This window comes from Thermobia domestica, chromosome 10 (assembly GCF_964235325.1).
Source record: "Thermobia domestica chromosome 10, izTheDome1.hap1.1, whole genome shotgun sequence".
Lineage (NCBI taxonomy): Eukaryota > Metazoa > Arthropoda > Insecta > Zygentoma > Lepismatidae > Thermobia > Thermobia domestica.
The window spans coordinates 154,710,063-154,854,241 of record NC_137463.1 but is presented as its reverse complement, the minus strand read 5'-3'; the positions used below and the strand labels follow the sequence as shown (position 1 = coordinate 154,854,241).

The 144,179-nt window shown below is 36.5% G+C and overlaps 1 protein-coding gene across 1 annotated transcript; it reads left to right on the top strand.

The window, feature by feature from the left end:
* The first annotated feature begins 36,625 nt into the window (after positions 1 to 36,625).
* LOC145662783 (uncharacterized) lies at positions 36,626 to 103,923 on the top strand. Its single transcript, XM_081728658.1, has 4 exons — positions 36,626 to 36,833; positions 69,924 to 70,097; positions 88,979 to 89,505; positions 102,797 to 103,923. The coding sequence occupies exons 1-4, from the start codon at positions 36,684 to 36,686 to the stop codon at positions 103,779 to 103,781; spliced, it is 1,836 nt and encodes a 611-aa protein (XP_081584784.1). The 5' UTR covers positions 36,626 to 36,683; the 3' UTR covers positions 103,782 to 103,923.
* The last annotated feature ends 40,256 nt before the right edge of the window (positions 103,924 to 144,179 follow it).

Sequence of the window (144,179 nt, the reverse complement as noted above, 5' to 3'; positions counted from 1 at the left end):
TGTCCTTAATCTGTAACGTCCTAATTTCTTCTTGTAAGGTAGATATCAATTGAGTATTTGCACGTATTTGGTTAGAATTATCTGTGACCTGAATCTTTTGCTGACGAACAGAAGATTCTATTACTTCCAAATCCTTTTTTACCATATTAACTTCTTGGATTACATGATTGTAATTATCCTGGCAATCTTCAGATACTCTTTTTAGCTTTTCATCAAACTGTAATGTGATGTCTCTCACCGCTTGGATAACAGATTGTTTCGTCTCTTCGGATGTCTGCTCCAATCGTCTACTTAATTCCTCATACTGTCTACTGGATTCCTCGGATTTCTGCTCCAATCGTCTATTTAATTCCTCATACTGTCTACTGGATTCTTCGGATTTCTGTTCCACCGTCTGTTTTAATTCCTCATACTGTCTACTGGATTCTTCGGATTTCTGTTCCACCGTCTGTTTTAATTCCTCATACTGTCTACTGGATTCTTCGGATTTCTGTTCCACCGTCTGTTTTAATTCGTTGGACATCTGAGCCAAATTTTGCTCCAGTCGTTGTTCTTGTCGCTGTAAGGCTAGTAGGATTCTGTCTTCTAATGTCATTCCTGGAGCAAGAGGAGCTGTATTTTGCTCGTTGTTCACACTGTCAACAGTTTCTTTCTCCACTGCCTCACCAAACATGCTTGTTCTTGTGATTACTCTGCCACTTCTAAGTATAGTTGTGTTCGTATTCATAAACCTTCTTTACTGAGGTAAATTCACCCTTACTTTAGATTTCGGGATATGAATTTACAAGAATCCCGGGTGAGGTAAACCAAAAATTTTACAACGACTCACCAAAGGTAGTCGTCAACCTGGTTCGGCTAATAATATAAGTAAATCTTTAGTGGCAGTAATTGTTTACACATTAAAATATCTTCAGTAATTATATCCACTAGTATTCTCATCTTTTCTATCGAAATTACAAGTCGATGATGAGTATTAAATAATTTATTAGTTGATTCTCTTTTAACGTATTTTCACACAAACTGTCTTGCAAACATACATGTTGATTAGGTATCTATAAACAACTACATAGCAACCAACTATATAATAATGTATATTTCTTACACATATTAAAAACATTCTTCTTTTGTTATTTTTAAATTAACATTATATCAAGTATAGTGCTTGTGTATGAGCACTTTCTGCCCAAGGTACAGGTAATTATCAACCTATACAAAGTATCTCGTTGTAAAATGACAGGGTGTCTACTAAAATTCCAAAATGAAATTTCATGACCTTTTCTTTAACAAACTATTAAATTTAGTAACATTCTCAAAAGCGAATTTTAGTGCGACTTGGGCCAATTTTCACGCACGTGATAGAAGCGTGCTTTACTTGTGATTTGGTAGCGTCTAAAACTATATGCGTTTTTGGTGGTGAATTTTGACACTTTATAGAACAACATTTACAAGTATGTACTTATATTTGTACAGATAAAATGAATCGTGACCCAAAAGCAAAATTTCTTGACTTTCATGACCATTTTCTGATTTCGTGACTTTCTTTAATCCTTTTCGTGACCGATAGACACCCTGGAAATCCAGTATGACTTCCAGGTTCAATGTAATATACATAGAGACAGACCTATAAGAGACAGCGAGAAGAGATTTTTTTTTAATGAGTTAACGTTCTTAAAATAGGTAGCGTTCTTAAAATACCATCTCTTCTTTTACCCTGTAATCAAACGTAATTATTAGAAATCAACCACTTCCGGTTTTAACGTCCATCGTTGTACAGTCTTGTTCAAGAAATCTTGACCACTCACCCTGCTATGAAAGATAATATTCTTGCAACCGCAAAAGGAAATTATAATGCTGTGGCTCTAAATAAACTTCTTAATCGACCAAACAAAATTCACATTTATTTGATTTAATTCTAACTATAGGTAAGACCACATGCCTTTTCAAAGAGAGATGAATGGCAAAGTTTTCTTGAACAAGACTGTATATGACAAACGGCAATAGATAGGCACGGTTTTTGTATTCGATTAAGCGCCCCTAGAATATATTCCATCTCCACTATAATCACTAGTAAATAGGGTATAACACTAAGTGGTAGATATCTACTACAACTTCTGGTTTCAATTTTAATTGAAAAATATTGGGTGGTCCTGTTTACTGTCTTTAAGTGATTTTGTTTTAAATGAGAAGTCCTAAAGCCAAATTTTATGTTTGTAACTTTCAGAGATTCTGAGATACCGATATGCTATTATATGAGTAATAATCCTATTCTCACCTTTTCCTTCTCCTTTATTACTAAGATATAAAAGAAATCGTGAAACCTGTGTTAAATTATTTTAAATTGGAAATCCAAATACCAAATTTTAAGTTCACAGTCCTATACGTTTCGGAGATGAGGGTATTTTATTAAAATAACTCTCACCACAATTCCTCCTTTTTTCGTGAATTTTCAAATTCTTTTCTTACTGGTACTCCACGTCACAAATCCTATGTAGGTGTAAATTCAAAGTTTCTAGATAGTCCCTAGAGCAGTGGCTCCTAATCTAGGGGTGCAAGTCTCTGACAGAACTAAATTTAAAATTACAAATATTACGAATGTTGTAAAAAACATTAAATTAAATATTTAAACACGCAATAACTATTCTGTAAGAACTGTGGTTTCATTGACAAAACTGGTAAAATATAATATTCCACTGCACTACAATGCTATGCAGGAATCTTGCTGAAAATAAATATAAATTTGTGAGAATATGGCTATTATTATATGCAAGCCCGTTCTTCGTACGGGTAGAATAGGTTTATGGGAAATATTTGAAAGTTATATTTGATCACTCTTTCCCCATTACGTAACTTATTTGAACAAAAGTGAAATAAAACCCCTAGCTCGACCATGTTCAAAAATGTGTTTCATACGATGCAGTATTCTTTGCAAGAAATCTAAATTCTCTTCTGCTTTTACGATTCTTTTATTTCGAAGTGAGTTGATAAAATAGAAATGTCCCACATGCTAAATATGTTTAAAAATTCATTTCAGACGTTTCAAACACTTTGCCACACTGTAACCTCTTTTGGAAGCAGAATTTTCGAAAACGCTGGGGCATGTCCACATGATGACCTCGTTAAGTAAAAAGTTATATACCTAGTTTCATCTCCTTGGCTTGGAAGATATTTAATTTTCGCCGTATATATTAACTCCTCCACCCTCTTAGGATACGAATTTTAATGAAACTGACATGGTTAAGAAATGGCTTCAGCCAAGTGCTAACTATGTTCTAAAATTCTCAATCATTTTTCATGAGATGAGACGGAAGTGGAATTTCCTAGAACGCAGGGTTGCGTGTCTACTTGGTTTTTATATTAAATTTCATCTTTATACATGAGAGATTTGAAAGATACTGTATTTTTAGCAAATATTTTAGACCTTGACCCCTCCCCTTAGGATACGCATTTCAGTGAAAGCGATATGATGAAACCATGCTCTAGAGTAGTTCTAAATATGTTCAGTAATTCTCCTCGAACATTCTATGATGATGAGACAGCGAACGCCGATTTGAATGTCGAGAAATAAGTAAATTAATTCCTCCCTCCTTCTGCTTAAAAGGAGAATTTCGAAAACTCTGAAATACGTATTCCATTCTTTTTAGTTCAGAGTTGGTTTACGAAATTTCACATTACGAATTTAAGCGTATTTCACATTTCATGACATTTTCTGAATAAATAGTGGTAAATTTTAATATTATAGAAATCGTCTCTTTTCTCCATCTTTAAGAGGGGAATTTCCGGAAACATACGTTCAATTATTTATAGTTAAGAAATCAAAGCCAAATTTCACACCTCAAACCTAAGCAAATGCAGAAATTTTAATAGGTAGACACTATCCTCCATTCTCATCTTAGGACAGAATTTTCGGAAAACCTAAACATGTATTGGTTCGTTTCTAATTGAGTTTAATTTTGAAATTTCAAGTCTCCAATATAAAGAATTCTTACATTTATCAAGAGGGTATTATGATGGCAGTAGAAAATAAGAATGGGAAGGTAGCGAGAGAAATGAGGTCATAGGAAGGTGGAAAGAATACGTTGAAGACTTATATGAGAGTGGGAATAGACCGTGTAGCCTAAATGCTGAAGTAGAAAATGAAGTAGGCGAGGGTGATAAGGGATTTAGTATTCTTAGGGATGAGTTTGAAAAGGCTATATCCGAGATTAGAAATGGAAAGGCAACCGGAATAGATAACATACCAATCGAATTCATTAAAAATATAGGAGACAAAGGAAAGAAAGAATTGTTCGGATTATGCAATGAAATATATGAAACAGAAGAATGGCCAAAAGACTTTCTGAAAACGATCATGATACCGATGGCTAAGAAATCGAACCCAAAGAGATGTCAGGATTATAGAACTATTAGTCTCATATCTCATGCAGCTAAAATTCTGCTCCGAATACTAAACAGAAGGTTATATGAAAGAACAAATAAAGAAGTTGAGGAGGAGCAGTTCGGGTTCAGAAGAGGCAAGGGCACAAGAGATGCAATTGGATTATTAAGGGCGATCGGTGAAAGATTTATAGAAAAAGGGAAAGAGGTGTATGTTATATTTATTGATCTAGAAAAGGCTTTTGACCGCGTGAATTGGGAATAGTTGTTGGGAGTTCTAACGAAGATAGGGTTGGAATGGAAAGATAGAAGACTAATAAGAAACTTATACATGAACCAACAAGTAAGTATTAGGATAGGGGAAGAACTGACGGAAGAGAGTGCAATTGGAAGGGGAGTTTGACAAGGATGCTGCCTCTTGCCAGCACTATTTAATGTCTATCTAGAAGAGATAGTGAAAAAGAGTTTACATGATGATGATGGCATTTCGGTAGGAGGTAGAATGATTAAATGCATAAGATTTGCAGACGATATGGCGCTTGTTTCAGAATCTTTAAAGAAAATCATTAAAATGTTAGAAAAAATGAGAAAGGGCTTTGAAGAATATGGGATGAAAATAAATGTTAGAAAGACAAAAGCCATGGTGATTGGAACGAAGGGGTCTGTGTCAAATATAAAAGTAGGAAGGGAGAAAATAGAACAAGTGAGTAATTTTCGATATCTGGGTAGTATTCTTAGTAATAACATGATGTGCGAACTTGCAATAAAAGCAAGGATAGGAATGGCGAAAGAAGCTTTAGGAGGAAGAAAAGTCTGTTTTGTGGGACTTTGAATAAAGAGTTGAGAAAAAGTCCATAAAATGCTTCGTGTGGAGTGTTGTACTGTATGGGGCGGAAACGTAGACATTACGTAAAGGTGATGAAAATCGACTGGAAGCCTTCGAAATGTGGGTGTGGAGAAGAATTGGAAGAATTAGTTGGGTCGAGCGGATAACAAATGAGAGAGAAATGGTGGGTGAGAAAAGAACACTTTTAGAGATTATTTTTAAGAGGAAGAGAAACTGGTTCGGACATTGCCTAAGAAGAGATTGTATCATGAGGGACGTCCTAGAGGCGGGAAAGAGAGGGAGGGGAGAAGGAGACTACAATTAATGGATGATATAAAAACAGAAGGATCATACGCGAAGACGAAGAGGTTAGCGGAGGGCTGTGGAGCATGGAAGCTTCTCAGCTGCGGCAAGTGACCTGCCAATAAAGGCAGAATACCTATGATGATGACATTTATCATTTTCTAAAAATAAATGAAATAAAATACAGTTGAAAAATTAATGTTATACGAATTACTCCTTTCTTGTTTAGGTGCGGAATTTTCAGAAACTGTGAGAAACATGTTCAGTTATTTTTAATGGTTAGTTTATATGCCTAGTTTCATCTTCCTTACCTCAGGGATTAGCAAGATACACTATCCGATTTACGCCCCTAAGGATACATATTTCCAAAAATCCTTCTTTGTTCCTTCCTTTCGTCAAAAAGAGTATTCTTGCTAATTATAGCCTTATGGCTTGGTCGATAATGAGTAACTCACTTATGTGGTCTTATATACAGTATATTATTATTATTGTTATTATTATTGTTATTATTGCTATTATTATTGTTATTATTTTTGTTGCTATTACTGATGATTTGAGAATACAATGCTGCAACTAAAATTGCAGAAACGGTCAAAGACATCGCGAATGATGTAGGTGTGAAGTATGTAGGGTTTAAGAATGTGGGCGCTTGTTAAAAATGTTGGAACAATTGCCCTAGAAGATCCCAAAACTTTAATTTAGAAAACACACCGTCTTGTATCATTTCCTACTTTATAACACTACAACGAATACTCTATAAGAACATTGTACTTCTGTTAAATTACCTCGCTGAACAGTACTAAATGATCACCGAAGGCTAACATGAAATGGAGGATTCACACAACTAGATCCGCTTTTTCTTGAGTTAACTAAACATTAAGTATAATACCGAAGTAGCATTATAGATAAAGTGAGACTGTAGAAAAAATAAACCTTTCCTCTAACAGTTAAAAGAACAACAGAACATAGACGCGATAATAATAATAATAATAATAATAATAATAATAATAATAATAATAATAATAATAATAATAATAATAATAATAATAGACCACGATAGCTGCTGCGACTAAGTTACTGCGCACGATAGCTCTTGAAAGAAAGCAAATTTTTATTTTATTTATTTATTTATTTGCAAACTATGGGTAGAGTGTGATCCATAAACCGAAAGTGGTAGAAATCAACCTTTTCCAAGTTTTAACTTTGACCACTATAAAACAAAAACGGTTTTCGGCAATCGATTAAGCATTTCAAGAATATTTTTCATCTCCTTTCGTTACCAACCGAAAGTGGTAGAAATAAAGCATTTCCGGTTTTACGTTGAACACTATAAAGCAAAATCGATAAATAGTTACGAGCGGCTTTCTGTAATGGCAAATCCTTCAGATTGGATCTGACAAGAGTTTACCGAGAAATAAATTACCACACGCAAATCAAGCCCAAAACTTGGCCAAACTCGACCAGCAAATGTAGAGATCTTAATTAGGTTGAGGACTGCCCACCACCGAATTTTGTTCCGATTCGGCCAATAGTTATCAAGAAAATGCTGCTGGCTAATTAAGTAGTTATCGAGAAATAAGGTATGAAATGCAACCCGCGTCCACCCTGTTCTTGGCCGAGTTTGACCACAGAATATGCCAGTACTTATTCCTTAGGGAATGGGCTAGTAGCTCACAAAAATTAGTGAACATCCGGCTAGTATTTAATTTAAAAATAAACTCTAGTAAAAACCGTAAAGAGGATTTTATGTAATATGTTATCAATTAATATGGATACCGGAATTTGTATCGTATTTCTTTCAGTTCTGGTATTAATACAGCGATTACTGTCGAGATGGAATACACCCTTGCGGTACTTAATGAATTACATAAAATCCCTTCTAGCTCTCCAATCTATAACACTCAATTTATAACCGGAAGTGATTGATATATGCCACTTCTGCTTTTAGTATAAAGGTTAGAGTCGAGATAGAACATATTCTTGGGACACTAAATGATTATAGAAAACCGCTTCTCCTTATCTGTTATCTTTTCTAATCTATTGCGATCAACACTAAAACCGGAAGTAGTTGGATTTTGCTACTTCCGGTTTGGAGTTTAAGAGCGATAATAACTTACCTGTTCCCACAACGTTAAATTGATTCAATAAAACTGCTTCTCCCTATATCTTATAGTTTATGTTCTATGTAAATTAAATTGAAACCGGAAGTTATAGGTGATTTCTACATTTCCTTTTTACTAGGGTGTTAAGTACGAAGATGAAAGTTACTCCTGGAACGCTTTATCGATTGCCGAAAGCTGCTTCTTACTATCTATTATCGTTTTCGCTCTATAGTGATCAACGTTTAAATAGGAAATGACTCAATTCTGTTACTTTCAGAATTTACTAGCTTGTTAAAGGTGAAAAAGGTTATCCTTGAAAAGTTTAATTAATTGCCCGAAACATCTTCTCGTTATCTATTATCGTTTTTGCTCTATAGTAATGAGTGTTAAAATCGGAAATGGCTCATTTCTACCATTTCCAGTTCTACTAGAATGTTAAGAATAAGAATAGAGATTCCCTTGAAACGTAAAATCGATTGCCCAGAACCGCTTTTCGCTATCCATTATCGTTTTTGTTTTTTTATTGATCAACGTTAAAACATGAAAAAAATCATTTCTACCATTTTGTTTGTCGAATCACCTCTACTAATGAACTCTCGAGAAAATCACACTATCTACCTATTGAAAATAATAATAATAATAATAATAATAATAATAATAATAATAATAATAATAATAATAATAATAATAATAATAATAGAAAATTAACATCCTTTCAAATGTTATCTTTCGAAGTAACGGACGTATGTAAGTACGTACGTACTAACATTACGATATTACAAGTTCCACTACGTGATCCTAATAATAATAAAATCTTAAAGAGGATCATGTTATATTTTGTGTAGTGGTTTGGGAACCAGAAGCTCTAGTATATTTATTTCACTTCCGATTTGAGTAAAGGGATCACTGCCGAGATGGAATATACTCTTGGAGCACTTAATGAATTACCAAAAAAAGCCTTCTCGCTATCCATTCTATAACGCTCAATGTTATAACCGGAAGCGATTGATTTCTACCACTTCAAGTTTTAGTAGAAAGATTAGAGTCGAGATAGAACATATTCTTATTACACTTAATTGATTACAGAAAACAGCTTATCGCTAGTTAGTTTCTAATCTATAGCAATCAATACTAAAACCGGAAGTAGTTGGGTTTTGCTACTTCCGGTTCGATTAGAAGTTTAATAGAGATGATACCTGTTCCTACAACGCTAAATTAGTTCCCAAAAACAGTTTCTATAACTTATAGTTTTTGCACTATGTAGATTAAATTGAAACCGGAAGTTATAGGTAATTTCTGCCACATCTTTTTCATTAAGGTGTTAATTATGAAGAAGAAGGTTATTCTTGAAACTATTTATCGATTGCCGAAAACTACCTCTTCCTATCTATTACCCTTTTCTGTCTATAGTGATCAACGTTAAAACCGGAAATGGTTCATTTGTACCAGTTCATGTTTTACTAGAGTGCTAAGGGTGAAGACGTAGATTAATCTTGAAACGCTTTTTCGATTGTCCATTCTCGATGGCTCATTCGTACCTCTTCCGGTTTTATTAGACTATTAAGAATGAAGATGAGAGTTGGCTATGAAACGTGTGATCAATTGCCAAGAAGTGCTTTTCCCTATCTATTAGCGTTTTTGTTCTATAATGATCAACATTAAAACCGGAAATGACATATTTCTACCACTTCCGATTGGTGAATCTTCTCTATTAAAGAACTCCCTCGAGATAATCATTGTATCTTTCTATTGCTAAAACAATTTAAAAATTCTCCGTCCAAATGTCATCGTACGGAGTAACGGACGGACGTATGTACAAACATTACGATGTTACAAGTTTCACTACGTAATCCTAATAGTAAAAACAGTAAAGATTTACGTAATATTTTCTCAATTGATTTGGAAATCAGAAGTTGTAGTATATTTTTTCACTTCCTAGTTGAGTAGAGTGATTACTGTCGAGATGGAATACACTCTTGGGCACTTAATAAATTTTCCATTCTATTCCCTTTTCGCTATATATTCTATAACACTCAATGCTTAAACTGGAAGTGATTGATTTCTGTCACTTCCGGTTTGAGTAGAAAGATTAAAGTCGAATTAGAAAATTCTTGGAACACTTAATTGATTACTGAAAACCGCTTCTCGCTATTTATTGCGGTTTCTAATCTATTGTGATCAACACTAAAACCGGAAGTAGTTGGGTTTTGCCACTCCCGGTTTATTTAGAAGTTTAAGAGAGGAAACGATACTTATTCCCACAACGCTAAACTGATTTCCCAAAACAGCTTCTCCCTATCTCCCTATGTAGATTAATTTGAAGTCGGAAACTATAGTTAATTTCTACTGCTTCCGGTTTTACTAGGATGTTAATGATGAAGATATAAGTTATGCTTGACACGCTTTATCTATTGCCGAAAATTGCTTCTTGCTATCTTTTACCGTTTTTGCTCTATAGTGATCAACAATAAAACCGGGAATGACTCATTTATACCACTTTCGGTTTTACTATAGTGTTAAGAATGAATATGGGAGTTGTCCTTGAAACGTTTAATCGATTGCCGAAAACCGTTTGTCGCTATCTATTACAGTATGTGCTCTACAGTGATCAACGTTGAAACCGGAAATGGCTCATTTGCATCATTTTCTGTTGACTAAATAATCTCCGTTAACGAACTTCCTCGAGATAATTACTCTATTTATCTATTTCAAAAAACAGAATTAAAAAATTCGCATTCGTTCAAAAGTTATCGTGCGGAATGTTACGGTAAGTTCCACTAAGTATCGTAATAAACAATTCATACCGCCGACCCCGCCACACACACACACACTAACTTATGTACACACGAAAGTATATCTGGTAGTTCCCATATGCCTATGCCGGTAGCTGGAAACAGAAAGAGAGAGAAAGAGAGAGGGAGAGAGAGAGAATCTTATTGCACCTTTGCACAGAACGCGCAATTACTCAGAACATCAATTAAAAAAAGAAAAAAAGAATAGTTGTTAATGAAACTTTCAAAGATTGGTACCACTGCTGCAACATACACATGCAATTCTTCCATAATGATTGATTCGTAAGATGATGTTTATGGGTTTCTTAATGACAGTGTAATAAAATGCCTTCAAATTGACCACAAAATAAAAAGTTAAATTTCTCTTTCAAATTTTATAAAATCGAAGTCGATGGTCATTATGGGAACAGTCTACAATAACAATATATGCAAACAAATATTAATATACTCCAAGCTTTCCACTGGATGCGAGAAAGCTTCGGATCATATTTGATGTCATAAGCATAAGCAGATATATATATATATATATATATATATATATATATATATATATATATATATATATATATATATATATATATATATATATATATATATATATATATATAACCGTCTCCTTTAATCTAGCCGGCATAACCTTGAGATATAAAACTTAAAGATTTCATTTCATTTCATTTGCGAAACTATATGTTCACGTAACATTTAGGTTCGTTGATCAAGCAGGGCGTTAAATTTCCTCATATCTAAGTGCTCCAACAACCACCATTAATTTTGCCGCTATCATTCTTTTTTTAACAATTTACTTTGACAATTTAGATTTGAATTCTCTTGACTACCGTTTCTACATAACACTTTCTATTTTATTATGACCAACTAAGAGTTTTACAACATTGGAATTGTAAAAGTGTGCAATTTGGTGGTCACTTCACGCCAAGTTTTTCATCCCTTAATAAAGAGTGATGTGTTAGAGTGATGGGATAAGCGTTGGTTTCACACCCCGGTGATCCTAGGTTCGATTCCCGCTGCGTAATTAAAGGAAATTTTTTATCATTTGTAACACTGGTGCTTCAAATGTAAGATATAATGGAAAATGTTTAATTTCTCTCGGTCTTAGTTTTGAGGCGATTTTCTTCAGTGCAATAGAACAGTGACCAACGAAACTGAACTACAAGATGACGTAAGCCGTATCAACCTTGATTCATACTATCTGGAAACGTGATGTATTTAGCGAACAATTGATGAATACGTAAGGCATATCGTTAGCATGAGTCTAAAATACAACTAATCAAAAACAAAGGTTACTTTCTCTTTCCCAACAATTACTTATGTTTCTACTACTTCTTCTACAACCGCTAGAAATATTAATGTTTTAAGTAATTCACCATTTCAGATACGTTCCATATCAACAAGAAGATTTAAAATTGAATAATAAAAAACTTTATATTAAATAAAATATGTATCCAAGGTCTCGACTTTCCAATAATAATAATAATAATAATAATAATAATAATAATAATAATAATAATAATAATAATAATAATAATAATAATAATAAAGAAATAACAGACTTATAATACCAATTACATAAACAATACCTTCCAATAAAGAAAAATAATTTCCACGATGAGATTCTAACCGGGTCTCTGCTATACGAGTTTTATGCTTTGCCAATCTTTTTTTTAAAATTCGCCCCAAGCGTGGTGTTGTTCGTCAGTAGTACCTCAAGTCCTTTCGACTTATTCCAAACACGACAGGAACACGAACACAGAAGCATCGAGGACAGTTAAAATTCCGACCTTGCTTTTCAGAGTGATTCGAACCCCCAATGGGCTTCACCTCACAATTGTCAGTAATAACACACAAATTCCTTATACAAAGATAAGAAATTAAACTAGTAGTTACGAAAGATAGCAACAAAATTTTCTATATCTTCACGTGTTGATAGAATTCCAAGAATGAGAAAACAATGTCTAACGTCTTTTCTTCTTTGAAAATTACAACTTAGAATGAGGAAGAATAGTAATGTAAATCGGGACCATCGTTAAAAACGATGAGGTAGCCTCAACTTGAAGAACGTTTTCGGATATTTTCTTCATTGACGAAGGTCTATATAACTTGTTTTTGATTTAAAGAGGAAATCTCGAGTAAGTCATTGTGACAGTCACTAAGGAACGTCTTCTTATACGATCATTACTATCTTGTTTATAGTCTTACATGCGATTTTAACTAGCTAATAGTTTGGGTGAAAACTGAGGTAACGCAATAGGTAAGTGGTTAGCGCATTGAACTTTTATTCGGCAGAACCGGGTTCAAATCCCCACCAGGTTCTAACGTTTTCAAATGTTTCAATTTCACTACATACTCAGTGTGACAAACAAGATTTTCTCCTCTCCAGAAAGAGAAAGATCTTGAAATGAGGAGAATTGGAGAAGGTATCAATGGAAATCAATGAAGAAACAATGATTTACACATTTATTTCCAGCAGTTGATCTAGGTTTGATATTTTCACCTACTTTAAAGAATTTTCTGATTCATGCGTGGTCAGTGATTTTATTTCTTTCAACATACAGTATATAATGAAACAATACATTACACACAGAACAATATTGAAATTAATATATGTTGTTCTTTAGAAAACACACTCCGAACTAAAGAGATTCATTTTAGAATGGAGAACTGTTTCGTTAGTCATGTACTTTCAATTTTACTTGCAGAAAGACCTGTCTCAGTGCTACCAACTGCTGTCAATGAGGAGAAAAGTTACATGTAAGTTGGGTTGCATCTGCTCAGGCGTTTTAGAAACTTCAAATTATCTGGACCCCAAGTAACGGAATTAGAATACTTAGGGGAAGAGATACTTTTGCTGGTAGCTGTACAAGTATTTCAATGTGTGAAACAAATAAGGATGAAAGGAACATTGTAGTACGCAGTCCTTGTCACTGTTTCTTTATGACCACGTAAATGTTGTCTTGATTGAATATTTTGCTCAACATTTCTGCTGGTTTTGGGATCATCGACAAATATCTTCCATAACTAAGGTAATGAATAATGGCTGCAACATAGGATCAAGAGTCATCTGTTCGCAATCCATTTGCACAGTCGCAACAATGCCTAATGACCCTTTTGTAATCTTGTGTATTTGGTTTTAGATAAAGCATTTGTATGTGTTGCTTTACGTAGGTCTTGAATACAGTGTCGTTTTCAATATCTCGTCGTTATCGTTAACATACTACATATTAATGTCACCTCTTTCATCCAACATTTCAGCCAAATAACATATTGCCTGTTTATATTGCATGGATGCACAAAACAATCCTTTCAAATATTTTTGGTAATTGGAGGAAACTCCTCAAGATCCTGTGAAGAAATAGATGTAAACGGAAGTTCTCTTGTTCGCAATTTCTTCTGTTCAATAAAGGCTGCATAGGTGTTTTTGTTTCTTGAAGTTCTTGTAGATTTCATGATTGCTGTGATTACGGAGTGGTTTTCATCTGGTGTCACACGTATGGAGAATTCTATAATATGATCTGCATTGTCAAATTTTTCATTCAACAGACGATACTTTTCTTTCAACATTCCATGCGTAGCTTCAGCTGCCCAACAAATTCTTGTAATACACCTGGTATCATTTGCTTCTGCAGTGGACAATTGTGATATTTTTGTCTTTGAATAGATACTTCATATCCTTTGTCCGCAATATAAGTTTTACAGGGTCTATGTTCTAATCCATTAACTATTAATTCAATAATATAAAACGTTCAATTCTTATGTGGATGTATCTCCCCTCCCCGAAAAAAATCGCAACAGACGCTTCTTGCTGTCAGTGTTCTTTTTTTCGCGACAAATTTACACAATGACAAAGATTCGTTGTTTCGTCTTTGCTTTAAAGTGACAAGAGTGTTCATTCTCAAATAAATTTTTAAATATCAACTGATTCTCTACATATCAAATTATGGATGGGGTGCCACAGGCCGTCAAATGGGGCCTCAGTGAATTTGGCACTTCAGGTGTGATTTCTCATTTATTCATGAAGCAAATACGCTAAAGCTACATCAATAGCTGTTCTTTTTGCATTTGTTCCCTTATAGGTGCAGTATGGTTGGTTTGGGCTAATTTTGACCATGGTGTACCCGTGATACAATTTTGAAAAAAAAAATATGTGATTGTAAGGTTAAAGCGACATCTAAAATTTATTTTTTCATAATTGTACTCGCACACCATTATAGATCAAAAGGGGCTCAAAATATTGAATAGAATTTTTTTAAGGGAGGAAAATGGTCGGGGGGAGCTGTTAATTTTTTCAGATAAAGCCCTTGGACACCTATACATACATCCAAGTTTGTACAAAATCGATCGAGCCACTCTTGAGAAATAAATTAATCCCACTCTTTCGATTTTGCGCCATTTCTCTTGAACCAATGCGCCATTTCTCCAAAACCGGTTTCGATTTTCTTCAAAACCGGTTCGGTTTTCACCGAAACTGGTTTCGGTGAAAACTGTTGGAAAACACAAAACTACTTCTGTCGAAACGGATTCGGTTTCCGGAGAACAACGAAACACTATTCTGGTCAGAAATAGAACAATTTTTTAAAAAAACGGAACCGATTTTGAAATTTTTAAAACCGGTTTCGGTTTTCTCGAAACCGAAAACCGAAAAACCGGTTTTTGTGCCAACCACTAGTAAGAAGTTTCCAATGTAAGTAAAGCTTAAGAATGACGCTTACATCTGAAATAAAAAATAATATTAAATTACTACATTCTATTTTGTGAGCCATCTAGTGAGTGAGACAGGAACTACTGCTAATTTAGCGTAATTTGTTGATTTTTAAAATATTTGTTTACGAAAATGGTTATGGTAAAAAAAAAAAAAAAAAAAAAAAGATTTACGTAAATTTTGAAGTGCGCAAAGCCCTTGAACGATCTATTTACATTAAGTGAGGGCTGGCTGTATATCAAAACATTTGTCTGTTATTCACCACTAAAACTTTTAATCAAATTCTACTGACATCTTGTTAACATTGTAAACAAAGATTGAAATGTATTCTTTAAGTGTTACGTCCCACGCGTATGCCCGCTAGGCTAAAGGAGACAGTGATGACTAGAAATGAATGAAATGGCAGAATGAAGAAAATTGGAGGAAACGGGAGAACCTCGAGAAACCCACCCACACGATTTTTATCCACCGCAAAGTCCACTTGGCGTGAGCTGAGATCGAACCAACTACAACATGCACCAGAAGTGAACTCTGTACCACTGAGCCACCGCGGCCTCTAAAAAAGTTGAGAACCCTAGGTTGGGAACAACTGTTATACAATGGATTGATAAATTATTTGCCCCTTGTTTTTGTAATTTCAAAAGCATTATGAATAATAAGTCAGGTTAACACAACGAATGGTTTTTTAATACTTTTTAAACTCCAAAATAAAAATGACAAATTTATCGCAGATTATTCCATCTAACATGTTTGCAGTTACGGAAAACAATTATTGATTTATTGCTTTTGTTTTTCGTTTGAATATTTATCTGAACATACGAAAGAAAATAATATATGGTACTTCAATAAATCTTTTAAATTATTTCTTAGTATGCTTTTCCGTCATCATTCTTGTCAACCCTGTAATGATTCTCGTATTTTCAACGTTCTCGTCGTATTCGCTCTCTTTCAGATACTTCTTCGAAATTCCGCTTTCTTTTCCAAAATTAATAACTTCCTTCATTGCAAGGGCATCCACATGTGTTTACATCTCATCTAAACCATCTGTTTATGGATTTACAAAGTCTCCCTTAAGTACATCGAACAATGATAGAAGTTGTAATACTTCTTTACACAACAATATTACACAGAAAAGCTGTTATACAATTAAAACTTAACAAAATACATATGTTCCACATGTGGTAGCCTCATTCGTAAAGAAAGTAGTATTTCATTCAGCATCGGATATTCTGTTGATTCAATAATTTCAAAGAGAACTGTTGAATCCTGTCTCATCCAGTTAACTTCCTAGTCAAGTTCATGTGCATACTGAGCTGTTGTTAGTATTGTACAAAGAGCCGAAAAGTTTTGCAAATACTTTCCATTTCACCTAAAGTCCTTTGTATGAGCCAAGGCACGGCAGCTATATTCATAATTTTCTTCTTTTTTCAATCTTCCAAAATTATTAACAGTGCAATCTGATCTTTGATGTAGGGGTTTCTATTATTATTGTTGTCAGCGTAGTTAAAATTTGCCAAAAGTCTCCCCTATTGGAGGCGTCTCTAGTTCTCCTGGACGGCTCTCATCGTATAGCAAGCGTTTCCTTAACGACAACCACCACTACAGCAACACAACAGTCTTTTCCACCATGGTCTTCTTTTCTGGCGTGAATTTGACTCTTTTTTTCTCTCTCTCCTCCTTTCTTCTCTCCCTAAACTCTCTGTACTGGAGTTGAAGATTATTCCATCAAATTCAGATTCTGGGATGTCGCTCAACAATTCGTCTTCTGATAGTTCGTTAATATGGTCATCTGAGCCAATAGTAGTAAGCGAATTGTGTGTATGAATCCCTGCAAATACAAGCTTACAAAACTCAAAAATGTCAAATCTCTGTTCTTCTCCTTCATTATTTTCTATCTTCAAATTCCAAGAGGAGCCACTCAGTGTGTCGCTCAAGGAGGTGGAAGACATATCAGATTCTATCCTCTGCATTGAAGGGTCTTTATGTAGCTCACGAAATGTACGAAGATCTGTTCTCACGCTAACGTACGGAAGGATTCCCTTAAACTTCATGTCTTCAAGCGAGAACCAGAAAACAGCAAAACCAGTTACTGTATATATGAAAGATGGTCTTACAACTTCTTCATCGAAACGATATGTATATATTAAGTTGCCGTTGCTGTCATAGCTTTGATATTCTCTACATCTTCGCTCGCAGCTGATGGTCAAGGGTGCGTCGTCAATATAAGGAAATGATTGCTCAAATTTTGCAAGGAAAGAAGTTTTCTTCCAATCTGTCTTTTTTTTTTTTTTTTTTTTTTTTTTTTTTTTTTTTTTTTTTTTTTAGAGCTGTGTCTGTATACGTGTTATTCAAAGATCAATGGGCGCTGCACTGAATTTTCAGGCTGTTAGTAACGCTAACAATGAGCACAAGAATAGGAACTCTAATTCTATCAACAATTATTTACAATATTCTGTATTAGACATAACATAAGGAATATACTAACAATATTTACATATTGAAGACAGATCAATAGAACATTGTGAATGTATATGTTTGTGTATAAGTGTTCTGCTCGAGGGAAAATTTTATAACATTTGCCGAGCGAGGTCTGGCTAGCCATTACAGAATGGTTAGGGCCACGGTGGCTTAGTGGTAGAACGTTCACCTGTGGTGCGTGGGGTCGCAGGTTCGATTCCACCTCGCGTTAAGTGGGTTTGTGGTGGACAAACACCACGTACTTGGGTTTTCTCGGGTTCTCCCGATTTCTCCCACTTTTATCATTCCATCATTTCATTCATCTCTCATCATCACCGTCTCCTCTAGCCCATATGGCATAACTGTGGGACGTAAAACCCAAAGATTTCATTTTTTCAGAATGGCTAAATATAGCCTGTTTCTTTCTCAGTAATTTCATTCTGTGAGAAAGTAGAAGTTAGTAAGTAGTTAAGGGATAGCTTAGAAATTAGAATCAGGGATTCCACGTATTTAGAAACTGAGAAACAATGAGTATTTTTCTTTTAAATTCTTACTTGTGGAGGGAGGGAGACATGTTGGCACAGTGGTAGAGGGTTCACCTCTAATGCAAGGGGTCCCTGATTCGATCCTTGGTGACACGAGTACTCTGGGTTCTCCCGTTTCCCTTTACATTACCATTTCATCAATTATAACTTTATTCACTCCCCTTATTCACCTATCTCCTTTAGCCTAAACAGCATAAACGTGGAATGCAAAACTGGAATGATTATTCAACTCCATTCGAGTTTCTGTGTAAGCATCGTTATGCAACACCGGGATTATGAGGTACAGATCCACTATTACCATGAACTCAGAACTACGACTTGGGATTCAATCCAGTCCATCACCTAAGATCAACGCTTAGTAGTGCTCTCAAACAGGTCGGGTCGGGTCAGCTCGAGTCGGGTTACGGGTAGGGTCAGTCGGGTCAGCTCGGGTCGGGTTATCCAGGTCAGGTTGTCGGGTCAATCGGGTCAGCTCGGGTCGGGTTATCGGGTCGGGTCAGTCGGGTCAGCTCGGGTCGGGTCACTCGGTCAGTTCACTTTGGTCAACTGAGTTTAGGTTGAGCTTAAACTCGGCTGGAGTAGAAAGCTGCTGTTTTTCACCAGCTGCGTAATTAAAAATAGCAATTTTCAATTGATTTTATAGAAACCATAAATCTATTTTGAAAACTTGCAGCTAGTGTTTTTATGGTAAATGCTTATTTTTGTACTTGTGGGTACTTTAATTTTTAAATGTGGAAGATTGATTTTACCAATAGACTGTAATATTAATATCTACGCCAATATGGAGTCTGGATTTAGAACAAAACTAAAAGTTGTTTAAGCAAGGCCAAAACAAAGATTGGATATGCACGACCAAGCCCAAGTATGGCCGCGGTGGCTCAGTGGTAGAGAATTCATCTCTGGTGCGTGGAGTCCATGATTCGATCCCAGCTTGTGCTAAGTAGGCTTTGTGGTGGAGAAATGCCGTGTAGTGGGTTTTCTCGGGGCTTCTTCTGTTTCCTCCCACTTTCTTCATTCCGCCATTTCATTCATTTTTCATGATCACCATCTTCCTTAGCCTCGGTGCAGAATCGGGGGACCTTAAACTGAATATTTCATTTCATTTCATTTTACCAGGTCCAAGAACATCGATACATGAACAAGAAAAAGATTGGATATGCAAGACGAAGTGCATAGTAATCTTGCTCTTGGCCTTGTTTTGGTGATCACCAAGTAGCGATGAGCATATTTTCTTGCTTTCCGTATAGTATGAAAGACCATAATCAAAATCACACTTGGTCTTCATTTGTACCGATGAGGCGAGCATTCTTGGCTCTTGTATAGCATGAAAGATAACCAAGACTACGAAATGAAGGACCAATACTTGACTGCAAGACAAAGGATAAGACACAGTATTGATGACCAAGACCCAGGGATCGAATTGTTTGAATTTCATTTGTTGGGCTGAAAGTGATGAAATAAAATTAGTACTTTATAATTAATTCCGAGCGATTCCTTCTGTTTTGCCTACTCCTGTTTCGCCTACTAGCCTCCCAGAAATATTTATGAACATTTCTAAGTTATCAAAATTGTAGGCGAAACAGGAATTCATGTTTTGCCTATTACTGTTCCGCCTACTGTAAAGACAAAGGAAAATTTTCGAGTTTGGGATTTCAGCTTTTATTATGAATCCGGGATATTGATTTAATGCTAGTCATCAAAAGGAAGGAAAAACGTTTTAGCATGAAATAAAAGTAAATGAAGAAGTTGAAAAGAAAAGAAAAAATAGAGAAGAGCTATGTTATTGTACAGCGGGGGACACTTCTAAATGGTACACCTTAGCCGTAAATCTCTATATGGCTGTACCATTTAGAAGTGTCCACCGCTGTACATGTTCATTTATTTGTATTTCTTTCTTTCTGTCGTACACTCATACCCAGTTTTCCAAACATATGCAATAGGATACAGTATCAATGTAGTCCATTAAATCTATACCTTTAGATTTTAATATCTCCTTCAAAGTATTAATTCGCTGATCTAAGCGTTTGTGCTTCAATTTCTGCACTTTTGACCGGTTCTCTATCTCCAGTAACAACATTAGATTTTCATTCTCCTCCTGTTCTTGCTTCAATAACTCCAACAATGTATATCAATATATTGGGATGCTCATGAAACAATTTTCTCTTCAGTTTTGACTGCCATTCCTCAACACTGTTCTTCTTGTCCATTTGTTACATTTTTAATATACCATACAATCCAATAAAAGTAAATGAGTACTAGGGTGACTATTAAATTTTCTTCACTCTTTTACTTGGCTATTCTATTGTTCATTGGTGAAATCTGACAAACCAACTCTGTGCTCATTATACTACGAAAGTCTGTGACTTGCACTATGATAGCAATAACCCCCCCCCCCGAAATAATAATAATAATAACTAAATGTCACTGTGCTGAGCCTTAGAGCAAAGAAATGAACGTATCTGTAAATCTTTGGAAGTGGTTGAATTGGATCCTCGATTACCCTGTTCGTCATTTTATCCACAAAATTTCTGACTTTCCTTACGGCTCGTGCGAATCTATAGGCCTAGCTGACGATTTTATGGGCTCATCTCCAAGAAGAACAACAGTGGCTTTGCATCCGAGCGTACATATCATGTAAGTTTTCTCACTATTACGCTTGTTAATCCGATATAAATAATCTTTATATTCAAATAGCTTGTTTCCACACTTAGTGTTAACAAAGTTCGACGTATCTGAGAGGTTAAAGACACTTGTTACAAAAATATTGTCACAAAACACTCAGAAGACAATTCTATCTATAATTTTAAAAGCTGTGCGGCACGGGCCCATATGGCTACAGTGAGTGTCAATTTAAGGCAGTCAGGTAAGATTCTCTCGAGAAGCACTCAGTTAAATAGGTACACTAAAGATTCAATTATAACATCAATTACATTTTTTTTAACAAATTGTTAGAAAATCCATAGGAATCCTCAGTTTGAAGGTTTCAGTTTACTAACGTCTGATAAAACTGTTCTGGTATTAATTGCAGTCCATGAAAAATTTTATCAATGTTACTTACATTTTGCTGTGCTAATAAACTTCTAAAGTGAAAAATTTTGATTTTAGGAGAAACCGTTTTCATCTTTTGATTTATCATTTAATTGTGTTATACTATTCCTAAAATATTCATTAAATTCGTTTACGGATCAGTAGGTAATCCTGTAGTGTTTGTAATATTATGAAATATGATTAGTCTATCCCGTTGTGATTTAAGATGTGCCGTATACCTATTAAAAACTGTTTCAGTATATTTACTTCCTTATGGTAGTTCTCTTAAACTTTTTCGGACAGCATACATTTAGATATGTAACCATTGAATGCATAAAAGCTCAGAAATTTCCTGAGCTTTTTCCTGCACTGTAAAAAATTTCGCCTTAAATTTACTGGCCGATTACCGTCAACTCTCGCTGCCATCCGATTACCCTAAATTTTACGGACCACCGTTTTTTCATAAAAACGGCAGACCGTATATTTAGAGGCAAAATAATGTTGACCGTGTTTAGAAACAAATTTGGTACCGTATATTTTACGGTAATTTACCGTAAAATTTAGGGGTCGTTTTTTTTTTTTTAAAAAGCACAGGTGTGTTATTACCGTACAAGTTTTACGGTAATTATCACACCAATTCTTATCTAGAGGTCCTTGCCGGTCCAGCATGTCCTCTTGCTAGATCCAGTAAGAATTCTTGCTGGGCAATATATTGATCCAATTTTAATCGAATTGCTGGAAACTGTATCAGTACACACACTGGCTAGCAATAATTTTTCCTGGATGGATGCAACTACAGTACACACTGGTCCACTGGTGTTAAAGACTACTTAACTAAAGCTTGAAATTAATTCTTAGTTTGTAATATCGAACCCTTGTTCTGATATCATCTTGAACATACATGGCTTTTTCTTTTCAAAATTACCAATTTTGTCATGTATTGAACAAAACACCAGAAGAGGATTCGATATTACATAAAAAAAAAAAAAACTACTTCTTGAATTTTATAGCTGAGTTTTCGCACGCTTTGAAGATGTAGTTGGAACAAACATCCATGTTCTTTTAAGATAATCATAAATTGATATTCAGTTACAGTGTTAAGAGTAGCTTTATTGCATGTATTTTCGCTATGAGTACGAGTAGACTAATAGACCTCAAATATTCTAATCAGCGATTCATTCGATTAGTCGCATTATTACAGTTTCAGATAACCAAACAGGCACCCGACAATATAGCTTAGAATGACCAGAACTACGACTAAACAAGTGTAAAACCATATGACTTCTCACAACACTGCCTACAGTATCCAGTATCCGCTATCCCAAATTAATAAATACGTGTTTGCACAATTATGTAACAGTGGCATCAATGCTAAAAAAAAAAAAAAAAAAAGTCACCAAACTTCCAGAGTATCGAGCTTTTGCATATTTATTAAGCGCTCAAATGTATTAACAAGACACCAGAACAGATTATAGGTACTCAGAACAAAATTAAACATAAAAACATTTACAGAAATATTTTTCAAATCTAACAATTCATTTATCCAGAAAAAAATAATGACAGCATGGGCGCCCGATGAAAATTTTCTAGGGGACTCATCTCCCTGGTTACTATATACCCTATTACATTTGATATTTTTTATTTGTATTAAGAAATTTAATACTTTTTCGTTAACTAGGGGAGCGACTTCTGCCCCTCCTTCGGGCATACATGAGTGACAGTATACTTTTATTTTATTTCTGTAACATGAAAAGTTTCAGTTGATGCAACACAATTTATGTAATGCTGTTACGGTAAACTACGAAGCACTTTTCCTAAAAGCTTTTCTTTTTCCTTTTTCCTTTTTCCTTTTTTTTTTTTTTTTTTTTTTTTTAAGTGTTTCAACATTGTGATTCTAATTCTAGCTTCACCACCACTCGTAGTTGGATACATTATCATAAGACTTCAGTTTATACATCCAGCAGCTTCTTGGTTTCGAATCGTTGCACTTTGGAGCGATCTGCTTGCCACGATAGCCAACTAAAGTTTTGTTTGTCACCGAACAAAGTTCAAATATTAACATGATGCTTTCCCATACATTACCTTGCTTAATGTTGAATTTCCAGGATATCTTCAACACTAGTACTGTATATAGCATACCAGAAAACCACACACTAAACAAACAAACAAACAAACAAAAGAAATAAACAAAACAAAACAATGCACAACACATCCGAACCTACGCGCCATCAATCCTCGCTTCGAACCTGTGCTTTTTCTCTCCAATGCGCATGCCCGACACAAGCATCTGACAGGAAAACGGTCTCCTACCATTATTTTAGAAAAACGGTAAACCGTATATTTTTCATGGTAGGAGGCACTTATTTTCACGGTTATTGGTTATACATAAGAAAAACGATAAAAGTAAACCTAATGACAATCATCCTATACAGGCACATAGCCAAGGGGGGGTCCAGGGGATCCGGACCCTTCCCCTTCGAGATCATAAATTAAAAATTTAAGGAAGGATGAAACAAAATGAAATTAGAGAATGAAGCATCAGTGTTAAAAATTAAAAACTACAAGAAGCTTTTGGTTACTCTTTCTTATGAGTAGATTTTTTTTACTTGCAATACATGGTGGCGAGGTGAGCGAGATATCCTGGAAAAGTCAGGGAATTTGAAATTTCTAGATATTTCAGGGAATTTGAAAGTCAGGGAATTAGAAATTACGGAATTCTCAGAATTTCTGCTACTAGTGAGGGAGATTTCAAGCTTCCGAAAGCATAGTGCTTTTGTGTAATAGTGTGGGCTTTTTTTAATCATAATTTTTCGTCATCACATCCTTGCATCCTTGCAATGTATATTAGTCGAGGACGTAGCTACTGACAGTGTTGCAGGCACGTAGCCAGGATTTCGTGAAGGGGGAAGGGGTCCGTGACATGAAATACTGTGGTCATCATAAGAGGGGCTCGATCACTCTAAACTATTTTAGTGGAACATATTTTGGTTCGTTTAGCCAACATTTCGTAACGTCGAGGGGGAGTGACATGAAATTCTTAAGACCCAGTACCTCGATCAATATAAACTATTTTACTATCAACATATATTGGTTTGTTATTACAATAAAATGAGGATGTTGGCAAGTATTTTGATAACAAACTATGAAGAAATTTCGAGCAAAATAATAGAAAAATATTGAAAAAGATTTTGCAATATTTACGTTCTTCTCCTGTTTATTCAAATATAACAATTTTCCTTTCGTTATGACCTCAATTATTATAAAAAGTACATACTGAATACTGTCTTGTAAACTATCTTCTAATATAAATAAAATAAAGAGTTTGTTTGTGTGTTTGTCTCTGTCTGTCTGTGTGCGGCCTGGGGACCAGACGAGTGGACCGAGATTTACCAAATTTTGGTCAGGGCCCAGGCCCCAGATCAAGACGCAGCGAGTTTTTCAAATTTCGAAGCAGTGGGGTCTCAGGGATCTTTTACCGGAACCGGCTTGGGAACCAGACAAATTGACCGAGCGTTACCAAATTTTAGTCACGAATAACTTGGTCAAGGCTCCAGAACAAAGTAAACGTTTTTGTCGAAATTCGAACCAGGGGGTCTCAGGGGGGCGTTTACCGGGACATGTAAAAGTAGTAGAAAATGACCGATATTTTACTATTTATTTATTTAACAATCACCAGATACAGCTCAGAGGCCATTTTGCATTGAATATCCAACATTAACAATGGAAAGGATTTTGGAAGGTATCGCCCAAGGCCAGTTTAGTAGGTGCCATCCCTGCATTTGCCTGGTAGGACTGAGGGAAACCGTGGAAAACTTCAGTCAGGATGGTAATCAGCGGGAATCGAAGCCACGACTTCCCGAATGCGAAGCCAACGCTCTACCACTTGAGCTATTAATGTCGAATTCTTATTTTCGCGGTCGCTGAAATCAATGGTGAAACTCCAGTCGCATTAACTTCCAAATTCACGCTATTCGGCTCCGGGCCGGGGGTCACCGGAGGGGGTTGAGATACCAAGACATATAAAAGTAATCCAAAATGACCGATATTAGTGTCAAATCCATAGTTTTCGCGGTCGCTGAAATTAATGGTGACACTTCCATTAGCGATGTCTTGCAAGTATGCGGGCCGGGAGTCAGCGGGGGGTGGATACCGAGGCATGTAAAAAATATCCCAAAATGACCGATATTAGTCCCTCTTCATATTTATCCACTGCAGTGGCGCAACTCGGTGGAGCAACTGCTTGTGAAGCATTGCTTTAAATTGCTGCCTTCGTTTGCTTCCACTGCAGTTGCTTCCAATAAAACGGTTGCCGCTACCGACCGCTCTCGCGCAACTGTCTCGAGCAACTCTCAGTGTCTTCCACTCGAGGAAAAGCATTGCTTTAAATTGTAGCCTTCGTACGGGGACACTGAAGTGGCGGTCACCGCACAAGGTTGCCAGTGTATCTCGATGCCAATGTATGTATATGTTGTTTAAAAAAAAAAAAAAAAAAGGAAGAAAGAAAAGAAGAAAAGGTGCTGATCAGACGAAACATGCACACTTGATCTTTCCATGCCTGCCCTAGTCGCGGGTTTACTACCCCTCCCCGATGGGGGAAATTTTTAACACAATAGAAAATAATAATGAAAAACTTATTTTATGCATACCTTTATTTCGTTTTAGTAGAAATTTTAATGAATTTTCATTTTACATATGTTGTGAAGAAAGACTTTAATTACTATAAATTCACGATCTTTTCTTGTTGTTTGAAATAGTTACAGAGAATGATGAGTTTTACGATATGCGTTGGCGCAATAATGAAGTAAATTCGTTTTGAATTTTCGCCCGTAATAATTTGAATATTCCAACACTAAGAATTTCATTAAAGGAAATAAAATAATCGGATTGCAAGTATCGGGGCGCCCATCAGGAGGGGCATGGTGGGGCGATCGCACCCCCCCTAGAGGAAATTGTACTTCAGAATGTCGAAAATCCAATAGAATTTTTACGTTAGTTACAGCAAAATTTGAAACTATTTTTGAAACGTCGCTTATACTGCCTCCCTTGTAAACCACAACATGGGCGCCCTTGGCGGATTCTTGAACGTTATCTAGATTTATATTGTGACAAGGTGTTGAGGAGCTCATGCACAGAGGGTTGCGAGGGAGGTGCAGTACACCATAATTACCCGCCTCTTCGCTACTGTCTACTGCAAGTAGAATGTTAAAATTCTATTTAGCTTCGACGACCAATGATTAACGCCAATAGACTTCCTAAATCAATTATTATTTGGAAACTGTTTGACTTCTATTATTATTATTATTATTATTATTATTATTATTATTATTATTATTATTATTATTATTATTATTATTATTATTATTATTATTTTTGCACTTTTCTTCGTCTTTCTAATTAAATTTTTATTCAAAGTGCTCCCCTCAAAACGTTGCGCCCCGGGCCTAGTGGTAAATCCAACTCTGCCTAGTCTTTTATTATGTTTTGTTCTTTGGGTATTAGTCATTCATCACCAGATTAGCAGCCACCCCTTATGCCAAATGAATCATTTCCAGATACGTTTATAACTATTATTATTATCACGTAACGGGACTTATAATTAGGGCTGTTCCGATAATCGAGTAATCGATAACAATTCGATAAAATTTCAAAACCGTTTCATCGATAAAGAATTTTAATTTTATCGAATTATCGAACTTTCGAGACTCCCGAAATGTTCGAGACTCTCGAAATGATCGAGACTCCCGAAATGTTCGAGAATCTCGAAATGATCGAGACTCTCGAAATGTTCGAGACTCCCGAAATGTTCGAGACTCCCGAAATGTTCGAGACTCCCGAAATGATCGAGACACTCGAAATGTTCGAGACTCTTGAAATGTTCGGGACTCCCAAAATGTTCGAGACTCTCGAAGTGTTCGAGGCACTCGAAATGTAAGAAACATTAGACAACTTCGAGAGTCTCGAATTGTTTGAAAGCAGCAAATACAGAAACGTATCAATATGATCGCATTTGTCGAGTCGCTTGAATATTTTGAAAAGTTCGGGATTATCGGAGTGTTCGGAAGAAACAATGAATTCGAGGTTATCATAGTTGTATATAATATGTATTACATATATGCAAAGTGTTTATTTTAAAACTTCTCTCCTTAGCAATGAAGTGAAGGGAAAGTTTTTTTCCCCACAGATCTGTATAAGGTTTAAGAAGTCTGTCAGAAGAGAGAAAGAGGAAGAGAAAACATGCATCACCTGAATGGAATTGGAATCCAAGACACCATTAGTCTAGTAATAGTCACTTTGCCGATTGCGCCAATAACGGGGCAGGCAGAAAAATAATTTTAATATGATTTCGAGGGTTTAATTTAAAGTTCTGTGTAGAGACAACTACTGATATAGGTAGAGGTAAGGAAATTCGATAAGGCTGAAGACTTATCAAACTTCCGTTTCGAAAATTTACTCTCCGGCGCTCGAATGCCTTCGAGTATTTGAGATTGTCGTGAAACAAACCTTGAGAATTTTGGGTGCGAAGCTCCCTATTACAGGCCGTCCTGTCTGTCTGTTTGCATGTGGCATCCGACGATAACTTTCGAACGGATTGTCCGATTTTGATGGAACTTATTTTAAAATGCTCTCTTTTGCTTTCACCAGACACCTATTGTTTTGGTTGCCATACCACAAGGGGATTTTTCCCGAATTGAAGTATTTGTTCTTACTTTGGGCGTAGGCGTGTGAAAGCTACGATAACTTTCGAATGAATTATCCGATTTTAAAGAGGATTGGTCTAAATGCATATGTCAGGTATCTGTTGCTCTTGGTTACTTTACGATATTTGATTTAGTGCATAAGATGCCGTGCGGCTCTGGGCATTACCAACCTCAGATTCAATGCGTACCTGGGAGGGGGGGATGCGGCCGAAGCGTGGTGCCGACACCACCACATTCATCTATGACTGAGGGCACACTCCCTACATGCCCTCATGGCATGATGCTATGCACAAGGGAGAACTTTACATATGACAGAACGAAGACTAAAGGAAAATGAAATGAAGTGAAATCTTCCAGTTTAATGACCTACTATTATGTCTGTTAGGCTAAGGGAGAAGTATGATTAAGGCAAGTGAATGATGATGAAATAATTGGTGGAATGGGAATGTGGGAGGAAACGGGAGTACGCCGAGAAAACCCACGGACACGATGTTGTCCACCACAAACTTACTTGGTCGGGGATCGAACCAGGGAGGGATAAAAGGGATGAAGGGGAAAGGGGAGAAAAACACACATCCTCTGACTTACATTTCAATGGCTCTGATTCAATTTCCATATCAAATTAAAATAACTTTCGACCACTTCTTAAGGAAAAATAGAAAACATTATTTCCTCAAGGGTTCTCTCAGCTGCTTCGTATATTGTTGCAAACATACTTTCAAAGAAAGATGGTCGTGCAGTTACTTGCTTTGCAGTTGTTGAAAGAAACATTAGACCCTATCTCTCCTGTTGTGTCTTGCATACAATAGACTACTTATCATTGTTTTTTTCTTTTCCGAAACAAGAAGCCAATGTCTTTAAAACCCATTACGATTACATTGCACTTCGGTTGTAATCAGATTTTTCTATGGGAAACAAGATTATACTCCTAATTCAAGCTAAAACGGTACTGGAAAGTGTGTTCAAGTTACTGAAGTGAAAATGTCAGCGAAAAGATCATATGGGATATTTGGATCATTCTGAAATTTGGATATTTGGATAGGACACATACTAGTTCCTAAATAAAACCTTAACCGGACTACGGTAGATCCTATAGTATTGGAGCTATGGACCTATAAAGTTCATTTATTCATGTTTTCGGCATCCTATAACTCCAAAAGGAAGCATTTGTGCACCCAGGTTGGTCTATACTTTTTGTTTTATCTTGGTCTCAGGATAGGGTTGCCATATTTTGAAATTAGAAAAGCGGGGGATTCTAAACCGTAAGTACTGATGTGAATTTGTGTATTAGAAATACTGACGATCCTTCTGACAATTTTTTTTAGTGATTTCTTTGTTAAGTGACACTTCCAATGTACTTTTCTAACAAAACTAAAATAAAGAAAATTTAGTTTTTGCCTTTAATGTTTTATTAAGTTTAACAAATGTGAGTCTCGAATTGTAAAGTAAGTATTAAATAAGTATTACAGTAAAATATCTCTAATAAGGATTTCTCTAAGACAAGTTTTCAAAAAAAAAAAAAAAAAAAAAAAAAAAAAAAAAAAAAACGCTATATGGCAGATGTTGTTCATACGGTTTTCTCTCTAAGGAATACAAAATAATTTCTAAACTTTTATCGTAAGAAAGCTAAAACATATTTAGAAGTCTTAGTATAAAATTTCTGATCATTTTTAAAGATTTCTACTTGAAATCATACTAACATACGAAAATACCACAGTTTCACAATATATGAAATACAGTATAAACATTTTAAAAGAAAAAATACTAATAATGAATCTAATCTAAACAATATGCTAAGGATCCGTAGGTTCAATTTGCAATCATTTCTGAATATATAAAGACTAGTTGAACATATAGATTACGTAACAACATAGACGTGTTCAGTTGAACTGAACAGAATGTTATCAAAGAAATACGCACCCATGAGATCATACATTAGTATTCATGGGTTGAACCAAAATGTGTATGATTATGCCAAATTTTTTACATTTTTCATTCCCTTTAACTTCCTTTAAAAAATCTCGATGGCATAAAATCTTATCATAAAATTCTACGAATGATACGTCTTTCATATTGTACAAAACCAGTAGTAATAATTTGACAGTTTTGGCGTTCATCTTGTTTCTGTCATCTGTCCATTCACGATTGAGATTGACACAGAAATGTAGCGGTTTACGTTGAACATAACAACACTTTATCAACAAAGTCGTCTTAGATTTTTCTCCAATCCGAAAAAGCGGGTGGTTTTTCGTGATTAAGAGATGATTAAGCGGGGGACGAATATAAGACCTGAAAATCTGGTGGTATCCGCTAAAATTAGGTAATGTGGCAACCCAAACGTTGGCGGTGTTGTTTTGAAACACTCTATATAAAATAATGCCTCACGTTATTCTAAATTCATGCAAAATTCTTACGTTTTTAAAACCTACATTATTCGTCCAGGAAGCAATCTGCCTCCACCAAACGACGCTTCTGGATCCGCTAGTGTGTGGATTCATCATAATGTACAAACCAACTGTATAGAACATATGCTACACTGTATATTCACTGTCGAGGAAATAGATTTATTTCCGTTTTTCACCTTCATTAAACTTAGTAATGATTTCAAGATTTCCCCCGCGTAGTCTTATCATACGTCCTAGATTCAAGCCCGATCCGGAAAATTGTCTGGGATTAACTAATGCCCGAAATTTTAGGGAAAATGAAAGACTTGGAAATTTCGCTATGTTTGGTCAATTGCTTGGCTTGCAATTCTGTCTTGTGCTGATATTTATGAAAAAATCAGTAACGATAAGGTGTTCTTTGCAAGAATACTTTACTCAGGAAGATAATTAAGACAATAATATAAAAAAAAATATTTTTTAAGTATAGAAAATGAGCATAATCATTTTAGGAAGTTAAGATTAGACTTTTCTTAACTTCTCAATAAACACACACACCATTCTTTAAAATATCCAGAAATTATGGTAATCCTACCCCGGGAGATTTTGAATACACGGAGGGTGAAAGTAGCAAAAATACTGGTAAGCCACGGTGAACATGATCAGAGATATGTTTGTGGGGAAATATTCCTCCTAAACAACCCCTGAAATCACCACTGATTTGACTAACATTTATTTTACTGAAAGGCTAAAGGAGGAGTTTGCGCCCAAAGCATCATCATATCTGATTGCGACAATGTGTGAACTAGTGACCATTAAGAGAAAGCAAACACGACAGAAGATAATACATTTGGCTTAAAAATAAAATTTTGCTATAACATTTTAGCAATACCGTGCGTGATTAATATGGTTGAGGTGTTGGGCGTATACTATATCGTATGAAGAGCAAATTACCCTATTTGTACGTTTAAGACCGTATCTCTGGCAACACTAATACACTAGTTGTTAGCAAATAACAAACAAGAGATAAAATTCAGGGAAAAATGAACGCTTTCTGTGTGTGTGTGGGGGGGGGGGGGGGAGAGGACCAAAAAGCAATCCATTTGTGCACGCTTTCCTTTCTCCTCACAAGTATAACTTTGCAATAACTTATCAGATGAAAAAAAAAGTTGTTTGACTAGTTTGGCTGAAAGAAGGAATCATTGGAGGGGTGAAGGAACCGAACTGTCCATCACTACTTTTGATAATACCCGAAACTTCGATAATACCCGAAACTTCGATAATACTCGAAATGTCGATAATACCCGAAACTTCGATAATACTCGAAATTTCGATAATACCCGAAACTTCGACAATACTCGAAATTTCGATAATACCCGAAACTTCGATAATAGTCGAAATTTGAATAATACCCGAAACTTCGATAATTTCAAATACTCGAAAGGTTTCGAGTAACCGATGACAACTCGATAAATTTTCAGTCCCGAAGTTCGATAGGTCCTCAGCCTTATCGAACACCCCTAGTGTACAGTCGCCGCAAGTAGTTCTTGAAAGGCCGGTTGATGCAAAGAGGAAAGATGAGCTGCAACTTGTCATTCTATATTAAAACTTTTCTACTCTTGTAAAATTACTCACAATATTCCAGTATTAGGTTAATAAAAACTCCCCGTGATTTTAAATGCTTGGTGGCTCAGTCAATTCTACATTTCCTCGTGTATGACGTGCACCCTGTTTTTTGACTTCGTTTTTGTGCAGAAAAGGTGCACGGCATACACGGATAAATACGGTATCTTTTCATCTCTCTCTCTCATATATATATATATATATATATATATATATAGACACTATAAAGCAAGTGGGTTGATAGTATACGGTAGTGTCGGGGATGGTGACACTTTACATCGAACTGCGCTTGTCGCGTAAACATTATTTGACATTAGTGTCTTCATCTTCGACGTACCTATGAGCATTTTACTGTATATTCGTGTATTGAAACTGGTGAAACAAATTTCAGTTTCAGAATGTAAAAAAAGAAAAAAAAAGCCAAGGTCGAGAAGCCTCAGACAACTAACAGCAGAGATATATTATCTTTTAAACTATTTGTCCTTGCCTTGTGAGCTTATTTGAATTTATTTTTAAGACCTTTAGGCAACTTTGGCCAAATGGATGATGATGGGGAAATTAGTGGAATGAAGAAAGTAGTAGGATACTAGACAACTTCGAGAAAACACACATATTCGAAAAATGAAATGAAATGAAATGAAATCTTTGAGTCTTACGTCCCACGGTTATGCCGGTTAGGCTAAAGGAGACAGTGATGATGAGTAATGAATGAAATGGTGGAATGAAGAAAGTGGAAGGAAACGGGAAAACCCCGAGAAAACCCACGCACACGGTGTTTGTCCACCACAAAGTTCACTTGGCGGGACTGGGATCGAACTCGAGACCCCAAGCACCAGAGGTGAACGCTCTACCACTGATCTACCGCGGTCCCCACACACATTCAATGTTTGTCCACCACGAAGCTCACATGGCACTAACCGAGATCGAACCGACTACCACATACACCAGAGGTGAAGGCTTCACGGTGTAGCTACCGTGACATTTCTTGTCTTGTGTGTTCTGGGTAATAACTTAGTTGTATCTTGATTAGCATGGTGCAGCCTGCTACATTTTACTTTCGTTCCCATGGAATGCTGCTATATTTTTACGAGACAAGACGAGACAAACGAGACGAGACGAGACGGGACAGAACCTCTCGAGACGAGACACGAGACGGGACGAGCACATTTTTTCGAGACGAGACACGAGACGAGACGCGCTTTGCACGAGACGAGACGAGACACCCTGAAGTCTCGTCTCGTGGCAACACTACCCACCACCTTCGATCATCGATATGTCACCTAACCTGGAAGATCAAAAATAGTCCCATCAGCATGGACGACCTTCTGAAAACGTTCTGGAAGGCCATGGAATCCATCGCGGTAGAACTTGGTGGGCCGTGAAATGAAGAAGGTATCATGTACATTTTGGACTTATACTAGGGATTTGAACTGGCGTCCTCTAAGGTGATTGTCCAAAGAATGGAACAGTTGATAATCGGACGGTGCAATACCCGGAGAATATGGTGGTTGAAATATTGTTTCCCATCCAAGGCGGAGAATGGTATCCTGAGTCATCCTAACCACGTGAGACTTAGCGTTGTTCCTTAAACGACGACCCATTTGCAATTCAGAAGTGATGGCTCCAGAGTTTTGAGTTTTTCTTGAGCACAGCTCAACTGCTGACACTGCACAGTTGCATTGATACTCTGACCAGCTGATAGCAGTTCCCGATGCACGATGCACCAAACACACAGAAGGACCTTCTTCTGCTACAATGCTGGTTTCGGCTGTTTTGAAATCGGTTTATGGGATGCTAACCAATGATAACGGCGCCGTGGAGCTTCGTATAGGACCCACTTTTTTTTCACATGTCAACACTCTGTCCAGAAATGGCTCCAAAATAGTAAATAAAGACAGGCGACTGCCGCGTTGCCTTCTGGCCCGGAGTCAAAACATGTGAGACCCATCGACCCAACTTGTAGTGCTTCCCAAGTTGATGGATGTGCTGCCGAATGGTTTTTCCACTCACTGAATTGTAGTCCCAGTTCCTCTTTGCACATGTGTTGGTCTTCCGGCACTTGGTGTTTTCGGGTGTTTCGTCGTCGTCCTTAAACTTATTAAAGCATCGCTGCACTGTCCGCGTCATTACGACATCCTCACCAAAGGCCTGGCATATCTTCTGTCCCCCTACAGCGGCGTTTGACCTCCATCTGAACTCGTTCAGCATACATGCTCTTATGACGCTCTATGGATGTCCCATGTTCCCTCTGTCTTTACGCAACTTCACGGTGTATCTGAATTGCCACAACCAGGTAGTATGATGGATATACCCACACAAACAACTGACCTCCGCCTTATCTCCACTCGCATTCAACTCACGGTGTGATGTCCAACTGAACACAGACCTCCACGAAACGGGACAGAACTTTCTTGGTTACCTTTATAGTTGTGCACAAAAGTATAGCGTTTGATCCCGGACAGAAGTTCTTGATTAAGCATAATAAAAACTATCTTGAATATAATTTATGGAGATAATAATAATAATAATAATAATAATAATAATAATAATAAGAAGAAGAAGAAGAAGAAGAAGAAGAAGAAGAAGAAGATGGTAAAATAGTGTTTTTAGTTTTCCACAAGGAAACCAAAATTTTCCTTTCATTCAGGCCTCAAAAACACTAGCAGAAACACTTTTTTTTTTTTTTTTTGGCTTTGTACATTGTAGCTGCCCCCCCTAAAAAACGACGGGCCCCTCTTACACAAACCTACTGGCTACACCCCTGCGGTGGCCATTATTGTTTCCGTGGTAGCCAAGTTTTTATATTTTTAATAGTTCTCCGTGATAAAGATATATTAAATATCGCTATATTTTAATGATTTTTTTAAATAGTAAATATGTCGGGGTCCTAGAGGTTCATATTTATGTAGAGTTTATATCCGGAGGCCATTATAGCTTAAATGGTATCCAAATTTGTATAATATTATAGATAGTTTTCCCTAGTAAGGATACATTATATATCACGATATTTTTATGATTTTTAGTAAATATGTCGGAGTTCTAGTGGTTCAAATTCCTGTAGAATTTACTGTCGATGGCCATTATAGTTTGGGCGGTGCCCAAGCTTTTATTATATTTTTGGCAGATTATCGTGATAAAGATATATTAAATATCACGATATTTTAATGATTTTTTGTAAATATTTCGGGGTGAGGAAGTTTGACATTTGTGCATTGTTTGGTGTCGGTGGCCATTATAGTTTCCGTGGTGGCCAAGTTTTTGTCATATTTTAATAGTTTTTTGTGATAAAAATATATTAAATATCACGATATTTTAATGATTTTTTATAAATATTTCAGGGTGCAGAAGGTTGATATTTGTGCCTTGTTTGGTGTCGGTGGCCGTTATAGTTTCCGTGTGGCCAAGTTTTTATCATATTTTTAATAGTTTTTCGTGATAAAGATATATTAAATATCACGATACTTTAATGATTTTTTTGTAAATATGTCGGGGTCCTGAAGGTTGATATTTGTGCATTGTTTGGTGTCGGTGGCCAGTATAGTTTCCGTGGTGGCTAAGTTTTTATCATATGTTTAATAGTTTCTCGTGATAAAGATATATTAAATATCACGATATTTTAATGATTTTTTGTAAATATGTCGGGGTCCTGAAGGTTGATATTTGTGCATTGTTTGGTGTCGGTGGCCATTATAGTTTACGTGATGGCCAAGTTTTTCTCATAATTTTTATTGGTTTTCGTAATAAAGATATATTAAATATCACGGTATTTTAATGATTTTTTGTAAATATGTCTGGGTCCTGAAGGTTGATATTTGTGCATAGTTTGGTGTCAGTGGCCAGTATAGTTTTCGTGGTGGCCAAGTTTTTATAATAGTTTTAATAGTATTTCGTGATAAAGATATATTAAATATCACGATGTTTTAATGATTTTTTGTAAATATGTCGGGGTCCTGAAGGTTGATATTTGTGCATAGTTTGGTGTCAGTGGCCAGTATAGTTTTCGTGGTGGCCAAGTTTTTATAATAGTTTTAATAGTATTTCGTGATAAAGATATATTAAATATCACGATGTTTTAATGATTTTTTGTAAATATGTCGGGGTCCTGAAGGTTGATATTTGTGCATTGTTTGGTGTCGGTGGCCATTATAGTTTCCGTGGTGGCCAACTTTTTATCGTTTTTAATAGTTTTTCGTGATAAAGATATATTAAATATCACGATATTTTAATGTTTTTTTGTAAATATTTCGGGTCCTGAAGATTGATATTTGTGCATTGTTTAGTGTCGGTGGCCATTATAGTTTCCGTAGTGGCCAAGTTTTTATCATATTTGTAATAGTTTTTCGTGATGAAGATATATTAAATATCGCGATATTTTAATGATTTTTTGTAAATATTTTGGGGTGAAGAAGGTTGATATTTGTGCCTTGTTTGGTGTCGGTGGCCATTGTTGTTTACGTGGTGGCCAAGTTTTTATCATATTTATAATAGTTTTTCGTGATAAAGATATATTAAATATCACAATATTTTAATGTTTTTTTTTGTAAATATGTCGGGGTCCTCGATGTTGATATTTGTGTGGAATTTGGTGTCGTTAGCTGTTGTAGTTTTGCCGGTGGGTAGAGAAATGTGTTGGTCAGTAAATTAGACACACTCTTGCTAGATAGTTGTGATTGCACTTAAGTGAATATTGTCCTTTTTGCGTTTAGTTCTAGTACGCAAAATTTATTGAATGTAGGGAATGACCCACTTACACATGAAATGAAAATCTATTGATTGTTGTTGGCAACACTGAAGTTAAAAGTATTGTTGTATGTTCTTGCATCGAAGAACGGGGAACCGAAATGTGGGGAATTGTGGCTGAGTCGTCGACATTTGCGCCAAATGTTTGTCGTTTGTGCGCTAATATTGGTGATTTTGTGATTCCCATGTTTGGAAAGGAGGGCGAAAGGGCTAGACTGGACCTGAAAATTAACAAGTGCTTACCAATAGCAGTAAGTATGTTCAGGGTTTCGATGTGTCGTACTACTGACATGTCACACTCCTTTTCGACACAATAAATTCGTTCGATACTCTCATTCATTTTATCCGTACTAAAGCACTTGTAAGGATTTTACACTAGTAATCATGCACTTGTAAACATAAAATACATGTGTATTACTTTGTCGATTGCAGAAATTTGTTCTCTAGTAAACCTTACACAATGTGGTGTGGCAAAAGTAAACTAGTACCCTTCGTTGTACAGAGTGAATCCAATTATGGTAATAGTATACATGAGAACACCCTGATCTGCGTTTCTTTTGTGTTCTATTACCACTTCTACATGAAATACCATAAATTTTCTACGCAGTGCAATAGTAAGAAGTATCCATGTGCACAAGACATGCGATATGCGTTAATTCCTTCCCCCACACACATACACATAGTCATAGATAAAGTAGAAGAGCACTACACATGCAGATATAAAGTACAGGTACATTCTTTTTTATTTTCGTATCACTCGAGAAGTAAATCAAAGTCGCTTTGTTACCCCCTTGGTAAGTTCGTAGATACTCAATGAATAATCCCTAAAAGTATGAGCGTCCAGCTCCTTCTGGAACTGACGCGGCTTTACGTATACTATATCCTCGGACGAATTTGAAAACGGTAAAAAAGCACCAAAATGTACTGCATTCAGTTGTTTTGTTGGATTATATTAAGTTACGTTAGGTTACATTACATTAGGGGTATAATAAGTACAGTGCTAAAACAAGCAAATCTATGCTAGGTGGCCACTAAAAAGCATGAAAGCCATCTAACCGAGGGCCTAAGTTTAGTAGAAAGGGTCCAGCTGTTTTCTGTAAAAAATGTTACTATTTTGGTAATATCTGTTCACATTCGGTTAGTTTAGGGTAGGGTTGGTTAGTTTAAGTTAGGTTAGGCTAGTTTAGGTTACGCTAAGTTAGTTTAGTTTATGTTATATTAGTGTAGGAGTCCCGCATGATTTTCCAAAAACTGATAGAATTTCGCTTATTTCTACTGATATTACGTTAGTTTAGGTTAGCTCATGTTAGTTTATGTTAGGTTAGATTTGGTTACGTTATGTTGCGTCTAAGTACTTGACTCATTTTTCCTGTAAATTTTGTGTTTTTTTTTTACTTGCTTCTGGACCCCTTGTACTAAACATACTCCTAACCGAGTCAGGCCAGAATGAAGTTGGTGTGCCGCGTCCGAAGGGAGCAGGCGCGTCAGCGACGGTTAATATACTCGTAAGCTAAGGTAGTGATGTGTGGGTTTTGGCTGTCATAGAATTTTCAGTAGCATTTGTCATGATTTCGTGCTTGCAACGCTTTACTAGTTAACATACGGTACAGCTTTTGTAGACTCTGCAGGAATACATTCCCGCTGAACAGTTGTTTTCAGTCGTACGCCAAAAGTAAACCTGCACGAAACGAAGTACGTCGGGTTCACATTTAGAGTACACCGTCATAAAGTGATACAGTGACAGTGAAAGTGAGTGAATGTGTATGCTAAGAGTACTGTCTGAGGTAATTTTTTAATTTCTATTGGTGGAGCGTTACTGCGCTATGCAGGAAACCTTCATTTTTATATTTACAAGTATCAAACCTGTACTATACCGTGTATTTGAAAGACAACTGTAACATTAATTTACACCAGCAGAGTGTTCCTGGACAATGCAGTTGACGTGTATTATACATGTTGACAGTATAGAATCACTCTTGTGAGACCTTCACAAATGCGCTGTTTTTATGCGGTATAAAAGTGTTTTTTCTTGGTACAGATTGAAGAAGCTAAACTGCCGCAGATGGCGGCCCTGGATAAAACCCATATGAACCTGTTTTCAGCGTTGTATTACTACTTCTCTCTGCTTTTATTATATCTGGCCTGCAGTTACCCCCTTTTTTTATTTCAGGCCTTCCCTATTCACTGTTTATCACAATTATTTATTATTTTCATCCTTCCATTGCTCTTTGCTGCATCCGTATGCATCAACGTGGTATTACTGCGCAAAATTAGATAAGAGTACACTTTGTGAAGAACATTCATAGGAGACAATTCCTCGGAAAAATTGAGAGATCAATTCCCAGTAACGATTCCATCAATCGGAGTAATCGAAAAATAAATTCTGGACAAGGTTTGGTTACTACGTAATAAGCAATCGTAATCCAAGTTCGCACCAGTAATGCACCCGCATAATGTAAAATTAATACACAAAAGTACATCACAACAGTGACAACTAGGTTACGATTAGTATCCAAGTGATCTACCACTTTCACCAAGAATTTACGCTTCAATTGCTACGAATAATGGAAATATCGTTGGGAACTGATACTTAACTATTCCGAGAAATCAATTCAAGTGAAACGGTGACTATCAATTTTGAGATCTAAATGGAGGGTTGCCGCCTTCCAACTCCTGCCTTCGAGAACCAGTAAAGAAACATCCAAACCTACAATAAATAAAACTACTACTGTAGATGTAACGTAAGAAGGGGAAAAGAGTAATACTTACCTTACCACTAATTATAAAGCAATGCACCATGACAAACATGAAATGCATCTCACCAATAGGACAGCCAGCAGCAAACATTCTTTCCCATAAATAATAAGCGAAGTGAAGCATCAAACTATCAGAACGATAAGTCAAATTTAAATTTCTCTTTAAATGCAACCACACATTCTCGATAGTCTGTGTGTGTGACACTCTCGGGGTCAACAAGATTATGGGAATGGTTCACTCATATGAGTCCACTGTCCCTTATCCAAACCCACGTACGCTTCCAATAGTGATAAGAAATCGGGATGTACATGCTTAGAAATAATTTCTAAAAGGGAGTTCTCAAAAACATTTCATTATTTTCACGGCAAATACCACCGACTATCCACTTCTGACTTCGGTGCATTCGTCAAACTCATATGTTACTCCAGGACTTGTGTCACTATTCTACAGGAACACAACCGATCCGATACAGTATGCCTACTGAGTTTCGAAGAAATTTCAGAGCACTCGTTGGTAATGAAATCATAATTAGTAACATTACACACAAAAAAATATGACAAGAGAAAAACCTGCGATAAAAGTAAAAGTTATCAAAGATGCTCTTTTTCCTTACAGAAGTATACTTCTTAAAAGCCGAACATTTCCTATTATGACATAATAATGAAACAAATAGCCGTCCAGTGTTAACAAATTTCGCGAACACATTCAACACTCGACCACATTCAGTACAGTTTTTCTCGATGTCATCAATCCACAAAATATCGCGGAAAGTTAGGAATTAATTTCACTATCACACACATATGCTTCATCAAACAAAAATTAATGTCGGTAGCACAAACTCGAAAAATGGTCTGTTTAATTCCTGGACAATATCAGAAGAACAAGAAGATATCGAAACTACTCTTGACACAGTTGAGCAATACAATACCCATGTTCAACTTATAACATTCAAACATAGAGCATATCAGTGAAGAATACACAACATCCAATCATCGACATCAACACAGCCAGCCAACATTGGCGTAATTAGGATATTTTCCTAGAGAGTGTGTGTGTGTGTGGGGGGGGGGGGGCATGACCCCTTAGTTCTGAAAATTGTAAGAATGTTTTAGAAGATCTTGTTATAGTGCTTATGTATACAATTCTGAGTCCCGCTTTCTCCGCACTCATTATAAGCTCTTCAAGTTATTTAGTTCTTCTAACACGAGACTGTCATGTAACAGTTCAGTGAAAATATATTACATCATAAATTTGCTTAAAATTGTATATTTCCTATATTCAGTTGCTACTAAGTAACTACCTAAAATCTACTCTAATTATAAATACTCAATTTTCTATTACTGTTTTACTCATGCAATTCTGAGCGAAAGTACATTATTCTTAAATGTTAACTATCATGTTCTAACAAGAAAGGGATATGAACCTGTCATCCCAACATGGGAATCAAACCTACTGTGTGTTTCAGATGTAAAGCATCACGGGCAGTAGCCAATGGTGCGCGATATTCCGCCCGGTGTTGCCGGATTTCGGACTTCCCTTTCCCTTCTCGCTCTTCCTCCAGTTGAGATTATGACACATATATTGGCAACATTATTCACAATATAAATGTAGTATTCCAGCAAACTCAAGAATTTTGACTGTGCATCCTAGAAGTATATATAGCAACTAAATTTCTTACATGTTAACTTTTCCAGTGGAAATGCTAAACACTCGTCTTCAACACTACTGTCACTATGTCAGTTAATATTTCGTCATTATCTGAATCTGAGTCTTGTAAATTTATTATTATGGGTTCCAAAAACTGTAAACACAGAAAATAATTCTTCGAGCTTGACTTCGTAGCACTTAATAAATAAATAAATAAAAGTAAAATAAAATAAAACTCCGCACTTGTGCTCGGTTTGCTTAAAGACATTGTCAACTATAATTTTGGAGAACAAACGAACTACCACGAAAGAAAGCAACCGAGATATCGATGAATTCTCTTTATGCTACAAGAGAAGTTACGTTCCTACACAGCTAGCCCCTTTGTTTTCTTATCTGTTTTCATAACAAATAACACGTTTGGGCTTGGTGTAGTTGTCACGAAAGCAATCCGTCTGATTCCTAAGCAACTCGATATGCTTGCGTTTGTTTTTGGTTACGATAATTTATGACACCATTCAGACGTCTGATGCTTTTGAATCTCTTATAGAGGGGAAAAGAGAGTATTAAAAGTCGCACATAATAAGGCAGTGGAACGTTAAAAAAAAAAAAAAAGCGTTTCTTCTGTTGAATAAGAAAGTGCTACCTTGAAGTAAATTTCAGAACAAATTACGAACTTCCTATGCTTTATTCTTACGATGTTAGGCCTATATATGTAATATGAATCAGATTGCAAAGGTGTGTAGCCACGGGGGAAAAGGGGGCCCCGTCTTTCCAAACTATTTCCAGCTTCAAAATGAGGTTCGTCTGGTATATGTTTAATAAACTTATTTAACAGTTAATGCAAATGAGGAACATTTATAATAAAACATGAAAATATATATAAAACAAAATCAAGCATCATCAATACGGTTCTATACCTAATTAAAACAAATAAAATTAATCATATGCTTTATATTCTCATTTTCCTAACTGGGTGCACTGTAAACTCCTACTATATTATTGCATAATGACATCTGAGTTGATATTTTTTTCGAGTTTTTTTCCCTTTAGTATTTTAACCTACATAAACACAAAGTCAGATAAACAGACTGCTATAAACAGCATTTGTTTTTTTATGAATAGCTTATTGATTCATCTCATACAATCCGGTTTTCAACTTCAGTACTGTCAAGATCCGTCTTTTGATAAGGTAGCATCGTGAAAACACAATATGTGTTTAGTATACATGGGGAGTTAAAATGCTTTCATATTCTGAAAGAGGTCATTTTGTTCTGTTTTTAATGTGTGAAAAGCTCTCCTTCCCCTGAAAGTAATGTTCCCTGACTCTCCTGTAATAAAAGTTGAGTTCCATTTCCAAATCGAAGAAAAATCCGCTGGAAATTAGACGCGGGACTCAACGCTCGTTTCACTAATTGTTTTATATGGAAACCTTTAAAAGTGTGTATTATGACAACCAGTTGTCATAAAAAGATGTAGTTTTCACGTATGTGTTCGTAATTTTTTCTCTACTTCGTAAAGTGAGCAGTTAATGTGCTAATATAATATTTCTAATAGTATTGTCAAGATTCGCAGTTGCGCGAGAAGTCAGCGTGCAAAACTGCTTGTCTCGAATTGTCAACACCGCTCAAAGTCAATTGGACGCCGCGTGAAACCAACTCAAGGTCATGTCGCTTATCATTTGGAACACACAATAGTCCATTCGATAAACATAACAAAGATATCTTTATGCACAAAAAATTAGGTGTATGGACAACGGAGTAAGTCCCTGGGTCCCATTAACTCTGTTAGTATGAAGAAATTCGTAGTGAAGTAGCTAGTGCGTCAGCACTGTTTATTGGAAAGTCATGGTTTATAGTTCATTCTCTTCAACATGAAACAAAGGTCCTCTGTATTGGGATCCATAATGTACTTGAACAGGGAAAATTGGGAGAATATGGGGAAAATTCCTCCCATCAAATTTGGACCCCTCTGAAGTGGCCCCGAGTAAAAACGCTCAATCCAAATGTATCTCGAAAAATACTATAGGGAATAAGAAATGACTGTACCAAGTTTTATATTGATAGACGGGATAGATATGAGGAAAAATCTTGTATATCAATGCACGTTTTCACCTCATACCTATTGTGTCTATCAATGCAAAGCTTGGTACAGTAATTTTCAATATAGACATGGATTGAGTGCTTTTACCCGGGGCCTCTTCAGAGGTGTCCAAAGTTGATGGGATTTCTGGAGGGAATTTTTCCCCACATTCTCCCAATTTTCCCAGTTCAAGTACATTATGAACCCCAATACTTAGCACCTCTGGAAAGCTTGTTTCATGCTGAATAGAATAAACTATAAACCACGACTTTCCAATGACAAGTGTTGATGCAATTGGGTCATTCCATATCAGTTCAACACAATGACTTAGCCGCACTATCTCAGATTTTAAAGTGATTTGGCACATAGATGTCCCATAGATAGACTAAGAAAAATACCAAATTTCAACTTTATGTATATCAACCGGTATTGAAGATGGGGCTATGTAAAGTTTGAAAAAATCCCCACAATAGCATATTCCAGCTCTCGTAATTGAACTAGAGAGATGATTGAGGTGTCATTTTACAGCACTTTTCATGCCCTTTCCTGTGGTATACATCATATAGGCTAATACAGAATCTTTTTTTTTTTTTTTTTTTCAAAATCAAAATTTTTCAAAAAGTACCTATTTTAAAATTTTGAAATTAATTTAATGAATAGATAGTATTGTTGTAAAGCACCTAGCAAATTATGAATTTGGGATGATAATGGGTTCATTGTTAAAAAAAAATTGAAAACAGTTGATTTTTCAAGAATACTCTGGACGTAGGATAATAACACAAGAATGCTAAGTTTTACACTTCCGTGAAAATAAAAATCAAGACTAACCTAAAGAAAGAGTATAGATGAGTCCATAGCAGGGTTGGATAAAATAGTTTCTTTTGGAAAAAAAAAAAAAAAACTTTAAAACATGAAAAAGATGTTCAAAATGATTTAAACATGTTTTGAAACATGAAAAAATACATGTTTTAAACATTTTGAACAGTTTAAAACAGGATTTTAAACATATTTCAAAATCATGTAATAACGTATTTATTAAGACTTTTTTACTCTAGCAACCTATCTTTTCATTTATTTTATTCTCGTTAAGACTACACTGTGTTGGGTACAGAATATTTCAGTATAGATTAGTAATTCTCAACTTATTTTATATCACGACCATCTTTTATTATACCCTTTTGCCAGTGACTCTCATTAGTACTTTCTTGGTTGTAATAAGCTCTTTAGGTAGATTTTAAAATCTACCTACTATAGAGATTTCACAAAATCTATCAATATGCGTGGCAAAACAAAAGTCCTCACCATCCTTGTGTATTGAGAACGGGTTGAGGGAGAATGATGAAACTTGGAAGTGCTCTGACACGTCAGATGCTGCTGTCAAGCATCATGGCGGACATCTTTGCGTGGTATTCGAAAACTCAAATGCAAAGTTAGTCATGTTACTGTTTTAAAGCTAGAATTTTACCAGAAATACGGTTGTACGGTTATTTTAGCCCTATAGCAAGTCATCTCGGAGTTACCGCTTCTGAAACTTTTTAGTTATGCCTTTAGGGGCTAAGTTCGCGTTTCGTATAGGCGAGTGAGATTTTTGTTGCAAAATTTGACTACTATTTCAGAACACTGATGCTAATAAAATTATTTTAAAATAATAAATTTTCAAGTAATGTTTGAAGCACATTTCATGTGCTAACTTTAGAATATTTTCTGCAAGCGTACGTTTTTTTTTTTTTTTTTTTTTTTTTTTTTTTTTTTTTTAAGTCAATAATTTATTGAAGAAAGGTAACATTTGGGACGTTCAGAGCACAACGGATTCAAATCAATTTTCAATAAAGTTCAGTTTTGCTCAGCAAATAAGTTCTATTTCAAAACGTAATATCTACGCAGTCAAAAGTCCGAAATAATGTAACTAAAAACACTTGAAACAACGTGGGATAGATTCATATGATAGCTGCTATACAGGGGCGGCAGGAGGGCAGCCGTCTCTATCCTCACCCTGAATTTCATATTGCGGGGACAGTAAGGCTAGAAATCTTTTGATAAGGAAAGTCCAACAGAACATGCAGACATTACATCTTGAGGTCATTACACCGAATAAATACGGAGAACATGCAGACGATTAAAGATTGCTTAAGTCCAATTTCCAGAATATTAAGCAGACCCGAAACTCGAAAAGAGAGCCACTTTTGGAATCCTTGGGCCAAAAGTACACAAGAGAGCTATACAGGCCTATAGCTCTTTACGGCCAATGGAAATGGATTACAATTAATCAAAATCCGTAGTTATTCGTTATAAGGACTTTCAAATTTTTTATGTTTCACTTTGCTCAGCAAAAGGTTTCTAAATCTGCATTACTGCCCCCAAAATCTGAAATTCAGGGTAGGGGAGGATGACCTCTGAACGAACGCCCTCTCTAGCGGCAATCATATAAAGTTCTATATTGCATCTTGTCATGTAGTTTTTCCTTCTTTCATCTCGGATTCGTGGTTGCGAAAATATGACGTTTTCTGTCGGTGTGTTGTTTTGAACACACACTACATTTATTTAACGTAATTATGCATAATCGACTTCGGCATTCGGAGCTTGACTTGTTAATCACTCCCACCTTGCAGCGTACGCAATATAATGTTAATATCTTAAATTTATGAGCAAGGAAGGGGAAATTAGCCCTCATTCCATCAACGCCCTTGTCTAGTGGTTGTCCTATGAAACTGTAATCCACACCCTTTCACGTGGTTTCTGTTTCTTTTATTTCGTACCCTTGCCTACTAAGATACTACGTTTATTGAGCAAAAGTGAACCTTTCTGAAAATGGACTTGGATCCCTTGTGGTCTGAACGCCCCATATCTAAAAATATTTTATAAAAACTGAGTTGGAGCCAAATTTATCCTGCAACCCATGTTTGTTTGAAAAACATAAAATTAGTTAGTTTAGTTTAATTGATTACAGTTTTGCTTCAGTGGCAAGGCTATTTTAGACTGACCTTTTTGTTTAAAGTGTGATCTAAAGCAGTAATTTTGAAATTTTACGTCGGATCGCATTCAAAATCTATACAGCAGATTCCAACGTTTCGTGCTTCTTCCCTCATAATTTAATGTTAAAAACAGGGTTGGCAAAAACCATGGTTTTTATTAAAAAAAAAACAAAAAACCGGTTTTTTTTGGTTTAAACCAGGTTTTTATGGTTTAAATAATTTGCTCTATATATTCATATCACATATGGACAGAAATAAGTTTGTTTCACCTTGATGTTATTATGCAACAACCGGGTTATGCTGGAAGGGGTCACATAAGCTTAAAGCGGAATAAAAACCGCTTCTCGAGTTACATCCGAGAGAAATTGTCCTTTATTTGAACTCGGAACCAGGACTAATTGGCCACAAATGCGATACGTCTGCCGACTCACTAACGAAGGAATCCTGATTTAAAAAAAATACGTTGTACTGATCTTTACATGCTTCTTAATATAACTGTCAAGAGTCATTTCAGAAGGACAAAAAGATAAACAGTTGCAAAGTGAAACCATTACACAGAATTACATATGGACATTTTCAAAGTACTACGGAGTACAGAAGAACTAATTAGTTCAAGTTAGTTAACAACGACTTTTATTGGTCCAAATTAAAGAAATACACCGACTTAATGTCCATTAGGGCGGAGCGAAAAATAACTTTTTTATATATCGAAAACGTAATAGTGCGGAAAAGTTGTCAATTGATGTTGATAAAATACTGTAAAAATTTCGTCGCTGAAATCGAATATCTTCGGGTGGCGCATCTCCAAAAAAGATTTTGTGTCTTTATAGGGTATGCAAACCCGCCGTACACATCACTCTTTTGCCTTTCTACGGTAAATGAACAAAAGTATAATCTACATTTCTTAAGTTAAGTAATATATAAAATTTAAGAAATGTTTTCTGCATGATTTAGGCGCATTTTGGATCACACACTAGTCAATTTGATCAAAATAATAATCTACTTAATACAAAATACATATTTTTTCTGCACCTCTCTGCTTGTTTCAGCGAAACGAGCCAGGACCCACGACGAGGACGTGGGTGCCGGTCAGGTCCCTACCATGCTCATCGTACCATTGATACACGTATGTTCAAATTTAGATCTTTGGCTATTTGCAGAGCATAGTTTGCCTTTGTTTCTACTTTTGTGTTTACAAATCGGTATTTTTAGTTTAAGTCTGATAAAACCATTACTGCCACAAACTGCTGCAGATGCTTCTGTTACAAGTTTCACGCGGCGTTCTGTACTCGTAATGTGACAGGAATATTTTAAAGCTCTTTTTATGACTGGATGTTCACGGTTATTATTGTAGATTTCAAGTTCTTTGTTGGAAAACAAGACAACGCTGGAGGATGCTTCACTTCAACTGATTCCCAATTAATAAGATCTGTATAATCATTTGCATTGAAATTGAGCTTTGGTAGCATACATTTTTTTTACAAGTGACTCATTGTCTTGTTTAGCTGGTCTTCCTCGTTTCGTCTTCCTACTGATACTACTGTCATATTATCTACTCTTCTCATTCCTAGCTTTTCCCATTACGTTGACTATCTTTCTCTATGCCTCTTTTCTGACGTGAAGTCTTTCATCGTCAACCATAGAAGGCAATATAAATTCTCCGGGTGTGCGAAATAGCAGTTATTTTGGATTATGCACTTCTTGAATCAATTGCCGTTCCTTTTGTGATATGTACCTTGAAGAAGTTCTCATCAACCACACGTGTTTAGCTCCATCTTTACAAATAGCGTATCTCTTTACTGAAAATCAGCGACCTCCAGTCTCTTTCCTGCATAGAGTTTGATCTTTAAGACCATCAAGGTACAAGTCTCTAAGATCCTTTCCTTTGGCCATTAGCACTTCCTTTTGTCCTATATTTTACTTTTCTCGCCGGGCTTTTGGGCAGTCTGTCATATAGCCAGCATTTTGTGGATCAATTATTCCAAAAGATTGCAATGTAGCTGTTGCTATCAAAAGCAGTTGCACGATCAGATGTTCGAAATCGGTCTGCCAGCATACCAAGAAGTCTAAGGACATGTCGTTGCTACTTGCTTCTTTTCTCTCTAATATTCTGTTGTTTTGCAAATTAATAATCAACACCTAACTCATCACCATCAGAAGATGATGTCTGGAGTTCATTAGAAATACTCGTTTGTGATGTGTAAGCAGACTGTTGGCAGGTGGTCTCTCGTGATTTACTTTTAGTGAGTATGATTAGTTTTAAAGTCTCCTCGTAGTCAACTCCCTCTATTCTGGCTACTTGTGTTGTTCTCTGATCTTGCAGAAATGTCCACTCCTTCCTAGGTATTTTCTTTCTTAATTCACATAAGCACATGGAAAGTTCAGGAACATATATCAAAAGACTTCGTGTAATCTTGTTTAAATATATCCAGTTTTTCTGGAAGCTAGCAGAAGCTTTCGTTTTCTTCTCAGATCTAACAAACTTCTTATATACTTTCCGTGCAAAGCAAGTAGAAACTGAACTACACGTTCTAACGACAAAGTAGGGATGGAAGCTTTGCCCTAAACAGATTTTACACATTGAGCAACGTCTCTCATCAACTTCTTTACAGATGGATCATGCCCTTTCTCACACTTTTCCAGCTCTACCAATTGAAAATAATGCTTCATTACATCTAATTTTGTGGGCAACTACACACCTGAAAGTTCAGCTGAATGTCCAAGCACGGGGTGAGTCGTTATTAATCTTGTTCTTATCTTCGCCATGGTTAGAGTTTCAATATTGATATAAAATACAGATCTCACACACATTACATGAAGTTTAATTTACAGTACAAAAACAAATTGTTTATACACTTACCAACTACGCACAACGAAGTAAACACTGAAACGAAATGTTAACACCGTAAAATTACCTTGAAAAGATCGTCTTCCACACTCGAACAGTTATCGAGTACTAACGTTGTTTCTTTTTAATACTACTACTATCAATTGGACTAATCCAAATTGAATTCATATTCAGGGGAGGAAATTAAATTCTATAAAGCAGTACGAAAATTTTTAAAAGGAAAAAGAGTGTTGAAGGAAAAATTATAACGAACAATGAACACATTTATCGGCATATTAATTTAATGCTAGAACCTTATAGGAAACCACAAGTACACTATATGATATGCAATACTATATTTTGCTAAAATGGGCTATTTTATGGTTCCAAATCTGCCTAAATCATCTAGAAATTATTTCTTCGATTTTATAGACTGCTTACGTTAAGAAATATAGGTAGTAATTCGTTCATTTATTGTAGAAACACAAAAAAGTTATGTGTACGGCGGGTTTGCATACCCTATAAAGATACAAAATCTTTTTTGGCGATTCGCCACCGGAAGATATTTGATTTCAGAAACGAAATTTTTACAGTATGTTATCAATATCAATTGGCAACTTTTCCGCACTATTGCGTCTTCGATATATAAAAAAGTGATTTTTCGCTCCGCCCTAATGTCCATATCAATATGAAAAGTGAATAAAGATACGAATTATTTGAGTCCACTTTGGCTCAGACTCATTATACATAAATAGATACCAAAGATACTTATTTCACTAAATGCCTCTCGTGGGGTCTGTGTGACCCCCCCCCCCCCGCACACACACACAAAGTACGGCATTTCGATGTATTTTATCAATAGTAAACATTGAAACGAAACAATATTTAGAATTTTTCTTCGATTGCAACTACATAACAATAATAACAACTACAAAAATCACAAAATAAACATTTATAAACTTATAAAAAAAAAAGTTGCTTTTGTAGTATAATCTTTTTGAGTAATGAATGGGGAATTTAGGTCTGAATATAATACGAATAATATACGGGAGTGAAACGTGATAACCCACAAATGTGTGTTCATCAAGATTTTACAAACACTTACACTTTTACGAGCATTTTTTTGTTTTTTGGTTTAAACCAGTTGTTTTTTTTTGAAAAAACCAGCTGGTTTAAATCTTGGTTTAAACCAGCCAACCCTGGTTAAAAAAGACCGAAAATTGCGCATGTAGCATGGTGCATACGTACAGACAGACGAACAAATTGTAATCAAATTGTCCCAGACACTGACGTTCGGCACTGATGTTACAATAAGTATCACGCTTTAATAGTTAGTTACGCGGGCGACTGCCTTTCGCGCCGTGCCCTTTCATACAAGCTACGCCAAGGTGTAAAGTTTTTAAGAAAATTTAGAACGGAGGTGGGGAGAAGGATGAAATAAAATTTTCATAATATAATGAAAAAGAAATTGATTATACAAAATTAATTCTTGCCTGAAGTTTCCAGTTGCATCTCAATCACATCACTGACGTTAGAATCATCACAAGCAATTTTCGGATCAACATTTTTACCATTTGTTTGGGTTTCCAGTTTTTTCATTGCATTTATCATAACGATTCTTCATTCTTTGAACTAAACCAACCATTTCTTTCTTACACGTTTTGCAACGAACTCGTAGGATCGTTTTCTTACCGGATGAAGTTTGTTACTTTAGTAAATTTGCTCCAAATGTACTTTTTAATTCCCGTAAAACTCATGTTAAAAGATTCCAAGTTGTACTTAAACTGACAACCAAGATGTACTGTATCAACGAATGCCTGCGATATTTTAATTTCAGAACCGCAATTTAGCAAATGACCGTTTGTTTGCTTTCTGAATACAACACAGAATTTTGTTTTCATGATAATTATTTTATTTATTTTATATCAGTTCTACAAGTAGTCCAACGTTCGACTACGACACTGTCTCGCAAGTTAACTGAGAAGCATTTAAACAATACAATAGACGTTAAAAACAAGGTGACAAATCTTTTGTAAAAAAGTTTTTTTTTTCTGTGGCAGATTTTTTACAAAAATAAAATAAAAAAACATGTTTAAAACAAGACTTAAAAGTGCACGTGTTTAAAACAAAAGGTTTAAAACGTATACAAAATTTGTTTTAAACAAAATAACCCTGGTCCATAGTAAAACTTTTCAATAAGTAGTAGGATATGTTTACCATTTGAAGTTTGAAAAACTCACATTTGTTCAGCATACATCACTTTCAAGAACGTAACTTCTTCCAGTGGAAGTTATAGGATTCACTTTTGTCAGAACGTCCACTACTGACATCCGCAGAACACTCGCATTTCGTGGATATGAGAATGACGGAGATGGCCTAGGTGGATGAAGTTATTTTTACTTCATCAAATTCTCCATTTTTCTGTAAAAAGCCACCAATTTTCTTCATAGACAGCGGTTATATAGCCTGATATGTCTTCTAATTGAAGTTTATTTGGAGATTTTGACACTTCCTTTTCCCAACCCTTCAAACCATCTGAAATTTTTAATACAATTTGCCCCATATTGAATTTGAACCCCACCCCCTGAAAAGCTGTGTATCCCTCGAAATAAATTCCTGCGTGGGTCCCTAATAACCAGTGCGCTGAAATGGCGTTTAGAAAAACAATGAATGCTGAAATTTTAAAATTAAAAAATTTAGTGTGAGATATTATTCAAGAAAATTTAAAGAAAGTCCAATTTGTAAACTACAGATGTAGTCGAAAAAGTTTGCCTACTTTTTATAAATATACTTAAGCAAAGTTAAAAATATTGATTACTATGAAACAGACATTCAGGCAAGCAGATAGATAAGATATAATTTGTTTCGTTAGCAGGGGTGGCTTCAGGATTTTAATTTTGAGTAAACCAATCTTTTTTAATTTTATTTTTTAAATATAAATGTATAGTACGAGTATTTGTTCTTTTGCAATAAGTATATATTTATTATCTTTTAGTCGTTTATATTTTTCAAAATTTTTGGTAGGTACTGGCCTACCCGCTAAAGCTGTTTCAGTTCGTTTGGTTTGTTTAGGCTTAACGTCCTTATATAACAGCGAGGTTATGAAGAATTAGACATATTACTTAAAGTGGCATCTGAACCACTACTCTGTTTCTATCTGGGAGAAATTTTATGGGCTCATCGGGACCCCTTAATTACAATAGATTCACTAACACAGATGATTCGAGATATATGAAACTGTCACTATGAAATACACGATTTGTGGCATTTTTTTGTTTACACCATTTAAAAAAAAAAAAAAACATTTAAACCAGCCAACCCTGCTGTTGCACCAGTGCTAGATGTATACTTTTTACAAACCACGTTTTTATACAGTAACTGCATAGAAGTTATGATCTGCATAGTTACTTTCTGAACACCCATATATATTATAACAAGGTCTTCTAAAAGATTCTTTGAAAAGAGAGAGAGAGAGAGAGAAAAAACGTGATTGGAGAAAGTAGTAGGGTGTGTCGCTATAGTCTTTTCCGAAGTTTCGGAAAGCTACTGTGAATAGAATAATTTAATTAAATATGAATAAAAATAACTTGGGAATTTATAATTCTAACTTCAAATACTTGTTGTTGGGTTGACTAATTCATATCGAACCTCCGAAGAAATATCAAAACAATTTTAATGGCCGTGTCCATAGCGACAACTCCCAGTCACGACCCCTCTTTTCAGGTTTTAGAAGAAAATTGAGAAAGAGAAAGAAAAAAAAGCACGTAAGGAGGAAGAGGGAAGGGGAAGAAGGAAAGCAAGAAGAAGATAGAAAATCTGAGGAGAACGAATTACTGGATAATTATGGAAATATAATGAAGAACTTTGAATAATTTCTGGAAGGTAGTTTGAATTCAAAATGTTATCGCTCAAGGATCGATATAAGTGATCCGGAATAGACACATGTTCACTCTTACAACCCCGGCCTGGATCTAGGCAACTACGCCAGTGGGAGCTGCCCCGATCCAGCCCGGGTGACGAGAAACTTTAGTTGTATTGTTTATCCATTATTTTAGAACGAAAGTTACGTAGTATCCAGTCTTTAAACTCCAAAATTCAGAGATCGATCATATATTCGAATCAGCCAGGAAAAAAATATTCCAAGTATTACATACTTTGTCACAAATGAAAATTTTGATATTCCTGGAAGATCGTCATTTATTCGGGCATATCCTGTTAGTTTGGCCTTTCTCCCAGATCCAATTATAATTAGTTTTAGACTTTATCGTTTATAACCCTAGCCCTGCATTTTAAAATCATTACAATAAATTAACGTTAATGTTACGACTTACAACTAGAGTTATTACTCATTCACACACACATACACACGGGACAGTGTACAAACATGGATAAATTAGTCTAAAAGAAACCATCTAACTACATTTTACTATACATTTTATTACATCTATTAAAGAAAGAAAAAAAAACAATATAAATTGTTGAGAACATGCTATGAACATATATAAAAATGTAGTAATATACATATGAAGGGTACGGGGAAAAAACAAGGAATGTCCATGTATGTGCTTTTTCGGGTGCTTTGTCCTATCTGTTGGTGACTCTTGACACTATTTGACTGTCTATGTCGTGCATGCGTAGATGTAGAAATGTTCATGTAAAAAGTGGAAAAAGATTTTATAACCCTATTCTTTGTACGCGGTTTTCAATATTAAAACGCCGTTTTCTCGAAAATGCAGTTTCGTGACATTCCTTGTTTTTTCCCCTTACCCTTCATATGAAATTACACAATAACGTCCTGATGACGTATATCTATGTATTAACAGAAAAATTAAAAAAAAAAAATTTATCTTGGGTATCTAAATACGGATTTAGATAAATTGTTTGAGTTACATAGTACAAAAAATTATTAACATATATAAATATATTCTTACATCTTACAAAATTATAGAAGGAAAGAAAAAAAATAATGTATAAGGTTTGAAGTGACTTTTCGCATATATCTATCTATATATATGTATATTATATAAATTATATTTTTATTTATTTATTTATTTCTTTTCTTTTGAGTTTACGAGTCCTATCTCGCTACTAGCGACGATTGTCAACGTCACATTACCTATCAGGCACTTTCACAGCGTCCATTTGTCTTTTGCTATAATGTTTGCAAATGCACACATATAATTATGTTAGTTATTTTGAACGCGCAAGTTCCGTTCGTAGATGCATTTATTGGGCATTTTCAATTTCGGGCTATAAAACAAATTTATGGTTTCTAAATTACAGAGGCTATTTTCTATTCTCGATTAGTCGTCACTAGCTGCGTTATAAACTGGCCCTAAGTCACTAGGTCGTTCGATCTACACACATACTAGTGAACTTAAATTGTCAATTCATAATTCATGAGAGATTCATGATATTGTTATTACTATTCTCTTCTTCTTTTGTTTGGAGATTGTATATTTCGACGCACAGAAATTAAGGTAAAAGCACACACTGTTTAGGTTGTGAAGATTTGGATAAGAGGAACGGATTTTAAATGAAAGATTCGTACAAGAGTGTTATGTTGGTGAACTTAGAAATTGACTTAACGCTACGTTAGGGTTACGGAACATGACCTGTTCCTATCTTATATTACATGCAATTAATATTAAAAGAAAAATGATGTTAGAAAAAAAAATCACATATAGCATTCAGAGAATCTACAGAACATAAGCAAAATAATTTTTATATGTGGCGATATTTCCAAAATCTATCTTTCGTATTTGTCGGATGTCTCGAACTACGGCAACCAATAATCGTTCGGGCTAAGTACTAAACGCTTTATACATATTCACTTTCTCAATTCAATTATACATCTTACTTCGACGTCATATTCACGTTTCATATACATTCACATTTCATCATATACATATATTTTCAGTAACAATCTACATTACGCTTCAAGAAAAATAAATAAACCCCGACATCTAATTCACTAACAGGTTGCAACACTTTCCATAAACGAGAATATCTGAAATCCCTTATAATCAACGGATTTTTCCGCGCATAAATATAACATTCGTATTTTGATATATATATATATATATATATATATATATATATATATATATATTCTGTTTGAACAGTAGACCCTTGATATGTAAGGTAGGCACGTACACATTATTTTAAACCTAGAGAGTTAATTTCACAAATGGACCCAAACTACTACAACCTTAACATTTATTATAACTTATAGCAGGAAAGTAGAAATAGCTGGTGGTTTAACATAGAACTTCAAACGGATAATTACGAAAGAATGAGAATAACATTATGGTGTACAGGACCATCATTCACTCCGCGATGAGTCAAATACTATAAAAAAATTAAAACCAGTCCCTCGATACTTCACGTCAATGAATTTTTCCGCGAATCATGTCTCACGATATCTCAGTCCATGAATTAGGTTCAAGAGCTATATACTGAATGATCAATATTTATGATGTTCAATACTTAGGAAGGGGAGGGAGGTTAAATTTTAAAAAAAAATCTTGAAGAAGAGAATAGCGAGATAACTGAAAGAAGGAAGAGAGAAAAAAGCGGCGCCAAAGAAATAAGCTAGAACACTAGAACTACAAAGATAAGTGGTCGAATTTAGACATAGAATAATCCATAGGCAAATACACTTATATACGTCGAAAAAAAGTGGCCTACTCAAATGCGTGGCCCAAGGGGGGGTCTCTGAGTGCCTAAGTACGAGTCCGTGCCTTCTAGGCAACCATCTCTCAAGGAATAAGTCCTGTGGAATGATTGACTATTCACTCAGATTACGGCCGGTCCAGCCGGAAGTATCAGTGTGGTCTCTAATTTAGGATTTCTAAAATAAATAAAAAATATCCGACCCCTCAGAAAAATAAGAATTCCGAGGACAGTATGGAAAACTAGAGTGAAGTTAAAATAGAAGAATCCTAACTAGGGATTTGCCAAAATTATTTTTTTTAAATAAATTAGAATTTTGTACTGGTGATTTATTTGCCAAATCTCACCAGTGGCTCCCTCTTCGCAAGAACGCCACATCTTGAGGTGTCGAAAGATTTCAATAGCTATCTAATTTAAAACTAAGAGAAAAATAAAAAAAATATCTGCAACGGAGAGAGGGTCGACACCCGGGTACGAAAATACGATAGTTTACTGTATTTGATTTATGAAATTGTTTGGCTCTATGCATTCCGTCACCTCTACGAACAATGATAACTTAGTCAGAAAAGGAAACGTGAAAAAAAAATTAAAGTTGCAGGTTAATGTCAAGCCAGATGCATGTATTTCAACAGCACCGATTTTTCAGGCGCTTATTATATTCCCGTGATCAATGGTAAGATATCAAATGGTTTACTATATGATGCTATCCGCCCTGTCAGACTAGATTCTCAATGTGTAGAGACTATTACTATTGAACACCAAACTATGAAGTGCGAATATAGTCCGTTAATTATACACACACAGAAACATCCTCGTGCGAAGTTCCAGTGTAAGGGTCAGCACTCGAAATATTTAGTCTTATACATAAACACTCTTCACTTGTGGCAACAAATATATTAAACATATACATCTAAGGATGTCCTATTATTTATTCACATTCATTTTAATATCTATATTTATATCTTTTATTTATCGTCATAACACTCTATATCTTAAATTTACTATCGGACACCCTATATTTTAAATATATCAAAGACTGTTCGAAGCAGTCATATATCACACTCACAACTTAATATGCCACTACCGTAAATAGTCGTATACCGATCCGTACACGAAACCTTACACGAACCCAGTAGTTCTTACCACAGAACCCAACTATATCCACTTCACAGTTTATAAGAGTTTAATATATATTCAGCGAAAAACAATATTGTCAACAATAATTTTATTTAAACACGTTTATTCTGATAACAACAATGAGGTTTATTCTCATCAGTAATGGATAGGAAAGGAGTTAGCATCGTAACCTGGGAACGAAAGAATAGCATCATATATTCTAACCTCTGCTTAATAATGACCGCAAAGTTTATATTTCAATTACTGGTCCATGCAGAACATTGTAGTATTCTGGAAAGTTCAATTTGGAATCAATTTGCCTAACTACTTGTTTATATAGGCCAGAAATAATATTTACTTATTGTTTATTGCAGAAGAAAGGTCAATTTCGTCAAACCTAAATCACCAAGACATTGGGGTAACTGAAATGAGAGCAGCGGATGATACTGAAATCGAACACTGCGGCGCTAGGAGTTTATAAACAAACCGTGCACTATTAAATACTTCTTGTACTCTGTACATCGCAACTATAAATTATTGTTGGAATAACTATAACTTTTCATTATGACTTAAAGTATATATTATGATGAACCGGAAATGAAAAAATTTAATAATTAATACACTGTCCCTACTTAAACATGTCACACATTTCAATCACTCACTATTACTACTACTATACTACATCACTGACACGTACACTACGTTTCACATAAATTACTAGACACATATTAATACATGCTAATCAACACAATTAAACGATACTTGAAATAAATAACATCCAGATTTTATCATATTTAATCGGCTCTGTATATCGAAGAGGAGAGACCGAAATGAATAAGGGCCCAAGTGACCCTTCGACCAATCAATTCATGGTTCGTTAAATGATTGTCTAACTAAGAAACTGTGCAGCTATCAATGGAAAAGGGGACCCTCTTCCCGTAAGGAAGAAAATCCCTAAAGGTCAGTTCAACCCATTTCTGCTGAGACGATGTTCAGTTCAGGAGTAGATGGGAGCCCCTTAGGTTTGTTTACACAGACATATTGAACATTACCTTAGCTACAGGAACACCTACCGCCATGTTACTAATTATTTAAAAAAAAAAAAAAAATCACACTTGCTACATGCATAAACAAACTATACTTATATGGATAGATCTGTAGTATATAACCCTAACCGGAATAGTTTTGGGAAGGGTTTGAAGGAAATTGAAATTGGTCTAAATCACTGCCACTTACAAAACTTGACGAATTTTCAACACTGAAATCGATACACTTTTATGTTGCTCCTGTCACAATCATTCCTATGTATAAACATGGCGTCGCTGAACCCGATCCTTATTTCAAATGTTTTTGATGAATTTTACAGCAAAATTTTGCAGTTCAGAGCTCCCGTCTGCTTCTTAATAGTTCTTTACTTAAAATGGACTAATATTACATGCTTTTGATGCCTCTGGGCCGAAAAATTTCACAATTTAGAAGAACTGGATTAGCGTGCTGTTATGCAATTCGTGTCTGGAACTAGAATAGAGATTCTCGCGCCGTAATACCAATGTTTGGGAAATAGTTCCAATCACAGCAGAGGTTTTTGGCGGCGGAGAGTACAAAACGAATAGAAAATGGTAAAATCTGGATCAAACCGGATTGCAGAGAGGATATGGGCATCTCAAGAAGGACGAGGAGGAGGGGGGTCCAAAGTATTCTGCCAAAATTTCGATTGGTAATTTTTCTAAGAATTCCTGCCCAATAGCGGGCCTAGTTTTTTGTATACCATTAAGATGATGATTTCAATATTTCCCTATTTGAAATATCCATATACTGAATGTTATCGTGAAATAATGTATGAATAAAGATATTATTCCCCAAAATATCGTTGTGTGCCTATGCTACTGAGGCTTACCTGGGCTCAGAGGCACAGCGCACACTAAACGCTCTTTTCCAGATGAGGTTTCCATACCTACAAATCTAGAACGTATCCTCATGTTTATTTTACGAGGGAGATTATTAGAGTAAATGAAAGGTACACAAATTTCGTGGAGGAAATTGTGAGCAAAAGGAAACATTCATTAATAGCAAAGGTAGTGTGTGAGGCTCAATGCGAGTACCTTTGTTCTCTAAAATGAATCTAATTTGGAATTTAGTTTCTAGAAAATTTTAATTAGTGTCTGACTGAAAACAACACTTAGCCTAAAAACAGACATTCAGACGGGAGAGCAGAGTTATAGGCATTTGTAAAGAAACTGCAATAGATTTAGATTTATGTCAATGAATGCTTACTACTTACGGACTTAAAGTTTTCCATTCCACCTCGTTGTAATTGGCACCAACACTCACACAAACACTTCACTACTGCACAGTTTGTAGAAGTTGTTCGGTGGCACTTGTTTAGTCCACAAAGGTGAATGGAAAGTCCTCTAATTCATTGGACATCAAAATTGCTAGAAGTTCAATCCCGTGCGGTGACCAATGAGGAATCGGGGTCCCAGCATCATAGGCGGCTAGCAATCGTCTTTTCCCTTCTCTTCTGTGAGGGCTATGTTTTCCGGTAACTTCCCTCTTATTGGGCGGATGTCGAGGGTATCTTCTAAATACTCTGAAGTATCCAAAGAATTGTAAAACAGTCTTTTTACGTATTGGATGTCTTCTTCCTCATATTAAATTTGTCTTTCGATAATTAAATTAAGCAAAAGAGGATGAGCTCGCACACGGAGATCTTGCGCGATTGAGTTTTGGAGGCAGAAGTCATCATGTTACAAATCGTTGGTCTTATTTGTAGCTTCGTATGGCGTTGTTCGAGCGATGAAGCGTCCATATCTCAGCAAATTGATTTTCTGGCGGTGAGAATGGTCTCTTCAATGCATTTCTATCTCAGATTTGCAAGTTTCATTGAATTTTTTTCAATCTTCTGCTCTGTCTGCATGTCTGTTTCCCAGCTAATGTTGAAGGCCGATTTAGTGAAGTAAGAAAAGTAATCGTTTCTATGCAATGAAAATTAATTTGGAATAGTTGAGTTTTTCTCCGATTATTTCCTTTTACTCGTTCTTATTTATTTTTGCTTTCTTTCTATAAATTACAAATTAGATGAGTTTTAAGATATAGTTGCAACCGAATTATCCTGAATTTCCACATTTATTCCAAGTATAACTATAATCAATTGAGTATCATATATAAATTGAAACCTATTTCGGAAAAATTAACATGATACAGTCGGTGATAAAATTAGTGAGCCCCTCCAAGCGGAGACCACATTACGTGATTGTAATGGTACATTACATCTTCCATCAGAACTAAGGAGCCATTCCCCTCCTAGGAAAATAGTTACACCAATGCGAGACGGTATAGACACTATTAAATATGTCGAATGCAAGCGTCACTAAAATTGTTATGCGTAAATTGAGGTAAACGAATAACATTATTTTGTCCAGTAGAAAAACTCTGGGGAGGGCCAGCTTTGCTTCTAGGGGGTGTGGCCCTCCCTGGTCCCCCTCTGTTCCGCCTATGCCAGCCAACTACAGCACAAGACACAATATCAGTGCCACCAACCGCTAAAAAACTCCAAAACAATATTATCAACAGGAGGAGCAAAAACACCGATTCCGTACCTGTTAGAAATAACGGTGATTCTATTCCTCCAACGCCACATCCAGTGACAAAATTACTTGTTCTGCACAAAGTGCATTCTAGTACCCTTGAACTGTTAAGTGTTGCAAACTACGCACTACTCAGTAATTACAAAGTATTACTGAATACACTTTTTCAATGACGTTTGGTGGAGTGCAGTCTTAATAAAGACATGTTGCTAGGACATTAAACGTTACAAAATACATATGAAAACCTGCTTGCTAACCATTCAATGGGCGAATAATTCTTTCGACATCATATGTACTCTCACTGCTTTAGAAAGTGTTTCTTAAATGGTGAGCTCCATTAATAGGTGTAGATGGACTTCACGAGGGTAGAGGATAAATAAAATATGTGGATGTATGGCATAAGAACTACGCTGAATAAGCGCAAACCAATTTGTATTGTACTAGGTGGCCACTAAAAAGCACGAATGCTGTGTAACCGAGTCAGAGCAGGAGCGGCAGCGAGGGTATGCGTCCGTAGGGAGTAAGCACGATAACGACGGTGGGTATACGTATAAATTAGGATTGTGGAAAAACATTTCATACAGCATAAAACAACTGGATTGTTTGTTGCAACACTTGCATTACCAGTTTGCACACTGCGTTCACATAGCATGTGCGTAATGACCAAGATATGCTTTCTCAGTTGCTTTTGATACGACTGTCCCTTTGACGTCATGAGCGTAAAAACGGAAGGAACAATCATATGGGACTACGTCACACGGGAGTGGTCAATTACTCCAAATTCCATAGTCTTCTTACAGCTGACCTAACAAAACAGCCAGACTTTGAAACCAAGGTAGTAGCGTTGCTAGATGACGAATTCCAAAATCCAGGGGGGCGAACTCACGGAAGTCAAAGTACTTACTTACAATAAACAATACCGTCTTGATGCTGTGTCGTGAAGCAGGTAAGTAATCGTAGCGGACAATGTATGTTCCTCAAAAAGAAGAAAGGTAGCCGGGTCCCTTGATCGTGCCCCGTTACATCATCCGCCTTCAAAGCAAAGCGAATCGTTGAGGATCGACCACAGAAGAAACGTTGGAAACTTGTCCCAACTAGTTGTCGAAGTCGCTGATAGATTACGTAAGCATATCACTTGAGGCAATTGTAGAACATCCAGAATACTGGAAATAACGTCATACAGTGGTAGTACTCTTGCTGGTCTGTATGCGGGTCGCGATCATCAGTGAAAAGGGTAATCAAGATCTAGGACTCCATGGCTATCGCAGAAGGTGGGTCCAGCAGTTAAATCGGCGCTTCAGGAGAATGCGACGTGATAGATCAAAGTTGCCCCTGCAGCAATACGTGGATAATAAGCATCGATAATTTTGTTCATAGATGAGAAAATTTTCACAATTGAAGAACACTTCAACAGACAGAACGATGTGGTGTATGCTACAACCAGTGCTGCAGCTTATGAACAAGTTCCTCTAGTCCAGCGAGGCCATCATCCTGCACCAATAATGGTTTGGATGTGTGTGTCATAGCTGGTTCCCACTGACGTCCGTGTTTGCGAAAAAGATGTGAACACGGGGGCAACGTATACCAGGACATTCTCGACAAGGTGGTAAAACCCTTTTGCACCACTATGTTCAAAAATAAGCAATGGGCGTTCAACAGGACTCAGCACCAGCTCACGAGACGAAGACGACCAGGAATAGTTTCATCGCAACAAAATTCCGTTCATCATCGAACAATGATCCCTCGTCCACCCCAGGCTTAAGTCCTTTTGACAACAAGATCTGTTCCTATTTGGAGATGATGTGTGCTCAACCGCACGTTATTGTGGACCGCGTGAGATCTGCTATAGAGAAACTATAACTGCTATAATTTATTATATATATTGCATTACACATTTGTTTCTCTCCATACTTCATTTTTATGATCTGCTAACCTTGAGACAGAACTTTTGACCAGACTGTGTAAAATTTCAGTTTATTTCTTTGAGTAACATTTTCACTTTTTCTACAAGATTATATGCTACTGATAACCAGAAACACCAATAATGATTTAGAGTACACTTTAGCCATGTTTTAGCACTTCTTAAAGCTCATATTGTGTTAGGTTTCCACGAAGTTATTTCGTATGATAACATTAATTAAGCGGAGTTCAATGTATTGATATGTTAATCTAGCAACACAGAATATTCATACTTTTCATCATGATAAAATTTAGTTCACAACCAGTGGTTATATTTCAATTGACATACATGTTTTGAATGAATGAAGTGGCGCAAATATTTCCGTCTAAACAATATCAAATTTACATTTTCTTTAGCAGGTTTCTTTGTTTTCGAGCAAAAATTCAATCCTTGCAGAATGTAGGATAAGTTACAAAATATGGACTCCGGGCACAAAGTCGCTGTGCAGATTTTGTAAGATATCATTCAAAAAGCATTTTTGCAATTTCTGACCATGTTTTGTTGTCTTTTTTGACAAAACGTACTACATTCATCTTTTTCCAGAAACGTTTTGATGTTGCGTTGTATATCTTCACGCTTCAGCATTGATTTATGTCTAATATCTTTTCTGTCTTTAAGTACTTAAATACTTCATGCTCCGGTATTTTTTTTAACAATTCCTAATATGTAATGACCTAATGTGATTTCGTGTTTTCCGCAGATGCTTGCTTCGCTCAATGTTACAGCCTATTTGTGCAAGTAAAGCTTCGTTTAAAAGTAATCTTCGTCTTATATTTGGCGAATCATTTTGTTTTACAAGCAAACATCTGACTTCTACTGAAAGGAAAGAAATATATTGACTTCAAATTCTAATGTCTGACTTTGGAATTTGGAGTTAATATATATCTCTTTCCTTTCAATAGTCTGTAGTATTTCATCTTATATCGTTTATATTGTACTTTATATTTTGCTATTTCTTGTTCAGGTTATTAATTTCTGTATCTGCCTTTGTTGTATTTCTCGAAACATTCTGCCTTTCTACTCTCTCCCTTCCATCTAGTGATCTTATACCTGGTTGCATATTATTATTCTCAGAAATAACATCATCCTCAGGGCTTGTTGGAGGACGTATTGTATTTGAGTAATTTCTCACTGTTTTTCACGCTTCTTCTGTACTTAGTTAAGGATTGTCTTGTCACACCTTTCTCCACTTTTGCTGCTCTGCTCCTCTAGCATCATTACCTTTCTTTCATCCTTTTATGCTATCGCTCTTTTCTTTCTCCTTCATCTCTCGTATAACTCGAGATTATTCCGAATTCTTTCTCGTCTCAACCTCTCAACGTCATTTTGCTTCTTCAGTGCTTTGTCTTTTTGGCAATTCTTTTCATTTTAGCTGGGAAGAAGTAGTATAGTATATTCTGTCGAATGTTACTTAGTGTCCCCTAAATATTTAAATGCAATGTTTGAATTATTGAAAGCAAAAAGTAACTACTGTGAATTACAAGATATGATTTTATCATAATGTGAAATATCGTGAATAAAGAAATTGCCGTTCTTGAGGATTATTGTGTACAAAATTATTTTTAGCTGAAGAGCCGCTTTAACTGGAGTGCAGGTGTCAGGAGTAGGACAACAAACAAAGTTGATTAATTATGTTTTGATTCCATACAGCAAATAATTATATAAGTTCAGTTCACAGTGACTGCATGAGACGGTTCTCCTATTGTCGTATATTTCCGTTTTTTTGGCGCAGTTTTCTTACGTCTTAAAATTAAGTTAGCTCGCTCACTGTTAAAATGCTTGAAGGATACTGGTAGTATTGCCACTGGGGACACGAACCCAGGGCCATACGCACCAAATGAGAGCCATGTTAGCCGTTATATTGTAGGTTCTTAACATTCTGTAAAATCCAAGTGTAGGCATCAACCCCATAACTGTAAAGGAACAGCATAACTACACGAAGTTGACGATTTTGTGTTTACTAATTGAGAGAATCAACAATTCTGAAAATATTAAAACTCACTTCATGCGTACATGATATGTAACATACCTTTCATGTCATTAGGAAAAAAAAGATATGAACAATAACTACAAATTTTCATGCACCCACGGAGTTTATAGTCAAAAACCTAACGTACATTTTTTTTTTCATTTCTATAGAATGTGCTTCAGCAATCTTCCACAAGACTGGTTGTTTGAACTCAACATGACGTGAACCTTCTGTCATATGCACGAAGTGATACTGCGTCTGAAATCTGTTGAAATATTTGAGAAAATAACTTTCGCTATGGTAACGCGAGATTGGCAACAAAATCAGTTAACTATTTCCTTTGAGAAAAGTATTGCCATTCACTTTATTCATATTTTCGCTTCAATTAAGTTAGATACGGTCACACGATATATATCAGGAGACCTTTCATGTTTTGAATAAAAATGTAGTTGGTTAAACTCCATGGAATTGATGTTTGAGTAACTTTTGTATTACCTCCAAATTATTAAATAACTATAATTTGATTTTGGTTTGCAGTTTAGCGTCCCTTTCAGCAGCGAAACTATATGAGACATGGGATATGAGCCACGTGAGCTCCGACTGGGAATCAAACCCGGGTCTCTCACGCCAAAGGCGCGTACGCTAACCGCTTAGCTACGACAGAGCTCAGTAATTTTACTAAGGGTTGAAATATACAGTTTACCATTGTGACTTACGACGGAAAAAAGATGAGAGCTCTATTTTGCGTTGGAGTGTGTTATTATTCTCGAGGTACATAGTGTTCTCTACTTGGAGAATAACCCATGTATTGTATACACACCCGTATTTAGGTAAGTGCTATTCTGTGCTTGAGCACGGGGCGGCAAAATTTTGGAATTTGTTAAAGATTCACAATAAAGTAATATTTAAAACTAACAACCCGCAAGAAATATATTAATGTGTTTAATTTGCTCTAATTACATTATAATTAGCTAGCTTATCTGATTATTTTTAATAAGTCATCCTCTCCCATCCCCATCCCAAGAGGTGAGAATAAACTTGAACATCATGAAAACTGATACCATTAAACTCAAAGACCTCGAAAACTATGGATTCAAAACTAATATCTGTCGTTTTCGGCCACTTTTAAAATCTCGCTCCCTCCCTGGGGAGTGGAGTGTGACCTTAAAGTTGAATCGGATCAAAACTGCCACTATTCATCCCAGCGACTCCAATAAATATGAATTCAACTCTTAATATTTGTAGTTTTCGATTTTTAAAATGCCCCCATGTTATTCTTTCGGGAACTTTGCCCCCCCATATCTCAGCTCATGTGTGACCTAGGGACCTAGAACATATCATTTGGGTCATTTCTTTGAGAGCTTTAAAACATTAAAATTTCGTGTTTCTATCTATTATGGTTCTCGAGTTTTAAAGCGCTATAGACAGACAATTTGTTGTATTATTAATATAGATGCTATTAAACCATTACTGACAGTGAATAACGTAAACAATTTATTTTTCTTATCAGTAATCATCAATAATTATTGGTGTCTCACAGTGACATCCACCAATGGATGTCAGCCAATCCCAGCTTCAAAATCACGCCTCCAAAAGATCTCTAGTAGGCTACTCTCTCTCTATGTGTGTAGACTCGAGTGTCGCTCCCCTTCCACTTCCAAACTACCATGAGTTCATCTTGCCCAAGGACTTTCGGGTCAAACACCTACCTTCGGGCAGAACACCACATCATAATCATCATTGAGAGAATTAGGTCTTTTTAAAATTACGTTGTAACTTGTAATACCGAAAATGCTACTCAACAGGAGCTGGTGTGTTTACTAAATAAATCACGGCTTGTTTCCTTGTTTGAGACATAAGTTTGTGCGGAGGGAAGGGGGCAAATTATTTAGAGCGCAGGGTCTCATAATATATAAATATGGGCCTGTATATATATAATATTATATTTCTGGTTGAGCCGCAAAGTATTAAAGTAAAAAGCTCAATTCTGATGTGAGAAAGAAGTTCAACCTAATACCAAGAACGTATCTCTTCCTAAAAATAGGTATCGGGAAAGGTCCGTAAGATTCACGATATGAAACAGATCATCACCGTAACATTCCTGGCCATTCGACAAGCAGAACCAGAAACCATGTAGTTAATAGAGGACAGTTCAAACTTTGTGAGTGGTATTCAATTGCTTGTCTACATCACCTACGCCAGTAGTATCGTCTCAATAAATTATTTGCAAAACACGTACAGAAATTCTTTTGTTAAAGAGTTAAATGGTAAAGTAGTCAATATCTAAAAATTCTCCACGCCACATATTTCTTTTCACTTTGGGGGATGCGATACCTTCTCTAAGCTTGAAGATAGAGCTATTGGTCAGAGTTACTGCCAAAGGTAGTGCACTTTAGTTATCACCATTGTGGCGATTGGCTACAAGATTTTTTCGTTGTGTTTCTCATTATAAATAATCTTTTCGAACGATATACGACTAACCCCTGTGGTATTTGGGATTTTGTTTCCGAAGCGTCGGTTTACGGTACAAATACCAACATTGAATTTCTGTTATGGGATTTTGTGGATCAGTATTTCCTGATTCATCTTATCACCTCAAGTAAGTTTAAAGAAAAATGAACCGAACTAATTTAGTAAACCACTCTGTATTTAATATTATGACAGTCAGTATTTCCTACAAGGCTTCCCGGATAAAATGTAAATTTACTGCAGGTTTCTCTATTTTAGGTAAAACTCGTATAATTTAACAACGAAAATTTCTTTTTCTTATCTTCTGGGAGCAAGGTGGCTCATTGGTAGAGAGCCTACCTCTAGTAGGTAGAGTCCCTTGGTTCGATCCGCGGCCAAGTAGGTTTATGGTAGACAGTATCGGTTCCTTGGGTTTTCTCAGGGTACTACTATTTCCTCCCACATTCTTATTCCAACGATTCTTTCATTTTCATTAGAGTCAGTCAGTGCACATTTCAAACAGTACATGTGTTAAATTCTTTCAAGAAAATGCTCTGTTTCGTATAATTACTAAAAACCTGGTACATCTTTCGGGCAAGTTTCATACAGGTACATGAAAGTTCCGCTGCCGACAACTTTTACAGACTTTCTCTCTATGAAACGAGGAAATGTGTAGTCAGTTCATCCTTGCGTTCCGTTCCAGTTACATCACAAGTGTCCAGAAGAACTACCTGGAGTTCCGAGCATTACTAGGCGAGTTTTGTATTTTAAATTTATTTTAATGAAGAGTGAGTGTACTGAATTTCTTACCGGCTTTTGTTTCATGTACCTACTCAAAAGGATCGAGCTACACTATGTGATCAAAAGTATCCGGACACCTCCAAAACATACGTTTTTCATATTAGGTGCATTGTGCTGCCACCTACGGCCAGGTACTCATTAGACATCGTGAGAAAGCAGAATGGGGCGCTCCGCGGATCTCACGGACTTCAAACGTGGTCAGGTGATTGGGTGTCACTTGTGTCAGAAGTCTGTATGCGAGATTCCCACACTCTTAAACATCCCTAGGTCCACTGTGTCTGATGTGATAGTGAAGTGGAAACGTAAAGGGACACGTACAGCACAAAATCGTACAGGCTGACCTCGTCGGTTGACTGACACAGACCGCCGACAGTTGAAGAGGGTCGTACAGTGTAATAGGCAGACATCTATCCAGACCATCACACAGGAATTCCAAACTGCGTCAGGATCCACTCCAAGTACTATGACAGTTACGCGTGAGGTGAGAAAACTTGGATTTCATGGTCGAGCGGCTGCTCATAAGCCACACATTACGCAGGTAAATGCCAAACGACGCCTCGCTTGGTGTAAACATTGGACGATTGAACCATGGTAAAACGTTATGTGGAGTGACGAATCACGGTACACAATGTGGCGATCCGATGGCAGGGTGTGGGTATGGCGAATGCCCGGTGAACGTCATCTGTCAGTGTGTGTAGTGCCAACAGTAAAATTCGGAGGTGGTGGTGTTATGGTGTGGTCGTGTTTTTCTTGGAGGGGGCTTGCACCCCTTGTTGTTTTGCCTGGCACCCTGGCAGGGCAGGCCTACACTGATGTTTTAAGCACCTTCTTGTTTCCCACTGTTGAAGAGCAATTCGGGGATGGCGATTGCATCTTTCAACACGATCGAGCACCTGTTCATACTGTACGGCCTGTGGCGGAGTGGCTACACGTCCATCCCTGTAATGGACTGGCCTGCACAGAGTCCTGACTTGAATCCTGTAGAACACCTTTGGGATGTTTTGGAACGCCGATACACCGGCCTACATCGATACCTCTCCTCAGTTCAGCACTCCGTGAAGAATGGGCTGCCATTCCTCAAGAAATCTTCCAACACCTGATTGAAAGTATGCCTGCGAGAGTGGAAGCTGCCATCAAGGCTAAGGGTGGGCCAACACCATATTGAATTCCAGCAGTACCGATGGAGGGCACCACGAACTTGTAAGTCATTTTCAGCCAGGTGTCCGGATACTTTTGATCACATAGTATTAGGCGAGTATTGTATTTTAAATTTATTTTAATGAAGAGTGAGTGTACTGAATTTCTTACCGACTTTTGTTTCATGTACCTACTCGAAAGGATCGAGCTAGCTTGAAGATCTTGTACACTCAGCACAACTGTGTATTTAACCATTCAACATTGAGGGTAACAGTCACGTTGGCAGAGAAGTCATACATTTTATCTTCATACATGTACCTTTCGAGCCCCGGTTTCCTAGTGGCAATTGAAGTAAGCTCTTTTAACGTTAAGTACACTTCTTTTGCAAGTTGATCAAGACCAGACAATCAATAATACAAATTTGACAATGGAGTATTGTAATTCAAAGGTTGTCACATAAGCCGTACACCGGCACTCGATCTGACACAGTGGTACCTGTTTCGCGACTCGACTTGCCTGTGCTTTGAGCAGATTATGGTGTCCATAAATTAATTTCGTCAATGTCCTTGATTTTATTTGCCGGTTGCCGTGGTCGAGGGGCCTAAGAAATTAGGCTGGCAGTCACAAGACATGTCAATCACGGCTTTGAATTCCGTATAAGTGCTTTGTGTTGTCTTTTCACCATTCATTACATCGTCGTATGTTTCTATACGGGAGACAAGTTCAAAATAAGTAAATATACATATTAATATTTAACTGATAAATTTACTGTTTAGCCTGTTAACTGGGAAGTTTCCGAATGAGAAAATTGCATCTGAATGGAAAATAAATTTGTTAAAAATACATATTATGAAATGAAATGAAATCTTTGCGTCTCACGTTCCACGTTATGCCTAATACGATGCGTATAAATTCGTCACGCCAAATACGAATCTTAATTGTGATGAACGTAGTCGTCAGACTGCAAAATACAAGCGAAATTCTTATGACGAGTTAAATCGTCATTGACACTTAAGAGGTTGGGAAGAAATGTTTATTATTTTATTCAGTGTTCTAGTGAATAAAGTACAGACACGAAAACTTACTATAATTTTTAGTTTGTCGTTATCTTTGGTAGTTATCCTTTACATGGTGTTCCGTATTTCCTATACATATGATTATACAAAAGCTGTCAATCTGATCAGGTTCATATATGAAGGATGTAGCAATATAATAGTCTTGCATAATGATTCGATACGTTCATGTACTTTCGGAAGTAGGCCTACATGGTTTATTTCAGTTTTTGTTAAAACATAGATAGTTCATGAGGTGCTCACGAATATTGTACACTCGTTATTTAGAGTTTTCTACTACGTTTTTCTTTAAGGTGAGGAAGGAAGATGAGAAACCGAAACAAGTATGTCTTCCATGTGTATCCAAACTGGAAGTATGCAACGAATTACTAGAATTGTGTTTAGCAGCTGAATTCAAGTTCGAAAGTATACTTCAAGCAAGATTTCCACCTGGCAAAGACGTGGAAGGTGATGCAACTGAAGTCCAGGTGAGTTCGAGATAAAAGAGATTTTTAGCTCAAATTTAAACATGATTTCATCATGTTCTGTATTACTGTTACTTTATTTCTTTATCAGGAAATTTCAGATTTCGATTTAGATGTTGAATATATAGGATGGCCCAAAAGTACGTATACACCCCTGCATTGATCAAGTATAACATTCTAGGTCATAGGTTTATTTGCTTCGGCTCTTCTGAGCTTAAAAACATATTAAAACAAATAATAAAGAAACTAATTCTACCTGATGGACAACTATAAGAAATGATATAAAATGCAAGGAGCTGATCAGTATAGTACAGTATACCTACTTTTGGGCCATCCTATAGACTCCATTAATAAGAAATATGGATGCTGTGTTATGTACCTCCTGAGAGAGTATGTTATTGAAACCAATGAATTGGGAAGCGAATATAATGATAGTGTAGTAATCACTTCATAGTTATATAAATTTTACCCAGGATGAGAGAAAGTCTGTATTTTTAAAATTTTTTTGTTGATTATATTAAAAATTTCAACAATTAAAAAAAAAATTAAATCTACCATCGCATTTCTTCTTTCATAATACGAGTCGTAAACTGATAAACAAACAACTGAGAACTAGTAAAATGTAAACGATTTCTTCAATGGTTCCAACTTCCAATTGAGGTTGAATTTATCCTATTATCGTTAACCGATTTTTTAAAATTTATTTATCACGTTTAGGCATCTCGTTCAGGTCGGAATGCAAGGGAATGAGAAATGCACAAAAGAGTCTGCCAGGGACTCATTTGACCATCCTGGATTTCTGATACGGTTCGCGACAAAATGTTACAAAAAAGTTTTTAAGTCCAAATTACTAACAAACTGTTGCGCAGTGTGCTTATCCTCGATCGACTAACTGATTCTGGTATTCAGTCCAACTCGCCCTCCTCCTCCTCCTCCTTGTCTAGAGCAGTCTTTGTGACGTAATATACTCTTTTCATTCAGACGAAAAAAAAAAAAAAAAAAAGACCCGTGTTTACAAGCATTATAGCTCTAAAACCATCTCTTTCATTCGTTTGTTCTGAAATGCCATTTTAGAGCCTGAATAAAATAATTGTCACAAAATGTTCCATAGCTTCTTAAACGACTTTATTTGTATTCTTTCCCTTCTTCAAAGACTACATATTAGATCAAGCTAGGAAGATGCTCCTTGTGAAATCTATTTAAATTGTTAATTACGGAAGTAGGTTTTGTGCTTCCCAAAGTGTGTAATGTGGGCACAGAGCGCTAAAAACTACTGACAGAAAAATTATTAATTTTTTTTTTTTTCAATTGCAAGTAAGTGTTTCAGTGGCGTCAGGAGGAGGGCATAGCAGGAGGGTGTAATTTCCCCTCTCTTGAGTGTGATAAACGCACATTGTTTGATCAAATGTATAGTAAGACACTGATATAAAAAGTGAAACTTTTATATCGGCGGAGAATCCCTCTCACCCCTGAACAAAATATAAATGGTGCTGCTTTTAGGAACAAACCTATAGAGTTGCGATAGTACATTGCTAGAGCGCTTACAATTGGTTTCACGAGTCGAAGGTTTGATCCCAAGCCATGTGCACTCATAGTGGACTAAATTGAGAGAGAGATATTCAAATATGGAGACAGACAGGCAGGGCCCATTTAAGAGCAGTAAGGGCCGGGGGCTGAAGTATGATAGGGGGCCCTTCGTGAGTACTCATGTGAAAAACACGAAGATAATTTAACAGCCACACAAACATGTATAATACTTAACTCTAGTACCTAGGTATACTCTAGTTTGTATATTAGGTCGCATTTAAAAATGCAAATAATAGAAGAGAAAGACGCAATTTGTAATAATAATAATAATAATATAAACTTACCTTATCCTAGTTTCCATGAGCAGGAGCCAGGTCACATTATTGTTTCTATTGAGAGGAACTCGTCTTCCTTGATTTGTTCATTTTAATTACATACACATTAAAAGTAACTCTTAACACAGTTGCTGGCATTTCACCTTCTCGAGAAAAAAATATTTGGAACCATTAATTACATGTTAAATCACATATACTAAATTACATAAGAACACTTGCATTGTTTATGAACAAGTATGTTAAAATAAGCCTACTTTCATACACCGATTGCTTCTTTCTTGCTTTTGGTGCAGCAAACTTTGAAATTGTTTCAGAAAAGTCCAGTTTCCTTGTTGTGTCATGTTGTGATGATAGAATGAAAACAGCATTCAATTTATCATCCTTTAATGCAGTTCCTAGTGGATTTTTGATGAGTGACAATTTTGAAAATGCTCTTTCAGCCTCACAGCTAGAAATAGGGAGTTTAAATATAGGCGAAGAGCAATTAACATATTTGGAAAAACTGCAAATCATTGTTATACATATGTCTATGTATACCTTGTGCAGTCTTGTGCTTCAAGGTGCGCTTTCATCATATAGTTAGAGAAATAAGTGATTTTATCTTTTATATTTTCATTTTCCACGTCGTACTCGTAAACTGCAGTGAATTGTTGGACATCCTTTTCATGAGGTATTGCTATGCCTCATTTTGGAATAAAGTGGAAAATAAAACAGACGTCTTCATAAGTGGGAATTCTTCTCTTGATCTCGACAAGAAGCGTGTCGATAATAACGGTAAATGTGTCAACTTGGAACTTTTTCCTTCGCGTTAAATAGTTAAATAAATGCCATCATTACCATCAGGAAACCTTTTGGTTCTGCTTCTTTCAGGTGCATTGTTGCCATTTGTTACATTTTCTGTATATATCTGTAACACTTCTTCAGTTTTATCAAATTTGTCTCTTAGTGAGGATACGAAAGTTTGCAGACTTTTCATCAAATTAACTACTGCTATAATATCCAAACCAGGCTCTTGCAAATAGTTGCAAATAGTTACTGTTGTCGTTAAATCTTGTTAATATTCTGTGCTACAAAACAGCTAAGACATATCTTTCATCATCTTTCTGTGAAGATTATTAGCATCTCGTCGAGTGTCGGTGTGCTCTTCTTCATTCTTGCTTATTTCCTCAAGGATCTTCATTGTTGTTTGAAAATTTAAAACTAGAGCCTTACATGATTCAGCGTGGCTTGACCATCTAGTACCACTGAGTGATTTTAAGAAATCTATTGTTTTTATTTGATTTAAGTGCCGAACACAGCAAATTCCACTATTGTTTCATCGACCTTATCTCCACATAAGCATAACACGAACAATAAAGTTTTTTTTTTTTTTTCAATCACGAAAACAAAACTAATTTAATCTTAACCTGAAAACAAAAACAAAATTCAAAGAAAGCAAATTAAATGAGGAAGAATTGAACGGAGTATTCCTGAAAATACTTTTATTAGTATGTATATAACGTACTAAATCTTTGAAAGTTGATTAGGGTAGGAAACGTAATGTAAAATTTCCAATTATACAGGGGCCTCCTGAAGCTCGGGGCCCAATTTTGTGAAACTGAAGAAGGAAAGTTTCCGAACTGTGAGAATTACATCAGGCAATTATCGTATTAAGGAGGAGAACTCTATAGAGCATCAGAAGGTTGCGAAGGGAGAGAAAGATCTTAAGATCTGAGGAATTAATAATTTAAAAAATCTTCAGCTTCCGAGACGGGTTTCGAACCACGAACTGTGACTATCCATTCAGCCACGGAGAACTCGACGCAGTCATTAATATACTTTTTCTTTAGCTACGTTGATAAACTAATAGAATGGAATATTCCAAAAGTTGACTCGGGTACGCCGTTGACATTGACGCTGACCTGTTGTAGCTTAATTACAGGGTGCATAATGAACTTCCCCTTGTTCAGGAAACTTTTTAAGACAAGGCAGTAAAAGTTTGTTACTATTGTGTTCATTGAGTTATATTTGATAGAATTGTCTGATAAAGTAGTGCCAAATTCTCAGACACAAATTACCTTCTGCTAAGCTCCAGTTCTTTCAGGATTTATGGTATCTTTAGATACCATAGCGTAGTGTTGTCTTTGACCGCTTATTTAGATTCTATAACATGTACTAAAGCCAGTTTTTTTTTTATATATTTTATTATTTTTTTTATTGGTCAAGTCAAGGATGGACCAAAGAACACTCCAGAGGCGTTTTGGATCCGGATGGTGGGCGGAGCGGCATCACTCTTTTTTTAAAGACAAATTTCAAAAATTTTTCACACCTTTGGTTTTCAAGATACCAGAATCAAACTTTACATACGGATTGTGTGCACCTTTGGGTACTTTTTTTGAGATCCCTGCATGTACCCGGGGCCGGGCCCGACCCGACAGGCGCAAGTGTTCGGAGGGGGTGATTTTTTTTTCACAAAAAAATCCGATTTTTCCAGTTAAAGTGTAAGATACGAACATGTGTGTGGTATCGTTGGAAAAAGCTCGTTATACTGAAGAAAATGGCGTTTGAACCATGACTCTAGGTCAAATAGTAATGACGCAGTTAATTTTTGAAATATATATATATATTTAAAAAAAACGGGTCACTTTCAGACTTTCAAGTTTCTCCTGACTTACGTTTACAAGATAGAAGATTGAAATTTTGCACACCTATTATGTACATAACAACATACTTTGTTAAAAGAAAATCAGATCCCTACGTCAACCCACCGCCGGGCCAGAGGAACGCAAAAATTTCGAATATTTTTTCCGAAAAATCTACCGGTTTTTCCCGTTTCTGGTGTATATACTGACAAGCGAGTGGTACCGTTGGAAAGTATGCTCTATCCTGAAAAAAACGAGGTATGATAGCAGTAAGGAAGCAGTACCTGTTGATTGAAAGTTTAAAATTTACTTTAAAGAAAAAGAAGCTGAAATCCTAAAAGGGCGAGTGGAAAATTAAACAAATCGTCGTAAACATGCTACTTTTGAAAAGAAAAGGTTAAAAAAAAAAAGAAAGAAAAAGAAATGGAAATGCGCATAAGAGTGTCACTTGGATGTGAACCTTTAAAAAAATAGCACGTTTATGTCATTATGTATTAGATGAATGGTTAGTGTAAGGGACTCCTACGTGGATGATCCTAGGTTCGAACCCAACCGTTCTTTCTTTTAAGATACACTCATACTGTGCATTCCAGAAGTTCAGTTTTGAATCAAATGTAGTCGCTGCTAGTTTAAGGCGAAATTATTTTCAAATTTGAGATTTGTTATTACTAAGGCCGGGATTTATATGTAAAAACATATTTTTTTCCAAACACGTACAAGCCCAAAATGTGGTTTATTACCCCAATTAAGAGTCTGCAAATGTAAATTACAAATTTGATTTCACATAAAGATACGTATTTTCTGAAAAAAAGTTATGTAAAATAAATATTATGGACATTTTTGTAATAAAAATATTTTTAATGATTTTCCGTTATTTTATTCTAAATTTCACAACGAATTATTTATTTATTATTTTTTTTACTTTTTCTCGAAAGAAATAAACATCGGGAAGAGAGTAGGCTACATAAATATATCCACCATATTTACAAGCAATTTTTCACCTGCAGAAAAAGCGTCGTCATAAATCCTGCTTATCAACGCTAGAGTAACTTGTGCCAAACAAAGAGCTTCTGAAGGAGCGCTTTGTACTAAAGTGAACAAGTTAGTGTCAAATGGGGAAAAAAAAATCGTAAAATTGCCAACTAGAATTGAACTTTACAAAGACAAATCCCGATCTTTCACTTCCTCCAACACCCGGAATCACGCGGTGGGGTACCTGGCATAATGCAGTACTACATTATTTAGAGAATTTTGAAGCATTTGTACTTATAGTAACTAAACTAAACCCAGACAATGCTTTATCCATTGAAATTGTTCAAAATTTAGTAAAAGACAGTGACTTGGCTTTCATATCTGCCAATTTCGGTTTCTTGACTCACTCTATAAAGAAACTAGAAACTACGGGAGATTTATTGAGTACTTCGGTTAAAGAAGCACAGGAAATACAGTGCATTAAAAGAAAGCTGAATGTTTTTTCTGCTTCGAAAGCTGAAGTCGTAAGAAAAAAAAAAGGATTTGTATAAGAAAAACATTGGGTATCAAATCCTGTTTAAAACATCTGAAGTATTGGGAGACCAAAACACAAGTGAAGGTGATGGTCTGAATATTCGTGATATGCTCCTTTTCAAATACGCGAGATTAATATCGTGTGATGTAGAACGTTCCTTTTCTCAGTATAAGGCGTTATTCCGCAACAATGGGCATGGCTTTAGGATGGACAATTTGGAAAAGACGTTAGTTATTCACTGCAATGCCAATGAAATTTCAACATTTGAGGAATTGGAGTTATTGGTGAGTACCAACATTTATTTTTCTTACGTTGGGTGTTTCTCACACTTTTCCTTGTTATTTTTTGTTAAATATTTTTTTTTTAATTTTAGCAAATATTTTTTCATTTATAGCACATAAAAACTAAATATTTTACAGGTTTTAGCACATAAAAATCTGGGCCCTAATTATTACATGCTTTTCTTTAATTTGTGATGTTTCACCTTTGATATTAAATCTTACAACCTTAATTTAACTGATTTCCCTGCATCATATTATGATGAAGTTTTGCACACACGGGGGCGCGGTGGCTCAGTGGTAGAGCGTTCAACTTCGGTGCTTGGGGTCTCTGGTTCAATCCCAGCTCTCGCCGTATGGACTTTGTGGTGGACAAACACCGTACTCGTGGGTTTTCTCGGGGTTTTCCCGTTTCCTCCCACTTTCTTCATTCCACCATTTCACTCATCTCTCATCATCACCGTCTCCTTTAGCCTAACCGGCATAACCGTGGGACGTAAAACTTAAAGATTTCATTTCATTTTTTCATTTTTGTTTTGCACACCGACGACAGTCGGGCGGTAAGAAGTTCTATTGTTTTGTTATATATTTTTCTTTGATATTTTTTACTCAGAAAAAAACGTACAGTGGACCGTACGATTCAACATAAACTCTTGGAGGAATTTCAAACGAATTGAATATACATGTAAATTACCATCTGAAAAATATACTGGGGGGGGGGGACTGGAAAAATTTATAGAATACGAATGATATTAGTGTTGAATTCATAGTTTTCGGGGTCGAAGATGAATAGTGATAGTTCCGATCTGGTTAAGTCCAAGTTAAGGTTGGCATGGAGATCAGAGTGGAAAGGTGGCAGGCAAAAAGAATCGAAACGTCATATATTTGTGTCGAATGCATAGTTTTCAGGATCACTGATATAAATAGTGATATTACAGATGCGGTATATGTCCAATGTCGGCCTAAGTGACATGAGGGTCAGAGGGGAGAACCAGTGAAAATTTCGGAATAGTGCCTTTGCGGTGAGTTTCAGTACACTGAGAGTGAAAAGTGGTAATCCTCAAATACTGGTAGCACATCGGTGACAATCAGAGATATGACTTCTGGGGAATTGCCGTTACTCCAGGGATCACTCCCTAAAATCGTCACTGATTTGCAGGAGCATAGGCGGGGATTTATTTCAGGGATCGAAAGCTTTTTAAAGGGGTTCAAATTCAATATGAGGACATATTGTACTAAATTGCCTAACATAATCTCTAAAATCAGTTAAAATTTACAGAAAAGTGGTGATTTCGGGGGGCGGGAAAGGGGGGGAGGGGTATGATTGCCAGAACTTAAATCCTGAGTATGTCCCTTCAGGTCGGAATTGTCATCAGCTTCTCTTCAAATGTGTAAAACAAAAAATGTGAATAATAAATGTATAACATGAAATAAAATATAAATAGAAAATACAGTATATGTAAGTGGCATTGGTTACCCGCCTCGCTGGGTTTAAATAAAAGTTTTAAATGCTCAGCTCATGTGTTTGGTACCCGTGAAGTAGGCTTTTTTTGTTTTTGGTGACATGGATTTAAACGGCATCTGAAGTATCACTGTTCATCTCAGCGACCCCGAAAACAATGTACTCGACACTAATATCAGTTACTTTCAATCATTTTTATATCTCTCTCCCCCTTCTTCCTCCCCAAGACTTCCAATTTTACAGGAGCATATTCAGCAAGAACAGAAAGCGAGCTTCTTCCCGTGCTGCCCATGCTTACCTGTAATGGACCAGATTCTGAGCTTTTCGAAACTCCTCCAGCTGGTCCAGTAGCTGTCTGAAAGTCACAATGGGAAGACTTTATTTTCACCGCATAATTCATGACTTAGAAATTGACTACTGCGACGTTGAACTAATGAAAGAACAATTTAGTTGTCCATTTCATCATTCTTCTCTTCATTCCATGATGGCGGACATTTGATCAACCTTATTAACATATCCCATGCATTTGTTATAATCCAGAATTATTTTGGGCTTGAGGAAGTTGCCAGACTGATCACATTTTACAGAAGGTTGTGGTAGATGGATATTTATCAGCATATAGACTTCCTTTTTATCCTTCCAGCACATTGCGGTCGGTTCACCTCTCTGGAAGGAAACAACCTAGCCTCGCTTTAGTCTGTTACCTGAGACCAAAGTTAGGTGGCATTCCCTTCCGCTTAGAGTTGATTATCCCGCACTTCCGGATTCCCAATCCCTGTAATTGATCATACATTACAAGTGAACTGATAAAGTTGTCCAGAATCTTCGGAAGTTAGGTGATCAGACTAACACCTACTCAGTTACCCAAGCCCTAGTTGTGAGATTGGTAAGTAAGCTGCAAGGTTTTGGCCATAAAATCTTTTAAGTATGTCCAGTTTCATCAGTAGTTTGGAATATTTTGATTTCAAATCGCTTATGCTTCTTTGGAATATATGGCTTGTTTACAACCCTTTCTTATTGATCATGTCAAAGAAACGGCTGAATCTGCAGAGGTGTTCATATCCAGGGGGATTTTTGTCCAGATTTAGCGAGTAGCCCTCCAAGTGAAGATTATGAGAGAATAGAACAGGACCCATACTCGTGATTTTACCACGGAGAGTAATCGAATCCTGTCTTTCTCCAATAATTTTGAAGTTTGCTGCACCTAGAAGCGTCCATCGGCAAAAGCAATCCGAAAAAGACACACAGTTCTTCTAAGGATATGTGGGACGCTTCTCTTGGACCTGTTTTCTTGGACCTCGATAGTTTTCTGGAGTTTCTGATCAATGTTCAAGTTTGTTTGTTTATATACAGGCTTCAGGAACTGCATAGTGAAATATTGAAAAACAAATAAAGTGAGCGAAGTAGATTGCATTCTTTGATCTTGGGTGTTTTCCGAAATATTGGAACTCTAAGGCTCACACTATTCTGAGCACCTTGATCGATCTTCATCCAATTTCCAGCTTGAGCTGGCTCGCAATTGTTGATGGTTGGGCAAATTCATCAGAGTAGCTTTCACTTTACTCTTCAGACACTTGAACTGCTGCATCCTCATCATCCTCTTCCACCTTCATCACTGCTAGCATCATCCCCTATTAATTCCTCTTCTTCCTCATCGCCAAATACTTTGCCTCGTAATTCATTTGTTATTTCTGTGTCAAAATCTTCTAGAGCTTGAAGAATATTGGCTTGAGGACGAAGTGTTATTTTCACTTTCGAAAGATGTTATCGAACTATCGAACCAATAACTTCACTTAAACTATGCTAAATACCACACAAAACAAATAAAACAACTCTTTCGATATCCTTTGTAAAATATACATTATGCAAAAACACATCTTTTGAAACTCCACTTCTCACTAGTGTTAGAATGTCTGTCATTTAGCTTCCAGTTTTTTTCAATATTCATACAACTACCGACCACGAACAATAAAAATTCTCTTCTGAACGCGCTCCAAGAGTTTCAACCAAGTTTAAAAATAAATTTGATCTAGGTAGTAAAATAAAGGAACGACGCATGTGTTTGTCTACTAGGAAAATCTTATCTTTGACATTATCGCCCACATAGCTGAGGCACGTGACCATGGTTTTTCGCCTTGGGATCTCCTAAGACAGTGTAGAGTAAAACAAAAATCACTTTTATCAGGTGCAAACAATATGCCTTCGTCTCTTCACGTATGATGTCACACCCCCAACTTTTTTCATCGTGTTTCAAAACAGTCAGGTTATACGTAGTAACCCTTCAAAGAATAGCTAGAAGACTAAAGAGCTTCTAGTAATTAAAATAACTTCTATATTCAATTGAAAAAATACAAATGAAAGGGAGAGGAGGGGAAGCCAAGTAAATTTTTATATGTTTCGGAATGCATCATAAACCCTCAGAAATATGCATTCTGCTTACAACACTTGACGAAGTAATAGCGTCATAAAACAATCACTTGAGTCACATGGAATCAACATGCTTGTTCGCTCTTTATCTGTGGGGGGGCGCGGTGGCTCAGTGGTAGAACGTTCACCTCTGGTGCTTGAGGTCCCGGGTTCGATCCCAGCCCCCGCCAAGTGAACTTTGTGGTGGACAAACACCGTGCTCGTGGGTTTTCTCGGGGTTCTCCCGTTTCCTTCCACTTTATTCATTCCACCATTTCACTCATCTCTCATAATCACCGTCTCCTTTAGCCTAACCGGCATAACCGTGGGACGTAAAACTTAAAGATTTCATTTTCTTTATCTGTGACGTCATAGCCCCCTGTCTTCATACCTGGGCTACTCAAAAGCTTGTATATTTCAGTACCCTTTCCAAGAAGAGGAAGTAAAAAAAAATAATGGTATAGCTTCTATTGTCATTCAACATAAGACAAATGAAAGGAGAGGAAGGGCAAGGGGAAGAGGAGGAAAGGTTTGTGGAAAGCCATGTATTAATTTTCATATCGGACAGTCCATCACACAATCTTATAAACACGCAGAAAGATACATACATTTCACTGTAGGAGTTATGAAGTCACAAAACAGCAATGAAGTAAAAATAGTGAGGCAACAGAAATCCCCTTCCCCGTGTTAACCCCGCCCTACCAGTACTTGTACCACGGAGAAACCCATTACATTATATGCAGTTTTCCTTCCAGGAACAAACAGAACCAAAAAATGCAGATTTGGTGCATGTGTGGGCTTCTACAGTCTATCAATTAGAGGACTACCTCCCTCGTATCACTTTGGTACAGTTCGCGGCATACAAATTGTTACAAAAATTATAAGTCCAAATTAATAACAAACTCTTACTTCGTTTTCCTATGCATCCAGAAATACATGTCTCAATCGATTAGTTGCTTCTAGTACGATCCAACTTCAACTCCACCTCTCCTTGGCTAAAGCAGTGTGTGTGACGTAGTACACTCTTTCCATTCAGACGAAAAAAAAAAGAAAGAAAAGAAAAACAGGAATCAAGTTTACAATGTTATAGCTCTAAAACAGTCTTTTTCATTCGTTTGTTCTGAAATATCTTTTAAGAGCCTATTGTATTTTTAAAAAAGTCTCACAATCTTCCCATAGCCTCACTAATACCTTTAGTTTCATTCTTTCCCTTCTTTAGACTGCAAGCTAGTAAGATGCTCCCTAAGAAATCTATGGAAATTGCCAATAACGGCAGTAGGTTTTGTTCTTCCTAAAGTCTGTAATGCACGCACAGAGCTCTAAAATATCTACTGACAGAAATGAGTGTTATTCAATGATTCATTTCATTTCTTTTCAGTAATTGCAAGCAAATGTTCCAAGAGCGTCATTTGGGCACGACCGGAGGGTGTAATTTCCCCTCCCTTGAGCTTCATAAATACATATTGTTTGATCAAATGTATAGTAATACACTAATAAAAGAGTGAAAAATTTTTATCGGCGGAGACTCCCCCCTCCCCTTCCCGAATAAAATTTAAAATGACACTTATTTTAGCAACAAACCTATAGAGTTACAATAGCACATTGCTAGAGAGCTTACATGTGGTTTCAAGAGTCGAAGATTTGATCTCAAGCCATATGAGTTCCTCGGCGACATTGAAAGAGAGAGTGGGAGAGATTGAAATATGGAGACAGAAAGGAATGATTTATATACACAGATTTAGAACTGGGGAGAAATGATCGGACAGCATTCGTATTATGAAGCAAATTGTGATTTATGAAACAGAAAAAGGGAAGGTTTCGAACTGCGAAGATCACATTAGGCAGTTGTCGAATTAAGGTGGAGAACACTTTTGAGAGCATCAGATGATTACGAATGGAGAGAAAGATCTTGAGAACTGAGGAATTAAGAATTTAAAAAATCTGAAACTTCCGAGACGGGTTTCAAACCGCGAACCTTGTAGTTATCGAACCATGACTTTATCCATTCTGCTACGGAGAACTCTGTACTCATGAACATACGTTTCCATTAGCTACGTTGAAAGCTAACTTAATGGGATACCCCAAAAGTTGACTTGGTGGATGCGCCGTCCGATAAGATATAAACCTGTTGTAACTTAGTTACAATGTGCATAATGAACTTCTAGTTCAGAACACTTTATAGGGCAGTAAAATTTGTTACTATTGTGTTAATTAGGTGATATTTGATAGAACCATCTGATAAAGTAGTGCCAAACCCTGTGCGTCATTGTCTGTTAGGTGAATGGTTAATGTAAGTTACTCCTACGTGTATGGTCCACGCTTCGAATCAAGACCATTGTTATTGATTATTTCTTTGAGCTACGCTCATACTGTGCATTTCACAAGTTCAATTTTGAAGTATTGTAGTCACAGCTAGTTTAATTCGAAATTATTTTCAAGTATGACATTTGTTATTACATGCGTTTCTTTAACTTGCGATGTTTCAAACTTGATATTAAATCTTACAACATTAATGCAACTCATTTCCCTACGGCATATCATCATGAATGTTTGCACAACGACAGTCAGGCGTTAATACAAAATTCAGTTCTTACTGTAATGTATGTATATATATTTAGAAAGTTTGACTCAGAAGAAAATGTAGAGTGCAACATTGACTCTTGGAGTAATTTCAAACGAATTTACTATACGTATATATTACCATCTCAACAATCTACTGTGGGGGCTAAGACATTGAAACCATGCCGTTAAGGGAAAGGGATTATAAGTGAAAAAATTAATATAATACGAAAAATATTGGTGTCAAATTCATAGTTTTCTGGTTTGAGGAGATAAATAGTGGCTACCACATGGCACTCCTGACTTGTTTATAGCCTTGCATAATTGGAAAATTGTTTTAAAAATATATTTTACATTCAAGTATGATTGTTATGTTAAATAAAAAGCTTATCCTTCAACATTATGTTTTATAATTATTTTCTACTGTATTTCTTATTTATAATAACATATTTTCTATACATATTGTATTTTATGTTATACGTTTCTTAATTACATTTTACGTCTTAAATTTGAAGAGGAGCTTATGACAATTCAAAGCAGCAGAGACATACACAGAATGCAGGCGTTAACAATCCAGAGCCCCTGCCCCATGAAATAACTACTTTCCTGTAAATTATACCTAATTTTAGAGATGATGATAGACATTTTAGTAAAACATGCCCTCAAAAAGCCTTGTCTACGCCCCTGCGAAACAGTGAAAATTTTAGAGAGTGAGCAGTTAGTAATGTTTCTCCAGAAGTTATATCTCCGATAATTCCGATTTTGATATCAGTATTTGTGCATTATTACTTTTCACCCGCAGTGTATTAAAACTCACTAAAAAGGTACTGTTCTGAAGTCTTCACTGGTTTCCCCTATGACCTCATGCCAATAGGGTCAACCTTGGACATATCCACATCTGAAATATCATCTTTTATGCCAGTAATCCCGAAAACTATTCATTCGACACAAATATAGGATATTTTCGATTCTTTTTGCCTGTCACTCTCCCATTGTCAATTCCATGCCAACCAAGGCTTGATTTGGACTTAACGCAACATCCACAGTGTCACTATTCATCTTTGCACATGAATTCGACACTAATATCGTTCGTATTTGACGTCCTTTACATGTCATGTTCACCTCTTGGTAGGGGTGGTTTCAGTGTCTCGCCCCCATAACTATGGAGAAATTTCATCCAACGTAAGTATAATTATAAATTACCATTTGAAAAATAACTGTACAGGTGATCTTTTTCGGAGAGAAATTCGTTAACTACTTTTTCGATATCAATGTATTGCCTTTTTTAAAGTAAGATCCTATACTCAAAATCAAATCATGTCTTTCAAAGCTCTAATGGAAAATGAAACGAATCGTCGTATACATGTTACGTTTTTGAAGAGAAAAAGAGCAAAACATTGATTGCACAAACGTATAATGGTATCATTTGCATGCAAATTTATAACTTATAAAACGTGTTGGCTTGTTAGATGAGGGGTTAGTAAACGGGATTCTACTGCTGGTGGTCCTGCCTTCGAATCTCGTCCATTCTTTCGTTTTTCCTTTAGCTACACTGTGTTTGTGCATTCCAGATCTTCAAGCTTGAACCAAATCTAATACCAGTTAGTGAATTAAAAGTAGCTGACATTATTTTCAAATACGAGACGTTATTACATGCTTTTCATTAGCTTACAGTACTCAACTTTGATATAAACTCTTCCAGCCTTCATTTAACTCATTGCTTCACGTGTTTTGTTACAAAATTCATTAATCGTGACGGAAAAATTGCTTTACCAGTTAATGGTGACTGCTTTGAAAGCAAGTGCAAAATATGAAAATTAAATGTCATATCTGTAGTTTCGTGTGGAGAAGAAACAAACTTGTGAACCAAAGGTTTAAGAACAACTCAAGTTAATAATATAAACCTTGCCGATGATTATTCACTTACATCATCAGAAAAGAAATACGAAAGACGTTCTGAAACGAAGAAATATAACGTACAACTTTGCAAACGGAGGCAAAGAAACCTAACGTAACAAGACTAAAGACGAATCGTTTACGGCGTAGTGATCGTGGTTGAGTGGTCAAGGCGCTGGATCAGTAATCTGGAGATTTGTGGTTCGAATGCGCGTCGGGCTTTTTTTTTTATTTTATTACTTTACTTTAGGATTTTTGATGGCGATTGATCCACGATGAAACACGTTTTATTATATTATATTCAGATATTTGAATACTCGGATGCTTCAATACTTGAACTATCAAATCTTCAGGGATAATAATAGTAATAATACTTATTATTATCTCGTAGAAGATTAAAAGCTAGGAGCTAATTATCGCTCAGGTCATACTGTTACAAGCAGAAACGTGACATTTGGCAAGAATATTTCTATTTTGTTTAGTGTTGCCCACGAGAAGAGAAATTTCTCATCTTGTTTCTGAAACAAACAGAATAACATAAGAATTAACATTTTACATTCGAGACGGGATAAGGGTAACTCAAATTATCATGTCGCTTTGGAGATGAAAATCGAGACGAGACGAAAAGTATCGTAAACATTTCTCGTCTTGTTACGATTCTCGAAATAGTGCATGTCCATTGTTTAAGTAACAATTGCTCTGTAGGCGGAATCTTATAAACTTTTTGTTACTTTGTATTTTACAGCTCATTGAATTATGGTCTGTGTAGGTATTTTTTTTAGCAAAGCTTTAATACTTACCTCTGCATATCCTAAAAATTAGTATATTATATGCCTTACTGTTGAGTGATATTCAATTATTTCTATAACAGTTATTTTTCTTAAAACATACAGTAGAACACTTTCTACATGAAACGTTAGTGGAAAGCTTTTGTTTAAAATGTGGGTAGCTGCAGAGGTGTATCTTGAAGGTACAGAAACCCTTCTCCGAAATCCCTACGTTTAAGTAAGTTTTTCCAAATTTTAGGCCTACTTTAAAACATTATTATTATTATTATTATTATTATTATTATTATTATTATTATTATTATTATTATTACTGAATATTTGAGACCTAAATATTACGTCCTATTCCAATGCAACTAAGCATACTGAAGTTAAGAAAAATCAAAAGAAATATGTTTAACCCTCTATAAGGACCAATTGCCTTATAAGAGATACTTTGGAAGAAAAAGAGGGGGGAAAAAGAAGCTGTCAGCTACTGGACAATATGAAAATCGAACATTCGGATGCCTTAACAAAAACTAAGTAGGATTTGTCTTCATCACGATACATAGTAACGCCCTTTCTTTGGGTAAAAGACATTGGATTGTGGGAGAGTGACGCAAAAAGAATCGAAAATATCCTATATTTGTGTCGAATGGATAGTTTTCGGGATCTCTGACATAAAAGGTGATATTTCAGATGTGGATATGTCCAAGGTTGACCCTATTGGCATGAGGTCATAGGGGAAACCAGTGAAGACTTCAGAACAGTACCTTTTCAGTACAATTCAATACACTGCGGGTGAAAAGTGATAATGCACAAACACTGATATCAAAATCGGAATTATCGGAGATATAACTTCTGAAGAAACATTACTAACTGCTCACCTCTAAAATTTTCACTGCTTTGCAGGGGCGTAGACAAGGCTTTTTGAGGGTATGTTTTACTAAAATGTCTATCATCATCTCTAAAATTAGGTATAATTTACAGAAAAGTAGTGATTTTGTGGGGCAAGAGCTCTGGATTGCCAAGGCCTGCATTCTGTGTATGTCTCTGCTGCTCTGAATTGTCATAAGCTCCTCTTCAAATTTAAGACGTAAAATGTAATTAAGAAACGTATAACATAGAATACAATATATATAGAAAATATGTTATTATAAATAAGAAATACAGTAGAAAATAATTATAAAACATAATGTTGAAGGACAAGCTTTTTATTTAACATAACAATCATACTTGAATGTAAAATATACTTTTAAAACAATTTTCCAATTATGCAAGGCTACAAACAAGTGAGGGGTGCCATTTGGTAGCCACTATTCATCTCTTCGAACCAGAAAACTATGAATTTGACACCAATATTTTTCGTATTCTATTACTTTTTTTTTTTCTTTTTTTTTTTTTTTTTTTTTTTTTTACTTATAACCCCTTTCCCTCCCTGGAATGGTTTCTGCCTCTTAGCCCCCATAATAGAGTGTTGATATGATAATTTATACGTATAGTAAATTCGTTTGAAATTACTCCAAGAGTCAATGTTGCACTCTACATTTTCTTCTGAGTCAAACTTTCTAAATATATATACATACATTACAGTAAGAACTGAATTTTGTATTAACGCCTGACTGTCGTCGTTGTGCAAACATTCATGATCATATGCGGAGGGAAATGAGTTACATTAAGGTTGTAAGATTTAATATCAAGTTTGAAACATCGCAAGTTAAAGAAACGCATGTCATGGCAAATATATTTGAAAACAATTTCGAATTAAACTAGCTGTGACTACATTACTTCAAAATTGAACTTGTGGAATACACAGTATGAGCGTAGCTCAAAGAAAATAATCAATAAGAATGGTCTTGATTCGAAGCGTGGACCATAGACGTAGGAGTAACTTACATTAACCATTCATCTAACAGACAATGACGCACAGGGTTTGGCACTACTTTATCAGGTGGTTCTATCAAATATCACCTAATTAACACAATAGTAACAAATTTTACTGCCCTAAAAAGTGTTCTGAACAAGAAGAAGTTCATTATGCACATTGTAACTAAGTTACAAGAGGTTTATATCCTATCAGAACGGAGCATCCACCAAGTCAACTTTTGGGATATCCCATTAAGTTAGCTTTCAACGTAGCTAAAGGAAAGGTATATGAATGAGTACAGTGTTCTCCGTAGCAGAATGGATAAAGTCATGGTTCGATAACTACAAGGTTCGCGGTTCGAAACCCTTTTCGGAAGTTTCAGATTTTTTAAATTCTTAATTCCTCAGTTCTCAAGATCTTTCTCTCCATTCGTAATCATCTGATGCTCTCAAAAGTGTTCTCTACCTTAATTCGACAACTGCCTAATGTGATCTTCGCAGTTCGAAACCTTCCCTTTTTCTGTTTCATAAATCACAATTTGCTTCATAATACGAATGCTGTCCGATCATTTTTCCCCAGTTCTAAATCTGTGTATATAAATCATTCCTTTCTGTCTTCATATTTCAATCTCTCTCACTCTCTCTTTCAATGTCGCCGAGGAACTCATATGGCTTGAGATCAAATCTTCGACTCTTGAAACCACATGTAAGCTCTCTAGCAATGTGCTATTGTAACTCTATAGGTTTGTTGCTAAAATAAGTGTCATTTTAAATTTTATTCGGGAAGGGGAGGGGGGAGTCTCCGCCGATAAAAATTTTTCACTCTTTTATTAGTGTATTACTATACATTTGATCAAACAATATGTATTTATGAAGCTCAAGGGAGGGGAAATTACACCCTCTGGTCGTGCCCAAATGACGCTCTTGGAACATTTGCTTGCAATTACTGAAAAGAAATGAAATGAATCATTGAATAACACTCATTTCTGTCAGTAGATATTTTAGAGCTCTGTGCGTGCATTACAGACTTTAGGAAGAACAAAACCTACTGCCGTTATTGGCAATTTCCATAGATTTCTTAGGGAGCATCTTACTAGCTTGCAGTCTTTAAAGAAGGGAAAGAATGAAACTAAAGGTATTAGTGAGGCTATGGGAAGATTGTGAGACTTTTTTAAAAATACAATAGGCTCTTAAAAGATATTTCAGAACAAACGAATGAAAAAGACTGTTTTAGTGCTATAACATTGTAAACTTGATTCCTGTTTTTTTTTTTTTTTTTTTTTTCGTCTGAATGGAAAGAGTGTACTACGTCACACACACTGCTTTAGCCAAGGAGAGGTGGAGTTGAAGTTGGATCGTACTAGAAGCAACTAATCGATTGAGACATGTATTTCTGGATGCACAAGAAAACGGGGCGAGAGTTTGTTATTAATTTGTACTTAGAATTTTTGTAACAATTTCTATGCCGCGAATCATCAGAAGGTTAAAGGATAGTACATTTGAAGTATTTCAAGTATTTATAAGCCAATACATAATCACGAATGATATTTTGATACGTATTTAGTAAAGTTTGCTCCTAAATATACGTACTTTTTATAGTGTCTAATTGTATTTATCCAGTCATTTAATTACAGTAAGTAATTATTTGATATTGTTTTCTTAGGCTCATGATCATAACCAACAACATCTCGGAAAACAACAATTACCCACTGATGAAGAGTTAGCTGTTGTCCCGATGTTAGGACCACGACCAACGCGTGTATGGCCTTCAGAAGAGGCGGATAAATCAGAACAAGGTCTTGTACATACGAGAGAACTTACACAAGTACCTACCACAGTGACAGTTGAACAGAGTACATTGGCCGTACATACAAGTCAGCTTGGTGGGGAAGGAGTGATTGTTCTAAGTAAAGCTGATCCTAGAAGACGATTAATAGACACAGAACACGGAAGAGTAACTGAACTAGGAGAAAGAACCGAAATTCACGCATCTACTGGAACAGATGTGCAATGTGATGAAGATTGTCAAGACATACTTCTTATGGTTGAATTAAAATATAAAGATGATCTCATACCAACTGATACATCGACAAAATCTCCTGCTGTTACGTATACGACGACGAATGAGGGATCAGCAACATTGGATTCGAGATTGGAAGCACAAAGTAGTGTTGTACTTGACACATCCAAGTAAGTTGTCCTAAATAAGTTGAAGTATGATATTTATGTGTAACTCGTTCTCTAAGGAAAGAGACTGGAGACAGTTTAAAGATTTCAAATGAAAGCCCCCTATTTTGATTCCAGATTCTGTGACCAAAAATACATAACTTTTACTTGGAGCACTTTTTCGTTATTTTCCTAGATGGCACAGGATTTTTTTTTTAAAATTAAAATACATATTACACCAGCTTAAATTGCTGATAAACCAAGAACTACTTCAAGTACAAGGAGTGCAAGTGAACTTTACGCTGGGAATTCCAAAGAAGTAAAAATACGAATACGTTTATATACTTTCCTAAAAGTGTTAACTAAATAAGATGGCGCTTAAATGTTGGTTTTCGCAGATAATAAAGCGTACACGCCTTTGGTGTGGGAGACCCTGGTTCCATTCCCGACAGTAGCTCATGTGGTTCGGATCCCATATTATGCTGTAGGTCTACATCCCACATAGCCTCGCTGTTGAATGGAACACTAAACTAAAATCAAATCAAATCTCAAATAATAAAATTAATCGGAGCTCTACTAGCTTAGAGTGATCAGAGGGATAGTAGTGTAAAAAATATGAAACATGTTTAATTGCAAGAAATATATAAACTTATTTTATAACGAATAGTGTGAATGCACGACAATGCAACTAGATTGATAGATTGCAAGTAGAAACTTTTATTGTTATTGACCTATGTCTGTTATTATCGTCCAATGAGCTATTCCAATTTGTGATTGTACCTTTAAGTAATTGGCAGGAGGATGAGGAGGATCAGAACATTGGTTTCAGAAAACTTCAAGTTCAGTGTACATCATTTCAGGCAGAGTATTTCGGCACACTGTAGGAAAGTTGTATTTTATGTTTAAAAGTATAGGGTTACTAGTGTGAGACCATTGTAAGTGCTATAGTTCGGGGAAATTGAATGAGTGAATGTAAAAGAGGATTGTGTACTGTAATATATTAATTTCCACCGGTGGAGTATTTCAGCAGAATGTAGAAACGCTATATCTTACGATAGAAGTGTAAGGTTACTATTACGAAATCATTCTAAGTATTATATGAATCATGAAGAGTTGTCAGAAGTGATTCAGCGTATTCAGAGATGAACAGAGTACGTAATAACTTGGAAGCTCATCGAAAGAAGCATAGAGATGGAAGCATCAAATTGGTAGGAGACATTGAAAAAAAGTTTGTCAGGGACCAATTTCTCAGAGCTACTAGTCTTGTAATATATATATTAGGGTGCATCAAACCCCCCACAATTTTGAAAATTAACCGGGGATTGTTGTCCCTAGGTCAGTCTTGTTCCATTTCGTGGATTAATACTTCAGCGAAATTTTTTAACGTTTGGTGGAGGTGTCCACCAACAGCTCAAACATATAATAGAAGTGTCAAAAAGTATTGAAATAATTGAAATGCGAATTTGATAAATAAAAACTTTTTTTTTTTTTTGGCAAGGATTGCACAAATTCTCTCATTTCTAAGAATATATTAAAATAAAGTAGTTAAAATATAATATATATTACAAGTGTCAAAGACTCAAAGTGTGCTAAAAAATTTAAATGCAAATTTGATAAGTAAAAGCATTTATTGAAAGGATTACACAAATTTTCTCACTTTAACAATATTTTTAAAAATATATATCTCTTTTACCGTAACGTAATCTAAACCGTCTCACAAAGATATTTCACAACTAACACGTGACATCTAGTCTTTTCTTGGTCGTTTGCTCAAACTTGGACTGTCTTTCCTATTCTGTTCAACCACTTGCAGAATGTTTTGGAAATGTTCCTCTTGTTTTGCTGAAGGAAGAAAATCCACAGTGAGCCTGATTCCACGTTCTGCACAGTCGTTGATAACATTCACGGCGTTGATATTCACAAGTGAGTTTTGGAATAAAGGATTTTCTGGCCGGCCTATAACTTCGTCACCGAGGAAGTCATCTTCGATTTTCAGGGTGTTAAATGTAAATCAGGAGTCTAGTCCAACCAAATCGGTTAGAGACGTAGTTGTTATCGCTGGTGTGGAAGGTTGCTTCTATTTATCCTTGCACTCAATAACCCATATGCATTAATGTGTAAATCTCCCAATCATCTTCCTCTACCAAGATACATAACATGCTTTGCCAACTGTCACTCAAACTTGGGAGAATTTGAGTGAGAGTTGGTACGCAACGTGATCGGTCGTGTTCGAGCTATTTGTGTGTAATAATTAACACTATAAGTCCTCTTTTTACCTTTCGGACTTGGTGCGAGGGATAGCTCACTGCTCCTGCAAATTATCAGAAAGCACGTACACAACCTACGTCCTCGCGGTATAAAGGATTGTCAGATTCAATGTTAAATGATTACGCCGGTAACATATACCTTTAAATGATCATATTTCAATCTCAAAATTATCTAAATTACATATTTCTATAACTCCTTTAGTTAAGTAATCTCACATGCACATCAGAACACAATAAAAAATACATTGACATTTTACAACAGGAAATATTAAATAAACGGCCGTGAAAATATTAAATAAACTCTGTTGTCCTAACTAAAATCTTTTTCTTTTCTTTACTTAAAGATCGATTAAACCAAAATATGTAAATTTAACTTTCGGCGCAAGTGGCTTATTCACAAAATAATATATGTAATGAATTTTACTTTTTACTTTTTTTTTAACAAATTCGTAGTAGGCGTGCTGGCTATTTGATGATCTTAGATTTTAATACAATTGAAGAAACATAGCTCTCGCGAGAGATTATCCACTGAATATTCCTGTCGCTGTCTCAGAACAAAATTGGCACTTTACTTACAGCTTCATCCAGGTAAAATTCCCTAGAATAACGTGTCCTGTTGAGAAGTATGATGAAATGGTCCTCTGACGATTTGGTATTCTTCCAACAAAAATTCTTTGCCACCACACATGCAAAGAATTTTTCTCTCTAAGACCACTGACAAGTGTCTTCTACCTGGTGACCAAGAGAGGTACTTTTCTTTTTCGTACAATCACAGATAACTTATATTTAAAACCACCAAAATAATGTTCGTCTTAACCTGTCGTTCGGCTAAACCACTTAACTTGATCGTCCACTATTCGTTTGTCGGGCTCCGTTGTGGAGGTTTCACTGTTCGTTGCCCCAATCGCTTCACCCGAGTTCCTTCCGTGACGCAGGTTTCGATGTTCGTCGTCCGACTCGCTTGTGCTTTTCCTGGTCACCCTCGGTCCCGTGACTAACAACCACTCACTCAATATAACATTGTCCACTATTGGTCGATGACCAAAAATTGTCCAATCAAAAATTAGTTTAAATGTCACTTAGGCAACTGGGGTGACTTGCTAATTTTCGTTCTCATGGGAACTGAGGTAGCAAAAGTCTCCCAGCAACTTTCCGAACAAAGAGTTATTGTTCTACGCACACACACATATAAAAATAGTCAATTTTGTCGTCTCCAAGTCGAGGTTGACGATAAGACGTGTCTCACTGTTTCCAACTAGCATCCTTTTCACTAAAATTAGTTGGGAAAACTTAATAAAGTAAACTTTTTAACTTCCTTGCTTCGATGAGCACTTTGCTATCGATAGCATAGTATTTGTAATTTATTCAGGAAACCGAGGTTTTCCAAATCCTGTTCCATAACATTCATTTGGATTTGGTAGGGGAGTAGCAGATTTCACAGCTAAGAGTCTACTAGCAAGAGAACATTTCTGTTCGAAGGGCACTGCGCTGCTGAAAAGACTCAGAGAAACCATCCCTGATGTTAAATACCACAAGTGCAGTTGAAATGCAAGTATCGCACTCTTAGAAATTAATGGATTTATGTTCTTGTACAGCAGTAGATTTTGATAGAGCTTCAAATCGTTCCATGGAGCATCAATTGCAGAGTTGCATGTCATCCACCACACACTGTACTCGTCGGTAACAAATATGACGAAGTTTCTAAGTTTTGTAAACTGTCTTTGGGAGATGATGTCTGAATATGTTTCTCCAATAAACACATTTTAATTGCATAGATTAATTTAGCCATCCATCTCGCTCTGTGAACAGCACCCGGTAGTTTGAATTTAACTGGAGTCCCAGATGTTTCTCTCTCGAGGAATGAGGTGCAGAGTTCACTGAACTCGAGGTAGTCATTTCTCAGAACTGTGCCTTACACTGAACTATTTTCATTTTGTTTTAAATTATAGTGGGAAACTTTCAAAAACTCATTTTGTAAATTTTTAAGTACATTTTGTTCACTTTTGTTAAACGGAGTTGGAGCAAATCGTGAGAGAGGGTGTTCCCTGATATGAGGTAATTCGTCATAGTGCTCACGGAATTTTGTGAAAAGAAAAATATTAGGTGACACAGTGATTTCAATATTCGAGTCTTTAAACACTTGTCCAACCATAATTTCACCTATATGGTGGCGACAAGGTGACCACAGAAGAGCTCGATTCAGCTATTCCTGTAACATCACCAAACTGTAGTAGCATGGCCGGTGTTTGATGCTGTAGTGTCAAATGTCATGTTTACTATGTTCTCTTCATGGTTCCATGACTTCAACAGATCCACTGTAAGTTCGGCAATAATGACCCCTGTATTCATACCAACCACAGATTTGTAAACAGGTGTGCCCAGCAGCTTTAGTTCATTTTTGTTCTCCATGACGACTGTAAGACGTTCTTCTTTCACGTACTTATTGGGCAAAGATGACATTAACTTTGAATCCCAGTGTACGGTAGGAAGCTCTAGAGGAGCCCAGTTTTCCATTAAAGATCCTGGTATCTGTTGACTGACCTTTTGTCGGGTCAACGACGCCGACTCTCCAAAATTTATGTGGGTGCATATCAAGGGCGGATCGTGTTAGCCTATATATTTTCAAGGAAGTCTCGATGTTGGATTGATTTATTTTTAGTTAAAATCTTAAATGAACACTATCATAAAGAGCTGTGCTGTGATAAAGTAAAATATACCGGTACTATAAGGATAAGTTAGGGCTGCCCTAGCTCAGTCGGTAACACGGCTGACTTAAACGCAAGAGAAACAGGTTCAAATCCGGCTCCAAATTAAAAATCTTGGGGGTACGACGCACCCACAGGATTATTTATATGGGTGCCTGAGCCCCGGAGCACCCACGTAGTCGACGCGCATGTGTCGGGCCCTATCTGCACTGGAGTACTACGTAGTGAATTTTGATGTATCTCCACCGGTTTTCTTTATCAACGCTTTGGTATAAATAGACTGTTGTGCAGGCGTCATTTGCAAGCGAGTTGCTAAAGCTACTACTATGTTTGGTCGTTGGATAATATTATGTGGGACAAAAACACTTGTTCTAGTACGCACTGAACGATGATTTTTGGAGCGTACTGCTGAATTGGTGACACAAAGATTTGTAGATACTACAGCATAGTCTGGCTCACTCTTGGTTGGTTCATCGTATTAATTTTAAAATCTTAATAGTGCAAATACTAAGAGAAGAATATCTTACCCTTATGTTGTTTTTATTCAAAATTCAGGATACAAGCTACGGGCTCCATCTGTTGAGCAACGTTTCACATAACATCCTGTTTGATGTAAGTTTATGCCTCTGGTGGACTCCCTAAATATGCTTTGATTTTCATAAAAAATTGCTGGCCTGTATTATACCTCAAATGGAATATTTCTAGCCCAGGGACAAGTTACTTTGTAAACAATGGGGGGTTTGATGCACCCTAATATATATTTACAAGTCGTAAAATATTATGAGGTAGAAACACTAGAATAATAGTAGAAATCAATTTTAATACTAATGCTAATTTCTACAGTACATACAATTGTAAAATATTTGTTTTTGAGATGTCATAAAGGTATTACAAGACTAGTAATTTTGAAAAATGGGCCCCTGGATGGATGTTGTAAGGAAAAGTGAATAAAAAGCAGTGGTTAAATGTAAATGTTAGGGAAAGGGTATAATTATCCGTTACTTGTTATGTAGTAGATTCGGTAGAATAGTACCGTGAATTCATAATGTAGCGGGGAGAATAATATTGGGTAATTCATGAAAGCGACTTTGAATGGAATATGTTTTATTAAAGAGATCATGCAAGATATTCTGTTTACTATAAAGTACAGGTAATGTTTGGTGTTGCTTACTTTTTGTGATTAAAGCGTCATCTAGGAAGAAAAAGTGCTTCAGTAAAATTTATGTATTTTTGGCTCCAAATCTGCAACAAAAATAGGGATTTCCATTTGAAATTTGAAATTGATCCCGCCTTCCTTCTTAGGGAGAAGGAACAAATTCTTTTAAATCCCTAAATAGATCCTTTAAAAATATGGAACACGTATTTCGTGATTTTCTAATTGCAATCTTATTTTTTGAGATATTTTGTTTATTCTTTACCTTAGGTGACATCCGAAGTTATTCCTTTTTGTGATTTCAGCCCAATCTAGAAAGATAACGAGAAAGTGTTTCAGGTAGAAGTTAAAGTTTTGGTCATGGAATCCGAATCTGGAGTAAAAATAGGGGGTTTTCATCTCAAATGTTACCCAAGTTTCTCCCCGCCTTCCCCTCCCCTTAGGGAGTGGAGCCAACTTTCTTCCAACATAGTTGAATAGATCTTTTAAAAATATTGGACACACATTGCGTGATTTCTAGATTGCAAGTATATTTCTCAAGATATTCCACTGTACAACCTTTATGTTACACCCGGCACACACACACACACACACACACACACACACACATATATATATATATATATATATATATATATATATATATATATATATATACAGGGTGTCCGAGAAGTCCTTCCCTGATTACAGAAATTGATAACTCAGGCTAGAAATAAGATAGAAATATGAAACTGGTGTTGAATTGTTTACAAACTATAAAAGTTTTGGTCACATCAGTACACTTCCACATGAGCACCCTTGGTAGCACGTAGCACATCTAGGCGATATTCAATTTCCATCCACACATTAGCCAACATCACTGGAGGGATCGATGCAACGACTGTGGTTATTCGTTGCTGCAGGGTTTCAAGATCTGGTACACGTGTTTGGTAGAGCTCATCCTTGACATAACCCCATAAAAAGAAGTCTAATGGGGTTATGTCAGGAGAGCGTGGAGGCCAAGCTGTTGGTCCATCACGACCAATCCATCGCCCAGGAAATGTCCTATCGAGATAGGCACGGACGTCCAAACCCCAATGATGTGGTGGACCGTCTTGCTGAAAAACGACATCGGGGCGATACTGAAGCAGCTGAGGAACAGCATACAGCTGCAACATATCCAGGTACACTGCAGATGTGATGGTATCCTCAGCGAAGAAGAATGGCCCGATAATTCGATCGTGCAATAACGCGCACCAAACATTCACCTTTGGACTGCCCCTGGTGAACTCCCTGACCTCCCTGGGGGGTTCTGAACACCAAATGCGTACAATATGGCGATTCACTACTCCACTGACAAAGAATGTCGCTTCGTCGGAAAAGGCAATTCGTCTGAGATAACCATTATCGTCCTCAATACGTGATAGCATTTCGACCACAAAGTCATATCGACGTGTACCGTCGTCGGGCAACAAGGCCTGAACGAGTTGCACTTTGTAAGCACGAAACAATAAACGTTTGTGTAAAATGTCATGGATAGAGCCTTTTGGCATCTGTAACTCACGTGAGGCCCTGCGCACCGATTTCTTAGGACTTCTCAGAAAAGACTGCCGCACAGCCTCCACCGTGTCTGCTGAGGTTCTTGGTCGACCAGACCTCGGAAGGTCAGCAATCGACCCTGTGTTCTTGAACTTCTCATACCAGGCTTTAATGCTCTTGACATCAGGTGGAGTCCTCCCAAATGTTGTCTGAAAATGTCTCTGCACCGTGGTTGGTGATCGTGTCTCATGGTACCACAGAACACACTGTGCCTTCTCCTGGTTGGTTGGCATGGCTTCTTGGGCTTCTTACTTACGTACTACAAACCTAAAACAAAAAAAAATGAGACTTGGTAAAACAGAACAAACCTAACACAGACAAAAACTTTTATAGTTTGTAAACAATTCAACACCAGTTTCATATTTCTATCTTATTTCTAGCCTGAGTTATCAATTTCTGTAATCAGGGAAGGACTTCTCGGACACCCTGTATAATAAGGTGTGGCTATTAATTTCCAGGACTGTTCTAATAAAACCAGAACAGATGATGTGAAAAACGTACCCTTTCAATATGTTTCGAAGTAATCCCCACCTGCCGTAATACACTTCTGTGCTCGGCTGTATACATTGTGGAAACAACTTTTAAAGTCCTCTTTCGAAAGGCTCTACAATGTCGAGGTCACGCGCTTCTTCATGTCTTCAACATCCACAAACCGTGTTCCTTTCCTTTCATCACAGCCTCATGCTTGGCCAAAAATCGCTTTACTGGCAACACAATGTGGGGGGCGGGCGTTGTCGTGCAACAGAAACCAACTCCCATTCTATAGAAAACGGGGACGTACCCTGCGAATTCTTTGTCGAAGTCGGGCAAGAATTTCTGTGTAATACTGCCCTGTAACAGTCGTGCCAGGTAGAACAAATTCATGATGAATAAGTCCTTCACTATCGAAGAAAGCGATTAATATGACTTTGACCTTTGATTTTTGAAATCGAAACTTTTTTTTTTGTTTAGGGGAGGGGAGCTGGGAGACCGCCATTCTGCGCTCTGTCTCTTGGTTTTAGGGTCTTATTGGTAGCACCAAGATTCGTGACCCGTTACTATCGAATCCAGGAAAGCAGGGTCAGCGTCAGCGTTGTCAATGAATTCACCACACGCATCTATTCTGAGTTGCTTTTGTTTGTCCGATAAACAGTGCGGAACAAATCTGGAATATACCTTGCGTTTCCCTAGGTCTTGCATCAGAATTTAGCGAACCATTTCTTTGTCGATGTTCAGTTCACTGGCCAGTATTCAAATAGTCAGTCGCCGATCCGATATTACAAGCTCGCGAACTTTCTCAATTATTTCAGGCGTACTTACGGAAATCGGCCTTCCGGTGTTGGCGTCATCTTCAACATTTTCGCGCTCGTCCCGAAAACGTTCATACCATTCAGACATGCGCGAAAGGGATAACGCTTGCTCACCATACACTTGCTTCAACATTGCATGTGTTTGTCACGCTTTTGCTCAGTTTGAAGCAGAATTTAATGTTCACCCTTTGCTCCGTTTCTGCACTTTTATAACACCACTTTACCACTTCGACAGCAACACTGCACCAGATACGTTTCCACGCGTCTTTCCCAGCCAAGCTCTTGTTTCCAACTGGCGCGCGCTTCAGGGAGCATGTGCAGATGTACTATCTTCCGGATACCAGCAGCGCCTCTCGGCCGAGTGATCGGTTTCGTGCTGTGATGTCAGTCCTGCCATATATATATATATATATATATATATATATATATATATATATATATATATATATCTGATGTGAGAATTGATCAACTGAAAACTGCTAGGTGCCCATAACTACAATACGGTGCGATGATTTTGTAGTTTTACTGATATATCATCTCATATGTTCTTCGTGTACAGTAGAAATAATGGTTATTTTTTTCGTAGCAGAATTGCCGTTGAAAGATGGCGTTCCTCTTTTACACCCTGTCCAAATCAACGAGCTGTTATACAGTTCCTCACTACTAAAAGAAGTCAACCCGCTGATTTGATTCGTCGGCTGAAAAACGACGCATACGTTTCAAAAACAACAGTTGTCGATTGATCAAGAATGTTTGAGGAAAAACATGGAGGATAACTCCCGTGTTGGTCAAGTCCATGTTATTGCCAGTGAGAACATTTGTGTAAAGATTTCGAGAGCTATTCCGAAGATCCAGTTGGAAAATGTTGCATCACGCTCCCTATTGTCCTGACCTTTCGCCTTGTGACTTTCACATCTTTGATCCTCTGAAAAAGTCGGTGAAAAAATCAGAATTCGACTGGGAAGATGAAGTGAAGGTCGCCCTCCATGAACGTTTCGAATGTCAGCCTTTCAAATTTTACATGAACGGCGTTCGTAGATAGGCAACATAATAGGAGAAATGTTTGAAAATGCATGGTAACTTCTTCTAAAGTAGAAACGCTATGACACGATCATCATGGATGATTTTACATTGCGTATGAGTAGTAGTTAAATTCCATAAACATGTTCGCAGTATAGTCTTCAACAGGGTTTCAGATGACCACACCGTATACAAGGACCGAATGAAAAAGTTTCGGCTGTGCACAGATGTGTTGATGTCAATAAGATTTTGTTTTTGCTATGTTGATACACTTCTGTTCACAGAAATATAGGCTGCCTTCCAGAGACTTAAGTCTAGAAAAGACTTTCAAGAATTCCCTTGGGTCTGACTAGTGTTGTAAAAAAAGGTTTTTTTGTGGTCTTTTTTTAAAATAAAAAACATCGTTATTTTTGATGTCTTTTTTCTGGCAACTATTATTTATTCATTTATGTAGTAGATAAGTGAAATAATCAACACATCTTGAGTCGAAGCCCTTGAAACTTACAAATCTTTTTTTTTTTTTTTTTTTTTTTTTTTAAACCTATATGAGCAAAATTGTGTGATTATTATACATTTGTTTACATTTTTTCCTTAGTAACTTGTGTTGTTGTAGTAGGTATAGTTTCGACTAGTAATAGTCTCGTTGTTGTAAACAATAAGTTCATAAGAAAAATTTTCTCTCCTTTTTTACATCGTAGTTCCAATAGTGTTGCTGGGAATGTTTCAGAATGAATATTGGGGTTTAAAGGATTTGTAGTACTTATTACATTTAACGTACTGTACAGTTATAAACAATACATCAAGTAAAAGAGCAACTCAGTGGTCAATGTGAGCACCATTCGTTACACGGCACACATCGAGTCGATAGGCGAGAAAGCCTTATAACTTCCCGCCATATGGCACAAAACGCATTAAATTTAGGGGAGTCTCGTTGCAACTATACCATCTCCAGAAAATATGCTGACTCCCAGGTGCTAACATTATGAGTGTTCACATTAGCACTTAGGTGAAATGTCGATTTATCACTGAAGACGAGACGATCCAGAAAATCGTCATTGTCATGCAGAAATTTTTCATTTGCAAAATTGGCACGTAAACCGTAGTCTGTAGGCTTTAGCCGTTGTAGCAACTGCAAACGATAAGGACGTAGTTGTAAGCGTGTCCTTAAAATTCTTCACACAGACGGTTGCACTGTAACCACAAATTCAGTCTTTGCGAAATTAAAACACAAAAAGCTTTCTGTTCTCTAGTCACCATCTTTAATACTAGCTCTTCCTAACGGCCGACAACAAAGGAAACAGTGCATGCGCATGCGTGTGTACAAAACTGTTTGAGTTGCTCTTTCGTTTGATATTATTTATAATTGTAATTTAATTGTAATTGAAACTACAAAGTTTCAAAATCCTAATATTCATTTTGAAATCCTGTGCCATCCTATATTCATGTCTTGTATGTACAGTACATATCAGGGCCGGCTCTAGGCAATTTGGCACCCCGTGCAATGGCATCATTTGTCGCGTCCCCCTTTCTCCAGAAAGAACAAATCTTAAAAGTCACGATTTTAAGTATGCTATTCCAACATGAACAACGAAGGGGAGGGAAAGTGCACTTTTACTCAGGAAGGCTTAAATACTACAAATACAATCTCATTGTGTCTGTTTTTTTCTTTAAATAATAATCAATTATGTTAGTGAAAGATAAATGAAACACACCTGAAAGATGGTAACCCTTTTTATAGAATTCAATTACAGTGCAAATAGTTTTTTTTCTTATCTTTATTTCTTGATTTTCCTTCTACATCTGTTATTCTTTTTTTTTTTTTTTTTTTAAACTCGTTTCCATCTTCAATGATAAGGAACTTGTTTGTGACAAAAACAAGAGTAGCTTTCATATCAGAACTGTGATAACTAACTAAATGAAAGATGTGTTATGCTGTGATGTATTTGACCATTTGCTTTAGCACTGTTCATGTAACCTTAAACTAATGAAACCTAAACATGATTTATAAAGGTAGTATTCAAATAGAAGTTCAGCTTAGTAAATTTAACTACCATCATCATGAAGTATTTTTCCAACAAAAAATATCGAATTTAAATAATATACTTATGACCGATTTTGCAGCCCCGTGCAAATGTACGTGTTGCACAAATGGTAAAGCCGGCTCTGCATATTATATATATATATATCTAGTCGACAAATTATTTATGTGTGGCATTTAGAAAAAATACTAGTAAGCAAATTAGTATGAGTTTTAACCTTTAGACAAGTTATTTGCATTTTATACTGTACGTGATATTATTTTCGTACTTATTAAAACCTGCTTTCACGAAAAAAAATCATTTATACTTTTATTTCTTCATTGATATTGATGCAACACTGCTGAAACTCGGATTATTAGTAGGTATGCTCCTCATATATTTTGTATACGTCTCCTTTAATCTAGCCGGCATAACCGTGGGGCGTTAAACTCATAATTTTCATATATATTGTAAAATATTTGAACCGTATATTTATGTTTACGTTTATATTGTCGTTTAATTTATGTTACATTTTATAGTAATTACCTACATACAAATACTTCTTACTTATATAGACGTTAGATACTCGTATTTTACGGACTATAAGACGCACCTTAATTTTTAAGGATTTTTTTAAATACCGTAACTTTTTTACCATTTTTGTTATTAGATTGCAAAGCCAGACAGTGTAGCTAGCTTGTGAATTCCCGCAACTCATGTTCGTCGCATCGGTGCACTGCTGCTGCCAGTTGAACCCAATGTTGCCAGATAGAGATAGGTTTCCTGCCGCATCGAATATATGACCATTTTTAAGACTGGCGGGAATTTGAAATCAAACACTGGACATTTTTATATTAATATCAATTATAAGATGCAGCTGAATTTTTGGAGGCAATTTTTCTAAGAAAAAAGTGCGTCTTATAGTCCGTAAAATACGATATTTGAAAAAAAAAAAGAAATTTAGAAAAAAAAGAAGAGCAATGTTTTTTTCTTAAAAACGTACTTTTCTGAAAAAATACGAACTTTTTTTTTTTTTTTTTTTATCTGCCTCATTTTCCTATTTATTGTGTTGATTCGCATAATGAAATGAGGCAGAGTTTTTCTTTGCCCGTAGCGTCACGTCTCCTGGTTATTTACATACAGTATATTTATTCTACTTACTACTATAAAAACATTGATATCTGTTTCCTATGTTTAAATACTATTACATATAAATATTATTTTGTTATTCCACTCTACATTTTAGACATCACTTATAACTGTTAAATGGCTTTTACATTTTCAGATATAAGGAACCTGAAGGTCAGCTACTTGAGCAACATCAAGAAGCCGTTTTAATACAGCGTTCAGAAAAGCCATTTTCTTGCGAAATGTGTGGAAAATCATTTATGAGGCGGACTAATCTGAACGCACATATTGGTGTTCATACACAAGTTAAACCATACAGCTGTGATTTGTGTGATAAACGATTTTGCGTCAGGTGGGATCTTACATTACATCAAAGGATTCATAGCGGATTGTTTACATGCGAGTTTTGTGGTAAAGCTTTCAGTGTGAAAGGAAAACTTGAACGACATAGACGTGTACATACTGGAGAAAAACCTTTCGCTTGTGACATTTGTGCCAAGGCATTCAGTGACAAACGAAATCTGGAGGCGCATCGCCGATGTCACACTGGAGAGAAGCCATATAGTTGTAAAATTTGTGGACGCAGTTTTCGTGTTAAATCGCACCTTTCTGACCATCGGCGCGTCCATAGTCAAGAAAAACCATATACCTGCCATATATGTGGAAAAAGTTTTAAATGGAAAACGAATCTAAATATACATCTAAAACTACATCGGGGTGAACATTTCACTTGTGACTTATGCGGTCGTAATTTTGCGAGGAAAGGAGATCTTATTAAGCACCAACAGAGTCATAGTGGGGAAAAACCATTTGCATGTGAAATGTGTGAGAAGAGATTTGCTGATAGAGCAACTCTTCAGAAACATATGAAGTGTCACAGTGACAATAAACCTTATAGTTGTGATCTATGTGGAAAAACTTTCCATTTCCATTGGTATCTAAACACCCATAAAAAAATTCATAGTGAAGAGAAGCCGTATACTTGTGAATTTTGTGGTAAAACCTTTAACAAAAAAGGTAATCTTTTAAGTCATAAAAAATTCCACAGTGGGGAGAAACCGTACGTATGCAATATCTGTGACAAAAGTTTCTATGACGTATCAGCATTTACCAAACATACTGAAAGTCATGTTACTCAATGAATTAACATGTGTGTTTAGTGAAGCAATCTTGTGTTGACTTATATTGTCATTTTTAGAGATAGACTAGTCATGTGATTATCAAATATTTAGCGAATTTAATAAATACAATATTGTTAATAAAGTTCTACTTCAAAATATAAAAGTACTTGTGCAATGGTTATTATGAAATTTACCTTACCCAATGGTGTCTCCGGACATAGTTTTACGGTGGGTCAAAGCCGTTAGAAAATACAAATTATAGTAGTATTCTAAATAAGCAAAACTAAAATCAACTAAAGTAACCAGATATACATAATAAAGAATACCCATTCATCACAATGCTCCATCCTATTTGTATATGAAATCAACGCTGCTTATCTGGGCAGCTAACTTACCAGTAACTCTTTTGAAGTCTAGCCTTTAGTATTTTTTCTCTATTGATGCTATACCTAATCAGGGTGTCCACATTCTGGAAAATCAGTGAAAGTCAGGGAAGTAAAAATGTATCAGGGAAAGTCAAGAAAATGGCATATTGGTCGGGGAAAGTCAGGGAAAATTCTATTTAGGTTCATTGTTCAATTATTGAATTTACGAAATAGTGTTAATTTCTCTACTGTTACTAGATGCAAAATGTGGTGTTCCCAATGAAATTGAGGGATACAGTGTTCTCTGAAATAGTTGTTGAAACTAATTTTCTGCGAGAAACATCTAACTGCGTCCTGGCATATTTGCTCAAAAGAGTAGATGATGTTCTAAAATTGCATGGTGCCAAGGAGATATCTGGATAAGTGGCTGAGAACGCGAAGCTCACAGTGAAATCTCAGACTGAAGGATTTAAGGAACACTTCAGTGGTTTCATAGCCAAGGTCGGAAATGGTACTGGACTTGATTTTTTTTTTTTTTTTTTTTTTTTTTTTTTTTTACTTACTTACTCACTCACTCATAAGAAATGAGAAGAACTCCGTTCACTTATTGTCTGTTATAAAACTGTGTTTTATCTTCTCTCACGGAAACGCATTTGTTGAAAGTGGTTTTTCAATTAACAAAATCTCATTGTTGAGAACTTAACAAGAATCTCTGGTAGGTCAATGGATCTTATATGATTCTGTGATGAGAATAGGTGAATCGTCAGGATTAACAATTAGAAGAGAAATGATAAGTTCAGTGAGAAGTTCAAGGAGACAATATCAGGTGTATTTGGAAAAGAAAAAAATGAATGCTGAAGAGGAGAGAGAAACGGAAGATTCAGCAACAACTAAAGGAGCTGGGGGAAGGGAAGAAGAGGAGACAAGAGGATTTTCAAACCAATTAGAAGACTATGCTAGAAAGGATGGAACAAGTTGTTAAATGCTGCACCTTCAAGGGTGTTACATAATGTTTTCCTTTGTAGTCAGTAGAATCATGTATGAACTGTTATTGCTCTAAACAGGCCCATATTTATGTAAGTGCTATTCTGTGCTCGAGCACAGGGCGGCAAGATTTTGAAATTGTTTTAAAGATTCACTATAAAGTAATATTTAAAACTAGCAACCCGCAGAGTCCTGTGCAAGCGGGAGAAAATTTAGTGCACATTTAAAGAGTTAATATTACAAACTGGGAGAGCGCAATGGCCAAAAATAACAGAGAAAAACCGTCTTATAAAGTTTTCCGTTCGCCGCATATATCGTACGACGCACGAATTTACCAAGTGACGGTGTGGCCGAGTGAGTAAAACCTGTAAGTTATGTGTCAAGTGTCCCGGGTTCGATTCCTGTTTGAGTCATACATCTTTTTTTGCTTCAACCAATAAAGCAGGCATTTGTAACTATAAGTAAAATATTGATTCACCGTTTGTTTATAATGAATAAAAAATAGAAATTTTCAAATCACTTGTAAAATCTTTCAATGTTACATGTTAACTGGCAAACAAAATATAATCTATTCCATAAATATACTGATAGCACGAGTTATATTTACGACCAGTGGCGTATTTAGGATTTTATTTCGGAGGGGTTTTGCCAACTTTAGTCCTGGAAATGTGAAAATTCTCCAAGATATTTCATTTACTTTTTTTATAGTAAATAACATTTAGGGGGGTTAAGCCCGGAAGCTCCCCCCTTAGATACGCCACTGGTTACGACAGTCGTTGTGTAATAAATGTTCTTGACGCTTTTTGTGTATATTTGTTGACAGTTTGCGAATTACAAAGGAGTTGGGGGTAAAATCCCCTTTTGCTAATACTGGATGTTGCTATAACCAAAAGAGATTTCTTCCTCATTCCCCTTGTAATTTGCACACTGTCTACAGGTGTAGACACGAAGCGTCAGGAACATTTTTTACACAACGACTGCGGTAACACTAATATTTACGAATAGTCTAAATGTTGTTCCTGCCGTAGTTAACATGGAATATTGAAAGATTTTACAAGTGATTTGGAAATTTCTATTGTTTTATTCGTTATAAACATATAGAGAATTAATATTTTACTTATAGTTACAAATGGCTACCGGTACTTTATTGGTTGAAGAAAAAAAAATATGATGTATGACTCAAACAGGAACCCGAAACCCTTTACTCATGAGTCAAAGATTTTCCTCACGTTGCCACGCCGACATTTGGTAAATGTGTGCGTCGTACAATGTATGCAGCGAGTAGAAAACTTTAACGCGGTTTTTCTCCGTTACTTTTGGCCATTACGCTCTCCCAGTTTGCAATATTAATTCTTTTAATGTGCACTACCAACTCGCAAAAAATGGCCCCGAAGTTCACTTACCAAAGTCTGCCTTCTCCTTGTTAAGCAATCTTATGAAGTTCTCGTCTTAATGCAAGAAGTGTTAAAATAATAGGGCCTGAATCATTTTAGTTAATATGTTAAAATCAAATATATGTTTTAAGGAAATACGTATCTCCCTTGTGCTGTGTAAAATTTTTGGAAATTTTGAACGCATTAGAAAAATCTTTTGTTCAGAAATATTGGCAAAAACTGGAAAATATAATTTAAAAACTATTTCTTTGCCCGATGCTAATCTTACTTGCTGTAACGTGTCTGCAGCATATATACAATGTATTTCACTAGCAGGAAAAATACTTAAAGCAACCGGTTTTAATTTTACATTTTAGTTTTCTGATTTCTCGTAAAAATGCCTCTTTATTATTTGTATATTTTTCGAACAACTCAAAACGAGAGGAGATCTTATTTACACAAACACACATACACCGCACAAGTGCGTAAATTTGAGCAGCGAGAAATGTATTAAAGAATTTAACATGTGAAACTTCCGTTCATTTTATTATTAAAGACTGTCAGAATACCCGTTCTTCGGATGGGTAGAATATGTTTCATTTTAGACATAAAGGGCACCAAAACTCTCACAAATGAACGTAGGGACCCTAAAAACTGTGAATTCCACACTAATATCGGCCAATTTCAATTACTTTTACATGTCACTTTCTCCTTTAGGAGTACTAATGGAGGGCTAAATTTGGATTTAAACGGCATCTGAAGTCTCACTGTTCGTCTCAGCGACTCCAAAAACTATGGATTCGACACTAATATAGGTCATTTTCGATCATTATATATATATAATATCCTCCCCCTTCCCCAAGTTGCAGTGCTAAATTTGATTTTAAAGCTTCGTTGGAAGTGTCACTGTTCATCTCAGCAAACCCGGAAACTATGGATTCGACACTAATATCGGTTATTTTCGATATATCTCCTCCCTTCCTTCCCCCAAGTTGCACCTTCGAAGTGAAATGATAAAAACCATCCCACGCCGGAACCTCATCTGCGTTGAAAATTTTATCGAGATCGGTTTGGTTCAAGAGTTGTTAAGTTTCCAATGTATGTATATATAATTTGTAGCACTAGATAACAGGTATTTATTTACATACACAATTTTGTACATAAAGTATATATTATAAAGGTAACCAACAAAGTTCTATCGCTTTTTCACCCAGCAGCTTCGAACATCGATATGTCACCTAAGACGTACATGGAAGTTAAACGATAGTCCCCATTAGAATTGACGACCTTCTGCCAATGTTCTGAAAGGCCATGGATTCCAGAATTTGGTGAACCGTAATAGTACGTCTGGTACGTGCCAAATACAGCCTAAAAGCTGCATTTTTTGATTACAATATGCTACTTCTAGGGTTACTAGGTTATATTAAAATAAAACTTTTCAGATAGGGAGCCACTTCAAAATCTGTGTAGAACACCAAAATGGCGCCTATTCAAGATGGCCGCCATCGAATTTTTAAAATTCACTGTATCTCAGGTTCTATACTTCCGATTTTAATTTTCTTTTTTTTTATTTAAAAGCTTATAAAATGTGAAAACTTTTTTGTTATTACTCATTTTTTCCTAAACCTTAAGGTTTCCACACAATTTTGAAAAAACTAAAAAAAAATCACTTTCTTCACAAAACATATTGTCTAATAACTTTTTTATAACTCGGAGTTCCACTTTTCAGCCTCAGTAGACAAAGAATAACCACTGTATCAGCTTTCCATCAAAGGCATGCAAGTTCCACTTCGTTGCCAAACTTCCTGGATAATCGTCGTTTAATAGGCGTTTACTTACGTATAAGCGATCGAGCCATTTTCTAGTGAAGTTCGCGGAAGTCTTATTTTGAAGATTTTATTATTCTTTGAAAATTCTCTGTTAATCTACATTTTTTCTTTATTATAAAGTTTCCTTAATTTTGTATGTTTCCTGTCATGAAAGTAATCTGAAGTCACTTTTTGTGGATTATATTTTGTAATTTCTTGAAATATGATTGAATATTTCTTCCTATGTATTCTCATATTTTTATTTCTTTAATATTTTACCCACTCATACAACTTAATCCTTTTTTCTTGATTCTTAACGGGTTAAATTAATTTGAGATGGCTTCAGACGACTACAGCTGGCAGATATTAGCTTAGAACAGTAAACTCATGGAGCCATAGACTGGTCTAAATGTTGCATTTGTTAGAATGCTACAGATGAAGACTTGGTTTGTCCAGCGTTGCACAAGGCAAAACCACTTATTGGTGCTGGCTACAAGACACTTGCAGCAAATTTAATCGAATTCCAGATGATATCAGAGGCAGGGGCGTCATTTAGGGGGGGCAGGAGGGGGCAATTGCCCCCCAAGAGTTTGAGGAATACATATACTTTAATCGATTGTCTACTAATATACTAGTACAAAACGTGAAAATCTTATGTCGGAAGTGCTCTCCCCCCCCCCCAAGCGAAGTCTGAAATGACGTCCCTAAGGAGAGGTGCCTCTTGATTTGGATTTAGAGAAGTTAGATGACGGGGATGGAATTGAGGAAACATTAAAAAAACACAAAGCGAAGTGGCATAAAAAGTGTGCTCTTAAATTCAATAAAACTAAACTTAATACGGCTAAGAAACGGAAACGATCAGAGTCCACGTACTCCTTCTGAGGCTGATGGAGACATAACCCGTTCTAGCCGTTCCACTAGTGTTTCTATTCAAATGAAAGATGGAATATGCTTTATATGCAAGCAAACGGGTGGAATTCGTAGACCTCTTTTTAAGGTTGCTTCCCTTCAAGACGAAAAACTGAAGAGAAGTGCAGAAGTCTCCAATAACATAGAACTAAAAGCATTCCTTGAATGTGGTGATTTAGTTGCTAAAGAAGCGAAATACCACAGAAAGTGCTATACAAATCTGACAAACTATCTACGAACACCAAGCACAATAAGAGAAGTTGCGGTCAGCTCTGTATGCGAAAGCATGGCATTTGCTTCTGTTGCACGCTTCATAAGAGAGAAATCGGTGAATCGAAGCTTGTAGTCATATGGTGAATCGAAGCTTGTAGTCATGTTTGCACCGTTCCATATAGAACAGGCATTTCTAAAAGTGCTAGGACAGATTCTCCAGGGTAGTGGCTGGACTAATGTAGTGGTAAACTGTGGAATCAAGACAGAAGCAGTATCAGAAGCAACTCTTAAAGTTATTCATGTAACAAAGGCAAGAACAATTCATCAAATTACAGCTGCTGTTTTGTACAGTCTACTGAAAAATGCATTTGCACACGAAAACCCAGAGGTCGTATTTGAACAATGGATTAAAGAAAAACGTTCCAGGTGGCCAACGTTCCGATTCTGGATCTTAGTTCTAAACTTGGAGATACTCCTCTTGTGTTTCGTTAGGTCGATTAGGCAAGGAAACTATAAACTTTTCATCCAAACACTAAAGAAGATAACACCTTGGTTTTTCTTGATGGGCCATTACCACTATGCACATTTTTTGCTAGTCCATATAAAAGACTTGGAAGAGCTGAAAGACACAGTACCCATCATACACAAATACTTTTGTAATGGTCAGTTTGTGATTCACAAAACAAACAACCCCTTTTCTGCACTCGCTGTAGACCAAGCTCATGAGCAAATTAATGCTGTAATAAAAGGCGATGGTGGTACCATAGGTCTATTGCAAGACACAGCAATGTTAACAAGGTGGATGCTTGCTGGACCAGAATGAGTTACAATCGTAAATGAGTTTGAGGCCCAGAACAAAACGAACATTACCGACCGTAGGGCTCACCATGAACAATATGCTGCTTACCAGAGAAAGTTTCAGTACAAGAAACAAGCCTTAAAAGAAAGCTTCCTTGATTTCGGAAACCCTTTTGAACTAAACGCTTCTGATCTTGTAATTTGGGACACGCAGGTTGTGATGGATACAGAGAGAGCGAAAGCTCCAGTTGATGCAGAGGAAACTGCTTTAGAATTATATAACAATTATGTGAAAGAACGTTTGTCTATAGTGGCAAATGTTAGTATATATGTTCCACTGCGCAAGATTGGAACAAAGATATTCGGATATGTTCAGAGAAATATTTCCTCTGCAATTATTTCTGACTTGCGAAATGATGTTGAACTTTTCTCTAGAGCTTTCATTGTAAGCCAAAACAGAGAGTTAGATTTGGACAAGTTTTTTGAATATGAGAACACTTCTGCTCCATCCTCTGTTTCCTCAAATGGAGTTTTGCAAGCATGTCAGAAATCTCTGCTAACCAAGATATTAGAAGAAAGTACTGAGGCCCCACAGTTTGAAGGTTTCCGTGACACAATTATTTACGATGGCTCAGCACTTGTATATATACTTCCACCCAAAATATCACGCACTTTCGGGGAATACTGTGGTATGGAGTTCAAAAACAGAATTTTTAATGATGTTGCAAAGTTTCAAACAAAAAGAGTACATATATCATGGGATTCTTACTCAACAGTTTGCCTAAAGAAGTTTTACAGAGAAGAGAGGTACTGGAATTCGTCGCCAAGTAGCACCAGGAAACATGCTACCCAAAAAATGGAATGACTTTCTCTCATGCAGTCAAAACAAGACAGAATTATTAAGTTACTTGGAGAACAAGCACTTTTGAAGTTTGGCTGGACTCACGTAATCACTGAGATTGATGGCATCATTCGTTCATCTAGATTGGAAGAAACATCACTCAATGGAGTCGAATGCAGACAACAGGAAGAAGCAGATGGAAAGATATTTCTGCACGCTCAAGATAGTGTTCTGCATGGTGCAAAGAAAATATTAATTTACACAGTAGATACCAATGTAGTTGTTTTGGCAATCTCATTTTTCATTAATCTGAAAAGTGCTGCTCTTGAGGAGTTATGACTTCTTTTTGGAGTTTAAATCTCAAAGATTCATCAGTATTAACGCTATCTTTGAAAGTATTGGTGAAGATAAAGCTGTTGCCTTGCAAGGATTCCATGCATTTACCGGATCAGATGTAACTTCATCATTTGCTATGAAAGGGAAACAGGCTTCCTGGAATGTATGGAAATCATTTCCAGAGGCTACAAAAGCCTTTCATGCTATCTCTGTTCCGGAAGATTCTATATCTGAAGAAACTTTATCACTTCTGGAGAAGTTCGTTGTTTTGTTGTACTACAAAGAAGGCGAAGACTTATCAGTCAACCGTGTGAGAAAAATCCTCTTTACTTCAAAAGGTCGAAATCTTCAAAGCTTATCACCAACTAAAGAGGCACTAAGACAACATTGTCTCCGTTCAGCATATCAGGCAGGATAAGTCTGGGGTCGGGCCTGCTCAGTAGGAGCCAACATTCCAGGACCGGAAGGATGGGGATGGACTATGGTTGATGGAGAATGGACGCCAATTTGGTCATCTCTGCCTTCTTTTTGGGAAGCATGTAGTGATGAGCGCAAGAGTCTTGGTCTTGCAGTTTTTGCAAGAGTCTTGCGTGCAAGACCAAGACCAAGACCAGGAATAGCGGTGCAAGACCAAGACCAAGACCAAGGAGTGCAAGACCAAGACCAAGACCAAGACCATACTTGCAAGACCAAGACCAAGACCAAGACTCTTGCGCAAGAGTCTTGCACAAGTACTGGTAGTACTTGAATTTGTTTATAAAATGTAAAAAAGGAGAAAATTCATTACATCTTTTACTTGCATTTTTTGACTTCAGTAAAAATGCCATTGGAGTGAATGTGTTCCCAGTAGTTTCTGCCCCTGTAGCATATAGCTACAGTATATCGTTTCCTGAATTGGTTGTTCGCGTTTTCTCTAGATATTGCTCGTTTTGAAGCCACACAGGTGTCATCTTGCTCCATATAAGCTATTTTGGTGGACAAACATCGTGTGCGTGGGTTTTCTTAGATTTTTTCCGTTTCCTCCTACTTTCTTCATTCCACCATTTCAGTCGTTTTTCATCATCACCGTCTCCCTTAGCGTTGGTGCATTACTGTGGGACGTTAAACTAGATACTTCATTTCATTTCAAAGCATACTAGTGGTGTTCTTCCAAAACTGAAGAGAAATGTAGTATTGAACATAGGTAATTCCGTACACCATACGTGCTGACTACATGAGTGTGGCCTTGGCTATGAGACTCGAGCACCCGTTGTAAATTTTTAGTGTGCACTCATAAAATTAATATCCAAATAACATTTTCATGACATTGACAAAAACTAGTGCATGTGACCGCAAGTTTGATTTCATGGGCGGATGCTTATACGTTGAATAATTGTTTATCCATATAACTTTTAGCCTCCTTAGGTATACGGAACATCGGGGATTGAGCGATATAACATTATACTACAACAGTAAATCTATATTATAAAATTGAAAGTGACTATGTTTGTGACTCCTAATCTCTTGAACCACCCGCTCGAAATCGATCAAATTTTCAATATAGATCAGGTTTGGGCCTGGAATGTTATTTGTCAGTTCACTTTGAAGGAGCAACGTATGGGTGGAGGAGGAGGAGGGGGAGGTATACAAAAATCAAAAATAAATAAAAATAAAAGTGACTAAGTTGCGACTTAATAATTCTTGAACCACCAGACCGACCTTAATCATATTTTTAACATGTATGAGGTGCGGAGGTGGCTCAGTGGTAGAGCGTTCACCTCTGGTGCTTGGGGTCCCGGGTTCGATCCCAGCCCCCGCCAAGTGAACCTTGTGGTGGACAAACACCGCGCTCGTGGGTTTTCTCGGGGTTCTCCCACTTTCTTCATTCCACCATTTCATTCATCACTCATCATCACCGTCTCCTTTAGCCCAACCGGCATAAGCGTGGGACGTAAAACTCAAAGCTTTCATTTCATTTTCTTTTTTCTGCTACTGCTAATATTTCTAACACCTTCTCATTCGTTTTCCGTTCAACACAAATTCTCTCCATTTTTCACCATGCCCAGGTTTCCAAAGTCGGTATTTTTTTCCATCGCTTTTGCGTAATGTCCATGATTATGCCCCATTGGAATCAGTAAAACAACATCTCAATATTTAACTATAAGTTTGTTTAATACAAAAATTAGCTAATGTGGTTGAAAGGAAAGATCTGACGCCTTTAGAGTGTAAAAATAATTTTGCATTTCATGGTATTTCAATTATCTGTACCGTTTTGATTTTCTTTCATTCGTCTCAGGGGTAGCGTCCCCAGTTTCGGAACCTGTGGAGTGTTGGATCTGTTAAAAAATACAAAAAGATTATGAAGAGTCGTGATTTATCTTATAAGTAGCGAAGCGTAATATCTTAAATATCTTAGCGGCACCCAATAAAAAATAAAGGTCATCATTTATGTTGTACACTATTATCATACTTACACGAAGATAAACTATGTTACATTTAGAAACATATATTGTGTTTCCATTACTATTGGAGCATTGTAGAATTTATTATCCCTTATATCCAGAGTAAAATTTACCTATGAAAAACATAAGATTTCTTTAAAGTAAAACTTGCAAGACTCTTGCAAGCAAGACCAAGACTGGGTATGCAAGACCAAGACCAAGACCAAGACTGGGTGTGCAAGACCAAGACCAAGACCAAGACCGAAGGTTCCAGTGCAAGACCAAGACCAAGACTCGGTGTGCAAGACCAAGACCAAGACCAAGACCACCCCGGTCTTGGTCTTGGTCTTGCATTTGCTCATCACTAGAAGCATGTACAGAACTGGTCAAGTGTAGATGTGCTGTGTCATGTCGCGTTCGATGCTCTTGTTTAAAGGCCAAAATTCCTTGCACACTACTTTGCGCAAACTGTAATGAGGGCAAACAATGTGGAAACCCTTACAACAAGAGCTATGAATTTCACTGACATTGGTACGATCGTTCATTACAAGCATTTAATTGTTTATCAAAGAGTAATAGCTGTGTCCAGCAGTGAGTCAAACGATGAAGATGTGTGGAACTACAAGGAAAACCTAAGCTTCAATAATAAAGTTTTTCACGTATAATTAATCAGTGTTATATTAATAGTGTCAAATAATAATAATAATAACATTAATTGAACTGGGATGATCTACCTTTTCTCAGCACAAAAATTTTTATATTGGACCTTATTGGGAGAACATGGCTACCGAATTTCCTCAGTTTCTAAGGAACTAGGTATCTCTAACGGGAAAGAAAAATTTTGCAGCATTCTACAGAAGTTTATTAACGGGTTGTAATACTTAAGTTGTATATTTGTCTGCTAGTTTAGCAGAAATAAATTATTAAAAAATAAATAAATTAGTTTCTTTTTATACAAATTAAAATATGTCTAACTTTGGAACCAATTATGGTAGAAAGATCAACTTTTTTTTGTTTTATTCCTTGAGAAGAAACGACTCTAATAGTTTTAATCACAACCATATCTGATACGCCAATTAAAAAATAGTATTTTAATATAAGTATTAAAGTCCACTTGTCAAAGTTTGACGAGGGTAAGTCACGCCCCACTCTAAGCTTGGCCGCGGAAAGGGCGGGGGTTGGTGAAATGGAGGGGGAAGGGGGTGGATGTCTGAATGAAACAGGTTCTCGACCAGTTTCTGAGATTACCTGTCAGCTGCCAAATACTGTTAGCTTTATAGAGTTTGTCTCCCTCAATGGTTCCATACTAAGAGACTGGACGATGTGGTATGAAGTATCCTCTTTTCCCCGTTACCTCTGGAAGTTCATCAAGATGCATTCTAGAGTGCGCGGGAAGAACAGTACATATCAGAAAACGCTGTTATTTTGGGATTTTCCCCCTTCTGGACAAATATTATAGCATACAGTAGTGGCGAAGGGAAGGGGGGCAGAGGGGTGCCCCTACAGGATTCCGACAATGTAAAGTCCTGGCCCCCATATATAGGTGTCCGTAAAAAAATGTCCCCTAAGTTTTTTTTATAATGTTTTGGAATATATTTCAAATTTGAGGTGTTTTCCTGGTAGCCATCATTTTCCAATATGGCCGCCGCCCTACGTAAATCTCTCTCTCTGTATATATATATATATATATATATATATATATATATATATATATATATATATAGAGAGAGAGAGAGAGAGAGAGAGAGAGAGATCGTGAACCAAGGCACTTAGAAAGATAATTTTGGTGTCAAAATATAGGTTTTTGAGGCCGATGAATTTAAATATGGCATTGTTTATTGCCACTTAGAAACCTTACAACCTGGCAACACTGTTGTCTAACGATTAACTGTACAAAGTTACAAATTGCGTATATGCACGCATTACTCTAGGATGTAGCGTACTTCCTCAGGACTAAGCGAAACCTACTTTTTCTGGTAGCTTTCATCACGACAAGACATATTTTACATGGTAACATAAGAGAACATTTGTCTAAATCCAATATGGCAGCCAATATGATGGCTAATTACTAGGCAACCAAGTAATGGACTTATTCAAATGCCTGTCAGTCCTAATTGGCCTAGAGCCTAGAGAATGGGAGAAAGAGGCAGGATACGGTCTCATTGAAGAAGCGTCTCCTGAGGGGGCGAGGGAAATTTAAAATACTCCATTTTTAATGAAAAACATGGTTTTGCCTCCTTGTCCGCAGACAACACTGCACACCAAATGCTCTATAAGACGTTCTCTAAATAGCCCTGTTAGATCCAATCTGTATTGTGTGTAAACCGTGCATTTTTACGGGGGAACAGCGGAGCAAAAGCCCTGTTTATTGTGATATTTCTGGTTTCTTGTGCTTACTTCGCTAAGACTAAGCACTGTAAGCCAATCTCTAATTATTCTATAGCAGTGTTAATTTCAGATCATTTCCTCCGGAGGCACCATGCACACAGGGGGAAAGCGACTAAGAATTGCGTGCTCCACAGAAATTTCTGCGAAGATCTCAAGCACCCGAGGGTAAATTTCGTAGCTCTTGGGAGAATTTCCTCCCAGAATCATCACTGTCCTAGGGAGTTGAAACAAGAAGCAGGATACGCAAAAAAGGACAAACTTTCAAAGCATTTAAAGTTTAGGCTCATTGCGCTAAGCGCCTTCTTAGGACGAGGATATGGGAATTGAAAAATGCACGTTTTCTTTTTTTTATTTATTTATTTATTTATTTATTGAAAAACATGTTTGCCCTTTTTTGTCCCCAGACAACCATGCAGACGACACACACCAATTGTCTTATACAAAAATGTTGCCATGATAGCTCCTATAAGACCCATTTGGAACGGTGTCCATACTGTGCATTGTTATATGGGGACAAGGGAGCAAAGCCCTGTTTTCTTTGACTTTTTCGTTTTCCGCGCTTACCCCGCTAAGACTACGCACTGTCAGTTAGTCTCGATTTATCCTAAAGAGTTGAAACAAGAAGCAGGATACGCAGAAAAGAACATACTTTCAGAATGATGACGTCCTATGGGTGGGACCTACAGCTTAACGTAGGATCTGAACCACTTGTGTCTCCATCGGGAATCAAACAAGGGCTTCTTGATTATAAGGGATGAGCGTAACTATTCATCCACGACACACACATGCATACATACAAACATATATATATATATATATATATATATATATATATATATATAATAATGCAGACTATAATAGACTATTGCACGTGGTAATAAATAGCTACAATAATATTCCAGGAACTTTTTGATTGTCCCCCGTACAATCTTTATTTTCTAGTAATGCATTCACATTGAAGGCTACGTCTTTGAAAATAATGTTGACAAATTACAAGAATTCTTTGAATATGTTCTATCGACTTTTTTCTGTAATAGACTATTGTACGTGGTAATAAATAGCTACAATAATATTCCAGGAACTTTTTGACTGTCTCCCCGTATAATCTTTATTTTCTAGTAATGCATTCACATTGAAGGCTACGTCTTTGAAAATAATGTTGACGAATTACGAGAATTCTTTGAATATGTTCTATCGACTTTTTTCTGTAATAGACTATTGTACGTGGTAATAAATAGCTACAATAATATTCCAGGAACTTTTTGACTTTCCCCCCGTATAATCTTTATTTTCTAGTAATGCATTCACATTGAAGGCTACGTCTTTGAAAATAATGTTGACAAATTACAAGAATTCTTTGAATAATTTCTATCGACTTTTTTCTGTAATAGACTATTGTACATGATTCTAACACAATTACTCAACTATTGACACTTGTAATATCCAACATTTCTAGGATAGCACTGCAAACCTTTGATCATGAAATTAGTTTGAGGTTTCTCATTTAAACAAGCGCCTCTTTTAGGGTCTCTTCTCTTTTACTTTCTTGAGTTTCTTGAAGGACCTGCAGCTCTAGGTTTCTGCTCTATTATCTTCTCCACCAAATTCAAAATAGAGGTTCTTCTACTATGTTTTCCTGTGACAACTCTCTACAATATCCAGGAATTTACATCTGTTGTATCCGTACGTGCACTAAGAATCGTCTTGAACCTACCCGAATGAAGCATTCTGGTCGTTTTGGTTGAGTATGTCAACACCATGTTATGTTGCACAACAGCTCTCCTTCCTTTTTTCCTTCAAATGACAGAGTTATGATACATTTCAGCGTAGAGTATTAAGGACTAGCATCAGGGAAGGATCCAGGACGGACTTCTGGGGGGGCGATGGGTTGTAATACTGCTACTTAGAGGTACTTTTAAGAGCTCCAAACTCTGGGATGGATTTTATTTATATATATAAAATAAGAAAGTTTCCTCTTTTGGGGAAGGGGGCGATTGCCCCTGGATCCGCCACTGACTAGCATATATACGGTATATAGCTAGTCGTGACAAAAAGTATAGACCAACTCGAAATTTCAGAATCCTGCGATATACTTCCGCAATTATTTTTATAGAGGTAGTTGGTGACTACTTCAAATTATATGCCCGTAGCTAAAGCCCCTCTGTAAAAAATTGTTGCGTGAGTATCTTAGGATTCTGAAACACGTATTTTTGGATAGCGCACCTGTTAGTTCCTAAGTGGAGTCTTGACCTGACTACGGTAGGTCCGATAATTATTTCTTGTGAAAATGTCATATACAGTATTACCTTTTACAGCCCGTGACGACAGTAAGATTTCTGTGATTCGGCCAATCGCTGTTCCTACTTGCAAATGCCTGATTTATAGCATTTACGCTATTAGTAAGCGCTACTGAGGTCAATAAGAGTTGAATTAGATTTTTACGAGGGGCGCATTGTTATAGCATGTTTTCTAACGCACAAAGGGATGTTCTGAATGGGGGCAGCTACGTGTATGTTTAGCCAATGGAGCCATTTGTATCTTCGTGGCTTTGCACTCTAACTCCAAATAATAATAATAATAATAATAATAATAATAATAATAATAATAATAATAATAATAATAAAACTTTTGTCTCCTGAAAATAACCAGATGGTAAAGTTATGGTCGATACATTTTTGGAATTCGAAGGCATTTTAGAATGCTTGTCTATCATCTGGCTATCAGAAATAATTGATCACCATTTTCTCTACATATCTATAATTTTCTTACAGGGTAGAAACACCTCCTCGGAAGAGAGAGAGAAAAACAGAAAGAGAGAAAGTGGCCGAACTTGGGCTATTGAACGTGAGGACAGGATGTTTACATTCGCATTGACACCTGCTGTGAAAACGGTCTGTGTACATAGCTGAAAGAGATTTGTGAAGACCCTTCCCTTCATATCTCTCGGGACGAAAACAAAAGAAAAGGGTGGGCGCGGATGCCTTACCCTCGTCAAACTTCTTGACAGGTGGACTTTAATACTTATATTAAAATACTATTTTTTAATTGGCGTATCAGATATGGTTGTGATTAAAACTATTAGAGTCGTTTCTTCTCAAGGAATAAAACAAAAAAAAAGTTGATCTTTCTACCATAATTGGTTCCAAAGTTAGACATATTTTAATTTGTATAAAAAGAAACTAATTTATTTATTTTTTAATAATTTATTTCTGCTAAACTAGCAAACAAATATACAATTTAAGTATTTCAACCCGTTAATAAACTTCTGTAGAATGCTGCAAAATTTTTCTTTCCCATTAGAGATATTTAGTTCCTTAGAAACTGAGGAAATTCGGTAGCCATGTTCTCCCCATAAGGTCCAATATAAAAATTTTTGTGCCGAGAAAAGGTAGATCATCCCGTTAAAAGAGTTCAATAAAAATACGCACAAAAATCTTTAAAATAAGACATCCGCAAATTTCACTAGAAAATAGCTCGATCGCTTATACCTAAGTATATGCCTATTAAACGACGATTATTCAGGAAGTTTGGCAACGAAGTGGAACTTGCATGCCTTCAATGAAAAGCTGATACAGGGGTTATTCTTTGTCTACTGAGGTCGAAAAGTGAAATGCCGAGTTATAAAATAGTTATTAGACAATATGTTTTGTGAAAAAAGTGATTTTCTTAGTTTTTTTCAAAATTGTGTGGAAACCTTAAGGTTTAGGAAAAAATGTGTAATAACAAAAAGGTTTCCACTTTTTATAAGCTTTTAAATAAAAAAAAGAAAATTGAAATCGGAAGTATAGAGCCTGAGATATAGTGAATTTTAAAAAGTCGATGGCGGCCATCTTGAATAGGCGCCATTTTGGTGTTCTACACAGATTTTGAAGTGGCTCCCTATCTGATAAGTTTGCTTTTAATATAATCTAGAAACCCTGGAAGTGGCATATTGTAATCAAAAAGTGCAGTATATTTTTACGTACCAGACGTACTATAAAGCGAAGAAAGTATCAAGTGTGTTTTGCATCTCTACTAGGGGTTTGAACTGCGTCCTCTAAGAGGATTGCCCAAGGAATGGAACAGGTAATAATCGGATGGTGCAGTATACGGGGAGTATGGCAGATGCAATAGTGTTTCCTATCCAAGGCGTAGAATGATGTCGCGAGTCATCCTAGCCATGTGGAACTTAGCGTTGTCCTGTAAAAGGAGGTCCCCTTTGCGATTCAGAAGTAATGGCTCCAGAGTTTTGAGTTTTCTTGAACACGGCTCAACTGCTGAAAGAACACTGTTGCATTGATGATCGTACCAGCTATTAGCAGTTCCCAATGCACGATGCCGCAAGCAGTCCACCAAACACACAGGAAGACCTTCTGGTGCAGTGTTGGTTTCGGCTATTTTGGAACCGGTTCATGGGATGCTAACCAATGATGATGGCACCGTGAAGCTTCGTATAGGACCCACTTCTCATCACATGTCAACATCCTGTCTAGAAATAGCTCCTTCCTCAGAGATACAGAAAAAAAACAGGTGTGCGCTCGCGTTAACTTCTGGCCTGGAGTCAAATCATGTGAGACCCATCGACCCAACCTGTAGTACTTCATAATTTGATGGAGGGTCTACCGAATGGTTTATTCTCTCACACTGAATTGTAGTCCTAGTTCCTTACATGTCTGGCCACTGTTCTTCTCAATTGCCGCCTGAAGATCTTCATTTTGCACATGTGTTGTTCTTCCGGCACGTGGTGCGTCTTTTAGTGTTTCCTCACCGTCCTTAAACTTGTTAAACCACCGCTGCACTGTCCACGTAATCACAAGTCCTCACGACATCCTCACCAATGGCCTGGCATACCTTCCGCCCAGCTGCAGCGGCGTTTGATCCCAGTTTGAACTCGTGGAGCACACACGTCCTTATAACGCTCTGTGGAGATCTCATGTTCACTCTGTTCTTACGCAAGTTCACGGTGTAACGGAACTGCCACAACCAGGTAGTATGTTGGATATACAAACACCCACAAATGACCTTCGCCTTATCTCCATTTGCGTTCAACTCAGTGTGAGGGCCAATTGAACAAACCTCCACAAAAAGTGAGAAAATTTCCTTGTTTACCTTTACAGAATATTAAATAATAATAATGATATATTTTAGTACATGAGTATTAGTGAAATTTGTTTACTGCTCTCTTAAGAAGTAATTTGGTTAAAATTAACAAAACTTCACTAGATCAAAGAGCACATTAAGAATTTAGTTTCATTCAAGAGCTCTGTTTATTGCAAGATAAATTATTCATGATGGTAGATGTGTAGGCAACTGTAAAAGTTCTGTAATTATTGCACAACCACGAATAAACGACTAAAAAACATATAAAGGAAATAAATGCAGACTATTAAGTTTCAATAATAATTACAACAATTTTATATACGAATGCTTTTTTCTTTAATATTCGCAATATTGAAAGTTCTCAAATTACATTTTTCACGCGTTCGAAAAAAAACTTTCCATTATTAGTAAAATTAACCTAATACGAAGATTTTTGTTATTTTCCCATTCTTCCAGAAAGAAACCGAAAAAAAAACTGTTTTTTACCAACAGGTTCAAAATTTCCAGAAATTTTACAACACTGTTCACAAGTAAGAGTGATTTTGTACAGTTCTTTCAAATAACTTGGAGTTTGTTGCAGTTCTGTCGCTTTTTGTGGAGGTCTGTGTTTCATTGGGCCTCACATCGTGAGTTTGCGAATGAAGATAATGCGAAGATCAGTTGTTGGTGTGGGTATATCCAACATAATACTACCTGGTTGTGGCAGTTCAATTACACCGTGAACTTACGTAAGGACAGAGTGAACATGGGACCTCCACAGAGCGTTATAAGGGCGTGTGTGCTGTACGATTTCAAACTGGGGTCAAACGCCGCTGCAGCGAGGCGGAAGATATGCCAGGTGTCGTGACTACGTGGACAGTGCAGCGGTAGTTTAACAAGTTTAAGGACGGCGACGAAACACTCGAGGACTCACCACGGGACGGAAGACCAACACATGTACAAAATGAAGATCTTCAGGCAGCAATTGAGGCGAACAGTGGCCAGACATGTGAGGAACTGGGACTGCAATTCAGTGTGAGTGAAGAAGCCATTCGGTAGCACCTCCATCAACTTGCAAAGCACTTCAAGTCGGGTCAATGGGCCCCACAAAATTTGACTCAAAGCCAGAAGGCAACGAGAACAGACACCTGTGTTTCTTTGCTGTCTCGTCTGAGGAAGGAGCCATTTTGGGACAGGGTGTTGACATGTGTTGAGAAGTGGGTCCTGTACGAAGCTTCACGGCGCTGTCATCATTGATTAGCATCCCATGTACCAGTTACAAAACAGCCTGAAACAGCACTGTACCAGGAGAAGGTCGTCGTGTGTGTTTGGCGGACTATTTGTCGCATCATGCATCGGGAACTGCTATCAGCTGGTTAGAGCATTAATGCAACATGTGTACTGTCAGCAGCTGAGCCGTGTGAAAAAAAAAAAAAAAACTGTAGCCTGCACTTCTGAATCGCTAAGGGTCCTCCTTTTAGAGGACAACGCTAAGCCCCACATAGCTAGGATGACTCGGGACACCATTTTACGGCTTGGTTGGAAAACACTATTGCGTCCGCCATACTTCCCGAGCATTACACGGTCCGATTATCAACCATTCCATTCCTTGGACAATCACCTTAAAGAACGCCAGTTCAAATCCCTAGTAGAGGTGCAAAAGGTACTTGATACCTTCTTCGCTTCACGGCCCACCAAGTTCTACCGCGATAGAATCCATTGCCTTCCAGAACGTTGGCAGAAGATTGTCGATGCTGATGGGGACTATTTTTGATCTTGCGGGTACGTCTTAGTTGACATATCGATATTCGAAAGCGGTGGATGAAAAAGCGACAGAACTTCCTTGGTTACCTTTATATTTTATATTACTAATCCAAAAGTATTTATACAAATTGAGCTTACCCAAAAGACATAGACAATTGTGTCATTTTCAGTTTGGACTTAAATTATTCTAAAATATTAAGAGGTTTGATGATAATCATTATTATTTTATTTTTTCTAGCTTTTTGGCCAATATTCCTAAATATCTCATCATCATAGTAGCTATTCTGCCATTATTTGCAGGTCACTTGCTGCAACTGAGAAGCTTCGATGTACTGTGATCTTCGACTAGTCTCTTCGTCTTGACGTAGCATTTTTTTTTTCATACCTTCCTTCAACTAGTCTCCTTCGCCCCCTCCCTCTCTTTTCTTCCTCCATATCCTCTAGCACGTCCGTCATAATACAGTTCCTCCTTAGCCAATGTCCCAACCATTTCCTCTTCCTTCTATTAATTACATCTAAAGTTCTTCTTTTCTCCCCACTGCTACTATTTCTAACACCTTATTTGTTTTCCGTTCAATGCAGCTAATTCTATCCTTTTATCTCCATGTCCACGTTTCGAAAGCCTTTTTTTTTTTTTTTTTTTGTAATGTCCATGTTTCTGTCGTACAGAATACATATCGGAATCAGTAGAACAAAATCTCATTATTTAATTGGAATATTGTTCAGTACAAAGATTACCTAATCGTGGTTGAAAAGAAATCTTACGCCTTAAGAATCTATCTATTAAAATGCTACAGTACCAATTAAGAGCGACCGAGCTCTAACCTATAACCTTAGCTTTCAAACCTTTGATTTTCGGTTATTTGTGATTTCACGTTTATAAAAAAGACAAATATTTTTAAAAGAGTGTACTTTAAATAAATTACTTAAAGAAATATTTTTCACAAAGTTTACCCTTTTAAATTATTGTTCAAAGGTCTTTGCCTTTAATAAGCCTTCTCCGAAATAAATGCAAATGAATTGTGCTGCCACTACATTTATATGTTTGTGGCCAATCCTTTCGACAATGAGATCTCGGAAACTACAGGCTCTAGAAAGATGACGTTTTCACTGATCGATTGCAAATTTCATGTAGATTTCCAGTTCTAATTGAATATTTAAAAAACATAGGCACTATTTCTTTATTACATTTTTACGGGTACATTGGAAGTGTTGAAATTAAAAAAAAAAACTAAAGCATCACATCCTAAGCATTATACATTCCAACACCACACTGTTGTATATAGGGGTTGTATATGTCTCAGGCGTTTGTTTCATGGCCAAATAATAATGGAAAAGGAAGGATAATCATTTCTCCAGTCTAACAAGGGACATGTTTCGGTTCGAACGCGAGGATAAACATAAAACTTGGTAGACGTATACAGGACTAAGCACTGACTACTGTAGTGTGAGTCATTCCGGTGTAAAATTCGTTTTCCGCCGACAGCGCCACCTATCCTTCGAAACACTGCAATTAAATTACGCGTTCTAGGCGCTGAGTGAAGATCAGTCAGGTAGGTCAGTGTGTGGTAGTACGCTCCAATTAGTATTAGGTGTGGTAGTCAGTGTGGAAAAATGGAGCGGGCTGTTGCATTAATCCCTTTCCTGTAGTTGATCTCTTAAAAAAGCAAACTAAGGCGCAAATTTAAGGACTAGACGTCAGTTGGAGTGAAAGATGAATCATTTGAGACATTTTTGTGCAATTTAATTATCAGTGGGTACGAAAATAAATTAGAAATGATACACACATCGACACTCTACAGATATTATGAAGAAAATATCAGGGCACAGGAAGACATCAATGATAGCAGTTCAGAATGGGAACAAGACAGTATTTCAGAGCGGGAACAAGACAGTACTCAAAGCGAATACCACGTATCTCCAGACGTAAACTGAAAAGTACATATTTTTTTTTTCAGTTTACGGAAAAGGAAATCCGGAGTATCTCCAATGAATTTTATGAAGGGGATACAACTCGCGTAGAAAGTTTCTGGAACGACATAAGAAACTTATTTCGTTAAGTAACTGCTAACCTATTTTGGATTATTGATGCGCGCTGTCTACGAACTTTGCTTCATTCAAAGGGAATCGGGAAATGAAACTCCAAACAGTGAAATGTGAAGGCATCAGAGAGCATGGAGTATCAGTAGATTACTGGCATTTACAGTGCTGGTCTTTCCAAGCGGCAAAAGAAGTTGGCTTATCGGAGTTCAAAGTGTCGCCGACTTTCATTGAAAATCTTTAGAAACAATAAAGAGTTATTTCACGAACAATTCATAATATCTGTAGAGTGTCGATGTGTATATCATTTCTACTTCATTTTCGTAAAAAGTCACAAATGACTCATCTTTCACTCCAACTGACGTCTAGTCCTTAAATTTGCGCCTTAGTTTGCCTTTTAACAGTTCAACTACATGAAGGCGGTTAATGCCAACAGCCCGCCCCATTTTTCCACACTGAGTACCACACCTAACACTAATTGGAGCTTACTACCACACACTGACCTACCTGACTGATCTTCACTCAGCGCCTAGAACGCGTAATCTAACTGCCAGTGTTTCGAAGGATAGGTGGCGCTGTAGGCGGAAAACGAATTTTACACGGAAATGACTCCCCTTACAGTGGTCGGTACTTTGTCCTGTATATGTCTACCAAGTTTTATGTTGATCCTCGCGTTCGAACCGAAACATGTCCCTTGTAAGATTAAACTTTTTTGGGGGAGTGTTTCGCCCAATGAACACCATATATAACTGACATTATAATTAATTGTGTATGTAATGTATTTGCTTATTACATACTGCATGCAAGAAGAAAGAAAACACTGGTCACTAGAAACTCCAACCGGAAGCAGGTTCAAATCTTGCAAACGGTGCGAGATATTGGGAAAAATAATCGAAAAAAGTCTCCCCTTTATGATACCCTTAGGCTTGTTTTAATCAATACGTCTTTCACTTGTGTGTGTAAAGGGACATGTACAGATGTTGTAAGGAATGAGAAGGAGATTTATGCTCTGTGAAGAATGATGCGCTGTGTAGGGAGCGCAGGTTCAGCTAGTGTAAAAATAGTTTTGCTATTCATGGTATTTCAGTAATCTGTGCCTTTTTGAGTTAGTTTCATGCGTCTCAGGAGTAGCTTTCCCAGTTTGGGAACCAGTTGGTACTGGATCTGCTAATATATATATATATATATATATATATATATATATATATATATATATATATATATATATATATATATATATATATATACACGTTGTGATTTATCTTATAAGTAGTGAAGCGTGAACACCTAAAGGTCATTGCCTATGTTGTACACTATCATCATACTTTCACGAAGGTAAACTATATTACATTTAGAAACATATATTGTATTTCCATTCCTATTGGCGCCTTGTAGAATTTATCATCTCTTATATCCAGACTAAAATTTACCTATGAAAAGAATAAGATTTCTGAAATGCAAGACTTGCAAAACTCTTGCAAGCAAGACTAAGACCAAGAGTTTCAGTGCAAGACCAAGACTGGATGTGCAAGACCAAGACCAAGACCACCCGGGTCTTGCTCTTGCATTTGCTCATCACTACTACCTATTATGGTTCTCGAGTTGAAAAGCGCTATAGATAGACAGCATAGTATTATTAATATTAAGTATTCTGCTTTTTGATAGGTCCTGGAACGAATGAGGGTTTCTTCTTAATTTTCAGTTTGGGCCTGAAAATGTTGGGCCTTATGCAGAGTCGTTCTGACGCGTAATTAGTGCTATACTAAAGAGTTTGACTAACATATGTTTCCTGCAGTAGTCAGGCTCTTAGTATGACTTTAATCATACTTGAAAACGACTCTGCATAAGGCCCGTTATTTCCATGTATCTCGATTTTCAGCTTCCTCTGTTAACTGCCACTATTTCCTTCTGTTTAAAACCATCGATCACTTGTGTTCTTCTTCGTCCTATTCCTCGCTTTCCTTCCATCTTCCCTTCTATGGCTGTATGAAGAAGACATTTGCTTTGCAAGATGTGTTCAATCCAATTGGATTTTCTACGAAGGATGGTGGCTAGAAGCGTGGGCGTCCTCCTCTCTCCTATCCGTTTTAAAACATCTTCGTTTGTTACTCTTTCTGTTCATTTTACATTCTCCATCTTCCTAGAACATCACATTTCGAAGTCCTCTAAATATTTCTTCTCTAACTTCCGTAATGTCCAAGTCTCTGAACCGTAAGTCCAATACTCCATATATAGCACTTTAACAATTTCTTCTTGAGTCCAGTATTAAGGCTGCTAATTAAGAGTGACCTTTTGTTGTTCAATGCTTCTTTCGCTACGGTAATTCTCGACCTGATCTCTTTGGTGCAGTACCCGTCTTATATAGATGGTATTAAACCATTAGTGACGGTGAATAATGTAAACAAATGTTTTTCTTATCACTTATCACCAATAATTATTGGTGTCTCACAGTGACTTCACCAATGGTCACCTACCTTCAGGCAGAACACCACATCACAATTATCATTGAGAGGATTAGGTTATTTAAAATTACGTTGTACCTTTCGTAACTTGTAATATCTGAACTGCCACTCAACAGGAGCTGGTATCTTTGCAAAATCACGGCTTGTTTCTTTGTTTGAGACATAAGTTTGTGCGAGGGAGTGGGTGGCGGCAAATTATTTAGAGTACAAGGGCGCACAATATATAAATACAGGCCTGGCTATAAGCAATATTATAACGCTGTGTAATTGGTATTATAATGTGTATTTTTTTCATATCTTAAGTACTCTGTATACTGGAAATCTGGAACTTTCATCATGAAAAGTCAGGGATTTTCTTTCGCCGAATTGTGTGGACACCCTGCTAATGAACTGAGTCAGTTCTGAATTACGACATTTCTTTAAATGGTTTTATAGTCTTTAATATAACAAAGCAACTTTTAAGTTTCTGAAGTGGATATCGGAATATTTACTATGATCTACACAAGTTTAGTTGTGTGCTGGAAGATTTATAAAGCCTAATGTCTTTCTACGGATTCACCATCAATTTCAGGACGATACACTAATGACATCCACTTTTGAGTCGAAGTGTCTGCTATCTGATATATGAATTATCAGGTATGCCCCTTTTTAAACTATTAAGAGTATACACGTAACATGGAATGCAGGAAATTATTATGCCAGAGATGCAATTAATAACAAGCTTTATCCATGTGTTCTTGTATTGTATTAATGTGTCAAAACACCTGGTAATAGTTTATTTTGTATCTACGTTCTCTATCAGAAGTTACGCTATATATAGAACGAGATTTCTAGTTTAAATGTGCCATTACTTTTAGGAGCATATCCACACAGGGGGTCCTCCAAGAAATTTTTGTTATTCGACATACATTTGTAGACTTTCTTAATAAAATTTAACAGAGAAATGGTAGACAAAACAAGGGTTTTATCTTTCCTATTTTTTTTTTTTTTACAAAAATAAATAAATAAATAATTCTATTATTTTTCTGAGAATGTATCTGACAGTACTTAACAATTCCTTATTGTGTTTTCGTTTGTAGAATAGCACCGGTTTAATACCACATACGCATAATGTCCCTAAACTTTGGACTCTCCCAGCAAAAAAATTCTGAGTAAGCATCTCATTACTGTATTCGATGCCGATGGAATTGAACCCGGGATTTGTGCACCAAAGGCATACACTAGCCACTAGAGTAGGCAAGAGGGCAAGACATTTAATGAAGTCAACAAGATCGGGAAAACCCAAGGGTTATTTGAATTTTTGGACCCGTAATGGAGACATTCAGCATGTTCAAACACCCAAAATTTGATGCAATCTATCAAAAGTGAACGAATGTGAATTTCTCTTCCTACAAGTTTATTGTGACCCTTATTTTGTATCTAATCTATCTAATATAAATAAAATAGAGAGTTTGTTTGTGTGTTTGTCTGTCTGTCTGTTTGTGTGCGGCCTGGAGACCATACGAGTTTACCGAGAATTACCAAATTTTGGTCAGGGGTACCTTGGCCCAGGCCCCAGATCAAGATGAAGCCCTTTTTTTAATATTTTGAACCAGGTGGTCCAGGGGGGGTTACCGGAACCGGCTTGGGAACCAGACAAGTTGACCGAGAGTTACCAAATTTTAGTCACGACTACCTTGGTCCAGTCTCCAGACCAGAGTTAAACGTTCTTGTCAAAATTCGAACCATGGTAACTCTCGGTCATGTAAAAGTAGTAGAAAAGGACCGATATTAGTGTCGAATTCATAGTTTTCGCGGTCGCCGAAATCAATGATGAAACTCCGATCGCATTAACTTCCAGATCACGCGTTTCGGCTCCGGGGGAGGGAGGATACTGAGACATGTAAAAGTAATCAAAAATGGTCGATATTAGTATCAAATCCACAGTTTTCGCGGTCGCTGAGATCAATGGTGACACTTCCATTAGCAATGACTTTCAAATTCAGCTACAATTGTATGCGGGCCGGGGGTCGGCGGGGGTATACCAAGACATGTAAAAAAAATAGCCCAAAATGACCGATATTAGTATCAAATCCATAGTTTTTGCGGTCGCTGAAATCAATGGTGAATCTCCGATTTCATTAACTTCCAAATTCACGTTATTCGGCTCGGGCTGGGGGTCACCAGGGGGTTGAGATACCGAGACACATAAAAGTAATCCAAAATGACCGATATTAATGTCAACTCTATAGTTTTCGCGGTCGCTGAAATCAATGGTGACACTTCCATTAGCGATGACTTGCAAATACAGCCCCCGTGCGAAGCATGGGTATATTCAATAGAATATAATACGATCGACTTGTGATAAAATATTTGGTAAGCACCCAGATGTTTTCGGTTAAACCGGACGAAGAATTTTGAGGGGTTGAATACTACAAGGCCTATGTACTACAATAGGTCTATATATTATTGAATCATCGTTGAGTTTTGCCACCTATTCTCAGAAAAGAAGAGTACTACGAAGTGTTAAATCAAATCTTTATACTACAGCACCTATTTCTTTACTAAACAATTAAAGTTTTGTTATGAAAATGTACAAATGTATGTCGAATTAGAAGTTTTGACAGGGGATCCGTACCCGATGGATTTCCTCCTTGGGTACTCCTCTTGTGCTCACGCTAGTTAAATTTAGCATAATGTTAATGTGTTGCACACAGTTCTCATGCTTCTATTTTACTTTTTCTATCAAAGTCCCAAGTATGTTTCACCTTTCAGGTTGCTAATTCCCTGCAAATAACAGACAAGGAACGCAAAACAATGATATTTTCATTTTATAATCTGTCACTTATTTATTGTTTTAAAGTAACTTTGAAATTTCGACACATTTAGTTTTCACCTCCTAATGATAATTAATTTCGGTTGATTATATCCTAACTTCTTTCTAATCTTTTACAATCCATAAATGCACTAAGTGATCCGTGTCAAACAGACCTAACACTCACTAATATTAAGGGAGTGTTTTAGGAAAACGTAACATTGCGAATATATCAAGGATGTAATGGAGGATATGCGCGAGTATACGGCGTATATCCCCTAATATTATTATAGATCAGAATACAGAATACATTTAATGCAGCAGGGATGTAGTGGAGGTGTAAGAATGGGTATATGCAGGGGTGTAGCCAGCAGGTTTGTGTAGGGGGGGCCGTCGTTTTTGAGGGGGGCCAGCTACAATGTACAAAGCCAAAAAAAATGTTGCTGCTAGTGTTTTTGAGGCCTGAAAGAAAGGAAAATTTTGGTTTTCTTCTGGAAAACTAAAAACACTATTTTAGCTTATTATTATTATTATTATTATTATTATTATTATTATTATTATTATTATTATTATTATTATTATTATTATTATTATTATTATCCATAAATTATATTTAAGATAGTTTTTATTATGCTTAATCAAGAACTACTGCCCGGGACCAAACGCTATACTTTTCTGCATAACTATAAAGGTAACCAAGAAAGTTCTGTCCCTTTTCGTGGAAGTCTGTGTTCAATTGGACCTCACACCATGAGTTGAATGCGAGTGGAAATAAGGCGAACGTCAGTTGTTTGTGTGGGTATATCCAACATACTACCTGGTTGTGGCAATTCAGACACACCGTGAACTTGCGTAAAGACAGAGGGAACATGGGACATCCACAGAGCGTCATAAGAGCATGTATGCTGAACGAGTTCAAATGGAGGTCAAACACCGCTGTAGCGGGACAGAAGATATGCCAGGCCTTTGGTAAGGGTGTCGTGACGACGCGGACATTGCAGCGATGGTTTAACAAGTTTAAGGACGATGACGAAACACCCTAAAACATCACGTGCCGGAAGACCAACACATGTACAAAGAGGAACTGGTACTACAATTCAGTGTGTGGAAAAACCATTCGGCAGCACATCCATCAACTTGTGAAGCACTACATGTTGGGTCAATGGGTCTCACATATTTTGACTCCGGGCCAGAAGGAAACGCGGCAGTCGCCTGTGTTTATTTACTGTTTCGGAGCCATTTCTGGACAGGGCGTTGACATGTGATAAAAAGTGTGTCCTATACGAAGCTCCACGGCGCCGTCATCATTGGTTATCATCCCATGAACCGATTTCAAAACAGCCGAAACCAGCACTGTACCAGAATAAGGTCCTTCTGTGTGTTTGGTGCATCGTGCATCGGGAACTGCTACCAGCTGGTCAGAGTATCAATGCAACTGTGTAGTGTCAGCAGTTGAGCTGTGCTCAACAAAAACTCAAAACTCTAGAGCCATCGCTTCTGAATTGCAAATGGGTCCTCGTTTACGGGACAACGCTAAGTCCCACGTGGATAAGATGACTCAGGACACCATTTTCCGCCTTGGATGGGAAACAATATTGCAACCACTATATTCCCCGGGTATTGCACCGTCCGATTATCACTTGTCCCATTCTTTGAACAATCACCTTAGAGGACGCCAGTTCAAATCCCTAGTAAAAGTCCAAAATGCACCTGATACATTCTTCGCTTCACGGTCCACCAAGTTGTACCGCGATGGATTCTATGGCCTTCCAGAACGTTTTCAGAAGGTCGTCGATGCTGATGGGGACTATTTTTGATTTTCCAGGTTAGGTGACATATCAATGTTCAAAGGTGGTGGGTGAAAAAGCAACAAAACTTTTCTTGGTTACCTTTAAATTTAAGACCTTGTATACAGAACCTATCTACAAAAGATTGATTTTCTTTGAAATTTCACTTAATTTCTTTACTGTTTCCTGACAAAAATATTTATTATTCGTGACTAAATATATATATATATATATATATATATATATATATATATATATATATATATATATATATATATATATATATATATATATATATATATATTTTATTACACTGAGTAGAAATAAAAGAGAGAGCGAATGAAATCCAAATTGAATAAAAGCATTGTTTCTCACCAAATTTTCCATCCTCTATGTCTTTTAAAACACTTGTTAAAGCATATAAAAATATACTTGTTAAAGCATATAAATCGCAGTAAATTGTGTAATCTGCTGTCACAAAAAAGTATCCTATTTTTCGATCGGTATAAGGAAGAGATACTATACTATTTTTCGATCGGTATGGAAAAAAACAATATTTCTCCTTACTATTTTACCATAAATTATTAATTGTCAATAAAATTTGTTACTTTTAAATGAATGAAGCGAGATAATTTTACTATGATGTTTTAAAAGCTGGTCATTTGGGGGGGCCAGGAAACCATTTGGGGGGCCCGGCCCCGATGGGCCCTCCCTTGGCTACACCCCTGTACGGTATATGAGTTATATATTTGAAAGTGGTAGAGCATACCTACCAAAAATTCTAGTAATATATAACTGGAACATGTGAAAAAGGAATAATAAATACTAGCAAATACATTTATAAATCAACTAGTATACCACCACATAACACGTTTTCACTTTTACCACTTTGAAATACATTGAGAGGATCATGTCTCAGCACATCAAGTACAATCTCCTAGCTGAAGTAACACACACATACAAAATGCTCTCCAAAATTGTTACCGGTGAACGCACGTTACTGTAATTAATAATACTCGTCTTTTTCTGTTTCACATGTGTTAAAGAAGAATAGTGAAATAGGAAAATCAGTTCCAAAATTTCCATCCGATTCTCACAATACAGAAGAGATTTCAGCATTGTAGCAGTGTAACAAAGTACATTGTGTATTCACTTTTCTTACAAATATTCAGTTTATTTAGACAGGAAAACTCTATCTGAAAGAAAAATCAGAGCAGGGGTGGATCCAGGACGGACTTCAGGGGGAGCGGTATGTCGTAATACTGCTACTTAGAGCTACTTTTAAGAGCTCTCGGATGGGTTTTATTTATATATAAAATAAGAAAGTTTCCTCTTTTGGGGGCGGTGGCAATCGCCCCCTCCCCCTGGATCCGCCCTTGAATCAGAGATTATATTATTTAAAAAAAAAAAAAAACACTTGAAAATGAATTGTAATTTTCTTCCTCGTTACCTTAATCTCTAAGGAAAGAGTTCTAAACTTCCAATTCCTCCTCGGTATGACCTCGGAAAACCGTAATGTCGTTTATTCCATTATTTTATTTTTATTATAAAAAAAAAACTGAGACAAAGAATGCATATAACTTACTGCGAGAACGAGTTATATACTACTGTATTGTTCTATTTTTAATTGCAAAAGTTTAATTCTTTGCTTTTGTTCAAAGCGTCACATCGCTGTCAACAACAGCTCTCAATACTAGGGTGACCAAACGTACTGATTTTCGCAGTATAGTACTGTTTTTCAAAGAGCTGTCCTGTGTGATGCAAAGACACCTAAAAAGTCACGAAATGTCCTGATGTAATTTATTTGCAATGTAATGTAATTTGTATTTTAATGTTTCATTCTTTATTCATAACATTTCAAATCACATGCACTTTTTTCTGAACGATAAATTGCTGTATTTTTCAATACTTCTCAAAAGATGATTGTTAGGAAAACAGTCAACAAACCATTGTTTTGCAATACGTTGTTTATACTGAGAAGGCCTTTTAGAGATGTCGATAAGGCAGGAAGGGTTCCTTATTTGGTTACTTCCGTGATGCCAATCAAGTTAAGTAGAATTTCTCCAGTGGCGGAGCCAAGGGAGGGCCTGGGGACCAGGCCCCCTTGCTCAAATTCTTGGCCCACGTAGTGCCCCTCCCCCCACTGACTGATACTGCTGGAGATATCAGGAGTTTGTGGGACTCGTCCACAGATATTCCATTCAGTAAGTTCAGTCAGTGAATACCCACTTTCATCACAAATTTATATCTATTCTTCGTCAAAATATGCATTTCTGAGAAAATTAAGCATTAAGCATTTAAGAGAAAATTACATTGTAGGGATTATGCAGAACAGTACATCAGTGGTGACATGAATTTTGAACAGGATATATATAGTAAGTTTGGGTGATTCCGGACAGTCGCTGAATTCGGACGTCCTAAGCTTACGATAGTACTGTTCTTCGCATGTGTAATGTGGAGACTTGTTGTGATGCCTATTTGAAGCACCGTACCTTCCTACAGTTCAGTGCTTAGTAGGAAGTGCAAAGAGTGTTATACGTAGTTTCAACGCTGGGAGAAAGAAGAAGAAACAAGAAAGTTCATGCACGTTTTTTGACCTGATGTAACTTTTTAGTGAAATATGTTAAGGTTATACAGAGAAGTGGTTGTCAGCAAATGGCTAAGTAAGTCATATATCAAAGTGAAGACCCTAGTGCTATTTGAAAACGTAACACTTTGTACCAGGTTGGCAACACTGACAACACAATAACCTTAAATGTTGATCAGTTTCATTCTCTATGTTAGTGTAAATGTATTTACACTGGAATAATTCCACTTGATTGTATTATTCCTGCAATATTGAACATTTCCATTCACTTTCCCATAGTGAGCCAGTGGAGGGACTCGACATTTGAACACGCTGTATCTCGGAAACGAAGCTGCATCGGACCCATGTTTATAGGAACATTTTTACTTATTTTGATGTCCGGAATCACCTCGTCACTTTCGGACATGCATTAATGTTATACCCTGTATATCTATCTATCTACCTGTTTATATATAACTATCTACGTATATATATATATATATATATATATATATATATATATATATATATATATATATATATATATATATATATATAGTAGAGCGTCGATTATCCGAAGTAATTGGGGGACATGGGTGTTCGGAAAACTGGTTTGTTCGGATAATCGAACTGTACATGTTTATTTGCCATGCGCGGAGCGGCACGCCTCAACTCTAAGCTGGCGCAGCTGTTGCTGTGAACAGCTTTGATACTGCCGCTACTTCTACAGCCAGTGCCAAACCGACAGAAGTGTGCTGATTGTTGAAACACAGCGACTGGCGGCTTGGCCGGTCAGCAGCGCCTTATGAAGGCCCCATTAGAAGCAATGTTCCGCCAGCGGTGGCTCAGTGCTGCGACTACTGTGGGAAACTTGGTTTGGGAGTGAGGGGGATGATGGACGGTAGGGTGGGAGAGTAACAGGTGCGAGCGAGTACACAGTTCGGTTGACCGACGTTCGGATAATCGACGCTCTACTGTATATATATATATATATATATATATATATATATATATATATATATATATATATATATATATATATATATATATATATAGATAGATAGATAGATAGATAGATAGATAGATTTTTTATATTCCATTCAATAAGGTTGCATCGGTAATTCTATCATCAATATTTTATAAACTAGACTGTACACTGTTCTACAAATTTAAATTTTCGTATTTATACTCAACGTATAAATGCATATTATATTTTATACACAAGTTCTTGCTCGTTGAAGGTACAAAGAACATCATTGTATGTCCATATATTTGCGAGGGCTACAATATTATTTTCAGATACAGCTTCTTTATAAGCATTATTTATAGCATACCGGTACTTTAAACGGCGAATATATATACTCAAAAAATCCAGAAGACAATTGAAACTGCAATATAAATGATATCTATATACAATGTATGTTGTACTACGTGCTAAAATAATCAAAAAGTTAGAGAGAGATATAACAGTTGACTTTTTAGAGTTAAAATAGCCTACCATAAGTTTACTATTAAGTATTTCATTTAAGTCCAAAACTTTACAGATTAAAGTGCTTACAAATTTCCAAACTGGCTGAACAGCATCACATTCATAAATTATATGTAACCCTGTACCGACTTTCGGGCAGAAAAGACACTTCGGACCATCTATAGATAGATAGATATAGTTAGATATAGATAGATAGATATATGATCGAAAATGACGGTCAAATCCATACTTTTCGGGGTCCCTGAGATGAACAGAAAATGCCATTTAAATCCACAAATTCAGTCCCATTAGAACTTCTAAGGAGGGACGGGAACAAGTCAAGATAATTGAAAATTACCTACATTGGTGTCGAATTCATAGTTTTGGGGCTCGATAAGTTCATTGGTGACAGTTTTGGTGTCCTTTATGTCCAAAATGAAACGTATTCTACCCGTGCAAGCTATTCGGCTAGTCTGTAATATTAACGAAAGGAAGTTTCACATATTCAACCCTTTAATATATTTCTCGCTGCTCAAATTTACTCACTTGTGCGGTATATATATATATGTGTGTAAACAAGATTATATCTCTTTTTGAGTTATTCGAAAAACACACAAATAATAAAGAGGGAGGATTTTACCAGAAATCCGAAAACTAAAAATGTAAAATTAAAACCTGTTGCTTCGAGTATTTTTCCCGTTAGCAAAATACATTGTATAATGTTGCAAACATGTTACAGCAAGTAAGATTACTAACATCAGACGAAGAGATAGTTTTTAAATTAGCTATATTTTCCGGTTTTTGCTAATATTTCCGAACATTTTTTTTATTAATGGCTTTAAAATTTTTGGAAATTTTAACGATCTCGATAAAATTTTCAACATAAATGAGGTTTGGGATGGTTTTTATTTCACTTTGAAGGTGCAACTTGAGGGAAGGGGAGAGGGGAAAATGACAGATATTAGTGTCGAATCCATAGTTTTCGGAGTCGCAGAAATGAACAGGGACACTTCCGATGCTGTTTAAATCCAAATTCGGCCCCACAACTTGACATAGGGAGAAGATACATAAAAATTATTGAAAATGACCGTTATTAGTGTCGAATCGATAGTTTTTGGGGTCGCTGAGATGAACAGTGACACTTCCGGCCATTTAAATCCAAATTCAGTCCTATTAGTACTCTAAGGGGGGGGTGGTGACATGTAAAGTTAATTGAAAATTACCGATATTAATGTCAAATTCATAGTTTTAGACCTCCATAAGTTCATTGGTGACAGTTTTGGTGCCCTTTGTGTCCAAAATAAAACCCGTAAATTACAGTCTCCTAGTCTGTAATAATAACGAACGGAAGATTCACATACTCAGTGCTCAAATTCACTCACTTATGTGGTATATGTGTGTATTTATAAATAAGATAATCTCTCTTTTTGAGTTATTCGAAAAATATACAAAGAATAAAGAGGGATTTTACCAGAAATCAGAAAACTAAAAAGTAGAATTAAAACCTGTTGCTTTAAGTATTTTTCCGTTAGCGAAATACATTGTATATACAGTAGGAAGTCGATGATCCGAACGTCAAAAATCCGAACGCAGTCCCAAGAAGCTTTTTACATTTTGTCTTAATATATCGCTAGCGATAAACAAACAAGTGTGTTCGTCGACGCTGTGTGAAGTCAATTGCTTGTCATACATATTTTTATTTTTTTATTTTCTCTTAGGCCTATCAAGTTTTAAGTGTGACTTACAAGATCAGTGTAATTTAGTGTACGAGCACGTTCTTCAGAAACATTAAAATGTAAGTAGCCTTATGTACGGTATTGTAATTACTGCACATACTGAATAACCACTGTATCAATAGAAGAACATGCCGTACAGTATATGTAAACCTAAATGGCATTTTCTTGGTCATTTTCGAAAATCCGAACTACCTGTGGACCAATCAGTTCGAATTTTCGACTTCCTACTGTATACTGTATACTGCAGACATGCCTGACTAGCATCAGGCCAAAAATAGTTTTTAAACTATATTTTCCTGTTTTTGCCAATTATTTTTTCTAATGGATTCAAAATTTCCGGAAATTTTACATAGAACAAGGAAGACATCTCTATAAAATATATGTTTGATTTAACATATTAACTAAAATGATTCTGGCCCCGTTATTTAACACTTCCCTGCCATCAAGGGGGAACTTCATAAGATTGCTCAAGGTAATTTTAATGCTTCTATACTAATTAAGCTAACTAGGATTATATTTTAGTTTCCTTTGTAGCCATAACTCCATTCTATCACGGTGCTAACTTTGAAGTGTTTGGATGAGTTGTGCACAAAATTTCCCTATTCTAATACAAGAAACCAAGTTCGGGAAAACCGTAAAAAACTGTTTTTTACCCAAAATTTCCGTTTTTCCCCAGGCCTTCACAACACTAGTCTGAACACACAGTGCACCGAACACTCCTAACAATGGGCCTCCGCAGCCGACGACCATTCATGTGCGAATGTTAACACCACGACATCGGCAACTACGACTGAAATGAACACGTGACCATTGCCACTGGACCTTGGCATAGTGGCTGAGCATTGCATTGTCTGATGAATCCCGATACCTTCTTCATCATGACGATGGGAGGGTGTGAATATCCGCGTATTCCTTGGATTTCAAGGGAACAGCTCCTTGACACGAACTGCGGGACGGAGACAAGCTGGCTGCGGCTTAATTATTATCTGGGGAACATCCACGTGAGCTTGCATGTGTCTAGTAGAGCTCGAGCAAGGCACTATGATGGAAGAGGTGTATCGCACACTGCTTGCAGACTACGCACACCCCTTCATGACGACCATGTTTCCCAACGGTAGTGGCATTTTTCGACAAGATAATGCACCATCTCACAAGTCCAGGAATGTGATAGAGTGGTTCGAGGAACGCAGGAGCGAGTTCCAAGTGATGTGCTGGCCCCCCAACTCGCCGGATCTGATCCCTATCGAACACATCTGGGATGTGATTGAACGTGACGTCAGGGCGCATCGCCCCCTCCCCGGAATTTACGGGAATTACGTGACCTGTATGTGCATATGTGGTGTCAACTCTCTCTAGCGACCTACCAAGAATCATTGCATGCATGCCCAGACGTGTCGCCGTTGTTATCCGTGCCAAAGGTCCACACACTGACAATTAGGTAGGTAGTCATAATGTTCTGGCTGATGTGTGTGTATATTTTAACTTGTATATTTTGTCTCGACTCGAATTTCGAGACGTCTCGACTCGAATTCAAGTCGAGTCGAGACAGAAGCATATTTTCGAGTCGAGACATTTTCTCGAGATGAGTCGAGACAGGCTTAAATCTCGACTCGACTCGACTCGTGCGCATCCCTAACATTGTAACTGAAACCAACATAAAATAAACTTAATTCGGTATAATATCAAATTATTTCATATCAAGATTTTATTCACTTTTTTCGGATAATCGGGAATAATAGCCGTCTTTCGCATCCTTTTACATTGTTTGCTTAATATATGGTCGAATATGTCTTGAGGATGTGAACTGTAGCACCTTTTACGTAGTGCGAGCACTGGCGGTTTTAGCGGGTAGGCCTGGTACGAACGGGCCTACCCAAAATTTAAAAATAAAAAATATATGTAAACACTGAAAGATACAATAAAGAGTACATATATTTTGCACGTTTTATATTAATGGTAAATAATTATTTAATAAATAGCATCAACAACTACTGTAAAAGCAATTTCCTATTGTCATTAATCAATCAAATGTGCACATGAGTAGTAATTGCGTCACCTGAGGACACTTTTGGCCCCTCGGTACCTGCCTCAGGACCCATGGTCCCTGGCCCCGGGGTCAATGACCTAGGGGTACTTAGGACCACCCCCTCTAAATTTTGGCAGGGGTACCTTGGCCCACCCCCTAAGTTTTGGCAGGGGTACCTAGGACCTCCCCCCTTAAATTTTGGAAATTGCCAAATCTAAAAATTTGGTATGGTAGCCTAGGACCATAGTATGTACCTCGATCAGTATTGGGGGTCTATGTCGTTCCCTTTCATGGGTAAAAAATTGCCAAAATTTGAAATTTCGGGGGTTTTTGACCTAATTTATCCCCTTTGATGAGGTGTTATTACCTTATATAGTTATATGGGCGTATACAGGGGTCCATTTCCTATCGTAAGACATAGGTACATTTGTGCACCCTTTTAAAAATTTGGGAGGAGTACCTTGGCCCACCCCCTTAAATTTTGGAAATCGCCCATTTTATACATTTGGTATAATAGTATAGGACCCTAATATAGATCACTATAAATTTGGGTGGTCTACCTCGTTCCCTTTTAGGGGTACAAAATTGCCAAAATATAAACGTAAGCAATACGTAGTACCACGTGTTTGGTTTTGACCTAAGTTATCCCCTTGGATGAGGTCCTATTACCTTATATGTTTACATGAGCGTATACAGGAGTCTATTTCCTTTCATAAGACATGGGTATATTGGTGCACCCCTTTAAAAATTTGGGAGGGGTACCTTGGCCCACCCCTTCATTTTTAGAAATTGCCCAATTTAAACATTTGGTATAATAGTATAGAACCCCTAGTATGTATCACTATAAATTTGGGTGGTCCACCTCGTTCCCTTTCATGGGTACAAAATTACCAAATTTTAGTACAACCACGTGTTTGGTCTTTTGACCTAATCTATTGCCTTTGATGAGGTGTTATTATCCTATATGGTTATATGGGCGTATACAAGGGTTCATTACCTTTCATAAAACATGGGTATATTAATGCACCCCTTGAAAAATTTGGGAGGGGTACCTTGGCCCACCCCTTAAATTTTGGAAATTGCCCAATTTAAACATTTGATATAATAGTATAGGACCCTAATATATATTACTATAACCTCGTTCCCTTTTAGGGGTACAAAATTGCCAAAATATAAACGTAAGCAATACGTTGTACCACGTGTTTCGTTTTTTACCTAATTTATTCCATTGGATGAGGTCCTATTACCTTATATCGTTATATGGTCATGTATGGGGATTCATTTCCTATCATAAGACATAGGTACATTTGTGCACCCGTTTAAATTTTTTGGGAGGAGTACTTTGGCCCACCCCTTTAATTTTGGAAATTGCCCCTTTTACATGTTTGGTATTATAATATAGGACCCTAATATAGATTAGTATAAATTTGGGTGGTTCACCTCGTTTCCTTTCATGGGTACGAAATTGCCAAATTTTAGTACAACCACGTGTTTGGTTTTGGCTCAATTTATCCCCTTGGATGAGGTCCTATTACCTTATATGGTTATATGGTCATGTATATATTGGTCCATTTCCTATTATAAGACATGGATACATTGATGCACCCCGGGAGGGGATTCGGTATCATAGTATATGCCTCAACATGGATCATGATAAATTTGGGTGGTTCATCTTGTTCCCTTTCATGGGTAAAAATTGCTAAAATATAAACATAAGCAATATGTTGTACCATGCGTTTGGTTTTTGGCCCAATTTCTCCCCTTTGATGAGGTTCTATTACCTTATATGGTTATATGATCATGTATATGGGTTCATTTCCTATCATAAGACATGGGTACATTGACGCACCCTTTAAAAATTTGGGAGGGGTATCTTGGCTCATCCACTCGGTTTTAGAAATTGTTTAATTTAAGCATTTGGTATCATAGTACAGGACTTCAATATGTACCACCATAAATTTGGATGGTCCACATCGTTCCCTTTCATGGGTAAAGAACTACCAAAAATCAAATTTCGGAGGTTATTGACCCCTTTGATAAGTATTTAGCACGTTATATGGGTATGTACAGAGGTTTATTACTTTTATATGTTTATGTTTCCTTTTAAATTTGGGAATTATCAAATAACAAAATTCGGTAAACGTTTTCTAGGACCCTTTTAGATGTTGGTGTTCCTCTTATGACCAAATATTCAAACTTTAAAGGTTATTGACCGGCTTTATTATTAAATGAGTACAGGATTTATTACTTTTTCATAAGACACAGATGTATTTGTGTACCAATCTTAAATTTTGGGAGGGGGTACATTTCTTATTGTCATATCAATAATTTGTAATTGTTCTTAAAATTGGATAGTATCTCATTCATTGGGTAAATCATTGTCAAATATGAGTATGATCACGTGATCAGTTATTGACCTATGATGAGATTAGGAGTCCAGGACATTGGTACATTGAAACTTTGTAGGATAATTTGAGAATTGTCAAATCAAATTACGTCATTGGTTTTTATTGTTCCCGCCAAATATAAACGTAAGCAAGACGTTGTACCACGTAATTGTCCTTGATGAGGTAGTGTACAGGGATTCATTTCCTTTGTTGTGGTACTTCTTAAGTTTGAGTACACACTTCTAGAAAACAGTTGGTTCTACTCTGGTAAACAATTGACGGACATTATTGACTTTATTGAACATATAATGATATGATTAACTCTAAGACTTAGGTATATCAAGAGAAGTATTCTTTAAATTTGGGAATGGTGATAAACAGAATTTTAACATAAGGCGCGAAATTTGAAACAATACATTGCACTTTAGTCACAGCTCATAGTCTAAGATCATTGGTGATGATTGATTTGACCTTGAGCTTTAGAAATGTGATAGCTAACCTTATTGAATCTTATGACTCATAGACGAAACGCAATACATGCTACAACAGTTTGAAATTTAATCATAAGGTGATGTAATCTGACACTAGCAAAGTTATTGTTAATGCAATTTGATTGGCTGATCACTATCTTTCCTGCAATCTGATTGGTTGATCACTATCTTTCGTGCAATCTGATTGACTGAAGATTTTCAAATCTTTGCTGCTTTAAGTTTTGTTTAACATTTAAAGATCTTGGTTTCGTTCAACATTTTGCACTCACTGAAAAATATGATGAAAACCGTTTATTTGTTAATCGAATAGTTAAAAAACCGGATAAAGTTTGACGGTTAACCGTGAAACGTAACATTTTTTAGACTGATTTTTTTTGAAAATTCTTGCTTTCAAATTTTTGTTTTAATTTTTTTTTCAGAATTTTGTTTGAAATTTTTTTGACAACTTTTGTTTCAGTTTTGTTTAAAAATTTTTCGTTTGAAATTTTAAAAAATTTTTCGTTTGAAATTTTAAAAAATTTTTTCGTTTCAAATTTTGTTTAAAATTTTTTGTTTGAAATTTTTGTTTGAAATTTTTCGTTTCCAAATTTTTTGTTTGAAATTTTTTGTTTCAAAATTTTTGAATTTTTTTTCGTTTCAAAAATTTTATTTGAATTTTTTTCGTTTGAAATTTTTTGTTTGAAATTTTTTCCTTTCCAAGTTTTTTCGTTTCAAAAATTTTTTTTCAAAATTTTTTCAAAGATTTTTGTTCAAAATTTTTGTTTGTAAACTTTTTCTGTTTGAAATTATTGTTTGGAAAATTTTGGTTTCACATTTTTAAGTTTGTACACTCATTAGTAAAGAACCGGAACTGTTTAGAACAAAAACCTTTGACAACATTGTTTTTTCATGATGCAATAGTACACGTCAGAACATGATAATTTAACATCATCATTTTTGCATCATATATAAGTATCGTTCGAGTTAGTATTCATGATAACGTCATCATGGCTACTTGTCTGCAATTTCTAAACACACGTGATGTGATGAAATCATTTACCAAGATTACTGATTTACAACAGAATGTACCTTATAGAATCTTAGCTAGCCAAAAAATCCCTACAAAGTTTGGATTAAGAATCGTAGTGAAGCTTCAAAATGATAAGAATATAATTTTACCAGCAAGATATTTACCCATGGAAGCATCAAAACAAGAAGAACTGCTGCGTTTCTTAAATACTGGATCTGTATCTTTATGTTACAAAGGATTTTTGGGTCGAAGTCATCAATTTGAATTTAGTACACAGCCGGTTTCGTCAGCAATTGTGATGAAATCATGAATTCAAACGTCAGCACATTCCTTTGACGTCAGACGTAGCTGTATGCAGAATGCGATCTATGAATTTGGTTAGTCAGCATGACGTCA

Coding starts and splice junctions, on each gene's coding strand:
- LOC145662783 (XM_081728658.1), top strand. CDS start 36,684: ATGTGGGGAATTGTGGCTGAGTCGTCGACATTTGCGCCAAATGTTTGT. Junction 70,098..88,978: donor GTGATGCAACTGAAGTCCAG/GTGAGTTCGAGA, acceptor TTGTTTTCTTAG/GCTCATGATCATAACCAACA. Junction 89,506..102,796: donor GTTGTACTTGACACATCCAA/GTAAGTTGTCCT, acceptor TTACATTTTCAG/ATATAAGGAACCTGAAGGTC.